Below are 144179 nucleotides of genomic sequence, written 5' to 3'. Positions count from 1 at the left end.
TAAAGCACAAATTCTATGTTGTGATACAACCTCCTCCAATTCTGGTCGAACCAATGGCGCTTGTGCCCTCCTAGAACAGAAATTTGATGGTGGGTTATTGCTTTTCCCATGTCGCCATCACATTTATTGTTTAGCTTTAAAATTTCAATTTAATGCAAAGGTCATAGAACAATCCACAAGTCCAATTTTCAAGAAGTTCAGAAAAAAATTGGAAAAAAACCAATACAAACCAGTAAAGAAAGTCTTCAAGTCGGGCGGGGCCGATATCCAAATCTGAACCGATCTCGATAAAATTTGGCAAAGATATTTCTGAGCTGAATTTGATATATTTCCCTGAATATCGTTGTTACGGAGTGCATATTACGGTTGTGGGTAACAAATATAACAAATCGGATGAATAATATATATGGAAGCTATAGCTATATCTGAACCGATCTTCACCAAATTTGACATACAAGCTTCTAGACTCAATTCGGTCATATTGCCAAATTCCATCCAATTTGGGCAAATATTAGACGTTTGGTGCACAATAAAAGGTAAGTCGGACGAAGTTATGTATGGGAGCTATATCCAAATCTGAACCGATCTCGATAAAATTTAGCAAATGTATTTCTGAGCTGTATTTGATATATTTCCCCAAATATTGTTGTTGCATAGTGCAGGTGGACAAAAATAACAAATCCGATGAAAAATATATATGGGAGCTATAGCTATATCTGAACCGATTTCGATCAAATTTGGCATACATATTTTCAGGCCTAATTTGGGTGTATATGCAAAATTGCATACAATTCGGGCTGATATTACACGTTTGGTGGAAGATATATATGGGAGCTATATCTAAATTTTGACCGATTATCTCCAATTTCAATAGGGTTCGTCCTTGGGCCAAACAAAAGATCTTTGCAAAATTTCATCTGGATCGGGCAATAAATGCGACCTGTACTTTGTTTACAAAAATACATGGACAGACGGACGGACGGACATGCATAAATCGACTCAGAATGTGATTCTATGCAGATCATCAAAAGGAACTATGGGTCTATCTCGTTTCCTTCTGCCTGTTACAAACAAATGATCACAGACATAATACCCTGACCACCTTGTGGTGTAGGGTATAAAAATATAGGGCTGATAAAAAACTTTATCAATAATAAATACTTCGGATATTCAGGATATCATCGAATTTTACCGACACGGAGACCGTCATAATAAAATCATGATTCAACAACCATGGATGTACTCTCCAAAAATATCATGATTAAGCTCTCAAGTCCAAATTTAAATGAGATGAAAACCCCGATTAATATATCTCAAAATAAGTTTTACACACCAGTCTGACGTAGTTGGCAGACAATGTGGCAATATAGTATATTTTCGACGATGATATGAATCACAAAACCAAGGAACAAAGCGATTGAAAATCTAGGCACGGAAGTCGATTCTCATAATTACAAATCATTTATTTATACAAAAGAAGAATTTCTTAATTGGATTTATTTTAAGTTTTAGTAGCAAAATTTGTTATCGTTCAAAATGCTTAAAAGAAGTTGGAGGGCCCTCAACGATAAAATTTAAACTAATGCCAGACTCTAATGGCGGAGTTACAACAGACTAGATAACAAAGTAGTTCCTATTGCGTTGTGTGCAGGATCACCGTCAGATATATCCCAAATATAGCAAGAAAAATTTAAGCCGAAAATTTACTGAATATTTATATTTTATTAATAACAAATGTCACAAAAATGATTTAATTTTGATCATACCAATATGGTTGTTACTTGTATTATACTATATGGAGCGTACACAAAAAATTGCATGAAATAAATAAAAGTTGACCATATATCATAACTGATTTAGACGAAATTTTATACATTCCTTTCTACATAAATTTAGGACATATCCTCTAACTTGTGTCTTTATTGGCCAAAAATGGCGTTTGGAGCACAAAATTGAGAACAATACATAAAATCAGCTTGGTATATGCATGCTGAGGGATTCTTTTAGCAACAATAATAAACTCATAATGATTTTTTGGACCATAAGTGTTGCAGTTTCAACGATTTCCCGAAAGTCTAACCCTGATCCCACACAAATTACTATGGATCAGAGAGATATGTATGGAGAGATCACTTAGGGGGTTCGGGTTAACGTTATACAATCATCATAAAATTTCATATTTAAGATTTTTGTTTTTTATTTTAATTTGACTCAAGGTCAGTAGAATAAAAACATTTAATTATGTTTCAAAATTTTATTTTCAATGTTTCGATCGGCATCGACGATCATCATCAGGGATTGAATTTAAAATCAAATAACATACATTTAAATATTTTATAAACAATTAACAAATGCAAGCAATTACTCTTGTTTTATTCTCAAAAACAATTTTACTTCCACATCACCTTACAGAGATTTTCAGACTAATCTTTTTTGTGTCTTTCCATCGTGTTTATATAAATTTTATCACAGTGTTCTGTGTCCGATTTATAGTTCATTCTATTTTCTATAGGAATATTAATTATATGAAGCATGTAAATCGTCTTTGTAATTATTTTCTTGCGCTTTTATTTCGATATCTTGAAGGTTGGGTTTATGTCCAGTCAATGTGCAATGGGCAGCTAGAGCAGTCTTCTGTTCGAGAGGCTTGTCACTTTTTTGATTCAACTTTTGTTCGGAGAGTCTAGTTTTTAACTACGTCTTTGTCGTACCGACATATGCCTTTTGGCATACGTCAGCGTCTTCTCCATTACATGTTATCCTATAAACTACATTGCAGGAAAATTTGTGTTATTTTATCGGGAGCAGACGTACCTTTGTATAAGGCAAAATATTTCATTAAAAGCTTCGATAATGCATTTATATACATTGTTTATCACTACTTGACATCAAGATTTTTGCATCGCGTACACGGAAATGTTGAAATAATTCTTTACTGCACAGGTATTATTTGATAAAACATTAAAAATATATAAAAAAAATTTTTTTCACTGGAAAGTTGAAATTTAACAAAACTACTCAAAAGCAAAAGAAGTATAAACAAGCGAATGTGAAACACCAGCTGTTATTTCTTTCTGTCAAAATTATGGTAAATATACATATTGCCACACTAACTTAATTTCATAAAAAGTCATCAATTAGTGCGGTTGAGAAATAAAAGAAGAAGAAGCAATCTTGCCCCTAAGGTTATACTTTCGATTGATCGAAATTCGAGTTGCCAACCAAACAATATAAGACTATCAGATAAGTTCATCCTAAAAGTATGCCACACAATCTGTCTCATGCAAAAATAAACCAACTGGCACAGTGGGTGCTGAGGAACAAAAGGCAAAACGCAAGTTAATGGAGACGTCACCGGAATCGGAAACAGTTGTGGGAAATATGACCACAACGGATCTAATGACGATCATGAACGAAACGATGTCTGCTTTATAAGATAGAAAAATGGAAAACCTACCAAACAAAGCTGGCATAAACGACCACTCTACCAATCAAAAAGTCAATTTATGGAGCAGCAAATCATTCCTTCAAATATAATTTAAAGATGAATATAGATGTTGAAGTCGAGTTTGCCAGAAAAATAAAGCAGGAAAATGATAAAATGGTTTTGTTGGAGCTTAAATCTACCAGAATGGTTAACGAAATTTTCAAAAATACTAAACATTTAGCTGGAGCCTCAATATTTGTCGAAAGAGACTTGTGTGGAACTCAACTTGAGAAAAACGGTTATGTAGCAATTGAAAAAGAGTATTATAAAGATCAGCAGGGAGAAAAGGTTTGGAGTTCGTGGAGACAAGCTTATAATTGACGGCAAGTCTTTCTATTGGCATTCTCAAACAAATTTTTGTGTGTGATAAAGGTGATGAAAAAGATGCACTGAAATAAATTTACAGAGATGTAATTCTAGATATTCAATTAGGTAACAACGACCTTCTCAGAGAATATAATTCAATAAACTTATTAAACTTTCTAATGCAGTGTATGGGGATAAAAATAGTAACGTTAGTAGAAAATTAGAAACAAATGGCAATAAAAACCGTCCTTTTAATATATTATCCTATAATGTAAATGGCTTAGGAGGAAAATATCTTCCCCATGATTTTTTTGATTATCTAGAAAATATTCGTATATTTATACGCGATAAATCCGCATTATCCAGGTAGATAGATTTAAATGCAGTTTTGACAGAGGGAATTTAGAATCTCGATTGTTTACGGGATATTAAGGGATCGGATTCGCACACCAGATTCAATACGAAAAGGTTTCGGTCGCATTTCACTAATGCATCGTTAAATGTTCACTCAAAATTGCCTTCGGAATCATTCTGCTCTATATGCCCTACAGAAAATCATTCATGAATTTAACAACAAACAGACGTAGAATGCATGTGTATAGAAACAAATGAAAACTATGATACCATATTTGTAGAACCAATTGTAATTTCAACTTGGAACATACCAAAAAGTATATTAAGATAAGATTCATTAAGCAGAACAATAATTATTGAAGAAAATAATTTGTTAAGATCCAATAATTGTACTATTTAGTTGAATGAACTAAAATTTTTTAACACATTTAGATCACATGCAAATGTTTTTTTATCAGTAATAATATTGCAAAATTGGAACCTCTAGAATGTGTACAAGAAAAAGAAATTATAAAACGGCATTCTGAAAAGGATATTATATTTCAAAATATAACAATAAAACACTTGTAATTACCATATGAATTATTGTAACTTTTGTTACGTATTATTTTAAAAATATGCCTAAAAACTTTATTGTTCATTGTCATTATTCTGTTTCTTGGATTTAATAGTAAAGTGTTTTATGTCGATGTTGTATATTGTTGACCTGTTATATTTATTTTACTTATTTGGTTTATTGCTTGGCTTAAGGTCATTAAAAAACTATGTGTTTTATTTTTAAATTTTTCTTTTTTTTAACCAATATTTCGATTTCCTCCGGAAATCATCTTCAGGAGTCTGTTTTTAAAAAAAAAAAAATAAATAACACAAATTACAAACTGATTTTAACAATATATAACACAATAAATAACGTACATTTTGAAGTAAAAGCTCGTCTATTCAGTTTAAATGTCACTATCAAACTAAGTTTTCTTTCGTCGGTGTTTATGAACTAGGCTTCTGTAAATGTGAGCACAAAGGTCTGTATCGGTATTATAATTAATTCGTTTGTAATTTGATAAACTTATAATATGTAACATTTTTAATGTAAATCGTTTTTTGTAATTATTTTCTTCTGCTAATATGTCGACGTCTTTAAGTTTGGATTTATGTCCTGTCAATGTGCAATGGGCAGCTACAGCAGTCTTCTTCTTGAGAGGCTTGTCTCTTTTGTGATCCGTCTTATGTCCGGAGAGCCTAGTTTTTAATTTCGTCTTTGTCGTACCGGCATATTCCATTTCGAATACGCCAGCGTCGCCCCATAACATGTTATCCTATAAACTACCTTGCACTTGTTCTCCTTCTTAATTTAAGATTTTGTTTTACTAAACATACTGTCGACATTATTATTATATTATGATTATACCGCTAATTGATAGTGTTCCTTATTAAAGATGTTTTTGATTTACAAAGTATTTCTGAGAATCTCGGGATGTAAGTAACAGCTTTATACATCTTTTCTTCTCCTCTTTTTTACGGTCCGTTCTTGCGTGTATAATCAGGTCGTCAATTGTGCTTTTTGAAAAATCATTATGGCTTAATATGTGTCGTTTCGTTCTCTGAGTGGAATTGTTCGTCACTTAAATTGAAAAATTCATTGGTAAAATTAGTCGCTGTGTTTATTTTTAGTCGTCGGGGTCTTTAGAATTAAAGTTGATCAATCGTTCTGACGCCGTTGGTTTTTGTTACCAATCTAATTTAAGTTTTCTTCCTTGTCTGATTAATTTTTATTCAAATATGATAATAATAATTTAAGTAATATTTTGTAACGTTAATGAAAAAATAAATATAAAATACAATACATTGCACTTTTCCCCCTTCTTATTTTAGATTTTGTTTTCCTAAACATACTGTCAACATTATTACATGATTTTAACGCTAACTGATAATGGTCCTTATTAAAGATGTTTGATTTAAAAAGTTTTTCTGAGAATCCCGGGATGTAAGTAACAGCTTTATAAATATTTTCTTTTCCTCCTTTTTATGGTCCGTTCTTGCGTATACAATCAGGCTTAATATGTGGCGTTTTTTTCTTTCTTGAAATTGTTCGTTACTTATATTGATAAAATTCTATTGATAAAATTTTTCGCTGTGTCGGGGGTGTTTAGAATAAAAGTTGATCAATCGTTTAAGCTTTCTTCCTTGTCTGATTATTATTGCGTCCATGTATGTAAATTGTATGCTGGGTTGAATGCGTTTAGAAAATTTTTAATGTGGTGTTGATCTCGGATTCGTCATTATACAGAAAATGTCGTCTACCTATTTAGTTACTGCTCTCGACTTTGTCATAAGTTTTTCTTAAGAAGCGTCCAATATTTCCTCCATTACGATGTCAGCAATGATCGGTGACGCTGGTGATCCCATAGGAAGTCCTCTTCGTTGTTCATACACCTTGCCCGAGTATATGAAATATCTTTATACAAAAGGTCAGTATTTCTATAAAAAGTTCTTTAGGTATTTTCGTTTTTTTATACCCTCCACCAAAAAAAGTATGGAGGGTATATTAAGTTCGTCATTCCGTTTGTAACTCATCGAAATAATCATTTTAGACCCAACAAAGTATATATATTCTTGATCAGCGTAAAATTCTAAGACGATTTAGCCCTGTCCGTCCGTGTGTCCGTCTGTTGTAATCACGCTACAGTCTAAACGAATTAAGATAGGAAGCTAAAATTTTGCACAGATCTCTCTTTTGTCTGCAGGCCGGTCAAGCTCGAAGATGGGCTATATCCACGATATCGTATAGCCCCCATATAACGGTACCCCCGATATTCGGTATTTTGATGATTTTAGCCACATTTTTCAATGGAATTGTCTGAAAATCCACACAAGTTGTTCCTTGTGGCTACTTTATACCTCGGCAGAGAATTATCTATATAGGTCCACGATATCGTATAGCGCCCATATAACGGTACCCCCGATATTTGGTATTTTGATGATTTTATCCACATTTTTCAATGGAATTGTCTGAAATTCCACAAAAGGAGTCTCTTGTGGGCATTTTACCCCCTCAAACAGAATTGTCTATATACGTCCACGATATCGTATATCCCCCATATAACTGTACCCCCCGATTTTCGGTATTTTGATGATGTTAGCCACACTTTTCAATGGAATTGTCTTAAAATCCACACAAGTAGCTCCTTGTGAGTACTTCACCCCCTGAGAGAGAATTGTCTATACAGGTCCACGATATCGTATAGCCCTCATATAACGGTACCCCCGATATTCGGTATTTTGATGTTTTTAGCCATATTTTTCAACGGAATGGTCACAAGGGTTTTTTGTACACAAGGGGTTCTTTGTGAGCACTTTACCCCCCGACAGAGAATTCTCTATATAGGTTAACGATAACGTATAGCTCCCATATAACGATACCCCGCGATATTCGGTATTTTGATGATTTTTTCTGAAAATCCACACAGGGAGTTCTTTGTGAGCACGTTACCCCTGAAACGGAATTGTCTATATAGGTTCACAATATCGTATATCCCCCATATAACGGTATTTTGGTATTTTGATGATTTTAGCCACTTTTTCCAATGGAATTATCTGAAAATCCACACAAGGAGTTCCTTGTTAGTACTTTACACGCAGACATAGATTTCTCTTTATAGGTCCGCAATATCGTATATCCCCCCATATCGGCACCTTCCTGTATTAGATATTTTAAAGATTTTAAAAGAACTTCTAACGGATTTTATTTTTTTTTGAAAATTTTCTAATTCGCTCTAAATGGTGGAGGTTATTCAAAATTCGGCCCGGCCGAACATACTACTTTTTTACTTGTTTTTGTAAAGTGTTCCACTTTTTATCTACTGTTCTTAAAGCTAGGTTACTCGGTAAGCTGAGGAACAACGAAACCACGTCAAATGATATTAATACCTCGCTTCTTCAATCTCCAAATTCATTATCTTTGTTTTAAAATCAATTGCGTCCTTAATGTTATATGGCGAATCCTCGGTCAAGCGTTTTAAAATATTTAAATTATACATGGAAAGTCTGTGGGATGGTGAATTTATTGAAGAACATATTGGTCGTAGAGGTGTACTTTCTTTGTGTATTTTTGTAAGCCCGTAGATTCTTGGCGCATTTGCAGTTTTGATTGTCAATTTATTTTTCTCTATCATATCAATTACACCCATTTTATATAATTTATCTATTAATTTGTCGTTGATATCAAATGATGTTAATACCTCATCTTTTTCAATCTCCAAATTCATTATCTTTATTAAAATCAATTACGTCCTTAAATTTGCAGTACTGATTGTCAATTTATTTTTCTCCATCATATCAATAACTCCCATTTTATATCATTTTTCTATTACATTGTTGTTTTTATACCCTCCACCTTGGAAATGAGGGTATATTAACTTTGTCATTCCGTTTGTAACGTCCTTAAATATTCGTCGTAGACCCCATAAAATATATATATTCATAATCAGCATAAAATTGTAAGTCGATTTAACGATGTCCATCTGTCCGTCTGTCATAATTTTTTTGACTATCTAGAAAATGTTCATATATTTATACGCGATAAATCGGCATTATCCAGGTAGACAGCTTTAGATGAATTTTTGACAGAGAGAATTCAAAATGTCGATTGTTTACGGGATATTAAGGGATCGGATTCGCACACCAGATCCAATACAAAAAGGTTTCAGTCGCATTTCACTAATGCATCGGTAAATATTCACTCAAAATTGCCTTTGGAATCATTCTGCCCTACAGAAAATCATTCATGAATTTAACAACAAACAGACGTAGAATGCCTGTGTATAGAAACAAATAAAAACTATGATACCATATTTGTAGAACCAATTGTAAATTCAACTTGGAACATACCAAAAAGTATATTAAGATAAGATTCATTAAGCAGAACAATAATTATTGAAGAAAATAATTTGTTAAGATCCAACAATTGTACTATTCAGTTGAATGAATTAAATTTTTTAACACACATTTAGATCACATGCAAATGATTTATATCAGTAATAATATTGCAAAATTGGAACCTCTAGAATGTGTACAAGAAAAAGAAATTATAAAACGACATTCTGAAAAGGATATTATATTTCAAAATATAACAATACAAAAACTTGTAATTACCATAGTAATTATTGTAACTTTTGTTACGTATTAATTTAAAAATATGCCTAAAAACTTTATTGTTAAATCCAAGAAACAGAAAAATGACAATAAACACGAAAATAGTGTTAATACAGCTACCGATAATATTGAAGGTACAATTTTACCAAATCTTATATCCTAAATTACCCGCCTGAGGATATGATAATTTAGGATATAATATAAGTAGCTGTATTTTGTTAGTGTTCATTGTCATTAATCTGTTTCTTGGATTTAATAATAAAGTTTTTATGTCGATATTGTATATTGTTGACCTGTTATATACTTATATTTTACTTATTTGGTTAATTGCTTGCCATAAGGACATTAAAAACTATGTGTTTTTCTTTTAATTTTTCTTTTTTTCAACCAATATTTCGATTTCCTCCGGAAATCATCTTCAGGGATCTGTTTTACAAAAAAAAAAAAATAAATAAATAAATAAATGATACAAATTACAAACTGATTTTAACAATATATAACACAATAAATAACGTACATTTTGAAGTAAAAGCTCGTATATTCAGTTTAAATGTCACTATCAAACTAAGTTTTCTTTCGTCGGTGTTTATGAACTAGGCTTCTGTAAATGTGAGCACAATGGTCTGTATCGGTTTTATAATTAATTCGTTTGTAATTTGATAAGCTTATAATATGTAACATTTCTAATGTAAATCGTTTTTTGTAATTATTTTCTTGTGCTAATATGTCGATGTCTTTAAGTATATATATATATATATATATATATATATATATATATATATATATATATATATATATATATATATATATATATATATATCTATATATAGATATATATATATATATATATATATAATTTCCCACTGGGGAAAATGTCTTATGGTAATATCTGATCGTCCTGAATCTACCGTATTTTTGGAGTAAAACTTAGCACCACTACGGCACTGCGCTTTTGACAATAGTTGTTCCAATATCAACGTGATATTAGGGTAAGCTCCGGTTTCTAGGGTATTCTAGTCAGAATAGTAAGAACTTTTAAGTCATTCAATCCTTTAACACAAAAATAAAGAAATATTTTGCGGACAAAATCTTGAATTTAAACCATTAACTCCTTTTATCAAGAGATCACTCGGCGATATTGTTTACCATTAGTTTCTTGAGTAAAATGTTGATGGGCTACTATTCGTTCGTTAAATAAATTTTTGATGGGTAAAATCCACGTTGTTGGTTACTATTCGTTCGTTAAATAAATTTTTGGTGGGTAAAATCCATGTTGTTGGACACAATTAACTTGTAGCCTAAAAGGTTGATAAGGAAAATCTGCAGTGTAGGGCGCCAATTATTTTTATGAGGAATAAACTATTTTTTGTGTGTGTACTTTAGCATGCTGTTATAGTTTGAGTTTATTTAAAGAGGGTAGAACAGAAACGGCTTGTCCCCTTGTTAATCCATATTAAACTAAATTCTGCTGAAAAAATCATTATGAACTTTCACAGGATGTAGAATCCATTTCAAACTACAAATACGTAATTATAGGCAAATCCATTAGAAATATTGCTCAAATCGTCAAAATACCAAATACGGAAACCCGGTTTTGTCTGTTTCACCTCTACGTATGAATAAGGAATGTTATCTTCAGAATCTGAGATTCAGCTCCAATCAAAGATCCAATATTTCTGTCGAGGAAAACTTCATTACTCCAAAGTTTGTGTAAGCAAAACGTAGGGGCCACACAACTTCAAGAACCTCGTTTTTGTTATTGCATCCTGTTGATGTGCGGTCATGTAAAGAAATTTTTTTGGCTATAGTAATTTCCCATGACAATAGAGAACAACTAATCGCCGTGCCAAATTGTAAGACTCTTTGAGTTATGAGCAGGTCCAGGCTCTACGGAATGTCCTTGTTGACTGGAAGTTTAACGATAAAGTACAAATTCTATGTTGTGATACAACCTCCTCCAATTCTGGTCGAACCAATGGCGCTTGTGCCCTTCTAGAACAGAAATTTTGTGGTGGGTTATTCCTTTTCCCATGTCGTCATCACATTTATTGATTAACTTTAAAATTTCAATTTAATGCAAAGGTCATAGAACAATCCACAAGTGCAATTTTCAAGAAGTTCAGAAAAAAATTGGAAAAAAACTAATACAAAAAATATAGGGCTAATAAAAAACTTTATCAATAATAAATACTTCAGATATTCAGGATATCATCGAATTTTACCGACACGGAGACCGTCATAATAAAATCATGATTCGACAACCATGGATGGCGAGAGCAATGCACTCTCCAAAAATATCGATTAATATGTCTCAAAATAAGTTTTACACACCAGTCTGAAGTAGTTGGCAGACAATGTGGCAACACAGTATATTTTCGACGATGATGTGAATCACAAAACCGAGGAACAAAGCGATTGAAAATCTAGGCACGGAAGTCGATTCCCACAATTACAAACGATTTATTCATACAAAAGAAGAATTTCTTAATTCGATTTATTTTAAGTTTTAGTAGCAAAATTTGTTATTGTTCAAAATGCTTAAAAGAAGTTGGAGGGCCCTCAACGATAAAATTTAAACTAGTGCCAGACTCTAATGGCGCAGTTACAACAGACTAGGTACCAAAGTAGTTCCTATTGCGTTGTGTGCAGGATCACCGTCAGATATATCCCAAATATAGCAAAAAAAAATTAAACCGAAAATTTACTGAATATTTATATTTTATTAATAATAAATGCCACAAAAATGCTTTAATTTTGATCATACCAACATGGTTGTTACTTATATTATACTATATGGAGCGTACACAAAAAATTGCATGAAATAAATAAAAGTTGACCATATATCATAACTGATTTAGACGAAATTTTATACATTCATTTCTATATAAATTTAGGACATATCCTCTAACTTGTGCCTTTATTGGCCAAAAATGGCGTTTGGAGCACAAAATTGAGAACAATACCTAAAATCAGCTAGGTATATGCATGCTGAGGGATTCATTTAGCAACAATAATAAACTCATAATGATTTTTTGGACCATAAGTGTTGCAGTTTTAACGATTTCCCGAAAGTCTAACCCTGGTCCCACACAAATTACTATGGAAATAGACATTACTTAGGGGGTTCGGGTTAACGTTATACAATCATCATAGAATTTCATATTTAAGATTTTTGTTTTTTATTTTAATTTGACTCGAGGTCAGTAGAATAAAAAACATTTAATTATGTTTCAAAATTTTATTTTCAATGTTTCGATCGGCACGACGATCATCACCAGTGATTGAACTTAAAATCAAATAACATGCATTTAAATATTTTATAAACAATTAACAAATGCAAGCAATTACTCTTGTTTTATTTTCAAAAACAATTTTACTTCCACATCACCTTACAGAGATTTTCAGACTAACCTTTTTTGTGTCTTTCCATCGTGTTTCTATAAATTTTAGCACAGTGTTGTCCGATTTATAGTTCATTCTATTTTCTTTAGGGATATTAATTATATGAAGCATTTCCAACATGCATCTTCGCTTGTAATTGTTCTCTTGTGTTAATATGTCAACATTTCTAAAGTTAGGAGTGTGTGAAGCAAAATCCTGAGAAAGTTTACCAATGCCCCACTTCCTCCTCCTATTCAAATTTATGAAACATTTGAGTCCAAAGGTCAAATAAAATCACACAAACTTTAAGATTTTTGGATCAAATAGAAAACTTTCGGGCTTTTAAATCGAAATCATACATGTTTTTTACTCTTTTTGGGACAACCTTATATATTTTCATGATCAGTACTAAATCGATTTCACGATGTCAGTTTGTCAGCCCACGCTATTTGACGCAGAGTTGATTATTCCGGTATTTTTATACCATCCACCATTGTATGGAGGTTATATTAAGTTTCCCATTCCGTTTGTAACAACTCGAAATATACATTTTAGACCCCACAAAGTATATATATTATTGATCAGCATAAAATTCTATGTCGATTTAGAGATGTCCGTCCGTCTGTGAAATTCTCTCATATAACGGTACCTCGGTACTTTGTTGATTTTAGCGACCTTTTTTTTACCGGAATTCTTTCAAATTTTGTATTTGATGTTCGTAACGGATGTTACAGCATATGGACCGTGGACCTGCACAGACAATTTTCTGTCTTAGCGAATTTCAAATACCAAATTTGAAACAATTCCGGTGAATAATGTCGCTAAAATCATCAAAATACCGAATATCGGAAGGTACCGTTAGATACGAAAACGTGATCCTATACATACAATTTTCGGTCTTAGGCAGTAGTATCCATTACGAACTTCAAATACCAAATTTGAAACAAATCCGATGAATATTGTCGCTAAAATCATCAAAATACCGAATATCGGGAGGTACCGTTATATGGGAGCTATACGAAGACTATTGTAATGGCTTATGACAAAAGTTACCTATGCAGGCCCATGTCGTCGTATAGACCCTAATATAACAGCTACATTCGGTATTTTTAAGATTTTAACAGAATTCTGAACGGATTTTATTGTTTTTGATAATTGCTAAATTCGTTCCAAATGGTGGAGGGTATTCAAAGTTCGGCCCGGCCCCCATATAACGGTACCATTCGGAATTTTGATGATTTTAGCAACATTTTCACCGGAATTGTTTCAAATTTGGTATGTGAAGTTCGTAATGGATATTCACAGCCCAAGACAGAATTTGTCTGTACAGGTCTACGTCTTCATATATATAAAGACGTATACTTACACAGACAATTTTCTGTCATCGGCTGCAGTATCAGTTGCGAACTTCAAATACCAAATTTGAAGCAATTCCAGTCAATAATGTCGCTAAAATAATAAAAATAACGAATATCGGGATGTACAGTTATATGGGAGCTTATATATGCAGGTCCATGTCATCGTATAGACTCTAATATAACAGCTACACTCGGTATTTTTATGATTTTAACAGAGTTTTTAACGGATTTTACTGTTTTTGAGAATTGCCAAATTCGTTCCATATGGTGGAGGGTATTTACAGCTGTTTTACTTGTTTCATGTCATCACGTAATTTTCAAATTTTTTTATTATGGAACTATTTTCAACTGGCATTTCGTTGTATGTATTTTAATTAGTCTATGCCTCTAGTTCAACTTTTATCATACATTAATGCGTTTCTCATCATTTTGGCAAAATGATTCAACAAATTCTGTAATTCTTTGTACGTATTCCCGTGCGATACTACCATGCTTTTATTTAAAAAACAAAACAAATTGCACATTTTTTTATCTTTTGTTTCGATTGATTTGGAAAATCTAGAGATTTTAATGATTTTTCCTGAATTTTAAAATCTGCTGCTATTTTTTGACTGGTCTAATAAGTCCGCACTTTGAAAATATCCATTAATACCACAACTCGTGCGAAAACTATACCAATATTTTTACCCTTTTTTGCACTCAGTGTAATGGTTTATACAGTAGTGGAATAAAAAAATAAGTCCAAGGAAGAACTATTGCGCTGCTATTATTTTGATCGCAACTGGATATTTTTTGTTTCTTCTTCAACTGTTTGATTTTTTCGTCAAGGTTTTTGGGAAATTTCTATTTTTTAATTGTCTTTTCGGTAATACTTTTATTTTTTGGGTAACACATAATTTTGTGGAAACTCAATTCTTGTGTTCCCTCCATGCAGGTGCGTGTCTTAGAAGAATTAAATGGTTTGCCAGGCACATAAGATCGAAAAACACATATCAAGGTTGATCAGATATGTAGTAGAGTGCTAGGCGCACCTTCGGAAAATTGTATAAGAATTCCTTGCGAATCGGTTACAAATGATTTTGGACGCTTACATTAGAGAGGGTTCATGAAAAAATAAAGAAAATAGGGAATATGTTGATCTGTAAAGTAACCATAATACATATACTTGTTCTGCCGTATTCGATGTTTCGGGATATGCGAAAAAACTAAAACAAGTGAAAAAGCTGTAAATTCGGCTGGGCAGAACTTTGAATACCATCCACCATTTGGAACAAATTTGGCAATTCTCAACAACAATAAAATCCAATTAAAATTCTATTAAAATCTTAAAAAGTACCTAATGTAGCAGTTATATTAGGGTCTATACGGCGACATGGACCTGCATAGGTAACTTTTGCCATTAGCCATTACAATATTCAAATGCGAAACTTAAAAAAATCGGTGAATAATGTAGCTAAAATCATCAAAATACCGAATATACGGAGGTACCGTTGTATGGGGGCTATACAAAAACGTGGACCTTCAGAAACAATTTTCTGTCTTAGGCTGTAGTATCCATTACGAACTTCAAGTACCAAGTTTGAAGCAATTTCGGTGAATAATGCCGCTAAAATCATCAAAGTACCGAAAATAGGGAGGTACCATAATATGAGGGCTATACGAAGACGAGGACTTGCACAGACAATCTCCTGTCATAGGCTTTAGCATCCATTGCGAACATCAAGTACCAAATTTGAAACAATTCCGGTGAAAAATGTCGCTAAAATCATCCAAATACCGAATATCGGGAGATACCGTTATATGAGTGATATCCACAGACGGACTGACGGACGGACATCTCTAAATCGACATAAAATGTAACCTTAGATTGGCGTCGTACAAGAAAACGTATAAAAAACTACCTATTTTTGAAAAAAAAAAAAAAACATTTAAAAAAATTTGACATATGAATCAACATATGAATGTCAAGCGTCGATGCATCTATCTGTATTCTTCTACCATGGTGTATCAGTAACTAGTATATAATTTAATAAGTTTTCAATCCATGAGAAACCATGGTAGAAACTGTAAATAAAATGAAACCAATTATTATTCTAAATTGGGTTCCTCCTTGCAAAAATATTAATGTTGTAATACAACCAACATATTTATACATGATATATCAACTGATCTATGATGCTAAATGCTGAAAGTTAGATTATTAGATGATGTGTGATAGATGATTTTTTAATGAACTTATTAGCTCATAAAAGTTAGTTCATAAATGCATTATTCTACAACTAACTACAAATTGGTTGAAAAGTCATCTGAATATCAAAAAGTTCTGGTTTCTTTACTGGTTGATCTTCAAATGACTTTAAACCAATTTATAGTTAATTGTAAAATAATGCATTTATAACTAACGATTTTCTCGACTGGTTGAGAAAAATGACGCAGGGAAGTTAGTTCATAAATGTATTGTTCTTCAACTAACTACAAATTGGTTGAAAAGTCATTTGAATATCAACCAGTTTTGGTTACTTTTTTATATATCCAGATGAATTTTCAACCAATTTGTGGTTAGTTGTAGAATAGTGCATTTGTAACTAACGATTTTTTCCACTGGTTGAAAAAATTGCCGCAGGGATGGTTCTCCCAAAGAAGTCTAAATACATGTTTTTAGCCAAAATCGATTGGAAAATGTGGTCGAGATCCTCGAAATAGGTAAAATCAGGAGGTACCTTTCTATGGGAGCAATTTCGAAATTTCCAAAAAAAAAATTGCGTAGAGGTTTTCTACCCCTTTAGAAGCCAAATAAGAGTCAATTCAATTGAAATATGTGACCAAGACCCCGGAAATAGCTGAAATCATGGGAGACCTTCATATGAGGGTTATACCAAAACGTGGGACCATACTTATAATTTTTCGAAAAAAATATTGCTTACATATAAAAAAACTTGAAATCGTAGTGTACCCTTACATGTGAGCTATGCCAAATCGTAGACCGACATGACCTACATTTTGTACAAACGATTCAACATGTAACCCCTAAGTCTGTATCAAATTTGAAACTCTATCGCAAATTTTGCGAAGTTTAGAGAAAAAATTTTGAAACCCTTTGGTATGGTTTAGGATATATATAATAGGCCTAAACAAGTTTGGCCTAGGAACCCAAAACCCTTTTTTGATTTTGATCTACTAACCAAATACCATTCAATTAGAATTTCCCAACCCCCAGATTAGGTGTTGCCCAACGCCATTATTACTCGCTATTGCGCATATACAACAGTAAAAAGATACCTGCGATTAAATATCTTGAAAAATTGAAAACAATTATAAAAAAAAATAAAAAAATATACATCACAAAAAAATGCTAACTCATATTTTTATTTTTCGGAATGATCCGAAATGGTATGAATTGTCAAAATCAGCCCCGCCGTTCTTGAGTTATAAGCGTAGTAACGTATATAACCTTCTTTTTTATATATAGATGGTAAAAATAAAAATTATTAAAAAAAAACTTTGAATTCAATATAAGTCAAATTGAAACAAGTAAAAAAATACATTAAGTTGGACAGGTCTGAACTTAAATACCCTTCACCAATGGGTGAAGAAAATATTTTTATATAGTAGTATCTTAATTTAACCGTGTTTCGCTTTAAACTATAAATACCCAATTTGAAGAAACTCCGTGGGCAAATATGACAATGATTATCATAATACCGAAGATTAGTGGGTACTATTATATGGCGGCTATAGGAAAAATGGACCTAGATTTACAATATTCTGCCACCAGAGCAAAAACCAATTAAGAACTACAAATATTAATTTTTTAGACGAATCCGTGGATAATGTGACAAAAATAAATACCGAATATCGGGAGATACCGTTATTTGGGGGCTATACGAAAATATGGACCTATAAGCCACCGAAACTAGATCCTATTATGACCTACAAATACCAATTTTTAGACAAATCCGTGGAAGAATGTGGTAAAATCATCAAGATACCGAATATCGGGAAGTACCGTTTTGTGGGGGCTATACGAAACTATGGAACTATACATACAATGTTCCGCCACCGGAACTAGAACCCATTATGACCTACAAACACCAATTTTTAAAGAAATCCGTGGAAAAATATAACAAAAATCATAAAAAACATCCATCCAAAATCCACGAACAAATGTGTCAAAAATCATGAAAATACCGAATATCGTTATCGTGGACTTGCATAGGAAAAATGTTTTCCAATGGGTTGTAGTACCCATTAAGATCTTCCAATACGAAATTTGAAACGATTCCAGTAAATAATGTTGCTGAAACCATTATATGGGGGTTATACGAAGACGTGGACCTGCATACAAAATTTTTGTTATAGGCTGTAGAACACATTACGAACTTCAAATGCGAAATTTGAAATAATTCCGGTAAATAATGGCGCTAAAATCATGAACATACCGAATATCATGAAAATACCGTATACCTGGCTACTTATAAACTATGCATGTATGCAACAAAAGACAGACAGACGGAAAATGCTAGATAGTCTTGGAATATATATACTTTGTAGGGTCAATTATGAATATTTCGAGGAGTTACAAATGGAATGTCGAAGCTAATATATCCTCCATAGAATGGTAAATTCTTGAACTTGCGTTAAATTATTTCGACATCTATATATCTATTCAGTTTCTCCACCACGAAATTAAATGAAGTTATTAAAATTGAAAATCGTTCGTACACAATAAAATGTTTTGTTTTTCATACTGTATCATCTTCTGAAACGATACTATACCACTTATGCGATAAATACATAAAATTTATAAATAACAAAATACACATCATATTAAAAGAAAAACACTACAAATGTACATTCAACAAGTAAAAAAGCAGTAAGTTCGGCCGGGCCGAACTTTGAATTCCCTCCACCATTTGGAACGAATTAGAAAATTTTCAAAAAAATAAAATCCAATAAAAATTCTTTTAAAATCTTTAAAATATCTAATATAGGAAGGTGCCGATATATGGGGGGATATACGATATTGTGGACTTATAAAGACAAATCTATATCTGACAAAGTACTCACAAGGAACTCCGTGTGTGGATTTTCAGACAATACGATTGGAAAATGTGGCTAAAATCATCAAAATAGCGAATATCGCGGGGTACCGTTATATGGGAGCTATACGTTATCGTTAACCTATATAGAGAATTCTCTGTCGGTGGGTAAAGTGCTCACAAAGAACCCCTTGTGTACAAAGAACCCCTTGTGACCATTCCGTTGAAAAATATGGCCAAAAACATCAAAATACCGAACATCGGTGGTACCGTTATATGAGGGCAATACAATATCGTGGATCTATATAAATAATTCTCTGCCGGGGTATAAAGTACCCACAAGGAACTCCTTGTGTGGATTTTCAGACAATTCCGATGAAAAATGTGGGTGAAATCATAAAATACCGAATATCGGGGGCTACCGTTATATGGGGGCTATACGATATTGTGGACCTATATAGACACTTCATTTTGAGGAGGTAAAATGCCCACAAGGGACTCCTTTTGTGGATTTTCAGACAATTCCGTTGAAAAATGTGGGCAAAATCATCAAAAACCAAATATCGGGGGGTACCGTTATATGGGGGCTATACGATATTGTGGACCTATATAGATAATTCTCTGCCGAGGTATAAAGTACCCACAAGGAACTCTTTGTGTGGATTTTCAGACAATTCCGTTGAAAAATGTGGGTAAAATCTTCAAAATACCGAATATCGGGGGGTACCGTTATATGGGGGCTATACGATATTGTGGACCTATATAGATAATTCTCTGCCGAGGTATAAAGTACCCACAAGGAACTCCTCGTGTGGATTTTCAGACAATTCCGTTGAAAAGCGTGGCTAACATCATCAAAATACCGAATATCGGAGGTTACAGTTATATGGGGGATATACGATATCGTGGACCTATATAGACACTTCATTTTGAGGAGGTAAAATGCCCACAAGGGACTCCTTTTGTGGATTTTCAGACAATTCCGTTGAAAAATGTGGGCAAAATCATCAAAAACCAAATATCGGGGGGTACCGTTATATGGGGGCTATACGATATTGTGGACCTATATAGATAATTCTCTGCCGAGGTATAAAGTACCCACAAGGAACTCTTTGTGTGGATTTTCAGACAATTCCGTTGAAAAATGTGGCTAAAATCTTCAAAATACCGAATATCGGGGGCTACCGTTATATGGGGGCTATACGATATTGTGGACCTATATAGATAATTCTCTGCCGAGGTATAAAGTACCCACAAGGAACTCCACGTGTGGATTTTCAGACAATTCCGTTCAAAAATGTGCTAAAATCTTCAAAATACCGAATATCGGGGGCTACCGTTATATGGGGGCTATACGATATTGTGGACCTATATAGATAATTCTCTGCCGAGGTATAAAGTACCCACAAGGAACTCCTCGTGTGGATTTTCAGACAATTCCGTTCAAAAATGTGCTAAAATCTTCAAAATACCGAATATCGGGGGCTACCGTTATATGGGGGCTATACGATATTGTGGACCTATATTAATAATTCTCTGCCGAGGTATAAAGTACCCACAAGGAACTCCTTGTGTGGATTTTCAGACAATTCCGTTGAAAAATGTGTGTAAAATCAGCAAAATAACGAATATCGGGGGGTACCGTTATATGGGGGCTATACGATATTGTGGACCTATATAGATAATTCTCTGCCGAGGTATAAAGTACCCACAAGGAACTCCTTGTGTGGATTTTCAGACAATTCCGTTCAAAAATGTGGGTAAAATCATCAAAATACCGAATATCGGGGGGTACCGTTATATGGGGGCTATACGGTATTGTGGACCTATATAGATAATTCTCTGCCGAGGTATAAAGTACCCACAAGGAACTCCTTGTGTGGATTTTCAGACAATTCCGTTCAAAACTGTGGGTAAAATTATCAAAATACCGAATATCGGGGGGTACCGTTACATGGGGGCTATACGATATCGTGGACCTATATAGATAATTCTCTGCCGAGGTATAAAGTACCCACATGGAACTCTTTGTGTGGATTTTCAGACAATTCCGTGGAAAATTTGTGGGTAAAATCATCAAAATACCGAATATCGGGGGGTACCGTTATATGGGGGCTATACGATATCGTGGACCTATATAGATAATTCTCTGCCGAGGTATAAAGTACCCACAAGGAACTCCTCGAGTGGATATTCAGACAATTCCGTTCAAAAATGTGGGTAAAATCATCAAAATACCGAATATCGGGGGGTACCGTTATATGGGGGCTATACGATATTGTAGACCTATATAGATAATTCTCTGCCGAGGTATAAAGTACCCACAAGGAACTCCTTGTGTGGATTTTCAGACAATTCCGTTCAAAACTGTGGGTATCGGGGGGTACCGTTATATGGGGGCTATACGATATCGTGGACCTATATAGATAATTCTCTGCCGAGGTAGAAAGTACCCACAAGGAACTCCTTGTGTGGATTTTCAGACAATTCCGTTCAAAAATGTGGGTAAAATCATCAAAATACCGAATATCGGGGGGTACCGTTACATGGGGGCTATACGATATCGTGGACCTATATAGATAATTCTCTGCCGAGGTATAAAGTACCCACAAGGAACTCCTTGTGTGGATTTTCAGACAATTCCGTTGAAAAATGTGGGTAAAATCATCAAAATACCGAATATCGGGGGGTACCGTTATATGGGGGCTATACGATATTGTGGACCTATATAGATAATTCTCTGCCGACGTATAAAGTACCCACAAAGAACTCCTTGTGTGGATTTTCAGACAATTCCGTTGAAAAATGTGGGTAAAACATCAAAATACCGAATATCGGGGGGTACCGTTACATGGGGGCTATACGATATCGTGGACGTATATGGACAATTCTCTGCCGAGGTATAAAGTACCCACAAGGAACTCCTTGTGTGGATTTTCCGACAATTCCGTTCAAAACTGTGGGTAAAATTATCAAAATACCGAATATCGGGGGGTACCGTTACATGGGGGCTATACGATATCGTGGACCTATATAGATAATTCTCTGCCGAGGTATAAAGTACCCACAAGGAACTCCTTGTGTGGATTTTCAGACAATTCCGTTCAAAACTGTGGGTAAAATTATCAAAATACCGAATATCGGGGGGTACCGTTACATAGGGGCTATACGATATCGTGGACCTATATAGATAATTCTCTGCCGGGGTATAAAGTACCCACAAGGAACTCCTTGTGTGGATTTTCAAACAATTCCGTTCAAAACTGTGGGTAAAATCATCAAAATACCGAATATCGGGGGGTACCGTTATATGGGGGCTATACGATATCGTGGACCTATATAGATAATTCTCTGCCGAGGTATAAAGTACCCACAAGGAACTCCTTGTGTGGATTTTCAGACAATTCCGTTCAAAAATGTGGGTAAAATCATCAAAATACCGAATATCGGGGGGTACCGTTATATGGGGGCTATACGATATTGTAGACCTATATAGATAATTCTCTTCCGAGGTATAAAGTGCCCACTAGGAACTCCTTGTGTGGATTTTCAGACAATTCCGTTCAAAAATGTGGGTAAAATCATCAAAATACCGAATATCGGGGGTACCGTTACATGGGGGCTATACGATATCGTGGACCTATATGGACAATTCTCTGCCGAGGTATAAAGTACCCACAAGGAACTCCTTGTGTGGATTTTCAGACAATTCCGTTAAAAAATGTGGGTAAAATCTTCAAAATACCGAATATCGGGGGGTACCGTTACATGGGGGCTATACGATATCGTGGACCTATATAGATAATTCTCTGCCGAGGTATAAAGTACCCACAAGGAACTCCTTGTGTGGATTTTCAGACAATTCCGTTGAAAAATGTGGGTAAAATCATCAAAATACCGAATATCGGGGGGTACCGTTATATGGGGGCTATACGATATTGTGGACCTATATAGATAATTCTCTGACGAGGTATAAAGTACCCACAAAGAACTTCTTGTGTGGATTTTCAGACAATTCCGTTGAAAAATGTGGGTAAAATCATCAAAATACCGAATATCGGGAGGTACCGTTACATGGGGGCTATACGATATCGTGGACCGATATAGCCCATCTTCGAACTTGACCTGCCTGCAGACAAAAGAGAGATCTGTGCAAAATTTTAGCTTCCTATCTTAATTCGTTTAGACTGTAGCGTGATTACAACAGACGGACACACGGACGGACAGGGCTAAATCGTCTTAGAATTTTACGCTGATCAAGAATATATATACTTTGTTGGGTCTAAAATGATTATTTCGATGAGTTACAAACGGAATGACAAAGTTAATATACCCTCCATACCTTTTTTGGTGGAGGGTATAAAAATTGTTTTTATTCGAATTATTTCTAACGATTGCGGACAATCGTTTTTAAAGGGGGAGGAGTTAACACATAATAAGTTGTTAGTCCAATAAAATATAGTTTTTTTTCCTAAAAATCATTCAAAATTTATAAATTCCAATGAAACTGCATTGCAAACATTCGTCTGCCCTAAATATAAAGTGAACCTGGTACTTGCACTTTGTTTCGAGTGACTGCGATCTGCATTAATTCGTTACTAGGGGCGATTGCGTGAATGACTACTTTTTGTTTTTTCTTCGTGAAAAACCCAATTATCAATAAAAATATAGAAAATATTGAAAATAGGAAAAGAAAGGTAAATTTGGTAACAATTGTTTCTGATTTGAGGTTATGAGTGGGCTTAGTGTTATTTATATGTAAATAGTTTAACATTTCCAAGGATAAAAGACTTACGAATTCATCTTAGACAGGTGCATGTTGTATTACTGGAGAAATAATTTTTGAAAATGGAGCTTCTAATTTTTTGTACAATTTCTCATTGTGAATTATATTAAAAATGTTCCCTTTAAAGCTTTGTTATTTACTGTTCCAAGAAAATCTTAAAAAAAGTAATACCGCCTGAAATATTTTCTATTTGAGGTATATGGTACCTGTGAGTTATTGGACAAGATGAATTCAATCCGTGTGGTAATGGTGGGATGCATGTATCGTTGGATATGTTTACTAATTGATCACTTTGAAAAAATTTACATTTTTTGTTATTACGCATTTGCTTTTACCATGCCATATATACTATTATAATTTTTTCTAATTTCATTAAATATAGTGTTTACGCAAGAAATATTAAATTAATTAACTTGCACTGCTTTTATTTGAATTTTAAACTAAAACTATTTGTGTTTTTATACCCTCCACCATACTATGGAGGGTATATTAACATTGTCATTCCGTTTGTAACTCCTCGAAATACTCATGTCAGACCCAACAAAGTATATATATTCTTGATCAGCGTAAAATTCTAAGTCGATTTAGCGATGTCCGTCTGTCTGTCTCTCTGTCTGTTGTAATCACGCTATCTTTCGAATGAATTGAGATAGATGGCTAAAATTTTGCACACATGTTTATTTTTCCAGTAGGCAGGTTAAGTTCGTAAATGGGCCATGTAGGTCCACGTTTTCATATAGCCCCCATATAACGGTACCTCCCTATATTCGGTATTTGATGATTTTAGGGACATTATTCACCGGAATTGTTTCAAAATTGGTATTTGAAGTTCGTAATGAATACTACAGTCTAAAATAGAAAATTGTCTGTGTAAGTCCATGTCTTCGTATAGCCCCCATATAACGGTACCTCCCGATATTCGGTATTTTGATGATTTTAACGACATTATTCACGGGAATTGTTTCAAATTTGGTATTTGAAGTTCATTATAGTAACTACAGTCTGTGACAGAAAATTGTCTGTGCGGGTCCAGGTCTTCGTATAGGCCCCGTATATCAGTACCTCCCTATATTCAGTATTTTGATGATTTTAGCGACATTATTCACCGGAATTGTTTTAAAATTGGTATTTGAAGTTCGTAATGAATACTACAGTCTAAGATAGAAAATTGTCTGTGCAAGTCCATGTCTTCGTATAGCCCTCATATAACGGTACCTCCCGATATTCGGTATTTTGATGATTTTAACGACATTATTCACGGGAATTGTTTCAAATTTGGTATTTGAAGTTCGTTATAGCAACTACAGTCTGTGCCAGAAAATTTTCTGTGCGGGTTCAGGTCTTCGTATAGGCCCCATATATCAGTACCTCCCTATATTCGGTATTTTCGTGATTTTAGCGACATTATTCACCGGAATTGTTTGAAAATTGGTATTTGAAGTTCGTAATGAATACTACAGTTTAAGATTGAAAATTGTCTGTGTAAGTCCATGTCTTCGTATAGCCCCCATATAACGGTATCTCCTGATATTCGGTATTTTGGTGATTTTAACGACATTATTCACGGGAATTGTTTCACACTTTGGTACTCGAAGCTCAAAATGGATACTACACCCTAAGACAGAAAATTGTCTGTGCAGGTCCACGTCTCCGTATAGCCCCCATATAACGTTACCTCCCTATATTCGGTATTTTGATGATTTTAGCGACATTATTCACCGGAATTGTTTGAAAATTGGTATTTGAAGTTCGTAATGAATACTACAGTCTAAGATAGAAAATTGTCTGTGCAAGTCCATCTCTTCGTATAGCCCCCATATAACGGTACCTCCTGCTATTCGGTATTTTGGTGACTTTAACGACATTATTCACGGGAATTGTTTCACACTTTGGTACTCGAAGCTCAAAATGGATACTACACCCTAAGACAGAAAATTGTCTGTGCAGGTCCACGTCTTCGTATAGCCCCCATATAACGGTACCTCCCTATATTCGGTATTTTGATGACTTTAGCGACATTATTCACCGGAATTGTTTGAAAATTGGTATTTGAAGTTCGTAATGAATACTACAGTCTGTGACAAAAATTGTCTGTGCGGGTCCAGGTCTTCGTATAGGCCCCATATATCAGTACCTCCCCATATTCGGTATTTTGACGATTTTAGGTACAATACCCACCGAAATTATTTGAGATGTGGTATTTGAAGTTCGTAATGGATGCTACAGCCTGGTACAGAAAATTGTCTATGCTGGTCCAGGTCTTCGCACAGCTCCAATTTAACGGCACCTCCTTATAATATCGTATATAAGGATAAGGAATTGATGATTTTAGCTACATTATTCACCGTTTATTTCAAGTTTCCAATTTGAATATGGTAATGGCTTATGACAAACAATACCTATGTATGTCCACGTCGTATAGACCCCAATATGACGGCTATATTCGGTATTTTTAAAATTTTAACAGAATTTTTAAGGATTTTATTTTTTAAGAATTTCCAAATTCGTTGCAAATGGTGGAGGGTATTAAAATTTCGGCCCGGCCGAACTTAGTGCTTTTTAACTTGTTATTTTTCTTCCCTTTCTTTATCGGAGCGCAATTTCGGCGCATTTACTTTTTGGTCGATTCGAACCGGACGCGAGCCTTTGGAGAAATATTCTAATTGGTTTTCGTTCCCTTTATATTTTCGCAGCCTTCATCACCATCATTAACATCATAATCATCCTCATCAACACCATTCCCATCATCATCTATAAACATAAACAAAACATCAGGTAGGTGCAGTGTTTTTTGAGCTCGCGATTCAAAAAAAAAAAAAAATAAAATAATAATAAAAAAAATCAACAGTGTCCAAAGTCCAAAAACATTTCGTTTTACAACAACAAACGGCCGCTTTACAACGCACCGCGTATTCCTTTTTTTCGTCGCATCAATTTTGTTTCGGTTCCAAGAAATTATTATTGAACAGTGAAAACAAGTGAATATAGATATTTGTTGCAAAAAATAATCTGTGGAAAAAGTGGTTAAAATTTTTAAAAAAGTGCATTTTTTTCTTTTTGTAAACAGTGGTAAAATTATTAATAAAATTTAAATATCTATTGGTGCATAATTTGGATAATTTTATTAATGAAAAATCTATTTAATTTACAATATTAAAACATTCGATTACCACTGTGTAAAAGTGCAAAACAATAAGAAAAAAACACCACCAAATTGCTAATTATCATTGCTTGTAATATTCCTTTTGTTTCGCTGTTCAATAGTACATAATTATATTCACATACATACGCGTGTGACACATTTACGTTGAGCGGTCAATCGTCTCGTCATCACACAGCATACACACACGCGCCTCACATACATATTTTCGAAATTGATCTTTTTATTTTTTTTTCTTTTGTTTGCGTGTACCCTAAACTAATCGGGTTGGTCAATAGTGACTGGTCAACACGTTGGGAACAAAGAAAAATATTTTTTGATAATTGTATTGTGGCGTGTGTATAATCACATTTTAAGGTAATTTTGGACATTTTAATTTATCGTGTACCCCATGGTACAATGAAGAGAAGGTAGGTCAACTTTGAAAAAATTGCAAGTATATAGGTCTACCTGTTTGGCTTGTAATGTCAGAATTACAATCAAAACAATAAAAAAGCAAACAACTTGTTGCATTGATTTTGAATAAATAATTTAAAACCGCGAAAACTGAATGAATGGTAAAAATTTCTTTTCAATATCATGTTCTATATATCTCTTATGGTTTATTTCGCGACAAAAACTGTAGATTTTGTCGATGCATTCATTGCAATAAGCATTTTGAAAACACCAGAATTTGAATATTTTCTGAACAATTTTTTATTATTGAAAAGAAGACACACACATAAGCAAATGAAGTTGACATATTAAGCCAGATAAATAAAAAAATTTAAATCATATGATAGCTCTGTCCTACCTTGAATTCATTGTACCATGGTGTACCCTACAGTCCGCATTTATAGAATTTTTATTCGGTTTGTAAAAATTATTATTTTTATTGTATTTGGACATAAAAAAAGTAATTTTTTGCCATTTTTAATAAAAATAGTTGCAAAAATAATTATTTCTATATTACCTTGTTTTATTAATATTATTTTAAATATTTCGTGATTTTTTGGCTTTTTTCATATATTTTTGTGGATTTGGACGCTTTTTTATAAAGGGAAAATAAATATTTTGTGCAAAATTTTGAAACTTTTCGCTAATTTGGTTGTCCTTTTCGCTTTTCGGATTGATTTTTCGGATTTTTTGGAATTATTTGCTGAGTTTTTGGAATTATTTATTTGACTTTGTAGATTTTCTTGTCGAATTTTCGAACTTTTTTGAATTTTTCGTTGTCGGGCTTAATTACTTTGTTGACTTTTTCGATTTTCTAATCGAATTGTCGGATATTTGGAATATTTTGCTGGTTAAGCTTAATTATTTGGCTGATTTTTCGGATTTTTTTTGAAAATTTTGATGGTTGAATTTAAATATTTGGCTGATTTGTTCTATTTTCTAGTCGAATTTTCGTATTTTTTGTAAAGAAAGTTTTTTTTTTTATTGCAAAACTTAACAGGATTTATCGTTTCGTTTATTGGAATATTCACTTTTTTCCAATTTTTGGTTACATCAAAAGCATTTTTGCATATTTTCTTTGATTTATTTGCGGTTTCGTGTAAATTCATATTATTCGCAGCATCATGGCTCTAAATCCTCTCAATAATTTCACTAGAGTTTCCGATAATATGGTCAAGTTTTGTGCTAAAATTAAAGACGCGAAAGAGGAAGATTTAGATGTTTTCATTTAAGAAGTAAAAAGTACCGAGTTGAATAAAAAATGATGATTTTAGCGACATTATTCACCGGAATTGTTTTAAAATTGGTATTTGAAGTTCGTAATGAATACTACAGTCTAAGATAGAAAATTGTCTGTGCAAGTCCATGTCTTCGTATAGCCCTCATATAACGGTACCTCCCGATATTCGGTATTTTGATGATTTTAACGACATTATTCACGGGAATTGTTTCAAATTTGGTATTTGAAGTTCGTTATAGCAACTACAGTCTGTGCCAGAAAATTTTCTGTGCGGGTTCAGGTCTTCGTATAGGCCCCATATATCAGTACCTCCCTATATTCGGTATTTTCGTGATTTTAGCGACATTATTCACCGGAATTGTTTGAAAATTGGTATTTGAAGTTCGTAATGAATACTACAGTTTAAGATTGAAAATTGTCTGTGTAAGTCCATGTCTTCGTATAGCCCCCATATAACGGTATCTCCTGATATTCGGTATTTTGGTGATTTTAACGACATTATTCACGGGAATTGTTTCACACTTTGGTACTCGAAGCTCAAAATGGATACTACACCCTAAGACAGAAAATTGTCTGTGCAGGTCCACGTCTCCGTATAGCCCCCATATAACGTTACCTCCCTATATTCGGTATTTTGATGATTTTAGCGACATTATTCACCGGAATTGTTTGAAAATTGGTATTTGAAGTTCGTAATGAATACTACAGTCTAAGATAGAAAATTGTCTGTGCAAGTCCATCTCTTCGTATAGCCCCCATATAACGGTACCTCCTGCTATTCGGTATTTTGGTGACTTTAACGACATTATTCACGGGAATTGTTTCACACTTTGGTACTCGAAGCTCAAAATGGATACTACACCCTAAGACAGAAAATTGTCTGTGCAGGTCCACGTCTTCGTATAGCCCCCATATAACGGTACCTCCCTATATTCGGTATTTTGATGACTTTAGCGACATTATTCACCGGAATTGTTTGAAAATTGGTATTTGAAGTTCGTAATGAATACTACAGTCTGTGACAAAAATTGTCTGTGCGGGTCCAGGTCTTCGTATAGGCCCCATATATCAGTACCTCCCCATATTCGGTATTTTGACGATTTTAGGTACAATACCCACCGAAATTATTTGAGATGTGGTATTTGAAGTTCGTAATGGATGCTACAGCCTGGTACAGAAAATTGTCTATGCTGGTCCAGGTCTTCGCACAGCTCCAATTTAACGGCACCTCCTTATAATATCGTATATAAGGATAAGGAATTGATGATTTTAGCTACATTATTCACCGTTTATTTCAAGTTTCCAATTTGAATATGGTAATGGCTTATGACAAACAATACCTATGTATGTCCACGTCGTATAGACCCCAATATGACGGCTATATTCGGTATTTTTAAAATTTTAACAGAATTTTTAAGGATTTTATTTTTTAAGAATTTCCAAATTCGTTGCAAATGGTGGAGGGTATTAAAATTTCGGCCCGGCCGAACTTAGTGCTTTTTAACTTGTTATTTTTCTTCCCTTTCTTTATCGGAGCGCAATTTCGGCGCATTTACTTTTTGGTCGATTCGAACCGGACGCGAGCCTTTGGAGAAATATTCTAATTGGTTTTCGTTCCCTTTATATTTTCGCAGCCTTCATCACCATCATTAACATCATAATCATCCTCATCAACACCATTCCCATCATCATCTATAAACATAAACAAAACATCAGGTAGGTGCAGTGTTTTTTGAGCTCGCGATTCAAAAAAAAAAAAAAAATAAAATAATAATAAAAAAAATCAACAGTGTCCAAAGTCCAAAAACATTTCGTTTTACAACAACAAACGGCCGCTTTACAACGCACCGCGTATTCCTTTTTTTCGTCGCATCAATTTTGTTTCGGTTCCAAGAAATTATTATTGAACAGTGAAAACAAGTGAATATAGATATTTGTTGCAAAAAATAATCTGTGGAAAAAGTGGTTAAAATTTTTAAAAAAGTGCATTTTTTTCTTTTTGTAAACAGTGGTAAAATTATTAATAAAATTTAAATATCTATTGGTGCATAATTTGGATAATTTTATTAATGAAAAATCTATTTAATTTACAATATTAAAACATTCGATTACCACTGTGTAAAAGTGCAAAACAATAAGAAAAAAAAACACCACCAAATTGCTAATTATCATTGCTTGTAATATTCCTTTTGTTTCGCTGTTCAATAATACATAATTATATTCACATACATACGTGTGTGACACATTTACGTTGAGCGGTCAATCGTCTCGTCATCACACAGCATACACACACGCGCCTCACATACATATTTTCGAAATTGATCTTTTTATTTTTTTTTCTTTTGTTTGCGTGTACCCTAAACTAATCGGGTTGGTCAATAGTGACTGGTCAACACGTTGGGAACAAAGAAAAATATTTTTGATAATTGTATTGTGGCGTGTGTATAATCACATTTTAAGGTAATTTTGGACATTTTAATTTATCGTGTACCCCATGGTACAATGAAGAGAAGGTAGGTCAACTTTGAAAAAATTGCAAGTATATAGGTCTACCTGTTTGGCTTGTAATGTCAGAATTACAATCAAAACAATAAAAAAGCAAACAACTTGTTGCATTGATTTTGAATAAATAATTTAAAACCGCGAAAACTGAATGAATGGTAAAAATTTCTTTTCAATATCATGTTCTATATCTCTTATGGTTTATTTCGCGACAAAAACTGTAGATTTTGTCGATGCATTCGTTGCAATAAGCATTTTGAAAACACCAGAATTTGAATATTTTCTGAACAATTTTTTATTATTGAAAAGAAGACACACACATAAGCAAATGAAGTTGACATATTAAGCCAGATAAATAAAAAAATTTAAATCATATGATAGCTCTGTCCTACCTTGAATTCATTGTACCATGGTGTACCCTACAGTCCGCATTTATAGAATTTTTATTCGGTTTGTAAAAATTATTATTTTTATTGTATTTGGACATAAAAATAGTAATTTTTTGCCATTTTTAATAAAAATAGTTGCAAAAATAATTATTTCTATATTACCTTGTTTTATTAATATTATTTTAAATATTTCGTGATTTTTTGGCTTTTTTTATATATTTTTGTGGATTTGGACGCTTTTTTATAAAGGGAAAATAAATATTTTGTGCAAAATTTTGAAACTTTTCGCTAATTTGGTTGTCCTTTTCGCTTTTCGGATTGATTTTTCGGATTTTTTGGAATTATTTGCTGAGTTTTTGGAATTATTTATTTGACTTTGTAGATTTTCTTGTCGAATTTTCGAACTTTTTTGAATTTTTCGTTGTCGGGCTTAATTACTTTGTTGACTTTTTCGATTTTCTAATCGAATTGTCGGATATTTGGAATATTTTGCTGGTTAAGCTTAATTATTTGGCTGATTTTTCGGATTTTTTTTGAAAATTTTGATGGTTGAATTTAAATATTTGGCTGATTTGTTCTATTTTCTAGTCGAATTTTCGTATTTTCTGTAAAGAAAGTTTTTTTTTTATTGCAAAACTTAACAGGATTTATCGTTTCGTTTATTGGAATATTCACTTTTTTCCAATTTTTGGTTAAATCAAAAGCATTTTTGCATATTTTCTTTGATTTATTTGCGGTTTCGTGTAAATTCATATTATTCGCAGCATCATGGCTCTAAATCCTCTCAATAATTTCACTAGAGTTTCCGATAATATGGTCAAGTTTTGTGCTAAAATTAAAGACGCGAAAGAGGAAGATTTAGATGTTTTCATTTAAGAAGTAAAGTAGAAAGTTCTTTTGGAAAATGTCTCGACTATTTGTCGACTGCTGAGGATACTACTGCTGAAGACATTGTGGTTGTCGATGGGAAATATGAGGTTGTGCACGACTTGTTTATGGAGTGTGTCGCTCTCATTAAAAAATATTTACATAAATTCCGGCGATATCGAAAATCGTCATATTCCTAAGGATGACCAGACCCCGTCTGGAATTCCAAAGGAAGTCCAGGGTAGAGATTCAGATTTAAATAAAACGAACTCGTCTACCCACATGTGCTCGCAATGTGGGTACGCAGGCTTCTAGCTCCGCAATATCTAATATTGGGAATCCTAGGGAGAGCTCGAGTTTTGTTATTGATCCGCCGAATTTCGATATAGTCCACAATCTTGCGTTGCCTCCATGCGATACGGATGTCTTCGAAGGTGATTTTCTCTCCTGGCCAAAGTTTAGAGATCTTTTTAGTGCGGTTTATATTAATAATTCCCGATTGAGTGATATCGAGCGTCTTTGTCACTTAACGCGAAAAACTAGTTGGGAAGCTCGTGAAATTGTCGCAAAATTCCCCTTAACTAACCGCAGTTTTGGCCTAGCTTGGGACGCGTTGAAATCTACGTATGATAATCCGCGCTTGTTGATTCATAGTCAGTTCAAGACATTGTTTTCTCTCCCGGTACTTGAAACTGAGACTTGTTCGGGCCTCAAACAAATCCAGCGTGGTATTAATGGTTGTTTGTCTGCAATGTCCATTTACGACGTTCGTACGGATAATTGGGATCCGTTTTTGGTCTTCATTTGTTTACAAAGGCTCCCTAAAATTACACAAACCTTATGGGAGCAGAGTGTTAAAGATAAGTCTTCGATTTCGTTGTGGAAAGACCTAGATAACTTTTTGTCGGAACGAATTCAGACACTCATGTGTCTACATGGTATGAGAGGAAATGATCAGCCCACAAAGTCTAATGTTAAAAAACTTCGAAGTCATATGACTAATACGAATTCTTCTCGCTCTCCTAATCCTCCGCAGAATAATTATTGTTTCCTGTGTCCCCAACTTTCCCATTTGCTATCTGAATGTCCTCGTTTCAAAAATATGTCCCCCTCGGCTAGGTTTTCTATTGTGAAACGTCGTAGGTTATGTGTAAATTGCTTGCGTAAGGGACATGAGGTAAAAAATGGATTTTAGTCAGCATCGGTGTTCGAAATGTAAGCGAAGCCATCACACCTTGCTACATCGTAATGATTCTTCCCCGAGAAGGTCAAGTCCACCTGTTTCTTCGGTGAGCCAGATTCCAACCAATCCACCACTTCTCGCGCCAGCCAATTCATCTCGTCCCTCTACATCCTCGGCGGGTGTTTCTCGGCAAGTATTCCACGCCTCTCAAAATCAATCAGTCCTTTTAGGAACCGCAATGGTAAATATTCTGCATTGTGGTATGTCGTATTCAGCTAGGGCTTTAATAGACCCTGCTTCCGAATCTTCTTTTCTAACTGAACGTTTGCAAAATAGGTTGAAACTTCAGGTAGGTTCAACTAATGCTGTTATCTCTGGTGTGAATTGTGCAATTTCGGCCAATTCTCGTAAAATTTGTTCTCTGAAGATTGGAAGCCCTTTGGATCCATCGATCAACTTAGAAACTTGTGCGCTGGTGTTGCCGTCCATTTCTGGAAACCTGGCCTCGGTCACTGTCTCCTCTGATTTTAGAGCCCAAATGCCAAATATTCGTCTGGCAGACCATAACTTGTTCGACTCCCGTCCAGTGGATCTTTTGTTGGGTGCTGATTTATATCCAAAAATTTTATTAGAGGGATGTCCTCGATTCTCTGTGGATCGTTTCTTGCCCAAAATTCTGTCTTCGGATGGCTTGTCACTGGACTGGTTGACGTCGCGGAAGAGGACTCCTTAAACAAAACTTTGTTGCGCTTTTGGGAGTTAGAAGAAATCCCTAAGCGGAAAATGATGACTCCATCAGATCGTATCTGTGAGGAAAATTATATCAGGTCGACGCGTAGAGACTCCGAAGGTAGATATGTGGTGACGCTTCCTTTGCGATCTAGGTTCGGTGAAGATTTACATTTGGGAGAATCTCGCCCAAGCGTCCTCAGACAATTTATTATGAATGATGAATCGTCGTTATCTAAAAAACCAGAGGTGAAAGCTATGTATGATAAGGTCTTGATCGAGTATTTGGAACTTGGCCACATGAAGCCAACAGACATTCCAACCTGCCATAATTATCTTTCGTGTTATTTGCCTCACCATCCGGTAATTAATCTCGAAAAACAAACTACAAAATTGCGAGTTGTTTTTAACGCCTCCAATAAAACTTAGACCGGCATTAGTCTGAACGACATGTTACATGTAGGACCTTCTTTGCAACTCGACCTAGTATTTTTATTACTTTGTTGGCGAGTGTATAGGTTCGTGTTCAATTCAGACATTACTCAAATGTATAGGCAAATACGTGTAGACCCCAAACATACACCGCTTCAAAGAATTCTTTATCGGGACTCGCCAACCAAACCCATTCTCGACTATGAATTGCAAACGGTAACTTTTGGCCTTAATTGTGCGCCTTACTTAGCAATCCGGACGCTTCTACAACTCGCTGACGAGACTGAGTCTGAATATCCGCTCGCGGCCAAAATATTGCGATCATCCATGTACGTAGATGACGTGTTGGCCGGAACACATGACCTCGAGACGGCATTTATTGCTAGGGACCAGTTGATCGGAGCACTTTCTTCGGATAAGTTTGAATTGAGGAAGTGGACAGCCAATGACAAGTCAATTTTGGATTGTTTTCCTCCAGAGCATTTGGTTGATGCTCAAGTTTTGTCGTTTGAGGAAGCTAGTGGCTCAAAACCCTTAGGAATTAGATGGAACGCGAGGTAGGATTTGTTTTACTTTGAGGTTTGTCCTATTGAAACTAAATCAAGTTATACAAAGCGGGAAGTACTATCTTCAATCGCCAAACTTTTTGACCCGGTAGGTTGGGTTAGCCCGGTTATTGTGACCGTGAAAATCATAATACAAAAGGTGTGGCTAGACCAAATTGGTTGGGACGAGCACCTGTTGCCCGCTACTTATTCGGAGTGGCGCAAATTCGTCGATTGTTACCCTAAGGTAAATTTGATAAAAAATACCTCGTTGGCTTCGGTATACCCTTGAGTGTTCGGCTGAATTACACGTCTTTTCGGATGCCTCTGTTAAGGCATACGCGGGGGTAGCATATATGAGAATCGAGTCTCCAGATAAAAATGTGTTCGTGCATTTATTATCTAGTAAGACAAAAGTGGCTCCATTGAAATCTATTTCTCTCCCTCGTCTTGAACTTTGCGGCGCAGTATTAGCCTTTGAACTTTTAAAAATTATCGTAAAAGAGATCGATTTGGAATTTCGTCAAGTTTATTGTTGGACGGATTCCACTATTGTGTTGTCGTGGCTAAGAAAAATTCCTTCCACTTGGACTACATTTGTAGCTAATCAAGTATGTAGAATTCAGGAAAATGTGGGGAATCATAATTGGTATCACGTTAGGTCGGAGGATAATCCAGCAGACCTGGGAAGTCGTGGTTTATCGCCCGCAGATTTAGCTGTGAGCTCTCTTTGGTGGCATGGGCCTCAATGGCTTAGCAAAAAGAAGTCGGATTGGTCTATTCGAGACCTGGCTCCGCTTGGGACTGACATTGAAAAACGGTCTGTTCATTGTCATTTTTCGATCTTTCCGCCTTCCTTCGAAGATATTCTCGAAAGATATTCCTCATTTGAAAAGGGACTTCGCACAATGGCGTATGTTTTAAGATTCATTCGCCAGACACATTCGCGGTATAGGGGTACATTTAATTACCCAAACTCTCGGATTTCTGCCGAAGAATTAAAAGAGGTTCGTACTCGCCTCGTAATTACAACTCAAAAGATTCATTTTGCTGAAGACTATAAAAAACTAATCGACAAGGAACCCATTTCTAAAAACAGTTCCCTCGTTGCCCTCAATCCCTTTGTTGACGAAAATGGTGTCATGAGAATTCATGGTCGTCTTGTACGTGCGCCCTGCCTTTCATATTCGGAGCGTCATCCCATAATTCTTCCCTATAAAAGTATGTTCGCGACACTTTTGGTCGAATACATCCACATAAAATGTGTTCTGGAGACGTTCAGCTTATGCTTCGTACGCTAATGATGGAATATTGGATTCCTCGAGTAAAATTTTTGATTCGTTTGGTGGTTCATAATTGTAAAGTATGTATCTTGGAGAAGAAACGACATTGTAGCCAAATAATGGCGGCGCTTCCACTTGAAAGAACAATAATTGATAGGGCGTTCACAACAACTGGGGTCGACTTCGCCGGTCCATTTGAGATTAAGTCATTTACTAGCCGTGCGTGTAAGATTACAAAAGGATATGTTTGTGTGTTCGATTGTTTTTCTACCAAGGCCATACATTTAGAGGCAGTATCCGATTTGTCCACTGCCAATTTCTTGCTGGCTTTTCATCGATTTGTTGCACGTCGAGGTTGTCCTAGCTTTATATATTCGGACAACGGTACGACTTTCGTAGGTGCTTCCCGTGAGTTACGTCGGAATTTCCGAGAATTCATCCGGAATAGTTGCGAATCGGTCTGTAATGTATTTGCAACTCAGGGCCTCAATTGGCATTTCATTCCAGCGGGTGCTCCACATATGGTAGGGCTCTGAGAAGCTGGAGTGAAAAGTTTCAAGCAACACTTTCGAAGACAAGTTCGAAATGTTCGACTTACCTTAGAGAATTGGCAACCGTTCTAGCCAGAATAGAGGCTTGTTTGAATTCGCGTCTCTATGTCCGATGTCTGATAGTCCGGATGAACTAGTAGCTTTGACACCAGGTCATTTTTTGATTGGCGCTCCATTACTCGCTCCTTCTGAGCCTGTAGTATCTAACGAACCTTTATCGCTCGTGAATAGGTTTCGAAAAGTACAGGCCCTTGCTCATTTGTTTTGCCTTAGATGGAAAGAGAATATTTAAAAAGCTTGCACATGCGCTATAAGTGGAAATTTCCCGAACGCGAAAACCAAAAAGACGATCTTGTGGTAATTCGTCATGAACAACTTCCACCGACATCTTGGAAGTTAGGCCGAGTAGAAAATATTTACCCGGGTATTGATGGTCATGTTCGAATTGTCGATGTTCGCACAGCAAATGGAGTTGTAAAGCGGCCCATATCTAAACTGGTCACTTTGACCGACCATTCAATCTCGAATTCCCTTTAAATTCGCAATTTTTTCTTAGAAAATGGATTCCTCTAATATGTACAACATCGATCTTGTGACGGCAATTGATAACCATTTGGAAAGGGCCGACAAAAAACAGAGGACTACTTCAGAGGTAGTGGATGATTTGGTGAAGCCAATCGCTGCAGTGACACTCACTGAATCGGAATCCGTCTCTGCGGATCCGATAGAAATGTCAACGGAATCCGTCACTGCGGATTCCAATAATGTTGCTGCCACTTTATCGAAATCCGTCACTGCGGATTTAAATATCAATAACGCGGAATCCGTTACTGCGGGTTCAAACGAACGGCATTTGAATATTGAATCCGTCTCTGCGGGTTCATCGGGTCGACAACTCTTTCCTAACAGATCGGAATCCATATCTGTGGATTCAATCGCGACCGCTCGTTTGGCAGAATTGGGGAGTACGACCGTTACTGAGGTCGATTCGGACACCCCACATAAATATAGCTGTCGGGTTTGTCTGCGCAGGCACTCGCTGAGCACCTGCAAACAATTTTTAGAAATGACGCTGGAATCGCGTCTCAATGTTGTGGTCCAGCATCGAGATTGTACGCATTGCCTTGGCAAATGGCACCAAGCGCGTAATTGCCATAGCACCAAAAGCTGCTACAAATGCGGTGGGGACCATCATGCTTTGCTGCATGATAATAGAAAAGATGTTGGTCGAGGTTCTCAACCCATGTTCCGTCCGCGCCAGCATTCTGGTCCGAGTACTAGATCCGATCTTCGTTCGTCCGAGGTTTCACGATCCTTCTGCCATTCATCTGGTAGTTCCCTGGGCATACTGCCATTACAATCGGTGGCGACCTTATCCCCAAGTCTAGTAGTACGACTTCAATGTGTCGGACCGACTTTTCCAGTCCGAGCGGTGCTGGATACTTGCTCAATACAGAGTCTCATTTGTGTGACAATGGTAGACCAATTGAAACTTCCCACTTCCGACCTAGATGGAATTCGGCTTTGTCGAATCACGGTCACGTCCGTGTATGATGTCACTCAAAGTATATCTTTAGTGGCAAGGGTTGCAGATCTTCGTCATGTTTATACTCCTCGCGAAGCCGTCAGTGAAAAGGTATTCCTTGGATTGCCTTTAGCAGATCCCTCCTTTTTTTCGACCAAGTCGGGTTGCGTTGGTGCTGGGCCCGGATGTGTATTCGAAGGTGGTGACTCATCGGGTGCAGACGACGGCCGGATTACCTATAGCACAATACACCATATTTGGTTGGGTATTGTCTGGAGTCTGCTACAATTAGTAGAACATAGTAAAAATCCGAATTTTTGAAAACATAAACTCTACCAAAATAAATTTGAATTGCTCACAAAACACTGCACCTCCTTTTTTCATTATATAGTACATACATGTTACAATACATACTTATCGACCTGTGTTACAACATTCATAATGTTGCAAGGTGGGCGCCTAATGTTTACGCAAGAAATATTAAATTAATTAACTTGCATTGTTTGGAAATTCACCTCTTTGTTGTCGATCTAATTCCATTGTGTTTGATTTTGCATACTCGTTAGAAAACTGCTTACTCCTTATTGTTACAACTTTGAACTGTCAACTAGCAGTTTTCTAACGAGTATTGGTTTGCGCCGACGCCACCTTTCGGCATTATTCTTCTTCGTATAGATCGATCGTAACACAGGTAACCTGTTAGCTAATTTTCCCCTTTTTTTCTATTATTTATTATTTATCAATAAAGCGACTGCTTTTATTTGAATTTTAAACTAAAACTATTTGTGTTTTTATTTTTCTTCCCTTTCTTTATCGGAGCGCAATTTCGGCGCATTTACATATAGTACTTAAGATTCTATTATTTCTTTTTACAGGTCTGATTAAAAAATTTTGGAAGTTTTCTTTGCTAGTTGGAGGAATTACAATAATGTATAAAAGTTTTTCCTGATTATGCAATACTTTAATTGTTGCAAATTGTAGGGTTTCTCTTTTATTTTTATACCCTCCACCTTGGAAAGGAGGGTATATTAACTTTGTCATTCCGTTTGTAACATCCTTAAATATTCGTCTTAGACCCCGTAAAGTATATATATTCATAATCAGCAAAAATTCTAAGTCGATTTAACGATTTCCGTCTGTCTGTTGAAATCACGATACAGCCCACATTATTTGACGTAGAGCGCCAAAATTTAGCACAAAACACTGCACCTCCTTTTTTCATTATATAGTACATACATGTTACAATACATACTTATCGACCTGTGTTACAACATTCATAATGTTGCAAGGTGGGCGCCTAATGTTTACGCAAGAAATATTAAACTAATTAACTTGCATTGTTTGGAAATGCACCTCTTTGTTGTCGATCTAATTCCATTGTGTTTGATTTTGCATACTCGTTAGAAAACTGCTTGCTCCTTATTGTTACAACTTTGAACTGTCAACTAGCAGTTTTCTAACAAGTATTGGTTTGCGCCGACGCCACCTTTCGGCATTATTCTTCTTCGTATAGATCGATCGTAACACAGGTAACCTGTTTGCTAATTTTCCCCTTTTTTATAACCTCCACCATGGGTAGGAGGGTATATTAACTTTGTCATTCCGTTTGTAACACCTCTAAATATTCGTCGTAGACCCCATAAAGTATATATATTCATAATCAGCATAAAATTCTAAGACGATTTAGCGATGTCCGTCTGTCTGTCTGTCTGTCTGTCTGTCCGTCTGTCTGTCTGTTGAAATCACGATAGAGCCCACATTATTTGACGTAGACCTTTGAAATTTGGCACAAGTGTGTGTATTGTCCCTAGGATGGTTGGTATTGAAAATGAGATATATCGGTCCACGTTCTGGTATAGTCCCCATATAACGGTACCTCCCGATATTCGGTATTTTGATGATTTATGCCACATTTTTTCACGGATTTATCTGAAAATTGGTATTTGTAGGTCATGACGGGTCCCTGAGCGTGTGGCAAAACATTGCATGTATAGGTCCACGTTTTGGTATAGCCCCCATATAACGGTACCTCCCGATATTCGGTATTTTGATGATTTATGCCACATTTTTTCACTGATTTGTGTAAAAGTTGGTATTTGTGGGTCATAATGGGTCCTAGTTCGTGTGGCGAAACATTGTAATTATAGGTGCACGTGTTGGTGTAGCCCCTATATAACGGTACCTCCCGATATTCGGCATTTTAATGTTTTTTGCCACATTTCTTCTAATGTTCTTTTACCCTAGGGTGGAGGGTATTAAAAGTTTGGCCCGGCCGAACTTAATGTTTTTTTACTTGTTTCTATTATTTATTATTTATCAATAAAGCGACTGCTTTTATTTGAATTTTAAACTAAAACTATTTGTGTTTTTATTTTTCTTCCCTTTCTTTATCGGAGCGCAATTTCGGCGCTTTTACATATAGATTCTATTATTTCTTTTTACAGGTCTGATTAAAAAATTTTGGAAGTTTTCTTTGCTAGTTGGAGGAATTACAATAATGTATAAAAGTTTTTCCTGATTATGCAATACTTTAATTGTTGCAAATTGTAGGGTTTCTCTTTTATTTTTATACCCTCCATCTTGGAAAGGAGGGTATATTAACTTTGTCATTCTGTTTGTAACATCCTTAAATATTCGTCTTAGACCCCGTAAAGTATATATATTCATAATCAGCATAAAATTCAAAGTCGATTAAACGATGTCCGTCTGTCTGTCTGTCTGTTGAAATCACGATACAGCCCACATTATTTGACGTAGAGCGCCAAAATTTAGCAGAGCTATTTGCATTGTGTCTAGGGTGGTTGGTATTGAAAATGAGATATATCGGTCCACGTTCTGGTATAGTCCCCATATAACTGTACCTCCCGATATTCGGTATTTTGATGATTTACGCCACATTTTTCACGGATTTGTCTGGAAATTGGTATTTTTAGGTCATAACGGGTCCCTGAGCGTGTGGCAAAACATTGCATGTATAGGTCCACGTTGTGGTATAGCCCCCATATAAAGGTATCTCCCGATATTCGGTATTTTAGTTTTTTTTTGCCACATTTTTTCACGGATTTGTCTAAAATTGGTATTTGTGGGTCATAATGGTTTCCAGCTCCGGTGGCAAAACATTGCATGTATGGGTCCTTGATTTGGTATAGCCCGCATATAACGGTACCTCCCGATATTCTGTAATTTGATGATTTTTGCAACCTTTTTTCACGGATTTGTCTGAAAATTGTTATTGTTGGTCATAATGGGTTCTAGCTCCGGTGGCGAAACATTGCATGTATGAGTCCATGATTTGGTATAGACCCCATATAACAGTACCTCCCGATATTCGGTATTTTGATGGTTTTTGCCACATTTTTTCACTAATTTGTCTAAAAATTGGTATTTGTGGGTCATAATGGATCCTAGTTCGTGTGGCGAAACATTGTAATTATAGGTCCACGTTTTGGTATAGCCCCCATATAACGGTACCTCCCGATATTCGGTAATTTGATGATTTTTGCCACATTTTTTCACGGATTTGTTCGAAAATTGGTATTTGTCGGTCATAATGGGTGCCAGCTTCGGTGGCGAAACATTACATGCATGGGTCCATGGTTTGGTATAGCCCCCATATAACGGTACCTCCCAATATTCGGTAATTTGAAGGTTTTTGCCACATTTTTTCACTGATTTATTTAAAAATTGGTATTTGTGGGTAATAATGGGTCCTATATCGTGTGGCGAAACATTTTAATTATAGGTCCACGTTTTGGTGTAACCCCCATATAACGGTACCTCCCGATATTCGGCATTTTAATGGTTTTTGTTACATTTCTTCTAATGTTTCTTTTACCGTAAGGTGGAGGGTATTAAAAGATTGGCCCGGCCGAACTTAATGTTTTTTTACTTGTTTCTAATGCAATTTTCATTTCGTTTCATTAAACAAAAAGCAATTTACAATATTTTGGTTTACCATTGCATTGCAAATTTAATATTAGTTAGTTCTTCATTTGTAAATCTATGTTTTATTTGCATGCCGAGTGCAGCTTCATTTACATAGTTACTATCGTGTTTAATGGATTATGTATTTTTTTTATAATTTGGGTAAGGTTTAGTAACCTCTCTGTAAAAATATTATTTATTATTACTTCTTGATTATTTTGGATTGTTTGGTCTAAATTTTTTGTAATTAATGTGGAGATCCCGCGTTATATTTCTAGACTATGCCTATCATATTAATGGCTCTTTTTTCTGTATATTTCTATTGGTTCTATGGTTTCAATGACATCGTGTATATGTGATATTTCGTGTGTTAGGAGTGGGAAAAAAGGATTGGATTTAGGTATAGTTTGTGTAATTTTCCACAGTATGTCATTCACGAGGTTCCTGTATCTGTCTATGATGTGAGTAATGATAAATGTTCCATCCTGTATTTTTGAAAATCCATTGTGAAAAGGTCCGAGTTATGACTGACCAAATGTTGAAATGTTAAGTTTCTGTAAACAGTAGTATAAAGATGGTCTCAGTTCTTAATGTTGCTTTTTTGTACTACTTTTCCTGATTCTGTAATTATTGTAGTAGAGTTATTTTCTTTTACTATATCTTTCCTAAATCTTGGAGTCAATTTAGTCCCTAAACGCTTAAGGATTTTTACATAGATTTCATCACCTGGGTCAAATTGTTTGATTTATTCCCGTTTTTATTATTAGTTTTAAGGTCAGTTATTTGTTTGTCTCGTAATCTATGGATATTATCTTGTATTGCTTTATCATACATTTCGAGTGGTATTTGTCCTGTTGTACTATGCATTGTGTAATTGCATTCATAAATTGCGTCTAAAAGTTCTATTCGAAGGCAACGCATAATTTCAACTAGGTTTGAGTAAAATCGCTGAACCTGTAACGTAAAAATTATTGAAGCCGAATAAAAAATTTCTCATTATCAAAAACTATAATTTTTGGAACATATTTTTGGAAATAAAAATACTAATTCTCGTTCTTCAATGGCTCTTTACCTAACAATCCTGTCCTGAGCGTATTTTGAAAATTTATCCAATGCTGTAAAGGCAAGTTTATTCTCCGTTTTAAAAATATCAATATTTCTCCAGGATATGAGGGTATTGGTGTTTCCCTCAGTTCAGGTTTCGGTCGATGCCTGTCCTATTTGTTTTCTTTGCAAACAGTACATTGTTTGACAATTCTGTTAACTTTATTGGGAAAATAATATTTTTCGAGTATTTGTATTTCATTTTCTCTGGCATTTTTATGACCTCTTTTGTGGGTGCTGATAATTATTTCATTCTGTTGGTGATTGTCTTCTACTTGGAGGCTTGTAAATGCAATGCGATATTTTGCAAAGTGCTGTGGAAAAATTTCTTGAATGGACTTGTCTCCTTGAGACAAAACTGCTCCGAGAGCATAATCTGACATATCAGTTATTAGCTCGAAGGGCTTTTCATAGTTTGGATAGTACAACAATATATCTCTTGATATTAGAGAGTTTTTTATCTTTGTAAATGCTTCTACCGCCGCTACATTAAATTCTATAGAAATCTTGGACTATTGTGCTTTCGATATTCAACCTTCTTCAGCTTTCAGAAGTAACGTCAGCGGATTTGCCAAATTTTCATAATCTTTTATAAAACGGCGAAAAAACCCGCGAGGCCTCGGAAGGATCGAAGTTCTTTTATGGTTCTGGGTTGGGGAAAGTTCCACTTTTTGGGTTGGTTTTTATACCTGCCTCGGATATAATTAATCCGAAAAATTCTACTTCTTCTTTATTCCTCTGGGAATCATTTTTTATCCCCTATCCATACAGGTGAATTGTACGGCTGTATGATTCCATCTCTTAACAGTTTTTCCACTTGCATCTCGACTTCACGCTTTAACGAAGCCGGATAAGGTAAAAATTTGGTATACTTTGGAGAATCATTTGATGTACCGATCTTTCTAACTATTTTAGTTGTGTACGTTAATTTCTCGTCTGGCTCTACGAAGTGCTTAGAGAATTTACCTACTAAACAGTTCATAGCTTCTATTTGACTGCAGTTCATGTGATCATCTCGTAATTTTATAGTATTCACACTTTGACTGGCATGTTGTTTCAGTCGAACCTTAGTGTGCTGGCGAACAATCATGTAATTTTATACGCTACTCCATACTATGGAGGGTATATCAACTTTGTTATTCCTTTTGTAACTCCTCGAAATACTCACGTCAGACCCAACAAAGTATATATATTCTTGATCAGTGTAAAATTCTAATTCGATTCAGCGATTTCCGTCTGTCCTTCTGTCTGTTGTAATCACGCTATCTTTCGAACGAATTGAGATAGAAGGCTAAAATTTTGCACACACGTTTCTTTTGCCAGTAGGTAGGTTAAGTTCGTAAATGGGCCATGGTGGTCTACGTTTTCATATAGCCCCCATATAACGGTACTTCCCAATATTCGGTATTTTGATGATTTTAGCGATATTATTCCCCGGAATTGTTTCAAATTTGGTATTTGAAGTTTGAAATGGATACTAGACCCTAAGACAGAAAATCATCTGTGCAGCTCCCCGTCTTCGTATAACCCCCATATAACGGTACCTCCCTATATTCGGTATTTTGATGTTTTTAGCGACATTATTCATCAGAACTGTTTCAAATTTGGTATTTGAAGTTCGAAAAAGATACTACAGCCTAAGACAGAAAATCATCTGTGCAACTCCCCGTCTTCGTATAGGCCCCATATATCAGTACCTCCCTACATTCGGTATTTTGACGATTCTAGGTACAATACCCACCGAAATTTTTTGAGATGTCGTATTTCAAATTGTAATAGATGCTACAGCATGTGACAGAAAATTGTCTATGCTGGTGCAGTTCTTCGCACAGCTTCGATATAATGGTACCTATATACGATATTTTGATGATTTTAGCTACATTATTCACCGTTTATTATAAAGTTTCGAATTTAAATATGGTAATGGCTTATGACAAATAATGCCTATGCAGGTTCACGTCGTATAAACCCCCATATAACGGCTATATTCGGTATTTTTAAAAATTTAAAAAAATTTCTTAAGGATTTTATTTTTTGAAAATTTCCAAATTCGTTCCAAATGGTGGAGGGTATTCAAAGTTCGGCCCGGCCGAACTTACTGCTTTTTAACTTGTTATTTGTGTAAATGACTGCGTCTAAAGCTTTAAGACTGTCATCTCCTTGACTGCTGTTGAAAGATTTTAGACTAGGCATTAGATAGAATTTAAGTTTGTTGTCTAGTTTAAAAAGGTTTATTTACGTGTGTGATCACGTCACCTGCTACGGATTTCGCAACGAATGAAATTTTGTTAGGAATTATTTTTAAACCCTCCACCTTGAAAAGGAGGGTATATTAACTTTGTCATTTCGTTTGTAGCATCCTTAAATATTTTCTGTTGAAATCACGATACAGCCCACATTATTTGAAGTAGAAATTTAGCAGAGCAATTTGTATTGTGTCTAGGATGGTTTGTGTTGAGGATGAGATATATATTGGTCCAGGTTCTGGTATAGTCCCCACATAATGGTACCTCCCGATATTCGGTGTTTTAATGTTTTGATAATGGGTTCCAGCTCCGGTGGCGAAACATTGCATGTATGGGTCCATGATTTGGTGTAGCCCCCATATAACAGCTGACAATTCTGATTTTGGGCATGATTAGTCCGAAATTTCTGGTTTTCTACTTTAAGGCATAAATGAAGAGCCTCGGATAAATCGTAAAACGTAATCATAAAACGTAACGATGGCCTTGCTTCGATAAGTTTGTGTTAGCAAACTTAGACCCTCGTTTCCAGCTTCTAATCCTCCTAGTTTGATCAGTAACAGGAATAGATGTGAATAAACTGCCTGATAAAATTCCTGAACTGTGGAGATCCCTTGAATCAGACTTGTCATTTGGCATTCTAATGTTGATACATCTCGTTTGTCGGCGTAGTGTAGGGTAAGGCACTTGGAAATTACTGGCCAATCTAAAGGAGTGTTGTACGACTACAACGCTATGTCTGCATTACCTACAATTTTATTTCTAATTATGTTCAAAATACTGTAGTATTTTGGAGAACCTTTCAGATTTTCATATATTCTTCAAATTTTTCCACGGTCTTTCTCCAAGAGTTAAACTTTTATGATTTGCTGAAAATTCCCTTAAACATTTGACATCATCGGGGATATTATCTAAGTCACCTATACTACCTACCGCGTTTGTTTGAATAGCTTTCGGATTTAATGTAGCTTGTAGTGCTTGAGGTAACTCACTATTTCTAGAATAATATTTCTAAGGCCTGTTAAGTTTATCTGTCCTGGTTCAGGTCTGTTAGATTGTTTTGGGGGATGGCAAGGATTTGGGGTCCGTTTAGGATTGGTGGTCGGACTAGGTTTTTGGGATTTGGCATTTTATTTAAAAGATAATAACATCCTTTAATATTCGTCGTAGACCCCATAAATTATATATATTCATAATCAGCATAAAATTCTAAGTCGATGTTCGTCTGTCTGTCCCTCTGTTTGTCTGTTTGTCTGTCCGTCTGCCTGTCTGTCTGTTGAAATCACGATACAGCCCACATTATTTGACGTAGAGCGCCAAAATTTAGCAGAGCAATTTGTTTTGTGTCTGGGATGGTTGGTAGTGAAAATGAGATATATCGGTCCACGTTCTGGTATAGTCCCCATATAACGGTACCTCCCGATATTCGGTATTTTGATTATTTATGCCACATTTTTTCACGGATTTGTCTGGAAATTGGTATTTTTAGGTCATAACGGGTCCCTGTGCGTGTGGCAAAACATTGCATGTATAGGTCTACGTTTGGTATAGCCCGCATATAAAGGTACCTCACAATATTCTGTAATTTGATGATTTTTGTCACATTTTTTCACGGATTTGTCTGAAAATTGGTATTTGTAGGTCATAATTGGTTCTAGCTCCTTTCGCGAAACATTGTATGTGCAGGTCCACGATTTGGTATAGCCCCCGTATAACGATACCTCCCGACAATCGGCCTTTTTTTATGGTTTTTACCACTTTTCTTCTAATGTTTCCTTTACCCTAAGGTGGAGGGTATTAAAAGTTTTTTTACTTGTTTATTTTTATACCCTCCACCATACTATGGAGGGTATATTAACTTTGTCATTCCGTTTGTAATCCTCGAAATACTCATGTCAGACCCAACAAAGTATATGTATTCTTGATCAGCGTAAAATTCCAAGTCGATTTAGCCATGTCCGTCTGTCTGTCTGTCCGTCTGAGAATTGTCTATATAGGTCCATGATATCGTATAGCCCCCATATAACGGTACCCACATTTTTCAATTGAATTGTGTGAAATTCCACACATAGAGTTCCTTGTGGGTATTTTACACCCTGCAAGATAATTGTCTATTTTCACGATATCGTATAGCCCCCATATAACGGTACCCCCGATATTCGGTATTTTGATGATTTTAGCCACAATTTTCAACAGAGTTGTCTGAAATAGTACACAAGGGGTTCTTTGTGAGCACTTTACCCCCTGAAAGAGAATTGTCCCCCCCCCCCCCATATAAATGTACCCCCGATATTCGGTATTTTGATGATTTTAACCACATTTCGCAATGGAATTGTCTGAAAATCCACACAAGGAGTTCCTGGTGAGTACTTTTCAGACGTATATTTGTCTGTATAGGTCCACAATATTGTATATCACCTCAATATATCGGCACCTTACGATATTCGGTATTTTTAAGATTTTAACAGAATTGTTAATGGATTTAATTTTTTTGAAAATTTCCTAATTGGTTCCAAATGGTGGAGGGTATTCAAATGGTTTTTTACTTGTTAAATTTTTCTTTTGTTTTTTTTTTTTTTTTTAACAACGATTAAACAAATTATGTTTCTTTTTTAACGAGGGGATTGAAATTTTAAGTATAAAGGGCTTTTTTTAATATAGTTCACAAATATTTTTGTATGTTTCAGATTATATATGGTTATTTTACGTCTATTTGTAATTTATGATAAATACAAAAGATAACTTACATTAGTATTAGAAAGTATAAAAATGTCATCGTGGGACTTAAAAACACTGTTTATCGGTCGTGTAGCAGATAGTTTTCTTTCCATATTGTGAGGTTTGAGTTGTGTTGTGGTTCTTCAATATTTCAGTATTTTGTAGAATCCACAATCAGTACTTTTTAAGTTCTTTGTTTATAGAACTGTTTTTATACCCTCCACCATACTATGGAGGGTATATTCATTTTGTCATTCCGTTTGTAACTCATCGAAATAATGATCTTGGACCCAACATAGTATATATATTCCTGATCAGCGTAAAATTCTAAGACGATTTAGCCATGTTCGTCTGTCTGTCTGTCCGTCTATTGTAATCACGCTATCTTTCGAACGAATTGAGATAGAAGACTAAAATTTTGCAAACATGTTTTTTTTTTTGCCAGTAGGCAGGTTAAGTTTGTAAATGGGCCATGTAGGTTCACGTTTTCATATAGCCCCCATATAACGGTACCTACTGATTCACCGGAATTGTTTCAAATTTGTTGTTTGAAGTTCGAAATGGATTTTACAGCCTAAGGCAGAAAATTATCTATGCAGATCCACGTCTTCGCATAACAAATACCATATAACAAATACCACCCAATATTCGGTATTTTAATGATTTTAGCGTCATTATTCATCGTAGTAGTTTCAAATTACGTATTTAGAGTTCGTAATGGGAACTACAGCCTGTGACAGAAAATTGTCTATGCAGGTCCAGGTCTTCGCACAGCTCCGATATAACGGTACCTCCCCATATACGATATTTCTATGATTTTAGCTACACTATTCACTGTTTATTTTAAGTTTCGAATTTGAATATGATAATGGCTTATGACAAACAATGCCACGTCGTATAGACCCCAATATATCGGCTATATTTGGTATTTTTTAAATGTTAACAGTATTTTTTAAAAATTTTATTTTTTGAAAATTTCCAAATTCGTTCCAAGTGGTGGAGAGTATTCAAAGTTCGGCCCGGCTGATCTTACTGCTTTTTAACTTGTTTTTTTTTTTGAGTTCCAATATGATGCGTAGTTCTTTGGGGAGTATAAAGCGACAAAATCTGTTTATGTATTTATTGGGTAAGCGAATAATATTATTTCAGACGATAATATGCCATAAAAAAAACAATATTTACTATGTTCGAACGGTTTTTTTTTTAATTTGATTAATTTTATTTAATTGACTCGATTTCTTAAAACTGAAAAGGCGAGTTGTATTGAAGTGAAGTACACAGTTATGTGGTGGCGAAACTGAATAGATGATATCGAAATAATTTTACGCGGTCAAACAAAACTTAAAGGATAATGGATTTTTTAAAATCACGAAAAAGAGACGACGACATTGCAAAAATTCTAAAATCAAGAAAAACATCAACAAAAATTTTTACTGGAATTTTTTTTATGCCCTCCACCATACATATGGAGGGTATATTAAGTTCGTCATTCCGTTTGTAACTCATCGAAATAATAATTTTAGATCCAACAAAGTGTATATATTCTTGATCAGCGTAAAATTCTAAGACGATTTAGCCCTGTCCGTCCGTCTGTTGTAATCACGCTACAGTCAAAACGAATTAAGATAGGAAGCTAAAATTTTGCACAGATCTCTCTTTAGTCTGCAGGCAGGTCAAGTTCGAAGATGGGCTATATCGGTCCACGATATCGTATATCCCCCATATACCGGTACCCACGATGTTCGGTTTTTTGATAACATTTTTCAACGAAATTGTTTGAAAATCCACACAAGGAGTTCCTTGTGTGTACTTTATACCTCGGCAGAGAATTATCTATATAGGTCCATGATATCGTATAGCCCCCATATAACGGTACCCCCCGGTATTCGGTATTTTGATGATTTTAGCCACATTATTCAATGGAAGTGTCTGAAATTCCACAAAAGGAGTCCCTTGTGAGTATTTTACCCCCTGAAAAAGCATTGTCTATATAGGTCCACGATATCGAATATCCCCCATATAACGGTACCCCCGATATTCGGTTTTTTGATAACTTTACCCACATTTTTCAACGGAATTGTTTGAAAATTCACACAAGGAGTTCCTTGTGGGTACTTTATACCTCGGCAGAGAATTATCTATATAGGTCCATGACAGCCCCCATATAACGGTACCCCCCGGTATTCGGTATTTTGATGATTTTAGCCACATTATTCAATGGAAGTGTCTGAAATTCCACAAAAGGAGTCCCTTATGAGTATTTTACCCCCTGAAAAAGCATTGTCTATATAGGTCCACGATATCGTACATCCCCCATATAACTGTACCCCCCGATATTCGGTATTTTGATGATGTTAGCCACATTTTCAATGGAATTGTCTTAAAATCCACACAAGTAGTTCCTTGTGAGTACTTTACCCCCTGAGAGAGAATTGTCTCTATAGGTCCACGATATCGTATAGCCCCCATATAACGGTACCCCCGATATTCGGTATTTTGATGATTTTAGCCACATCTTTCAACGGAATGGTACACAAGGGGTTCTTTGTGAGCACTTTACCCACCGACAGAGAATTTTCTACATAGGTTAACGATATCATGTATCACCCATATAGCGGTACACCGTTTTGATGATTTTACCCACATTTTTCAACGGAATTATCTGAAAATCCACACAAGGAGTTCCTTGTGAGTACTTTACACCCAGACATTGATTTGTCTTAATAGGTCTACAATATCATATATCCCCCCATATATCGGGGGGATAGATATTTTAAAGATATATTAGATATTTTAAAGATTTTAAAAGAATTTTTAATGGATTTTATTTTTTTGAAAATTTTCTAATTCATTCCAAATGGTGGACGGTATTCAAAGTTCGGCCCGGCCGAACTTACTGCTTTTTTTATTTGTTTCTGTTAAATTTATATGTAAGATTTTTTTTCAATTTTTCATATTTTGTTAACAAAAAAAAAAATGAATTGAACATCTTTTTTTTTTTGTTAACAAGATAAAGAATTATGTTCATCATATAAAAGAAAGTTATATTATTTACAACGCGTATAACTAAATAACGGCTCGACGGATTTTAACAATTCATACAATTTTGGAGTCGTATCTCGGCAAAAAAATCGGGTGAAAATATACCAATAAAAATATGAATGAAAATATTTAAATTTTAAATATTATATAGAAGTGTACATTTTCTATTGTTTTGAATTCTGAATGAATAAAATGAAATAAGTGCGATATACGACTTTAAATGGAATCGTGTTTCAGGTGGAAGATGCGAACACATTTTAACAAACAAAAATGACCGACAAAGCGTTATGGGGCTCATTTCAAAATGCGGACCTACTTCTTTCATACGACAATAATTCGTCCAATGAGAACTCAAAATGCCAAATTCATTGGGCAATTTGGTAATTTGAAAGGAAACCATCCTTGCAAAAAATGATCACGTTCTGGTATCGCCATTATATGATGTAAGCTATTTTCGGGTTCTTGGACACTTTTTTTTGCTGGCTTTAATTGGCATCTTTGTTTCTAAGGGGGTAGAAAACCCTTTCGCAAAAAATTTTCATTTTTCGGAATAGGACCCATCTTGGTCTTGACCACATTCATCAATTGATTTGGCTAAAAAATTGTATTTAGGCTACCCTAGGATAGAGAGCCATCTTACGGATAATTGTCCACATAGGCATTAATTTATGTATAGTCTCCACATTAGTGTACCCGCAAGTCCACGTTCCCAACTAATGTGTGGTCAGAAAATAAAATTTTGTATTCTATTGAATTTGTAACCCCCAAAAGAATATTGGTTGGGTACGTAGATTTGGGATGAACGTCTATATGAAATAAACTCCGAAATGCCAAAGTGGGACTCATCAGTGGGAAATTGTGGCAGAAACATTAAAAAACTACGAATATTAGAAAATAGCATTAAACATTTGTTTAAAGTCATTGAATTATACTATAATGAAAAATATGGACTTTATGGGGTCTCCAAAATCCACACAAGGAGTTCATTGTGGGTACTTTATACCTCGATATAGAATTATCTATATAGGTCCACGATATCGTATAGCCCCCATATAACGGTACCCCCGATATTCGGTATTTTGATGATTTTAGCCGCATCTTTCAACGGAATGGTACACATGGGGTTCTTTGTGAGCACTTTACCCACCGACAGAGAATTTTCTACATAGGTTAACGATATCATATATCACCCATATAGCGGTACCCCGTTTTGATGATTTTACCCACATTTTTCAACGGAATTATCCGAAAATCCACACAAGGAGTTCCTTGTCAGTACTTTACACCCAGACATTGATTTGTCTTAATAGGTCTACAATATCATATATCCCCCCATATATCGGGGGATAGATATTTTAAAGATATATTAGATATTTTAAAGATTTTAAAAGAATTTTTAATGGGTTTTATTTTTTTGAAAATTTTCTAATTCGTTCCAAATGGTGGACGGTATTCAAAGTTCGGCCCGGCCGAACTTACTGCTTTTTTATTTGTTTTTGTTAAATTTATATGTAAGATTTTTTTCAATTTTTCATATTTTGTTAACAAAAAAAAAAAAATTGAATTGAACATGATAATTCAATCTTTTTTTTTGTTAACAAGATAAAGAATTATGTTCATCATATAACAGAAAGTCATGTTATTTACAACGCTTATAACTAAAGAACGGCTCGACGGATTTTAATAATTCATACAATTTTGGAGTCGTATCTCGGCAAAAAAATCGGGTGAAAATATACCAATAAAAATGTGAATGAAAATATTTAAATTTTTTAATATTATATAGAAGTGTACATTTTCTACTGTTTGGAATTCCGAATGAATAATATCAAAAATGAAATAAGTGCGATATACGACTTTAAATAGAATCGTTCATGTCTAAAATTGACATCTAGCTTTCAACTCCAGGACCTACATTGTGTTTCAGGTGGAAGATGCGAACACATTTTAACAAACAAAAATGACCGACAAAGCGTTATGGGGCTCATTTCAAAACGTGGACCTACTTCTTTCATACGACAATAATTCGTCTAATGAGAACTCAAAATGCCAAATTCATTGGGCAATCAACGAAATACCGAATATAAAGAGTGCAAAATAGTAGAGCGAATTGGAAATTTAGTAAGAAAAGAATTTTCCCCTAAACTTTGAGATGCCTTAAATCGCTTTTGCAGGTTATGATATTGGTCATAACCCCGGGATGAGGATATAACCCGATTTCAAGTATATTTTACATTTCAACCCTATTTTTCATACTATTGTCGGCAAATCTTGGTAATTTGAAAAGAAACCATCCTTGTAAAAAATGATCACGTTCTGGTATCGCCATTATATGATGTAAGCTATTTTCGGGTTCTTGGACACTTTTTTTTGCTTTCCTTTAGTTGGCATCTTTGTTTCTAAGGGGGTAGAAAACCCTTTCGCGAAAAATTTTCAATCTGAATGACAAACAGATTAATTCCATTCTTACAGAAGTAGGTGTAAAAGAGTAATTATCATTGGCTATTCTGAAATCATTCTGGCCCTAATAATGAGGTGGACAAAACTAAATACCATGAAGCACGTTATTCTAAACGTTGGAAATATAAATTCAAAATTACAGCTCATTTGAATGACAAATGTTTCTAAGCTCTTTAGAATACCAAAAATTGAGCTGAGTTTTCAAATGGGGCTATTATAGATGCTCTTTATCATATAGGTTGTTAACACAAAAATTAATGCCTATGGCTAAAAAAAGATCTGGCTATTCACAATATCTTTAACTGACAGCAGGTGGATATCTTTTATAATTTTTGCCATGAATATTTATTTCTATATAGAAATTACTATGGGGTTATTACTTACAATAAACATTGTGCGGCTTTCATAAGTCTGATCTGTGATTTATTATGCTTTAAAAATATGCATAAGGGACTAAAAGTACGGAGGGGCAACGCGGGCCGGACCAGCTAGTATTTATAAAAGAAAGTTGTGTTAGTTACTACGCTTGTAACTCAAGAACCGATGATCTGATTTTAACGATTCAGACAAATAGGGAATTGCAGAAAAGGAAAAAATCCAAAAAAAAATCGCGTAAAAATGTGAAATTTGGGCATTTTTATTTTGACTCTTTAAATGTACAATAGTAATGTGTTATTTTTTCCATTTTTGACTTACTATATTTATACCCTCCACCATACATAGTATGGAAAGTATATTAAGTTCGTCATTCCGTTTGTAACTCATCGAAATAATCATTTTAGACCCAACAAAGTATATATATTCTTGATCAGCGTAAAATTCTAAGACGATTTACCCCTGTCCGTCCGTCCGTCTGTTGTAATCACGCTACAGTCTAAACGAATTAAGATAGGAAGCTACAATTTTGCACAGATCTCTCTATTGTCTGCAGTCAGGTCAAGTTCGAATATGGGCTATATCGGTCCACGATATCGAATATCCCCCATATAACAGTACCCCCCGATTTTCGGTATTTTGATGATTTCAGCCACATTTTTCAATGGAATTGTCTGAAAGTCCACACAAGGAGTTCATTGTCAATACTTTATCCCTTGAATGAAAATTATCTATATAGGTCTACCATATCGTATAGCCCCCATATAACGGTACCCCCGATTTTCGGTATTTTGATGATTATAGCCACAAAGAGTTCCTTGCGAGCACTTTATCCCCTGAAAGGGAATTGTCTTTATAGGACCACAATATCGTATAAACCCCTATGCAAAGGTACCCGATATTCGGTATACTGATGATTTTAGCCACATTTTCCAATAGTATTGTCTGAAAATCCACACAAGGAGTTCTTTGTGAGTACTTTATCAACTGGAATATAATTATCTATATAGGTCCACGATATCGTATAGCCCCCATATAACAGTACCCCCCGATATTCGGTATTTTGATGATTTCAGCCACATTTTTCAATGGAATTGTCTGAAAGTCCACACAAGGAGTTCATTGTCAATACTTTATCCCTTGAATGAAAATTATCTATATAGGTCTACCATATCGTATAGCCCCCATATAACGGTACCCCCGATTTTCGGTATTTTGATGATTATAGCCACAAAGAGTTCCTTGCGAGCACTTTATCCCCTGAAAGGAAATTGTCTTTATAGGACCACAATATCGTATAAACCCCTATGCAAAGGTACCCGATATTCGGTATACTGATGATTTTGGCCACATTTTTCAACGGAACTGTCTGAAATTCTACACAAGGAGAATGTGAGTGCTTTACCCCCAAACATAGATAACTTTGTCATTCCGTTTTTAACTCATCGAAATACTCATGTCAGACCAAACTATATATATTCTTGATCAGCGTAAAGTTCTAAGTCGATTTAGCGATATCCGTCTATCTGTCCGTCTGTCTGTCTGCTGTAATCCCGCTATCTTTCGAATGAATTGAGATAGATTGCTAAAATTTTCCACACATGTTTATTTTTCCAGTAGGGAGGTTAAGTTCGTAAATGAGCCATGTAGGTCCACGTTTTAATATAGCCCCCATATAAAGGTACCTCCCGATATTCCGTATTTTGATGATTTTAGACACATTATTCACCGGAATTGGTATTTGAAGTTCAAAATGGATACTGCACACTAAGACAGAAAATTGTCTGTGCAAGTCCACGTCTTCGTATAGCCCCCATATAACGGTATCTCCCGATATTCGATATTTCGATGATTTTAGCGACATTATTCACCGGAATTGTTCCAAATTTGGTATTTGAAGTTCGAAATGTATACTACACCCTAAGACAGAAAATTGTCTGTGCAGGTCCATGTCTTCGTATAGCCCCCATATAACGGTACCTCCCGATATTCGGTATTTTGATGATTTTAGCGACATTATTCACCGGAATTCTTTCAAATTTGGTATTTGAAGATCGAAGTGGATACTTCAGCCTATGACAGAAAATTTTTTGTGCAGGTGCAGGTCTTCGCACAGCTCCGATATAACGGTACCTTCCTATATACGATATATCAATGATTTTAGCTACATTATTCACTGTTTATTACAAGCTTCGAATTTGAATACGGTAATGGCTTATGACAATCAGTGCCTATGTAGGTCCACGTCGTATAGACCCCAACATAACGGCTATATTTGGTATTTTTAAAATTTTAACAGAATTTTTTTAGAATTTTTTTTTTTTTTTTGAAAACTTCCAAATTCGTTTCAAATTGTGGAGGGTATTCAAAGTTCGGCCCGGCCGAACTTACTGCTTTTTAATTTGTTCATACTAATTTCCTCAAGTGTAATATCATTTTAGACCTAACAAAGTATATATACCCTTGATCAGCGTAAAATTCTAATACGATTTAGCCCTGTCCGTCCGCCTGTCAGTCTGTTGTAATCACGCTACAGGCCTAACGAATTAAGATAGGAAGCAAAAAATTTTGCACAGATCTCTCTTTTGTCTGCAGGCAGGTCAAGCTCGAATATATATGGGTCCACTATATCGTATATCCCACATATAACGGTACCCCCGATATTCGGTATTTTGATGATGTTAGCCACGCTTTTCAATGGAATTGTCTTAAAATCAACACAAGTAGTTCCTTGTGAGTACTTCACCCCCTGAGAGAGAATTGTCTATACAGGTCCACGATATCGTATATCCCCCATATAACGGTACCTCCCGATATTCGGTATTTTATGATTTGACCCACATTTTTCATCGGAATTGTCTGAAAATCCACACAAGGAGTTCCTTGTGGGTACTTTATACCTCGGCAGAGAATTATCTATATAGATCCACGATATTGTATAGCCCTCATATAACGGTACCCCCGATATTCGGTATTTTGATGTTTTTAGCCATATTTTTCAACGGAATGGTCACAAGGGGTTCTTTGTGAGCACTTTATACCTCGGCAGAGAATTATCTATATAGGTTAACGATAACGTATAGCTCCCATATAACGGTACCCCGCGATATTCGCTATTTTGATGATTTTAGCCACATTTTCCAATCGTATTGCTGAAAATCCACACACGGAGTTCCTTGTGAGTACTTTACACGCAGACATAGATTTGTCTTTATAGGTCCACAATATCGTATATCCCCCCATATATCGGCACCTTCCTATATTAGATATTTTAAATATTTTAAAAGAATTTTTATTGGATTTTATTTTTTTGAAAATTTTCTAATTCGTTCCAAATGGTGGAGGGTATTCAAAGTTCGGCCCGGTCGAACTTACTGCTTTTTTACTTGTTATCTTTTGTTTCGATTGATTTGGAAAATCTAGAGATTTTAATGATTTTTCCTGAATTTTAAAATCTGCTGCTATTTTTTGACTGATCTAATAAGTCGGCACTTTGAATATATCCATTAATACCACAACACGTGCGAAAACTATACCAATATTTTTACAATTTTTTTGCACTCAGTGTAATGGTTTAGACTGTAGTGTATTAAAAAATAAGACCACGTTCAAAAATTCAAGGAAGAAGTATTGACTTGCTATTATTTCGATCGCAACTGTATATTTTTTGTATACAATTTGTTGTTTCTTCTTCAACTGTTTAATTTTTTCGTCAAGGTTTTTGGGAAAATTTCTTTTTTTTAATTGTCTTTTCGGTAATTTTTTTTATTTTTTGAGAAACACATAAATTTGTGGAAACTTAATTCTTGTGTTTCCTCCATGCAGGTGCGTGTCTTAGAAGAATTAAATGGTTTGCCAGGCACATAAGATCGAAAAAGACATATCAAGGTTGATCAGATATGTAGTAGAGGGCTAGGCGCACCTTCGGAAAAAGTGTGTAATAATTCCCGGCGAATCGGTTACAAATGATTTTGGACGCTTACATTAGAGAGGGTTCATGAAAAATAAAGAAAATAGGGAATATGTTGATCTGTAAAGTAACCATATACGAAGACGCGGACCTGCACAGACAATCTCATGTCATAGACTGTAGAATCCATTACGGGCATCAGATACTAAATGTGAATGAATTCCGGTGAATAATGCCTCTAAAATGAACAAAGTACCGAATATCGGGAGATACCGTTATATGAATGATTTCCACAGACGGACTGACGGACGGACATCTCCAAATCGACATAGCATTTTATGCTGATCATGAATATATACACTTTGTGGGGCCTAAAATGTAACCTTAGATTGGCGTCGTACAAGAAAACGTGTAAAAAACTACCTATTTTTGAAAAAAAAAACATTTAAAAAAATTTGACATATGAATGTTTTCAAGCGTCGACGCATCTACCTGTATTCTTCTACCATGGAGTGTCTGTAACTAGTATATAATTTAATAAGTTTTCAATCCATGAGAAACCATGGTAGAAACTGTAAATAAAATGAAACCAATTATTATTCTAAATTGGGCTCCTCCTTGCAAAAATATTAATGTTGTAATACAACCAACATATTTATACATGATATATCAACTGATCTATGATGCTAATTTTCTGTGTCTTCGTCTAACGAAATAAAAATTCATTTTTTTGTGTGATTAAAGCGTCAAAAAAGTGTTAAATTGTAATATTTAAATTAACACTATTTATCTTTTTTCCAAAAGTGTGAAGTTTTTGTGTATAAAGTGTTTTTTCCTGCTTAATAAGTTTATTTAATATTTTCCGCGTAAAACATCAGTGTTTTGTTTTATTTTGTGCTTTTACATTTTGTTTTATTTTCGTCGTGTTTTTTGTTTGTGTTGACGTTTGTAGCTGATTCCCCTTTAGCAATTCTGTACGTATTAATAGATTCTTAGCATACTTTTAGGCACTAATAGTATATTGATTATTACACCGTGTTCACATTACACAGTTTACCTTCGTATTTCAGATAAAAATTATTTAGCGGGTATTTTCATCTAATTTGTTGTTTTACAAAATGGCTTGCTCTTTCAAAGACTGTTCAGTTAGAGACATCAATGCATAGACAAATAAAGATATAGACAACGAAAAGTTAGTTTTGTCTTTTTATCCAGGTGGCTCTCTTCATGTTTTGCATAGTCAACATGCTGATTTACGCGTTCAAGCCGCTCGACTTCGAAAACACATTTTATCGCTTTTCAAGAATTTCAGTGGAATATTTTCATATTTTTCGATGTCATCACGTACTTTTTAAATTTCTTTTATTATGAAATAATTTTCAACTGACAAATATCCTACAGTTTTTGTTATTTTTAACATTTTTGAATTGAGTGACTTTAAAATTCCCACTCAAACCCCTGAAACGACATTGACGACATCTGCTGATCCGATTTTTTCGAAGATGAACGGTGAGAGCATTTCGTTGTCTATATTTTCATTTGTCTATGATCAATGAGCGTCTTATTTCTTGTTTTATTTGCGATAATTTTATGCATCTTAAATGTGCTGGTTTTAATGGTAGACAGTATGATTTTATTACTGACAAGACTAAAGGTCTACGTTGGTCTTGTTTTGATTGTATTGTTTTAATTTAACTTTTAAAAAATTTGAAAAAAATTGAAAAATTGGTTAACAGGTTTAAATTATCTGATGGTTCACCAAAGAGGAAAAAAGCTTCAGGTGTTGTTAGCAATATCGAATCAAACAATTTAGGTCTCGATAATTTAATCACCATAAATTCTCCGATTTCGCCAAATCCTCCTCCTAATAGTAATAAACCAGTTTCTCATGATAATCGTAAAGACTCGGATGTTACTACCAACGCTACAACCTCAATCTCGAATTGTACGACTTCCAAAAGAGCATTTTCTAACCCACCTGCAATTGTGGTGCAAGTTCCTCCAAACCCTTCGGCTGCTGTAAATGTTGATGATCCATCAACTTCTAATCAGCTTGTTGTTGTTGCACGTCGCAAAACAGTGTTTATATCCAGACTTTATTCTGAATCTTCTATCGTTAATATCCGTAATTATATGAAATCTAAGTTACGTTACGTAAGCGATAATGATTTAAACATCTTTAAATTTAACTCGTCTCAGGAGCGCGAAATTTCGTCGTTTAAAATAACAGTTCCTAATAGACTTTTTAACACTGTTGTTAGTAGTTCGTTTTGGCCCGATGATATATTGGTAAAAGAATTTGTTTTTAGAGAACGCTCCAATGTAGATAAGTCTGTAAACATCGAAACTGCGCCAAAAAACTCAATGACGTCTGTCCGATTCCAACGTACATTTTAAAATCTTGCGCTAGTGAAATTTCTGTACCTCTCACTAAAATGTTTAATTTCTCCCTATCTAAAGGATATTTCCCATGCTTTTGGCGATCGAGTTTTGTTATTCCCCTGCATAAATCAGGAAATTGGAGTGTCATCAGTAATTATAGGTTTATCGCTAAATTAAGCGCCATTCCTAAACTTCGAACTTTTGGTATCACGAAGAATATTACACTACATAAAAAGTATAATTTCACCTTGTCAACACGGTTTCATGAAAGGTAGATCTACAATTACTAATCTATTAGAATTTGTTTGTCAAGTTCAAAAAGGCTTTGTGAATAAGCAACAGACTGACGTTATTTACACTGATTTTAGCAAGGCTTTTGATACGGTAGTTCATAAGCTCTTGCTTCAAAAACTAGACTTAATGGGTTTCCCAACATCACTTTTAAACTGGATATCCTCCTACTCACATAATCGTACACAAAGAGTTATTTTTAATGATGTCTCTTCGAAGAATATCATTGTTTCATCAGGTGTACCCCAGGGAAGTCACTTGGGCCTATTACTGTTTGTTCTTTACCTAAATGACCTTCCAAACGCAGTTCGTTTTTCTAAAATTTTAATGTACGCTGATGATGTGAAGCTTTTTCTTCACACAAATTCACTTAGTGATCAAATCTCTTTACAATATGATTTATACTCACGTAAACTGGTGTAGTACAAATGGTATGACCCTTAATCTAAAAAAATGTAAAAAGTTGTCTTTCTTTAGATCCCGACCTTTATTATCTAATTACTTTATTGGCTCCCAAAAATTGGATAATGTTGATTCGTTCGTTAATTTGGGCGTAATATTAGATCCTAAGCTTCGGTTTCATTTGCATATTGATTCTTGCGTTAATAAAGCGAAATCTTTACTAGGATTCATTAAGCGCAGGTCTAAAGAGTTTGATGATCCTTACGTAACTAAAAGATTATTTGTTAGCTTAGTGCGTCCAGTATTAGAATATGGCTGTATATTGTGGAGTCCATTTTATAAATTTTACTCTGATAAAATTGAATCAGTACAAATTCAGTTTTTAATTTTCGCTTTACGTGGTTTAAACTGGAACGTTTCCGAACCTCTTCCTCCTTATGAGAGTCAGTTACTGTTAATTGACCTTCCATCACTTGAAAAAAGACGTTTTATGTTAAGTGCACTATTTATCATTAAATTAGTACGCGGTCTCATTGATTCTCCATTTCTTATAGGTGAAATATACCATAATGTTCCTTCTCGCAGGACTCGTAATTTCGAACCCTTAAAATTATCGTTTGCGAGAACTAATTGTTTCATGTCTTTGTCTTAATTCTCCAAACTCATTTTACGGCATCTTATCTACATCTCCCCAAGCGGAACTAGTAGAACTCGCCTTTGAGTAATAGTTGTAAACAGTAGATTGAAATTCTGTTATAAATTACTAAGCTGCTTGATCATCTGGCACTTGATCTACATTTCCCTTTGCGGTACAGTAGACACAGCCAATGAGCAGCGATTTTTAAAATCTGTACCTTCTTAACTTTGTTTATTAATCTGTGTGTGTCTGTTATTTTTGTTATTTTATTTACTGGCTGATGTAGTATCTGTAGCCGGTGCGAAACCATTGCTAACCCGCCTTAGTCCGGACTTTGGTGTGTACGCGCTCTCTACGTATAGAGATGTGGCCCCCTCGGTCGGCAGGGGCGGGTGTGAGAGGCGTGGGAGCGAACGAAAAAAAATATAAATTCTAAGACGATTTAGCCCTATCAGTCCGTCTGTCCGTCTCTTGTAATCACGCTACAGTCTAAACGAATTAAGATAGGAAGCTAAAATTTTGCACAGATCTCTCTTTTGTCTGCAGGCAGGTCAAGTTCAAAAATGGCCTATATCGGTCCACGATATCGTATGGCCCCCATATAACGGTACCCCCGATATCCAGTATGTTGATGATTTTAGCCACATTTTTTAATGGAATTGTATAAAAAATCCACACAAGGAGTTCTTTGTGAGTAATTTATCCCTTGGCTGAGAATTATCTATATAGGTCCACGATGTGCCCCCCGATATTCTGTATTTTGATTTTAGCCACATTTTCTACTAGAATAGTCTGAAAATCCACATGAGGAGTTCTTTGGCACTTTACCCCCTGAAACAGAATTGTTTATATAGGTCAACGATATCGTATAGCCCCCATATAACGGTACCCCCCGATATTCTATATTTTGATGATTTTAGCCACATTTTCTGATAGAATTGTCTGAAATCGACACGAGGAGTTGTTTGTGGGCACTTTACCCCCTGAAAGAGAATTGTCTATATAGGTCCACGATATCGTATATCCCTCATATAACGGTACCCCCGATATTCGGTATCTTGATGATTATAGCCACATTTTTCAACGGAATTGTCTGAAATTCTACACAAGGAGTCCTTTGTGAGAACGTTATACCTTGAAAGAGAATAATCTATATAGGTCCACGATATCGTATAGCCCCCATATAACGGTACCCACCGATATTCGGTATTTTGATGATTTCAGCCAAATTTTTAACGGAATTATCTGAAATTCTACACAAGGAGTTCATTGTGAGTACTTTATCAACTGGAAGATAATTATCTATGTAGGTCCACGATATCGTATAGCCCCCATATAACAGTTCAATACGATATTCGGTATTTTGATGAGTTCAGCCACATTTTTCAACGGAATTGTCTGAAATTCTACACAAGGAGTTCTTTGTGAGTGCTTTACCTCCAAACATAGATAACTTTGTCATTCCGTTTGTAACTCCTCGAAATACTCATGTTAGATCAAACAAAGCATATATATTCTTGATCAGCGTAAAATTCTAAGTCGATTTAGCGATGTCCGTCTATCTGTCCGTCTGTCTGTCTGTTGTAATCCCGCTATCTTTCGAATGAATTGAGATAAATGTTTAAAATTTTGCACAGATGTTTATTTTTCCAGTAGGCAGGATAAGTTCGTAAATGAGCCATGTATGTCCACGTTTTAATATTGCACCCATATAACGGTACCTCCCGATATTCCGTATTTTGATGATTTTAGCGACATTATTCACCGGAATTGTTTCAAATTTGATATTTGAAGTTCGAAATGTAAGATAGAAAATTGTCTGTGCAGGCCCATGTCTTCATATAGCCCCCAAGTAACGGTACCTCTCTATATTCGGTAGTTTGATGAGTTTAGCGACATTATTCACCGGAATTCTTTCAAATTTGGTGTTTGAAGATCGAAGTGGATACTTCAGCCTATGACAGAAAATTTTCTGTGCAGGTCACGTCTCGTATAGCCCCCACCCTATATTCGGTATTTTGATGATTTTAGCGACATTATTCACCGAAATTGTTTCAAATTTGGTATTTGAAGTTCAAAATGGATACTACACCCTAAGACAGAAAATAGTCTATGCAGGTGCAGGTCTTCGCACAGCTCCGATATAACGGTACCTCCCTATATACAAGTTTCGAATTTGAATATGTTAATGGCTTATGACAAACAATGCCTATGTAGGTCCACGTCGTATGGACCCCAATATAACGGCTATATTTGGTATTTTTAAAATTTTAACAGAATTTTGTTAGAATTTTATTTTTTGAAAATTTCCAAATTCGTTCCAAATGGTGGAGGTATTCAAAGTTCGGCCCGGGTGAACTTACTGCTTTTTAACTTATTTTTTTTTTTGTCCTCTTCGCATAAAACTTTTAATTTTCGGACCCCATTCATCAATTGATTTGCCTAAAAATTGTATTTAGGCTACCCTGGGGTAGGTAACCATCTTACACATAATTACCCACATAGACATTTATTTAAGTGTAGTCCCCTCATTAGTGTATCCCCAAGGCAACTTTCCTAACCAAAGTGTGGTCAGAAAAGAAAAATTTGTGTTCCATTTAATTTGTAATCCCCAAGAGAATATTGGTTGGGAACGTAGATTTGGGATGTACGTCTATATGAAATAAACTTCAAAATATCAAACTAGGACTCATTCAGTGGGAAATTGTGGCAGAAACATGAAAAAATCACGAATATTAGAAAGTAGCACGGGACCGCACATTTCTTTAATAGTCATTGAATTATACTGTGATGAAAAATGTGGACTCCACCGCACAATTTAAATGACAAAAAAATTAATTACATTGTTACCGTAATGGGTGTAAAAGAGTAATTTTCTTTGGCTATTCTGAGGTCACTCTGCCCCTAATTATGGGGTGGACAATACTTAGTACCACGCAGCACGACATTCTAAACGTTGGAATTACAAATTCCTAATTATAGCTAATTTAGATGGAAAATGTTTCTAAGCTCTTTACAATACCAAAAATTGAGCTGGGTTTTTATCTGAGGCTATTATAGATGTTCTAAATCATATAGCTTTTTAACAATTAAATTAAAGCCTATGGATGAAAAATAAGATCAGGTTATTCAAAATATTTGGAACTGACGACAGGTGAATATCTATTATAATTTATGCCATGAATATTTATTTACATTTAGAACCACTTATATAAGTCAGATCTATGATTTATTATGCTTTAAAAAGTATTCATTAAAGACTAAAAGTACGTGCCGTCAACGCGGACCGGGCCAGCTAGTTTTATATATATATTAACAAATGAGTCTACCACTTTTGTTTTGCCATGGTTACCGTATTGTATTTGGAATACTGCTCCAAAATTATTGTTTAGACCCGCTACGACCGGCACCCTATTTTTAACGATACAACAATTTAAAATAAAAGTTCTTGTAAAAAATAGCAATGTAAAGCTTAACTAACGATAAAGATTGTTTTGTCGACGAGTTTGAGAGGATTCTTGCTGGTTCTGGAACATATCACTAAAGAAAAATTTACGATTTGATGCAGGCAATTATATTTTCTATTCATTTTATATCATACTATATTTTGACTTCAATTTCCATAAAAACCACGAAACAAAAAGTAAGAATTCATAAAACATTATAATATAATTTATGAACGGTGTCGTGTCACTCACGTACGTCATTCTGAGAGCGAATAACATTTTCGAAAATCAATAGAAACGTGCTATAGTCTACACAAACAAACCGCGCTTCAATTTAGTTCGGACTTAGTCACACAAATTTACCACAAAAAATAGATTTTCTCAAAGCAGCCATTTTGCAGCAACTTCTGCATTAAAGACCCATGAAAACAAAAATACATGTGCATATAATTTTTCATTAATACTGATTTGAAAAACTTCAAATTGTCTTTAATTTTGTATAACTAAATAAATAGGTAAATTAATATCAATAAGTTAATTTAAATATCGAATTTTATATTGTCTGGAAAATTATTAATAGCATTCAATGCAAATTCGTAAATATCATCAATGCGCTTTTCCAAAGCATCTAAAAATAAAATGTAATTAGTAGGTTTTTAGACACATAGTTTACTATTGGGCCTTACTGTTATCAGTTTCTACTTGTTTACTCTCGGTACTATCCTCATCCATAGCCATGTCATCTTTAATTAATCCTTTTAATTTCGGCAGGAACAACAGAAGACAAATAACGCCAATAAATTTAATAATCTTTTTGAAGATTAGTAACTTCAAGATTATTTTCCCAATAGTAAATAAATTTACTTTTGTTTTCAATTTTTCTAGCAGTGTGAACTGGTCTCGAGGATGATGTGGAAATTGGAGTGGTTTATAAAAATTTGTCTGTGGAGGACCATAAACTGGAGCTGGTGGGCCATAAATTGGTGCTGGTGGACCGTAAACGGGAGCTGGTGTTGATGGAGGCAAATATTGAATATCATTGGGTGGTGAATAGTTGTACCCTCCGAAATCACTGCCGGAATCTGTAAAAATGATTCATATAACAAACATATTTCAAGATAACAGAAATAGTTAACAAGTAAAAATGCAGGTTAGTTCGGCCGGGCCAAACCCCCTTTGGAAAGAACTAGAACTTAAATGAAAACCGTTATATAGGAGCTTTACGAAGACGTGGATCTGCATAAGTAATTTTCTCCCGTAGGTTGTAGTGCCGTTTCCGAACTTCAAATATGAAATTTAAAACAATTCCGGTGCATAATGTCGCTATTATAATCCAAATGTTTCTTAGGGTCTAATATCAGTATTTCGAGGAGTTACAAGCGAAAAGAAAAAATTAATACCCTCCATACAATGGTAGAGTGTATAAAAAGGGGCGTCCAATTCCCAAAAGTACGTTTGTATATCGACTGTAATTTTTGAAGAATGTTAAACATGCTGCCATAGACAATTTTTTTTTATTTTAGGTACCAAAAGAAATTGTGCAGTTTTTAGCGTTTTATGCTACTGCAAATAAAGGTACTCAGATCTGAATTTTCTTTTATTTATCTTTTCGCCCATCTCTGATTTGTGTTTATACAATGGATTTATGAGTTAAGATTTTCATACAGGTATAATTTTGAACCATGAACTCTCAGACAGTTTTCGTTCAACTACTAATCAGAAACAAGGTTTGAAACAATTAAAATACCAAATGTAACTTTTCAAAATGGTCTTCGTCTAGCTACTAAAAAATGCATCTAATTTGTCTGGTGAGCAGCTTATCCAATGGTGAAAGGAATGGGAATTTGCTCGATTCCAATTTTCAATTTTTCCTTAGGTCATTAATAGCTCAACTTGAAAGAGAAATTATAAAATATATATTCACGAATGAACTTCGTCTTAAGAAGATAAACTTTTCACCAAAAAAAGTATATGTGAAAAATGTCCTAGTCAGAAATTACAACAAATTATTGGATGGTAACTAATTACATTTGTTATAAAATATCACTTGTTTTAATATAATATTCTTACACATGTTTTGGATCGTCGGGTTTTACTACTTCTTTAAAATATTTAAGAATATTATATTTCATGAGAGTCAAATGTGTTTAAAATATATTTACTTTTTTTTGAGAAATATATAGGCGGAAAATAAAATTAAAAATGAAACTAGTAATTGTTTATTCTGTATTGAGTAAGATTTAGTAAAATTATCAAGGTAACTTTGTACGATCAAATTCAAATACACATCATGGTTTAAATATAAACATAAGCCCATATTCACAAATTTGTTATATTTTGCAAGGTATATTACAGAAAATTCAGAGCTGGATAAATGAGGTTACCTTGAAATGATTGTACTACGAAATTTATGATAAATGTATCTTCTATTCACTATTAATTGTTAAATTCATTCACTCATTAATCTCCGACGATTTATTAGTGGATGTGATAATGCCTTCAATTTGTTATGAACACATAACAGACTTTACATTAGTGCAGTTCTGGAACAGATTTACAATAAGAGATAATTGCTCTATTCCAAAACTTGCCAAAACCTTCTAGTATTACAATTTTTTTTCGATATAATGAAGGAAAATCGGTTATCATAGTAAAAAACTGTACAATCTTGCATTTCAGGACCACAGCAAATGTTGGTGGTCGATAATTTTAAAAAAGACGAAAAAGAATTTTCTTCTTTATCATTCTGATTTGAGAACTTTTCTGTCACCGTCTGTTTCTGGCCAGAAACCCAAAAAGGACTGCGAAAAAGGAACCTATTCAATTCCAAAAACATCATTTCATGAGCTAACACTGCTTTTTAACAATTCAATTCAAATCACTCCCTGGACGACTTGTATACAGAGTGTCACAATTAATTTACACATTCTAAAAAAATTGTTAACAAACTTACACAAATCAGGTATTTTGGCCAGAAATTCGTTGAAAACGATACTTTTTCGTTAGATAAGTTTTGTATTGATGTCTTTTATAGTTGTACAATACTTTTATTGTAAATTTTCATTGTACGAATAAGCGAGTATAAAAATTTTATTTTGCAGCAACTTTGGGAGTAAAAGTGCAGAAAATATATCGAGAAGAGTTTCCAACAATCAAAAGAGGGTCTATAATGTTGTTTGTAGATTTGTAGATCATTAACCTTTGACTGTCGTGGTGAAATTTTGGGACGTATTTTATGACGTGGTCGTAAATTTTACCCCTCTTCATTTCACAAAAGATATTTTTTTATAATTACTTGTTTCATAAGTATACAAGCCTATTACAATAAGTAAAAAGCAAACAGATTTTTTTTAATTTAAACAAAACAGCTTTTTTTATTCATCGCAGTAGAGAATTTTTTCAAAATGTGAAGAGATTGTAAAATTTACCAACACCTCGTTAGTCAAACGCTAATAATAACAAACGTAACCCTGTTATGAACAATTCAACATTAGTTCGTAAAAAGTCACTCATTCAATTCATGTTTGCTTACAACTTTTTCGTTTCGCTTGAGCAACTCGAAAAATCATGTTACATCTGATCGCCTGATTGAGTTTGATTGTAATTCCAATAAGTGTGATCAAGCCTACTCAATTTACTAATTGCAGCTCTCTGGCAACTAAGTAACCAAGGTAGATTTAACATGTAACCGGCGAATTGCTGCAACAAAGCAACTTTTTTGGTACCCTCAAATGTCAAAATTGCCATCTAAGGCGAAAAACCTACATTCGCCATGACCAAGGTAGATCTAACAGGTAACCGCATCAGCGAATTGCTACAACAAAGCAACTTTTGTGGTCCCCACAAATGTCAAAATTGGCATCTAAGGCGAAAAACATAGATTCGCCATAACATTTAAAAGTTGCGGCAAATTTGTTTCAACCAATCAGAAACGAGGTGTTTGTTTACATTTTATTTTGTGTGCCTCTCGTCGTAAACGAACGTCGCAATAAAAATTTTTATTGTAAAACAAATAAGAGTAAAATAAGTATTAATTGTAGTATTGCGATATTTTTTAAACCAAGAAACTTATAATGACTACATTTTACTGGTTTAAACCGAAAGTTTTCCGGAACTGCAAATGACAAGAGTCGAATTCTTGCACTACTCCCCGTGATGTGCTTTGGGAATCTTAGATGTTGAGGCTAACTTAATTCTTAAAGCTGCACTCCATTCTAACCTCCTTCCTTCATTTTCTTTTAATTTTTTTTACTGGTTTCACTCTTTACTTGCTCTTAAATTATTTGAAATATTATAAAAAGGTACTTTTAGGGAAGACAACATAAACAAATTTGTTGTTGCATTCATTTAAGGCGAATTCTTCATTACAACAATTTGTTTTGACATTTAATGGTGCCGTCAGCTGGGTTGATGCGATTACCTAGTACATCTACCTTGGCCATGACATTTAAAGTTTGCGGCAAATTTGTTTCAACCAATCTGAAACAAGGTGTTTGTTTACACTTTATGCCAAGTTATTATACGACACTCGGGGACCATTGCAACAGCCCCAAGTCGATAGTTAGCCCCCGAAATGTTTATACAAGCTCACAACTGTAATATCTTCTACGTCATCAACAAATACCACTAATATTCCAGCCAATGTTGGTAACCGGAGGTTACACCTACTCCAGCACATGACTCAACTGTAGCAAGTGTTCCCGATCAAATGGTTTTAAAGAATGAACATAGCACCAATATCGCCACCAGTAAAAGCCCTTTAAGAATATCCAGCAATCCAGCTAGTAGCCACTTGGTGGTTTTTACCAGTACTTCACTCTAAACTTGCTCTTAAATGTTGAAATATTAGAAAAGATACCTATAGTGACGAAGACATAAACAAACTTTGTTTTTGTGTTGTATTAATTTAGGGCGAATTCTGTATAACAACAACTTGTTTTGACATTTGAAGGTGCCGTCAGCTGAGGTGATGCGACTACCTAGTAGATCTATCTTGTAAGTAACAAATTCCTTCAAATATCTGCATGCATGCGTACCAGGGACCTCTAATAACGATCTAGAGTTAAAACATTTAATGATATAACTCAGATGGTCGCATGGTAAAAGAATACAGGTAGTCGCATCGACACAGCTGCTGGGACAATGAACTGTCAAACTGATTTTGGAATTGAAAATGTTGAACGAAAAATTATTGAAATTTGTAAAAAATGTTAAAAATTCGTATAACCTCCTATTGGCGTCGTACATTTAACATTTAACAATCTACTTATTTTTGATAAAACATTTAAAAATTTTTGTCATATCAATGTTCCCAAGCGTTGATGCATCTACCTATATTCTTCTACCATGGGTGGTCGTGAAAAATTTATTTGTTAGATGAAGTGGGTGTTAGATCAACCCAGATTAAATACACCCTTAGGAGGATATAAATGGCGATCAGCTGAAATTTTTTTACGTATACTTACACAACCAAAAGCGAATGCAAAAAATAGTCAAAAACTATGTATCAAAAGACCCAGTATAGATACAATTGATATAGACATGTACTTATTCACATTGGTTACTGTCTGCAAGGAAAATAATCCACCTTCCTATGTTTTAATTTTTAAATACTGACCTAAAAAAACGTTATTCGAGAACTATATAGCAACTTAAAGTACCGATAAAGTTTCCTCAAGATGATGGATTTGAAATCTCTATTTGTATATGTTTAAACTTAAGAGAAGATAAATTCAATAAGCCTTCGCTTAGATTAGATTATTTATTATTTTCATAAATATGTCACTCGCTATACGTAAATATTATAGAAATTTATATATTTTTACACAAGTGACGAGATCGTAACCAAATAATTAAATAAAACTAAAAATCTTTTGGAAAATCTTCTAAATCTTACAACCTTATATACATTTACATCTTTCTCCACTTGTTATGCTATATATATATATATATATATATATATATATATATGTATATATATATATAATATATATATATATATATATATATATATATATATATATATATATATATATATATATATATATATATATATATATATATATATATATATATATATATATATATATATATATATACTTATATGGTTATGTTACTCGCGGTCACGCCAAAATTAAAGGACAATTACATTTTTTAAATCACTTTTTTTCAATGTATCGAACTAAAAATTGCAGATTTTTATACCCTCCACCATACTATGGAGGGTATATTAACTTTGTCATTCCGTTTGTAACTCCTCGAAATACTCATGTCAGACCCAACAAAGTACATATATTCTTGATCAGCGTAAAATTCTAAGTCGATTTAGCGATGTCCGTCTGTCTGTCTGTCTGTCTGTCCGCCTGTCTGTTGTAATCACGCTATCTTTCGAATGAATTGAGATAGATGGCTAAAGTTTTGCACACATGTTTATTTTTCCAGTAGGCAGGTTAAGTTCGTAAATGGGCCATGTAGGTCCACGTTTTCATATAGCTCCCATATAACGGTAACCCCCCTATATTCGGTATTTTGATGATTTTAGCGACGTTTTTCACCGGAATTGTTTCAAATTTGGTATTTGAAGTTGCAAATGGATTCTACACCCTAAGATAGAAAATTGTCTGTGGAAGTCTATGTCTTCGTATAGCCCCCATATAACGGTACCTCCCGATATTCGGTATTTTGATGATTTTAGCGACATTATTCACGGGAATTGTTTCAAATCTGGTATTTGGATTTCCAAATGGATACTACACCCTAAGACAGAAAATTGTCTTTGCAGGTCGACGTCTTCGTATAGCCCCAATATAACGCAACCTCTATATTTTATATATATATATTTTTTATATATATATATATTTATATATATATATAAAATATATATATATATATATATATATATATATATATATATATATATATATATATATATATATATATATATATATGCAGATTTTTATACCCTCCACCATACTATGGAGGGTATATTAACTTTGTCATTCCGTTTGTAACTCCTCGAAATACTCATGTCAGACCCAACAAAGTACATATATTCTTGATCAGCGTAAAATTCTAAGTCGATTTAGCGATGTCCGTCTGTCTGTCTGTCCGCCTGTCTGTTGTAATCACGCTATCTTTCGAATGAATTGAGATAGATGGCTAAAATTTTGCACACATGTTTATTTTTCCAGTAGGCAGGTTAAGTTCGTAAATGGGCCATGTAGGTCCACGTTTTCATATAGCTCCCATATAACGGTAACCGGAATTGTTTAAAATTTGGTATAACTGTACCCGCCTATATTCGGTATTTTGATGATGTTAGCCACATTTTTCAATGGAATTGTCTGAAAATCCACACAAGTAGTTCCTTGTGGGTGCTTTATACCACGGCAGAGAATTATCTATATAGGTCCACAATATCGTATAGCCCTCATATAACTGTACCCCCAGATATTCGGTATTTTGATGTTTTTAGCCACATTTTTCAACGGAATGGTCACAAGGGGTTCTTGTACACAAGGGGTTCTTTGTGGGAACTTTACCCCCCGACAGAGAATTCTCTATATAGGGTAACTATAACGTATAGCTCCCATATAACGGTACCCCGCGATATTCGGTATTTTGATGATTTAAGCCACATTTTCCAATCGTATTGTCTGAAAATCCACACAAGGAGTTCTTTGTGATCACTTTACCCCCTGAAAGGGAATTGTCTATATAGGTCCGTAATATCGTATATCCCCCATATAACGATACCCCCCGATATTCAGTAGTTTGATAATTTTAGCCACTTTTTCCAATGGAATTATCTGAAAATCCACACAAGGAGTTCCTTGTGAGTAATAGGTCCACAATATCATATATACCCCCATATATCGGCACCTTCCTATATTAGATATTGTAAAGATTTAAAATAAAATTTAATGGATTTTATTTTTTTTTGAAAATTTTCTAATTCGTTCCAAATGGTGGAGGGTATTCAAAGTTCGTCCCGGCAGAACTTACTACTTTTTTACTTTTACGCTGATCAAGAATATATATACTTTGTTGCGTCTAAGATCATTATTTCGATGAGTTACAAACGGAATGACAAAATGAATATACCCTACATAGTATGGTGGAGGGTATAAAAATGCACATATATTTTCAAATACTGTCGAGCCTTCTGTGAGTGGAGAGGTTGATAGCTAAATTTAATACAAAGCGAATAAATATCGTAATTCGTGGATATAAAATGAGCAAAAGATTTCGGTTATTTTATGGATATAGATATATCCTCATCAAAATCGCTCATAAATAATACGTTTGTACGGATTCATTTAAACTGCGACCTGCAGCCCAAAAAGGGGTTTGAATATATTAGATTCAAATGGCCAAGTTCCCCACTATAGTAAAATGTTTCGTAGTACCGTATTACCCAAATACACAAGACATCCAAATAAAATCACAGAAAGTTTTTAAAAATTGAAAAATATTCCAAGTTTTACTTTCCCTAATTGAGTTGTCTGAAATTGTACACAAGGAGTTCTTTGTGAGCACTTTACCCCCTGAAAGAGAATTGTCTATATAGGTCCACGATTTCGTATAGCCCCCATATAACGGTACCCCTCGATATTCGGTATTTTGATGATTTTAGCCACATATTTCAATGGAATTGTCTGAAATTCCACACAAGGAGTTCCTTGTGGGTATTTTACCCCCTGCAAGATAATTGTCTATGGTGGTCCACGATGTCGTATAGCCCCCATATGACGGTACCCCCGATATTCGGTATTTTGATGATTTTAACCACATTTCTCAATGGAATTGTCTAAAATTCCACACAAGAAGTTCATTGTGAGTACTTTTCAGACGTAAATTTGTCTGTGTAGGTCCACAATATTGTATATCACCCCAATATATCGGCACCTTACGATAATCGGTATTTTTAAGATTTTAACAGAATTTTTAATGGAGTTTACTTTTTTTTTAAAATTTCCTAATTCGTTCCAAATGGTGGAAGGTATTCAAAGTTCGGCCCGGCTGGAAGATGCGAGCGCATTTAACATATAAAAATGACCGACATAGCGTAATGGGACTCATTTCAAAACGTGGACTTACTTCTTTTATTTGTTTGGCAAAAATAATTGTGTGTAGGCTACTCTGGGGTAGAGAAGCATTTTACCAATAATTGTCCACATAGGTATTTATTTGTTTATCCCAACCAATGTGCGGTCAGAAAAGAAAATTTTGTATTCTACTGGATTTGTATTATTTAGAAATTACTATGGAGTTATTACTTATAATAAAAATTGTGCCGCTTACATAAGTCAGATCTGTAATTTATTTTGCTTTAAAAAAATGCATTAAAAACTAAAAGTACTGACCGCCACCGCGGGACGGGCCGCTTGTTTTTAATATTATTCATTCAGAATTCAAAACAATAAAACATATAGTATGTCAAATCGAAAAAAAGTCGCACCAAAAACATTTTTCCACTCTGATTTTTATTGGCATATTTTCAAGCTATTTTTTTGCCAAGATAACATTCCGAAATTGTATAAATCCGTCAAGCCATTCTTGAATTATAAGCGTAGTAACTAACATAATTTTCTTTTATATGATGAAAATAATTCGTTATAAGCCAAATTGAAAAAAAAAAAAACATCGTACATTATATTAAATTGAGAAAAAAGAAAATAAAACAAGTTAAAAAGCAGTAAGTTCGGCCGGGCCGAACTTTTAATACCCTCCACCATTTGCAACGAATTTGGAAATTTTCAAAAAATAAAATCCTTAAAAAATTCTGTTAAAATTTTAAAAATACCAAATATAGCCGTTACATTGGGGTCTATACGACGTGGACATACATATGCATTGTTTGTCATAAGCCATTACCATATTCAAATTCGAAACTGGACCCACACCGACAATACCAAATTTTAAACAATTCCGGTTACCGTTATATGGGAGCTATATGAAAACGTGGACCTACATGGCCCATTTACGAACTTAACCTGCCTACTGGAAAAATAAACATGTGTGCAAAATTTTAGCCATCTATCTCAATTCATTCGAAAGATAGCGTGATTACAACAGACAGGCGGACAGACAGACAGACGGACATCGCTAAATCGACTTAGAATTTTACGCTGATGAAGAATATATGTACTTTGTTGGGTCTGACATGAGTATTTCGAGGAGTTACAAACGGAATGACAAAGTTAATATACCCTCCATAGTATGGTGGAGGGTATAAAAATCTGCATATATATATATATATATATATATATATATATATATATATATATATATATATATATATATATATATATATATATATATATATATATATATATATATATATATATATATATATATATATATATATATATATATATATATATATGCAGATTTTTATACCCTCCACCATACTATGGAGGGTATATTAACTTTGTCATTCCGTTTGTAACTCCTCGAAATACTCATGTCAGACCCAACAAAGTACATATATTCTTGATCAGCGTAAAATTCTAAGTCGATTTAGCGATGTCCGTCTGTCTGTCTGTCCGCCTGTCTGTTGTAATCACGCTATCTTTCGAATGAATTGAGATAGATGGCTAAAATTTTGCACACATGTTTATTTTTCCAGTAGGCAGGTTAAGTTCGTAAATGGGCCATGTAGGTCCACGTTTTCATATAGCTCCCATATAACGGTAACCGGAATTGTTTAAAATTTGGTATTGTCGGTGTGGGTCCAGTTTCGAATTTGAATATGGTAATGGCTTATGACAAACAATGCATATGTATGTCCACGTCGTATAGACCCCAATGTAACGGCTATATTTGGTATTTTTAAAATTTTAACAGAATTTTTTAAGGATTTTATTTTTTGAAAATTTCCAAATTCGTTGCAAATGGTGGAGGGTATTAAAAGTTCGGCCCGGCCGAACTTACTGCTTTTTAACTTGTTTTATTTTCTTTTTTCTCAATTTAATATAATGTACGATGTTTTTTTTTTTTTCAATTTGGCTTATAACGAATTATTTTCATCATATAAAAGAAAATTATGTTAGTTACTACGCTTATAATTCAAGAATGGCTTGACGGATTTATACAATTTCGGAATGTTATCTTGGCAAAAAAATAGCTTGAAAATATGCCAATAAAAATCAGAGTGGAAAAATGTTTTTGGTGCGACTTTTTTTCGATTTGACATACTATATGTTTTATTGTTTTGAATTCTGAATGAATAATATTAAAAACAAGCGGCCCGTCCCGCGGTGGCGGTCAGTACTTTTAGTTTTTAATGCATTTTTTTAAAGCAAAATAAATTACAGATCTGACTTATGTAAGCGGCACAATTTTTATTATAAGTAATAACTCCATAGTAATTTCTAAATAATACAAATCCAGTAGAATACAAAATTTTCTTTTCTGACCGCACATTGGTTGGGATAAACAAATAAATACCTATGTGGACAATTATTGGTAAAATGCTTCTCTACCCCAGAGTAGCCTACACACAATTATTTTTGCCAAACAAATAAAAGAAGTAAGTCCACGTTTTGAAATGAGTCCCATTACGCTATGTCGGTCATTTTTATATGTTAAATGCGCTCGCATCTTCCAGCCGGGCCGAACTTTGAATACCTTCCACCATTTGGAACGAATTAGGAAATTTTTAAAAAAAAGTAAACTCCATTAAAAATTCTGTTAAAATCTTAAAAATACCGATTATCGTAAGGTGCCGATATATTGGGGTGATATACAATATTGTGGACCTACACAGACAAATTTACGTCTGAAAAGTACTCACAATGAACTTCTTGTGTGGAATTTTAGACAATTCCATTGAGAAATGTGGTTAAAATCATCAAAATACCGAATATCGGGGGTACCGTCATATGGGGGCTATACGACATCGTGGACCACCATAGACAATTATCTTGCAGGGGGTAAAATACCCACAAGGAACTCCTTGTGTGGAATTTCAGACAATTCCATTGAAATATGTGGCTAAAATCATCAAAATACCGAATATCGAGGGGTACCGTTATATGGGGGCTATACGAAATCGTGGACCTATATAGACAATTCTCTTTCAGGGGGTAAAGTGCTCACAAAGAACTCCTTGTGTACAATTTCAGACAACTCAATTAGGGAAAGTAAAACTTGGAATATTTTTCAATTTTTAAAAACTTTCTGTGATTTTATTTGGATGTCTTGTGTATTTGGGTAATACGGTACTACGAAACATTTTACTATAGTGGGGAACTTGGCCATTTGAATCTAATATATTCAAACCCCTTTTTGGGCTGCAGGTCGCAGTTTAAATGAATCCGTACAAACGTATTATTTATGAGCGATTTTGATGAGGATATATCTATATCCATAAAATAACCGAAATCTTTTGCTCATTTTATATCCACGAATTACGATATTTATTCGCTTTGTATTAAATTTAGCTATCAACCTCTCCACTCACAGAAGGCTCGACAGTATTTGAAAATATATGTGCATTTTTATACCCTCCACCATACTATGTAGGGTATATTCATTTTGTCATTCCGTTTGTAACTCATCGAAATAATGATCTTAGACGCAACAAAGTATATATATTCTTGATCAGCGTAAAAGTAAAAAAGTAGTAAGTTCTGCCGGGACGAACTTTGAATACCCTCCACCATTTGGAACGAATTAGAAAATTTTCAAAAAAAAATAAAATCCATTAAATTTTATTTTAAATCTTTACAATATCTAATATAGGAAGGTGCCGATATATGGGGGTATATATGATATTGTGGACCTATTACTCACAAGGAACTCCTTGTGTGGATTTTCAGATAATTCCATTGGAAAAAGTGGCTAAAATTATCAAACTACTGAATATCGGGGGGTATCGTTATATGGGGGATATACGATATTACGGACCTATATAGACAATTCCCTTTCAGGGGGTAAAGTGATCACAAAGAACTCCTTGTGTGGATTTTCAGACAATACGATTGGAAAATGTGGCTTAAATCATCAAAATACCGAATATCGCGGGGTACCGTTATATGGGAGCTATACGTTATAGTTACCCTATATAGAGAATTCTCTGTCGGGGGGTAAAGTTCCCACAAAGAACCCCTTGTGTACAAAGAACCCCTTGTGACCATTCCGTTGAAAAATGTGGCTAAAAACATCAAAATACCGAATATCTGGGGGTACAGTTATATGAGGGCTATACGATATTGTGGACCTATATAGATAATTCTCTGCCGTGGTATAAAGCACCCACAAGGAACTACTTGTGTGGATTTTCAGACAATTCCATTGAAAAATGTGGCTAACATCATCAAAATACCGAATATAGGCGGGTACAGTTATATGGGGGCTATACGATATCGTGGACCGATATAGCCCATCTTCGAACATGACCTGCCTGCAGACAAAAAAGAGATCTGTGCAAAATTTTAGCTTCCTATCTTAATTCGTTTAGACTGTAGCGTTATTACAACAGACGGACGGACAGGACTCGTCTTAGAATTTTATGCTGATCAAGAATATATATACTTTGTTGGGTGTAAAATGATTATTTCGATGAGTTACAAACGGAATGACGAACTTAATATACCCTCCATACTATGTATGGTGGATGGTATAAAAAAGATTTAGCCATGTCCGCCTGTCCGTCTCACTGTCTGTTGTAATCACGCTATCTTTCAAACGAATTGAGATAGAAGGCTAAAATTTTGCACACATGTCTATTTTGCGAGTAGGTAGCTCCAGTTCGTAATTGGGCCATGTAGGTTCACGTTTTCATATAGCCCCATGTAACGTTACCTCCCGATATTCGGCATTTTGATGATTTTAGCGACATTATTCACCGGGATTGTTTCAAATTTGGTGTTTCAGGTACGAAATGGATACTACAGCCTAAGGCAGAAAATTGTCTATGCAGGTCCACGTCTTCGTATAGCCCCCATATAACAGTACCTCCCTATATTGGGTATTTTCATGATTTTAGCGACATAATTCACCGGAATTGTTTCAAATTTGGTATTTAAAGTTCGTAATGGATTCTACAGCCCTGTATTCTGTATTTTGACGAGTTTAAGTACAATACCCACCGAAATTGTTTGAGACAAATGGTGAAGGGTATTCAAAGTTCGGCCGGGCCGAAGTTACTACTTTTTAACTTTTTAAATTTGAAAATGCATGTATTAGTGGAGGGGTTTGATTTTGAAACCTAAACCCTTTCAATCCGATGAGTAGACTTCGTTTTAGGGTTGTCAATAAAAGTTGTTGAATGTTTATTGCAAGGTGTATTTAATAACTTTTGTTTGTTGACTAAGTTTTCAATTTTAATATCGACATAACCATTTTTGAAAATAAATAAATATTTATTTGCATGAATTTCAAAAATAAAACAGAGAACGCACATTACTTATAAATATAAGCTCTGGGAACAGATAAATGTTTCGTTCCTATGGAAATGAGAACATTTTTAATGGAGAAATCGATGGAATTATCTGTGAAATTGTTTATTTTTGAAGACGTCTACTCCTGCAAAGATAATATATAGCTGGTTTGGTTAAACTTTTAAAAATCATGATGTAAATCGCGAGAGTGATGTACCTTTAAAAATGAGAACATAATTTTGCCTTTATTGTAGAACATACGCAAACAATTATGCTATCCAATATTCCTTTATAAAATATTTCAATAAATATACAAGTTAAAAAGCAGTAAGTTCGGCCGGGTCCAACTTTGAATACCCTCCACAATTTGGAACGAATTTGCAAAATTTTCAAAAAAAAAATCCTTAAACAATTCTGTTTAAATTTTAAAAATACCGGATATAGCCGTTTTGTTGGGGTCTATACGACGTGGGCCTACATATTCAAATTCAAAAACTTGAAATAAACGGTGAATAATGTAGCTAAAATCATCAGACAAACGGACATCGGTAAATCTACTTAGAATTTTACGCTGATCAAGAATACATATACTTTGTTGGGTCTGACATGAGTATTTCGAGGAGTTACAAACGGAATGACAAAGTTAATATAATCTCCATATTATGGTGGAGGATATAACAAGTAAAAAATAGCTAAGTTAGCCCGGGCCAAACTTTTAATACTCCCCGCCATTTCGAAAGAAATTGAAAATTTAAAAAAAAAAAAAAAACCGAAAATTACCACGTATATCTCAATTCGTTCGAAAGATAGCGTGATTGCAACAGACGGACAAACAGACTGATAGAGGGGCTAGATCGTCTTAGAATTTTACGCTGATCCAGAATATATATACTTTGTAGGGCCTGACATGAGTATTTCGAGGAGTTACAAACGGAATGACAAAGTTAATATACCCTCCATAGAATGGTGGAGGGTATAAAAAAGCTAGACGTACAAATTTGTAATTATTAATGGTTACGACCTTCATATGACCATACTTGGGGGCTACCCTTATACGGAAGTATACTTAATAGTTTATAAGCTTCTCAGTGAGCGTATAGTTGGAAAATGCACCTGAAACTACCAGAATACTTCCCAATAGTGCACATTATTCAACATACCTAAAAGCATAATCCTTAATTGTTTTTCATTATATGCAAAACTCAAATCACCTTTTATGATTCCTTCGCAAAATGTCGTACTAAACAGATTGACAGACAGACAAAAGTACAAAAAGACAAACGCTCAGAAAGATGATTTAGATATGAATCGTCTTAAAATTGTACTCTAACTAAAAAAAAGAAAATTTAAATTCGAGTTAATTTTGAGACTTATATTCGCAGATTATTGCAGTCAAATATTTTCCAATCATTTCGTCTACATAATGCTCCTTATTTTCATGTCCTCAGCACTTGTCGTGTTCTTGATAGGTCAGATTAAATATTCGACACGTAGTTTCTCCAAGGATATATTTTTGTCTTAGGGCGTAGTATCATATTAACATGCGCGAAAAATTCAATAACAAAAAATGCAATTGTAGTCTATATTTTTATACCTTCTACCATAGTATGGAGGGTATATTAAGTTGGTCATTCCGTTTTTAACACCTCGAAATATAAATTTTACAACATACAAAGTAAATTCAATCGAATTTAAAGAATCGACAGAAAATTGTCTGTTCAGGTCCACGTCTTCTCATAGCCCCCATATAACGGTACCTCCCGATGATGATTTTAATGACAGTATTCAACGGAAATGTTTCAAATTTGGTATTTGATGTTCGTAATGGATGCTACAGCCTATGATAAAAGATTGTCTGCGCAGGTCCACGTTTTCGTAGAGCCCCCATATAACTGTACCTCCCGATATTCGGTATTTTGATGATTTTAGAAATATTTTTCACCGGAATTTTTTCAATTTTGTATTTGAAGTTCGTAATGAATACGCAGCCTAAGGCAGAAAATTGTCTGTGCCGTTCCACATTTTGGTATAGAACCAATATAGTAGTACCTCGATATATTAGTGATTTTAGCTACATTATTTACCCAGTTTTTTCAAGTTTCGCATTTGAATATTGTAATGCCACACTAACTAGTTCTGAAATAAACCTCATATGAGTTTAACTTTACGAAAAATTTTGGCCTCCAGCTTGGGTTATTGACGTTTTCCTTGTTTGTGGGTTAATGCTGTTCCTAATATTTGCTATGGATGAATTAAATTTTGCCCAGAACTTTCTATCGGTTCTTAATTTTTCAAAAAAGGACTCTTTATTACGATAGATTCACGTACCGACAACATGACTTTAACTATATAAAATACAGTTTAAATGCAAACCGTCACATTTTTTAAAAAATTAAACTTTCAAAAACAAATTGGTGTAAAATCATACATGGGCATCCTTTAAAGTATTTTAACTCGTAGTTGTTAATATATTTATTAAAAATTTGATTTCAACATGATTATACCCCTAATATAGATATTTCTTAAAATCGGTATTTAAGTCCTCGTTTAAATTTGTTTGTTATTTATATGAAACACACCCGTATCACTTAAATGAGAGCTTTGAAAGGAACAACACGATAGTAAACATATCGCAATTATTAGCGTAACTTTTTTAATCACTAACATTTTTCCAATCGCTTCTTGTACCCGTATCGAATTCCAAAACGAAAATAACGAATTTAATGTATAAACCTCGATTTAAAGGTTTTAGTTTGGGAAAAGAAAGCCAGTTAGCAGCGCGAGACTATCGACAACGTCGTCGTTTTTCGTCAATTTCTTTAAACCGTAAAAAGCAATGACATGCTTGTGTGGTGGAGAATGGCGACGTTTGTGCATAAAAACTTGCACGCAACTCCATACAAAGAAAATATTTCATACGAACAACCGTGTCCGGAGGCGTGTTTGTATGGGCATTGTGAAGTTTTTATACCCTACACCACAAGGTGGGCAGGGTATTATGTCTTTGTGCATTTGTTTGTAACATGGAGAAGGAAGCGAGGTAGACCCATAGTTACTTTTGAGGATCTCCATAGAATCACTTTCTGAGTTGATTTATGCATGTCAGTCCGTCCGTCTGTCCATGTATTGTTGTGAACAAAATGCAGGTCGCATTTATTATCCGATTAAGATGACATTTGCACAAATCATTTGTTTGGTCCAAGGACGAACCCTATTGAAATTGGAGATAATCGGTAAAAATTTAGATATAGCTCCCATATATATCTTCGTCCGATTTGCCATTCATTGCACCAAACATGTAATATCAGCCCGAATAGTATGGAGTTTTGCAGGGAGATATATCAAATACAGCTCAGAAATATCTTTGCCAAATTTTATTGAGATCGGTTCAGATTTGGATATAGCTCCCATATATATCTTTATATGATTTCAAATTAATCTTGCACCAAATGGGCAATACAAGTCCGAATTTAAAAGATACAAGTGCTTCGGCATATTAAGTCCTTTGAACTTTAAATTTTACTTATAATTATAGCGTGTATGATTGAAAACGTTTAATTGTTACGTGGAGCTCTACTAAATTAGCAAAGTGGTGTAGGGTATCAAAAAGTCGGCCCCGCCCGACTTTACGACTTTCTTTACTGGTTTTCTCATTAGTCTGTGACTGTGGTCCTAATTTGTAATACAAAAACGTTCAAATACACACTGAAACAGTATTGATTGTTTGTCGTATATCTGATGTTTAATGGCATACATACATAATGGCATGCATTAGGCAATTGCTAACAAAGTATTTATACTTATTCTACATTCTACTCACATATCAGTAAATTGGGATATGATTTGTATTGGTATATTATAATACCTGTCGAAACCATCTTTCGTAGTACTTATGATTTTTATTTGGGTTAATGTAAGCCCTTTATGGTGTGGATTGACTTTTCATCCACTCATATTATGTTTCCACTACATATAAATAATTTCATATGTTGGCATAATCTGACCTTTTGATACGGTTGTAATACAAGTGTTTATTTTATTTCAAGATCTATTTTTAATTCAATTGTCAGCATTATTTCAAATTTGTTATTTGAAGTTCGTAACGGATACTTCAGCCTAAGAGAGAAAGGTGTATGTGAAGATCCACGTCTTCGTCTGGCCCCCATATAACGGTACCTTCCGATATTCGGTATTTTGATGATTTTTACGATATTATTCACCAGAATTGTTTCAAATTTGGTATTTGAAGTTCGTAGATAATACAGCCTAAGATAGAAAATTGTCTGTGCAGGTCCACATTTTGGTATAGCCCCCAAAATACCTCCCAATATTTGGTATTTTGATGATTTTAGCGACATTATTCATCAGAACTGTTTCAAATTTTGTATTTGAAGTTCGAAATGACGAGTTTAGTTACAATACCCACCGAAATTGTTTGAAATGTCGTATTTGAAGTTCGTAATGAATGCTATAGCCTGTGACAGAAAATTGTATATGCTGGTCCAGGTCTTCGCACAGCTACGATATAACGGTACCTCCCTCCATACGATATTTTGTTGATTTTAGCTACATTATTCGCCGTTTATTTCAAGTTTCGAATTTGAATATGGTAATATAATATAACGGCTATATTCGGTATTTTTTAAATTTTAACAGAATTTGTAAGGATTTTATTTATTTTTTTTAATTTCCAAATTCGTTACAACTGGTGGTGGGTATTCAAAGTTCGGCCTGGCCGAACTTACTGCTTTTTAACTTGTTCTTTACGATATCGGAAAACTTGTGGATTCTTGCAGGTTCTGAAACAGAGTAATTTTTTACTATTGGAGATATTAATTATTTTAATAGCCCATTGGGATTTTTGTCAAAAACAAATCTGAAATACTTATATTCCCAAAAACAAAAAAATGATATATTTTATATTTATTAAGATCACTCCTACAATTAGTAAAAAAAAACTTAAGAAACGCATAACATACTAGTCCTCAAATATACCTCATATGAGTTTAACTTTACGAAAAATTTTGGCTTCCAGCTTGGGTTATTGATGTTTTCCTTGTTTTTTGGGTTAATGCTGTTCCTAATATTTGTTATGGATGCATTAAATTTTGCTTAGAACCTTCCATTTTTTCTCAATTTTTAAAAAGGGCTCTTTTCTACGATATGTTTCCTTCATATTAAAGAATACTTCCAGCTCATTTTAAATGTCTAATATAAATTCACGTACCGACAACATGACTTTAATTGTATAATTCCGTCGAAAAATATCGCTTAAATGAAAATCGTTATACGGGAGAAGACGTGGACCCGCATAGACAATTTTCCGTCATGGGTTGTAGTACCCATCACGAAATACAAATAAAAAAATTGAAACAATTTCGGTGAATAATGTCGCTAATATCATCAAAATAGCGAATATTGGGAGGTATCGTAAACCTGCGTAGACAATTTTCTGTCATAGATTGTACTATGCATTACTAACTTCAAATACAAAATTTGAAACAATACCGATGAATAATGTCGCTTATATCATCAAAACACCGAATACGGGAGGTACCGTTATATGGGGGCCATACCAAAACATGGACCCATATATACAATGTTTCGCCACCGGAGCTAGAACTCATTATGACCTACAAATACCGATTTTTAAACAATTTCGGTAAAAAATGTTGCTAAAATCATCCAAATACCAAATATTGTTACGTACCCTCATATACGAAAACGTGGACCGGCACATATTAACCTGCCTATTGGTAAAAACATACGTGTGCAAATTTTTATCCTTTTATCTCGATTCGTTCCACCTCTAAATCGATTTAGAATTTTACGCTGATTAAGAATATATATATTTTGTTGTCTAACATGAGAATTTCGAGAAGTTATAAAATGGAACTCGTCTAGCCACTAAAATAGCATATAATATGCCAACGGAGAGAAGTGTCGCATATTAGTTGATGCGTGGGACTTCGCTAATATCCGATTTTCAATGTCACCTCCTTAGGTCATTATAATCTCAACTTGAAAGAGAAAATTATCAAATATCCACCAACAAATAACCTTCGCCTTAATAAGGCAAAAAATTCAAATAACATTTTGGTTTGATTAACAAAATATAATTACAAATGCTCGGTATTTTAAAGTTTTTTGCCATATTTACCACAGAAATAACTGTACTTTGGCGCTTTTAGAGCAATTTAGAAGAAGATTCACCTCTCAATTTTTTTAAAAAATCGAGATATTTGATTTGTCGTTTATAACATTAACCCCCACTTATATGTGTTTTGAGAGTCCTAACCACTACAATTTTATATTTATATTGTTTTGAACACATGCTCCAATACACAAATTTTAGGAATTTTAAGGCATATATTTTCCCAATTATTTAATTTTTTACATTATTAAGGAAAAATATTCGTCCCGGCCAAATGCAAGAAAGTGAACATGACGAGCTTTGAAAGTGTGTACAGTAGTATAGACTTATTAGCTTTATGACACATCTTATGTGGGTTTAATTATACTAATTCGATAGCGTAAACCAAAAAAGACACATAAATTTATAATCCTTCGTCTATAATAATGCTGTACGAGTTCCACTAAGCATTTAAAAATAAACCAAATTTATCTTTTTGGTTTCACCGTATATCGCTTGTTATACTTTCTTTGCTTTTCGTAAACCACCAAGATAACACATTTTTTAAAAAATTAAACTTTCAAAATCATAAAATCATACATGGGCGTCCTTTAAAGTCTTTTAAGTTGTATTTGTTAATATATTTATTAAAAATTTGATTCAACATGATTATACCCCTAATATAGATTTTTCTTAAAATCGGTATTTAAGTCCTCGTTTAAATTTGTTTGTTATTTATATGAAACACACCCGTATCACTTATATGAGAGTTTTGCAATGCATTTATGTAAGTGTCGTCAGGATATGCGGCATCACTTTTACAAAAGGAACAACACGATAGTAAACATATCGCAATTATTAGCGTAACTTTTTTAATCAATAACATTTTTTCAATCGCTACTTGTACCCGTATCGAATTCCGAAACGAAAATAACGAATTTAATGTATAAACCTCGATTTAAAAGTTTTAGTTTGGGAAAGAAAGCAAGTTAGCAGCGCGAGACTATCGACAACGTCGTCGTGAAAGAATTTCAATTTCTTTAAACCGTAAAAAGCAATGACATGCGTATGCGGTGGAGAATGGTGACGTTTGTGCATAAAAACGTGCACGCAACTCCATACAAAGAAAATATTTCATACGAACGCACCCGTGTCCGGAGGTGTGTTTGTATGGGCATTGTAACGTTTTTTTCTCATTAGTTTGTGACTGTGGTCCTAATTTGTAATATAAAAACGTTCAAATACACACTGTAACAGTATTGATTGTTTGTCGTATATCTGATGTTTAATGGCATACATACATAATGGCATACATTGGCAATTGCTAACAAAGTATTTATACTTATTCTACATTCTACTCACATATCAGTATATGGAAAACAAGTAAAGTACAACATGTAAATTGGGATATGATTTGTATTGGTATATTATAATACCTGTCGAAACCTTCTTTCGTAATACTTTTGATTTTTATTTGGGTTAATGTTAGCCCTTTATGGTGTGGATTGTCATTTCATTCACTCATATTATAATGTTTCCACTACTTATAATGACTTTCATATGTTGGGATAATCTGACCTTTTGATTCGGTTGTAATGCAAGTGTTTATGTTACTTCAAGATATATTTTTAATTCAATTGTCTCTTTAAATACCCAATAACTCTAAAACAAATCTAGATTTGAAAGTGCCAAATTTGGTCCAAACGTATAGAAATCGTACTGCAAGATGTTGAGTTCAGTCCATCTCATTATTTAGGGTATAAAGAGTTTAGACATTTAAAACCAGTAAAGAAAGTCTTCAAGTCGGGCGGGGCCGACTTTATGATACCCTACACCACTTTGCTAATTAAGTAGAGCTCCACATAACAATTAAAAGTTTTTATGGGAGAATTCAATCATACACGCTATGATTATAATTATAATTTAAAGTTCAAAGGACTAAATATTCCGAAGCATTTGTATCTTTTAAATTCGGAATTGTATTGCCCATTTGGTGCACAATTAATTTGAAATCGGATAAGGATATATATGGGAGCTATATTCAAATCTGAACCGATCTCGATAAAATTTGGCAAAGATATTTCTGAGCTGTATTTGATATATTTCCCTGAATATCGTTGTTACGGAGTGCATATTACGGTTGTGAGTAACTAATATAACAAATCGGATGAATAATATATATGGAAGCTATAGCTATATCTGAACCGATTTTCACCAAATTTGACATACTAGCTTTTAGACTCAATTCGGTCGTAAGTGCCAAATTCCATCCCATTTGGACAAATATTAGACGTTTGGTGCACAATAAAAGGTAAATCGGACGAAGTTATATATGGGAGCTATATCCAAATCTGAACCGATCTCGATAAAATTTAGCTAATGTATTTCTGAGCTGTATTTGATATATTTCCCCAAATATTGTTGTTGCATAGTGCATATTACGGCGGCGGTGGACAAAAATAACAAATCGGATGAACAATATATATGGGAGCTATAGCTATATCTGAACCGATTTCGATCAAATTTGGCATACATATTTTCAGGCCTAATTTGGGTGTATATGCAAAATTCCATACAATTCGGGCTGATATTACACGTTTGGTGCACAATAAAAAGCAAATCGGACGAAGATATATATGGGAGCTATATCTAAATTTTGACCGATTATCTCCAATTTCAATAGGGTTCGTCCTTGGGCCAAACAAAAGATCTTTGCAAAATTTCATCTGGATCGGGAAATAAATGCGACCTGTACTTTGTTTACAAAAATACATGGACAGACGGACGGACGGACATGCATAAATTGACTCAGAATGTGATTCTATGCATATCATCGAAAGGAACTATGGGTCTATCTCGTTTCCTTCTGCCTGTTACAAACAAATGCACAAAGACATAATACCCTGACCACCTTGTGGTGTAGGGTATAATAAAAATTATAGGAAAACAAGTAAAAACAAGTAAAAAAGCAGTAAGTTCGGCCGGGCCGAACTTTGAATACCCTCCACCATTTGGAATGAATTAGAAAATTTTCAAAAAAATAAAATCGAATAAAAATCTTTAAAGTATCTAATATAGGAAGATACCGATATATGGGGGGATATACGATATTGTGGACCTATAAAGACAAATCTATGTCTGCGTGTAAAGTACTCACAAGGAACTCCGTGTGTGGATTTTCAGACAATACGATTAGAAAATGTGGCTAAAGTCATCAAAATACCGAATATCGCGGGGTACCGTTATATGGGAGCTATACGTTATCGTTAACCTATATAGAGAATTCTCTGTCGGTGGGTAAAGTGCTCACAAAGAACCCCTTGTGTACAAAGAACCCCTTGTGACCATTCCGTTGAAAAATATGGCTAAAAACATCAAAACACCGAATATCAGGGGGTACCGTTACATGGGGGCTATACGATATCGTGGATCTATATGGACGATTCTCTGCCGAGGTATAAAGTACCCACAAGGAACTCCTTGTGTGGATTTTCAGACAATTCCGTTGAAAAATGTGGGTAAAATCGTCAAAATACCGAATATCGGGGGGTACCGTTATATGGGGGCTATACGATATTGTGGACCTATATAGATAATTCTCTGCCGAGGTATAAAGTACCCACAAGGAACTCCTTGTGTGGATTTTCAGACAATTCCGTTGAAAAATGTGGGTAAAATCATCAAAATACCGAATATCAGGGGGTACCGTTACATGGGGGCTATACGATATCGTGGACCTATATAGACAATTCTCTGCCGAGGTATAAAGTACCCACAAGGAACTCCTTGTGTGGATTTTCTGACAATTCCGTTGAAAAATGTGGGTAAATCATCAAAATACCGAATATCGGGGGGTACCGTTATATGGGGGCTATACGATATTGTGGACCTATATAGATAATTCTCTGCCGAGGTATAAAGTACCCACAAGAAACTCCTTGTGTGGATTTTCAGACAATTCCGTTTAAAAATGTGGGTAAAATCATCAAAATACCGAATATCGAGAGGTACCGTTACATGGGGGCTATACGATATCGTGGACCTATATGGAGAATTATCTGTCGAAGTATAAGGTACCCACAAGGAACTCCTTGTGTGGATTTTCAGACAATTCCGTTGAAAAATGTGGGTAAAATCATCAAAATACCGAATATCGGGGGGTACCGTTACATGGGGGCTGTACGATATCGTGGACCTATATGGACAATTCTCTGCCGAGGTATAAAGTACCCACAAGGAACTCCTTGTGTGGATTTTCAGACAATTCCGTTAAAAAATGTGGGTAAAATCATCAAAATACCGAATATCGGAGGGTACCGTTATATGGGGGCTATACGATATCGTGGACCGATATAGCCCATCTTCGAACTTGACCTGCCTGCAGACAAAAGAGAGATCTGTGCAAAATTTTAGCTTCCTATCTTAATTCGTTTAGACTGTGGCGTGATTACAACAGACGGACAGACGGACAGACGGACGGACAGGGCTAAATCGTCTTAGAATTTTACGCTGATCAAGAATATATATACTTTGTTGGGTCTAAAATGATTATTTCGATGAGTTACAAACGGAATGACGAACTTAATATACCCTCCATACCTTTTTTGGTGGAGGGTATAAAAAGCTGTTATTTCGGCCGGGCCGAACTTTGAATGCCATCCACCATTTGGTACAGATTTGGCAATTTAAAAAAAAAAGGAAAATTCGTTAAAATTCTCAAAATACAGAACCTGCATAGTCAGTCGACGTGGACCTGCATAGTCAACTTTTGTCGTAAGCTTTAACAATATTCAAATGCGAAACTTAAAAATATCATCAAAATACCGAATATAGGGAGGTACCATGGGGGTTATAAAACGTGGACCTGCACAGACAATTGTCTGTCTTAGGCTGTAGAATCTATTACGAACTTCAAATACAAAATTTGAAATAATTCCGGTAAATAATGTCGCAAAAATCATCAAAATACCGAATATCTTATATGGGGCCGTCATTGACTGTAGTATACATTACGAACTTCAAATGCGAAATTTGAAAAAATTCCGGTAAATAATGTTGCAAAAAACATGAAAATACCGAATATCTGGAGGTACCGTTGCTATACGAAGACGTGGACCTGCACAGTCATATTCTGTATAATTCATTACGAAGTTCAAATAACAAATTTGAAATAATTCCGGTAAGTAATGTCTCTAAAATCATCAAAATACCACATATCGGGAAGTACCGTTGTATGGGGGCTATACGAAGACGTCGACCTACATGGCCCATTTTCAATACCAAAAGTCCTGTAATACCTCAAAATATACATTTTAGACCCCACAAAGTATATATTCTTCATCAACATACAAATCTATGTCGATTTAGCAATGTCCGTCCGTCTGTTCGTCTATCCGTCTGTGGAAATCACTCTAGCATCCAAACGAAATGAAGTGGGTTAATAAAATTTTACTCAAATGTATATTATGTCTGCAGGACGTTTGGTATTGAAAATGGGCCATGTAGGTCCAGGTTTTGGTATGCCCCCATATAACGGTACCTCCTCATATTTGGTATTTTGATGATTTTAGCGAAATTATTCACCATAATTGTTTCAAATTTGTTATTTGAAGTTCGTAACGGATACTACAGCCTATGACAGAAATATGTCTGTTCAGATCCACGTCTTCGTATAGCCCCCATAAAACCGTGCCTCCCGATATTCGGTATTTTGATGATTTTTGCGACATTATTCACCAAATTTTTTTCACATTTGGTATTTGAAGTTCGTAATGGATAATACCGCCTATGACAGAAAATTGTTTGTGAAAGACCACGTTTTGGTATAGCCCCCATATAATAGTACCTCCCTATATTCGGTATTTTGATGATTTTCATGATGCAGGTCCACTTCGTTGTATAGACCCTAATATAACGGCCACATTCGGTATTTTTAAGATTTTTAACAGAATTTTTAATGGATATTATTTTTTTGCAAATTGCCAAATTCGTTCCAATTGGTGGAGGGTATTAAAAGTTCGGCCCGGCCGAACTTACAGCTCTTTTACTGGTTTTACCAAATTCCATTACACTTTCCCAATTTAATTGAAATTGGAGATACACAGCGTGTTTGGCGCATCAAATACATAAAATCGTAAAATATATATAGAAGCTATATCTAACTCTGAACCGATTTTAATAAAATTTGGAAAATTTAGTTGCGCATCAGATTCAGTTACACATTCCAAATTTCATTGAAATGGGAGGTACATAATGTGGTTGGTGCATCAAATATGTGAAATCAGCAAAAAAAAATAATATATATATATATATTGACCACGCCTACTTTTACGTCCACTATTTCGATTTATCTAAAATCCTTCTCCATGAAGATATCTGTTCCACAGTTTGTATACGACGTAATCTTGACTCTCTCCCTCCAACCCTAGGTATCTATTTGGGGTCAGAGGAACTGGCCACACCTGCTTCTTTAAATTTATATGTAAAAAAATTGAAAAAGTATAGTAACACATCAGTTGAGAACGGCTGGGCCGATTTGACTCAAATTTTCGTTTGGTTATTTGTAAATACAGTGGAAACGTTGTCATGAAAGAAAATTTTGGGAAAAATCGCGGAACTGAATGCCTTTTGGAATTGAAAATTCTTATTGAAAAAAACCGAAAAAAATCGAGAATGTTTGCATATTTTCTATATATAGCATTTTCAGATTAAATGAAACCTTTTGCAATTCAAATGAAACTTTTTGCAGCGGAATGAAACCTTTTGCAGTGGAATTGAAACCTTTTGCAGTGGAAATGAAACCTTTTGCAGTGGAAATGAAACCTTTTGCAGCGAAAATGAAACCTTTTGCAACCGAAATGAAACCATTTGCAACCGAAATGAAACTTTTTGCAAATCAAATTAAACTTTTAAATTTATAGAAGGAAACATAACAAAACATTTTTATTTTTAGTAGTTTTTAAATTAAATCAATTAATTATAACTAATATATTGACAAAGAGGATTTTTTATTGATTATAAATTTTTACATTTATTTATATTATTTCTTAAATTTTCAATAATTGTAATAACAAATGGTTCTTTATTGATTTGATATAAAATGCTTCCATATTATTAAATTCCAAATGCTTAACGCTAAAAAGAGAAATTTAAACAAATGTTGGCCTTTATAGGTATGGCCAGGACTGAAATGTGAAATTTAGTTTTACCACATTTTTTTATAGTTATAGTATACTATTAATCTTACCTAATAAAGGATTCCCGCTTCGCAGCTTTATTGATTATGAAGATAGAGCAGTCGTGATTTCAATAGACAGATAAGTGGAAATCATTAAATCAACTATGATCATGATTGTATATACTTTATGCGGTCTACTACGAAATGAAATGAAACTTTTTGCAGCGGGAATGAAACCTTTTGCAGTGGAAATGAAACCTTTTGCAGGGGAAATGAAATCTTTTGCAGCGGGAATGAAGCCTTTTGCAGCCGAAATGAAACGTTTTGCAAATCAAATGAAACTTAGATTTTTAGAAGGAAAAATAACAAAACATTTTTATTTTTAGAAGGTTTAAAATTAAATCCAAATAAAATTAAATCCAAACACATTCCAAATATGTATATATAACTGATCAAGATGTATTTTCATACAATATCTAAATTGTTTGGAGGTCTAGCAACATAGGGTACACACGATTTTTGAAATTTCAGCAAAAATCGTGTGTACCCTATGTTGCTTTCAGGCGGTATTACTATTATATTACAGGAAATTATGTTCAGCGGTTTTGAACCTATCAATTAAAAACAGTCAAACGTACAAACATCTTAGTTGTAACAAAATTTATATTTTTTTTAGAAACACTGTGACTGAAAACACTAACAACAAACAAAATAGTGGGCGTGAAAGTAGGCGTGGTCAATATTTTTATTTTAAAAACCTAACTCGGCGTATGACGAACGTTTGCACAAAAAAAAACTATGCAAATCGGTCCAGTCGTTCTCAACTGATTCCATTACCAACGAACAACAATTGATTTGATAGAAGAAGAAGAATATAATATAATAGATTATTCACATTTCGATGGCGTATTTTGGTCGAATTGTCATGTTTAGTATTTGAAATTTATGTCCATTCTGAAACAATTTTGCACAAAATTCTTAAAAAAAACAACATTAGATTTTTCTAATTTCGCTACATTTCTGTAGGATTTTCTTAAAATTTTCTATCGTAAAAAAAAAACTCACTGCAAGTACAAACAACTTTATATCTAGATGACATTCCAACACAACTATAAGTAACATGTCTAATTACTTACAATCTATACTGCAAAATCAGCGGTATAATTATTAAATTTAATTCATCATAGGAATCTTCTATATCTATAAAAGAGAAAAATGTTTCTAAGTTTTTGTTTGTTTGTTTGTTTGTAATTTATGGACTCGAAAACCGCTGAACAGATTTTCTTGAAAATTTCCAAGTATACTACAACATCGCCACTTGGAACTGGAGATATAGCATCAGAATGAGAGGTACCTCCCAAAAATTTAGATTTTATATGCACATAACTACTTATCGAATACAGATACAGCGTCCAAATTTGGAATGCGTAACGAAATTTGAAACAAAAATAAATTTTGTCAAATTATATTGATATATATTTTCAGTCAATTTCATGTATTTGATCAGAAAAAAAATTTGTCAAATTATACTGAAATCGGTTCAGATTTGGATATAGCTCCAATATATATTTTCGGCCGATTTCACATATTTGATGCACAAAACACGCTACGTATGTCCGAGTTCAATGAAATTCGGCAAATTATATTTAAATCGGTTGAGATTTGGATGTAGCTCCCATATATATTTTCGCCCGATTTCACATATTTGATGCACGATATGTATGTTCGATTCCAATGAAATTTGGAATGTGTGACGGATTTTGCTCAGAAAATAAATTTGTAAAATTATATTGAAATTGGTTCATATTTGGATATAGCTCCCATATATATTATCGCCCGATTTCACATATTTGATGCACAAAACACGATACGTATGTCCGATGCCAATGAAATTCGGCATGAGTGACTAAATTTGGTACAAATATAAATGTGTCAAATTATATTGAAATCGGTTCAGATTTGGATGTAACTCCCATATATATTTTCGGCCGATTTCACATATTTGATGCACAAAACACGATACGTATGTCTGAGTTCAATAAAATTCGGCATGAGTGCCTAAATTTGGCACACACATAAATTTGCCAAATTATATTAAAATCGGTTCAGATTTGGATATAGCTTCCATATATATTTTCGACCGATTTCGTATATTTGATACAGCAAACACGATGTGTATGTTCGATTCCAATGAAATTGAGCATGCGTGATTACATTTGGTATAAAAAATAATTAGTGAAATTATATTGAAATCGGTTCAGACTTGTATGTAGCTCCCATATATATTTTCGACCGAGTTCACATAGTTGATGCACCCAACGCGATATGTATGTCCAATTCCAAAGAAATTCAAACTGAGAGACGAAATCTGGTACCCATAAAAAGAATGTGTGGCGGAATTTGGTTACAATAATAATTTCACGTATTTGACTCACCAATTTCAATGAAATATGGAAGGTGTGTAAAAGTACAATTTTTCAAATAGTATATAGAAATGATAGATATGATTTTATTAAAAGCATCGACCCACAACGCCTTTGCAATGGTATTAGGCTAAGAGTAGAAAACTACACAACAATTTAATTAATGATACGATTATTACGGGGAAGTATGTTGCTACCTCGAATTCTCATTGGACTTGGAACATTTGGCATGTTCCTGCATTCCGCATAATATTATACAATAATTACGTTTGTTACATTGTTTAATTTGTATTATTTTTTTAAACCAGCAAATATTCGAATATAAAATTTTTAAATTCATTTAAAATCAAAAGGGGTAGCGAAGCGCACCGGTTTCAGGTAGTTACATATATAATCGTTCAATTGTACCTGTTTAAAAAAAAACTAATGAATTCCCTTTTTATACCCTCCACCATAGTATGGAGGGTATATTAAGTTTGTCATTCCGTTTGTAACACCTCGAAATATACATTTTAGACCCCACAAAGTATATATGTTCTTGATCAGAGATTTAGCAATCTCCGTCCGTCTGTCCGTCTGTGGAAATCACTCTAGCTTCCGAACGAAATGAAGTAGGTTGATAAAATTTCACTCAAATGTGTATTATGTCTGCAGGACTTTTACTATTGAAAATGGGGCATGTAGGTCCACGTGTTCGTATAGCCCTCATATAACGATACCTCCCGATGTGCGGTATTTTGATTGATTTTAGCGACATTATTTGCCGGAATTAATTCAAAATTCGTATTTGAAGTTCGTAATAGATACTATAGCCTAAGACAGAAAATGTGCCATGTAGGTCCACGCCCTCGTATATTCCCCATGTAACGGTACCCCCCGATGTTCGGTATTTTGATGATTTTAGCGACATAATTCACCGGAATTATTTCAAATGTTTGTATTTGAAGTTCGTAATGGATACTACAGCCTAAGACAGAAAATTATCTGTGCAGGTCCCCGTCTTCGTATAGCCCCCATATAATGGTACCTCCTTATATTCGGTATTTTAATGATTTTAGCGACATTATTCCCCGGAATTGTTTCAAATTTGGTATTTGAAGTTCGAAATGGATACTACAACCTAAGACAGAAAATTATCTGTGCAGGTCCACGTCTTCGTATAGCACCCATATAACGGTACCTTCCAATATTCGGTATTTTGATGATTTTAGCGACATTATTCACCGGATTTTTTTATTTGAAGTCTGTGACAGAAAATTGTCTATGCAGGACCAGGTCTTCGTATAGGCCCCATATATCAGTACCTCCCTATATTCGGTATTTTGACGAGTTAAGGTACAAAACCCACCGGAATTGTTTGAGATGTCGTATTTGAATTTCGTAACGGATGCTACATCCTGTGACAGAAAATTGTCTATGCTGGTCCAGGTCTTCGCACAGCTCCGATACGGTACTCCCTATATACGATATATTGATGATTTTAGCTACATTATTCACCGTTTATTTCAAATTTCGAATTTGTATATGGTAATGGCTTATGACAAACAATGCCTATGTAGGTCCACGTCGTATAGACCCCAATATAACGGCTATATTCGGTATTTTTAAAATTTTTTAGGATTTTATTTTTTGAAAATTTTCAAATTCCTTCCAAATGGTGGAAGGTTTTCAAAGTTCGGCCAGGCCGAACTTACTGCTATTTAACTTGTTTTCTTTAAAAACCTAACTCGGCGTATGAAGAAACGTTTGCACAAAAAATTATGCAAATCGGTCCAGTCGTTCTCAACTGATTCCATTACCAACGATAATATAATGGACTATTCGCATTTGATGGCGTATTTTGGTCAAATTGTCATGTTTAGTCCATGAACTGTCATATTTAGTGTTTGAAACTTTTGTCCATTCTGAAACAATTTTGCACAAAATTCTTTAAAAATCAGCATCAGATTTTTCTAATTTCGCTACATTTTTGTACTCGTCATAGGAATTAGGTATATAATCGTTCAATTGTACCTGTTTAAAAAACTACTGATTTCCCTTTTTATTATATACGATTTCAAAATTCTCGTTTTCGCGAAAACTTAGCTATAACCAGGGATATGCGACGCTGAGATTATGTCTGGTCTACACCAAATTTACAGGAAAGTCAGTTTGAATTAAGCTGTGGGATGAGCATAATTTGTGTACACAACTCTGCTGCTTCAGAGCCTATTATGCTTATAACCGAATATGTGCTAAACAACGTCGAGGTGAAATCTGGTATACTTCAACTACAAAACTCTTCGGTATGTAGAATTTCTCCGAACCTGAAAAATGTAATACATCGATGAACTAATTAAAATAATTAAATAAATGATATAAATTCAAATAAATAAGTAATATTGAAAATTCAAATTATTATAATAATTATCTAACAAGAAAGAGGTTTAACCTCCATCGAAATCTTTTTTCCGAAAAGTCTGGGAATATCCTAGCAGCATGAGACATAGATGTAGAGAATTATGTGATCCTTTTGAAATAGCAAATATATTTTCATATATTTTTTCATAAATGTGTTAAAAGTTATCATTCTAAAGATCTAGTGACTATTATTGTAATGTAGATTAGTTTGCAGATTTTGGAGTTATTCTAGATAGAAAACTTAGTTTAAGTTTACATATAGAGTCTTGTTTTATTAAAGTCAAGTCTTTGCTATGTTTTATAAAACGTTGGACTAAAGGATTTGATGATAGTTATGTTAACAAACGTTTATTTATTATCTTTGTTCGACCAACTTTGGAAGTCCCTTCTATAAATTTTATTCCAATAAGACCGAAACTGTGCAAATTAAATTTCTTCTGTTTGCTCTTAAAGGCTTAGGGTGAAATTCTAATAAAACTCTCCTACCTTATGAAAATTGCTTCGGATAAATAGATCATCTGCCACTGTACCAAAGGCGCCAATATATGTGTTTTAATTATAAAACACTTGATTATGAATTTTAAGAAGTGATATAAACATTAATATTACTACACGTTACACGCGAAATTACATACCGCTTAATTTGTAATATGTATTTGGGGAATGTTTAGTGGTAGAAATGTTAAATTTGGTGATATGGGAATTGCTATGCTTTTGTGTGCGTCAAAAGTACTCAATTCGTCTGCGGTTAATTCCACAAATTCATAAAATCCAGAGAATTTATAAAATCATTTTCTTGGCTTTCATCATAAACTTCTCCAAATCATACTCATAGCGCTATGAAATGACTTAAGTAAAACAAATACTTGACATATTTCTACAAACAAATACTTGACATATTTCTACAAAAAGAAAGTGAAAATCTTCTGCTGAATTGTTCCCCAATCGAAAATCAAAACAGCCCTTCATTTACGAAGATCTCATAATGAAATAAGGGACAGACTACGTAATGTTTTAATGGAGTATTGGAGTATAAAAGGCAAAGAACTAAGCGGAGATGCTTTAGAATCAAATTTGAATACCCCGAACAATGGGGAAACGAGTGGGTGTGGTTAACTATAACAAGTGTACACCTTTTAAAAAATTGATTCTAATTGATTACACAATGAATAGTGACTTCCCGTGTACACAACAGCACAGATGCAAGGGCGCAAAGCTAAATATTAAGCAGCCATGATAATTTTCAAGAATATTTAGTAGGTCAATGAACTGAATTTCCAGAAAACCATGGTCTGAAATTTTTGTAAGGAGGGTTTCTATTTCCAGACTAATAAAACTACGGATGTATAGTAATATTTTGCTAAGATAGAGCTTAAGCCATCAAGTACAAATAATTAGTTGATAAAAATGTAATTTAAAAACAAGTAAAAAAGGCCGGGCCGAACTTTGAATGCCCTCCATCAGTTGGAACGAATTTGGCAATTCTCAAAATCAATAAAATCCGTTAAAAATTTTGTTAAAAACTTGAAAATTCCGAATGTAACTGTTATATTAGGGTCTATACGACGACATGGACCTGCATAGGTAACATTTGTCACAAGCGATTACAATATTCAAATGCGAAACTTAAATAAATAGGTAATAATGTAGATAAAATCATCATAATACGAAATCGTGGACCTGCACAGACAATTTTCAGTCATAGGCTGTAGTATCCATTACGAACTTCAAATGCGAAATTTGTAACAATTCCGGTGAGCAATGTCGCAAAAATCATCAAAATACCGAATATCGGGAGGTACCGTTATATGGGGGCTATACGAAGACATGAACCTGCACAGACAATTTTCTGTCTTAGGCTAAAGTATACATTACGAACTTCAAATACCAAATTTGAAACAATTCCGGTAAATAATGTCGCTAAAATGATTAAAATACCGAATATCGAGATGTACCGTTCTATGGGGGCTATATGAAGACAATTTTCTGTCATAGGCTGTAGCATCAATTTCGAACTTCAAATACAAAATTTGAAACAATTCCTGTGAATAATGTCGCTAAAATGATTAAAATACAGAATATCGCTATATGAAGACCTAGACCTGCACAGAAAATTTTCTGTCACGTTCACCAGTTTTCTGTCTTATGCTAGGAACACAATTGGAGCGAACGACGAATTTTTTCGCGGCGTATGTTCGTCTTCAAAAATAAAACACATATGTGTATATGGAAGTGCACACAATCACGGCACCGGCGAAAATTTCGTCGGTCGCCGCGAACTCAATTAGCTTTATTTCTATTTCATACGCCGGCGACCGGCGAACAAAACAGTACAAGGTGGCCATACTTGTACGAATTTTATGTGTTTTAGTAAATAAAGTTACTTTTTACTTTAAAATTTGTTATGGTCACTCTACTATCTGTTACTCGTATAAAAAAAACATAATTAATTTGTTTATTTATTTGTGTACTTGCGCCTGAGTGAAGATGGATATCAGTGAATTTATAATAGAGAAGATGGACATAAGTGAAATTATAATAGAGAACGTAAAGAATTATGTGTTCTTGTATAATTCATTGTAGTCAACAAATGAGCAAAAAGTAAACAACTTCATCAGCTGTTTTATAATTTCGTCGGTATTGTGTTCCATACGACGAATTTTCGCGGCTCATTTTGTCGCCGCGTAGGGCGAAATTCGTCGTTCGCAGCATTAGGCTGTAGTATCCATGTTTTATAAAACGTTGGACTAAAGGATTTGATGATAGTTATGTTAACAAACGTTTATTTATTATCTTTGTTCGACCAACTTTGGAAGTCCCTTCTATAAATTTTATTCCAATAAGACCGAAACTGTGCAAATTAAATTTCTTCTGTCATGCCTAAAACACCGTAAGAATTATACGTTTCCAATAGGAAACCACATGTCATGCAATAAAGCTCGTTCATTTTGGGGGAAAAAGATATCATTTTATGGTATCTCTTATCATTGACTGTTACGATTCGCAGCTTTATTGTAGAAGTACTGTCCAATGATGCCACCAGCCCATAAACCGCTTCCAGCTGTTACGTTTTCTAGATGTATTGTTAGCTTTTGAAATACTTCTGTCTGATCTTCACTCCAAAATCGACAATTCTAATTATTTACGTACCCAATGAACCAAAAAGACGAAAATGGATCTTCTACCAACTTTTCAAAAGTCCATTCACCAAAAAATCTGCGTTGCGGTAGGTCGTTTGGCTTCACTTCTTGCAAAAGTTTCACACCTGAATTCTTCCGTTGTTAAGTAACTGGAACTTAACTGAGAGCTGCGACGAATCTATAACCGATAACCATCATTTACATTGGCCGATAGAGCTGCGATATTTTCTTCAGCTAGCACTCAACACAAGCGTGTTTTTGATTTAATGTCCAACAATGTAAATTTGGTGCGAAATTTAGTTACAATAGCTCGAATAGCCGTTTCAGTGGCACAATTAAACATACCATCAAATGCAAGAAGCGCCAGCTTTTGCCAAAAGATGAACCTACCCTTTGCTTTGCAGGGTCCAACATCAGTGTTTCAAGGAATTTTAAACGGAAAGAAAAAGTTAATAATTCCATATTCGAATCTGTTCCATTTTAAACTGTGAATGCTATTGAAATCGTTTAGATAATGCAGTTAAAGTTCTCAAAATCGTATGAAATAGAATGGGTGTAAATGCGCCGAAATTGCGCTCCGATAAATAAAAGGAAGAAAAAATAAAAACACAAGTAGTTTTAGTTGTAAATTCAAATTAAAGTAGTCGCTTTATTGATAAATAATAGGAAAAAAGGGAAAAATGGAAAAACAGATTACCTGTGTTACGATCGATCGATACGAAGAATAATAATGTCGAAAGGTGGCGTCGGCGCAAACCAAATACTCGTTAGAAAACTGCTAGCTGACAGTTCAATGATGTAACAACAAGGAGTAGGCAGTTTTCTAACGAGTATGCAAAATCAAACACAATGAAAGTATATTGACAGTAATGAGTTGCTTTTTCAAACAATGCAACTAAATTAAATTAATCTTTCTTGGGTTAACATTAGGCGCCCACCTTGTAACATTATGAACGTTGTAACACATAATGAAAAAGGATGTGCAGTGTTTTGTGAGAAATTCAAATTTATTTTGGTAAAGTTCATATTTTCAAAAATTCGGAATTGTAGCAGACTCCAGACAATACCCAACCAAATATGGTGTATTGTACTATAGGTAATCCGGGCGTCGTCTGCATCCGATGAGTCACCACCTTCGAATACACATCCGGGCCCAGCACCAACGCAACCCGACTTGGTCGAAAAAAGGAGGGATCTGCTAAAGGCAATCCAAGAAATGCCTCCTTGACCCTTTCATTGACGGCTTCGCGGGGGGTGTAAACGTGTCGAAGATCTGTAACCCTTGCCACTAAAGAGATGCTTTGAGTGACATCATAAACTGACGTGACTGTGATTCGGCAAAGCCGAATTCCATCTAGGTCGGAAGTGGGTAATTTCAACTGGTCTACCATTGTCGCACAAATGAGACTCTGTATTGAGCAAGTATCCAGCACCGCTCGGACTGGAAAAGTCGGTCCGACACAATGAAGTCGTACTACTAGACTTGGGGATAAGGTCGCCACCGATTGTAAAGGCAGTATGCCCAGGGAACTACCAGATGAATGGCAGAAGGATCGTGAAATCTCAGACGAACGAAGATCGGATCTAGTACTCGGACCAGATATAGAGCTTGGGTACGGACGAGACCTTGTATGCTGGCGCGGACGGAACATGGGTTGAGAACCTCGACCAACATCTTTCCTATTATCATGCAGCAAAGTATGATGGTCCCCACCGCATTTGTAGCAGCTTTTGGTGCTATGGCAATTACGCGCTTGTTGCCATTTGCCAAGAAAAGGCGTACAATCTCGATGAGTGTCACTGCAGCGATTGACTTCACTAAATCATCCACTACCTCCGAAGTAGTCCTCTGTTTTTTGTCGGCCCTTTCCAGATGGTTATCAATTGCCGTCACGAGATCGATGTTGTACATATTAGTGGGATCCATTTTCTAAGAAAAAATTGCGAATTTGAAGGGAATTCGAGGGTGAGTGGTCGGTCAAAGCGACCAGTTTAGATATGGGCCGCTTTACAACGCCATTTGCTGTGTGAACATCGACAATTCGAACATGACCATAAATACCCGGGTAAATATTTTCCACTAGGCCTAACTTCCAAGATGTCGGTGGAAGTTGTTTATGACGAATAACCACGAGATCGTGTTTTTGGATTCCGCGTTCGGGAAATTTCCACTTATAGCACATGTGCAAGCCTTTTAAATATTCCTCTTTCCATCTAAGGCAAAACAAATGAGCAAGGGCCTGTACTTTTCGAAACCTATTCACGAGCGATAAAGGTTCGTTAGATACTACAGGCTCAGAAGGAGCGAGTAATGGAACGCCAATCAAAAAATGACCTGGTGTCAAAGCTACTAGTTCATCCGGACTATCAGACATCGGACATAGAGGACGCGAATTCAAACAAACCTCTATTCTGGCTAGAACGGTTGCCAATTCCTCTAAGGTAAGCCGAACATTTCGAACTTGAAGCTTTTCACTCCAGCTTTCCAGAGCCCACCCATATGTGGAGCACCCGCTGGAATGAAATGCCAATTGAGGCCCTGAGTTGCAAATACATTACAGACCGATTCGCAACTATTCCGAATGAATTCTCGAAAATTCCGACGTAACTCACGGGAAGCACCCACGAAATTCGTACCGTTGTCCGAAAATATCAAACCAGGACAACCTCGACGTGCAACAAAGGACATATCCTTTTGTAATCTTACACGCACGGCTAGTAAATGACTTGATCTCAAATGGACCGGCAAAGTCGACCTCAGTTGTTGTGAACGCCCTATCAATTATCGTTCTTTCAAGCGGAAGCGCCGCCATTATTTAGCTACAATGTCGTTTCTTCTCCAAGATACATACTTTACAATTATGAACCACCGAGCGAATCAAAATGTTTACTCGATGAATCCAGTATTCCATCCTTAGCGTACGAAGCATAAGCTGAACGTCTCCATTAACACATTTTATGTGGATGTATTCGACCAAAAGTTTCGCGAACCTATGGAAAAGTTGGGGACACATGAAACAATAATTATACTGCGGAGGATTAGGAGAGCGAGAAGAATTCGTATTAGTCATATGACTTCGAAGTTTTTTAACATTAGACTTTGTGGGCTGATCATTTCCTCTCATACCATGTAGACACATGATTGTCTGAATTCGTTCCGACAAAAAGCTATCTAGGTCTTTCCACAACGAAATAGAAGACTTATCTTTAACACTCTACTCCCATAAGGTTTGTGTAATTTTAGGAAGCCTTTGTAAACAAATGGGAATTTTGCGACAATTTCTCGAGCTTTCCCACCACTTTTCGCGTTAAGTGACAAAGACGCTCAATATCACTCAACCTGGAATTATTAATATAAACCGCTGTAAAAAGTTCTCTAAACGTTGGCCAGGAAAAAAAATCACCTTCAAAGACAAAGACATGGAGGCAACGCAAGATTGTGGACCATATCGAAATTCGGCGAATCAATAACAAAACTCGAGCTATCCCTAGGATTCCCAATATTAGATATTGCGGAGCTAGAAGCTTGCGTACCCACGTTTCGAGCAGTGTGGGTAACGAGTTCGTTTTATTTAAATCTGAATCTCTACCCTGGACTTCCTTTGGAATTCCAGATGGAGTCTAGTCATCCCTAGGAATATCAGAGGAATCCTGATTTAAAGAAACCACTGAACTAAAAGATGATCAACCAAGTAATTAAGCCCGACAACGATAAATTCAAAAAAGTTCGAAGATTCGAAAAGAAAATCGAAAAAAGTCAAATAAATAATTCCAAAAACCCAGCAAGAACTTCCCAAAAAACCGAAAATTTAGAAACCCGAAAAAAACCACCAAGTTAGATAAAAAGTTGCAAACTATTTTTATCAAAAACGGTAAAAATTACTATTTTTATGTCCAAATACAATAAAATTAATAATTTTTAAAAACCAAATAAAAATGTTATAAATGCGGACTGTTGGGTGTACGATAAATTAAAATGTCCAAAATTACCTTAAAATGTAATTATACACACGCCACAATACAATTATCAAAAAATATTTTTCTTTGTTCCCAACGTGTTGACCAGTCACTATTTTTTTGCAACAAATATCTATTTTCACTTGTTTTCACTGTTCAATAATAATTTCTTTGAACCGAAAAAAATTGATGCGACAAAGAAAAGGAATACGTTGCGTTGTAAAGCGGCCGTTTGTTGTTGTAAAATGAAATGCGTTTGGACTTTGGACACTTATTGTTTGTTTATTTTGATTATTATTATTTTTATTTTTTTTTTTTTTTGAATCGCGAGCTCACAAATAAATAAAAACACTGCACCTACCTGTTGTTTTGTTTATGCAGATGATGATGATGGGGGATGATGTAGATGCGGATGATTATGATGTTGATGATGAATGCTGTGTAAATATAAAACGAAATACAATTAGAAAATGTCTCCAAAGGCTCGCGTCCGGTTCGAATGGACCAAAATGTAAATGCGCCGAAATTGCACTCCAATAAATAAAAGGAAAAAAAAAATAAAAACACAACACAGACAACAAACGCACAAATAGTTTAAGTTGTAAATTCAAATTAAAGCAGTCGCTTTATTGATAAATAATAAATAATAGGAAAAAAAGGGAAAATGGAAAAACAGATTACCTGTGTTACGATCGATCGATACGAAGAATAATAATGCCGAAAGGTGGCGTCGGCGCAAGCCAAATACTCGTTAGAAAACTGCTAGTTGACGTTCAATGGTGTATCAACAAAGAGTAGGTAGTTTTCTAACGAGTATGCAAAATCAAACACAATGAAAGTATATTGACAGCAAAGAGTTGCATTTTCAAACAATGCAACTTAATTAAATTAATCTTTCTTGCGTAAACAATGCCGTGTCGGGAACCTACATAGGAAATTTTCTTTCACAAGGATTGTTATCTTCTTATCACCAAATTAAGTGGAATATTTTGACTAGAATCATCAAGAAACCGAATATCAGTCGGTACCATTATATGGTGTAGAACCGATTAAGATCTACAAATACTGCATTTTAGAGAAATCCTTTAAAATTTAGTCTAAATCCTTAAAATACCGGATATATGGTGGAACTGTTACATAGGTGCTGAAGGAACCTATATGAGTAATGTTGTAAAACAGGAAGTAATCTCTAAATACCAAAAAAATATCAGTATTATCTGCAAATATCAATTTAGGAAGAATTTCCTTGAAAAATGTGTCTAAATGCCGAATATCAGAAGACACCGTCAAATGGGGTCAAATGGGGAATTCTCTCCACTTATTTAATTTTGTTCGGAAGCTAGAGTGATTTCCGAACGGACATGGCTAAATCGACATAGAGTTTTATGTTGATCAAGAATATATGTATTTTTGGGGTCGAAAATGTTTATTTCTTTGAGTTACAAGGGGAATGATTAACCTATAAGTTAGCAAGAAAAAGCGCGTTAAGTTAGGCTTGACCGAAAGAAAGAAGAAAAGAAAGAAAGTCTGTAAAATTTCTTTCCAAATCACAATCTTTAAAATACCGTAAAGTCTTTTGCGAATTTTAAATACTAAATTTGAAAAAAATGCTGTCAATGATGTGGCTAAAATCTCGGAAGAAATCATTGGACTTATCCAGCAGTCTTCTGCCATAGAAAACAGAACTTTAAACAATTCGTGTTGTTGGATAAAGGGAAGCTATATAGAACTATAAATACACTGATTATCCATAGAGGTAGAAGCCATTACGAACTCTAAGTATTGAATTTAATTATATCAAATTTATATTACAATTATAAAGGATATATAGTAATTAAGCTATGACAGCGATCGTCTTAAGCTTAAATGATCTTAATATGTTACAAATAATTAATTACAAATTCGTTTATATATGTCTATATAAGTTACAACTTTTTAAATAATTCAGAACAAGTTTAAGGTTTGTGGGCGTTAAATGATGAGGATGTCTAAAACATTTTTAATTGAAAAACAATTCATTCTTTCTGATTGGAAAAAATTACAATACAAAAGAAGGTGTTTCAAATTAATTTTTGTGCTATTACAGAATGAACATCTATTACTTTTATTTTTGTCTAAGATATGAGTTTGTGTTATTTTTGTATGACCAAGTCTTAATCTAGTGACAATTATCTGTTCCCGTCTGGATAGGTTGTTGCTCTGATTATTTTGTAATATTTGAACAATATGTGTTTTATCTTTATTGATTTCTTGAAACCATGTAGATGTTGTAGTCTATGATATATTTTTTATAGTTAACATTTTTAATTTTATAAATGTATATATCGCAAATGTTAAAATTATTTGATGCTACTAACGGCGTGTGGCGTGTTTTGCAGCTTCGTCAGCCAATTCGTTTCCAAGTACTCGTGAATAGCTGGGAATCCAAACAATTACAACCTTTGTTCCGAGTTTAATGAGTTTTTGTCTAATATTGCAAGCGTAAAATTCACCGTTGTTTACGTTTCTTATTGATTCAAGAGAAGATAATGAGTCCGTAAAAATGGCAAAATTGCCTCTCATATTTTGTATTAAATTTAGTGAGTCGTAAATTGCAATTATTTCTGCTGTAAATGAAGTACTGTGTTCAGGTAAGATTGAGCATATTTTGATTACATTATTGAGAATTATACTGTAGGCAGTTGTTGTTTGGGATTTGGAACCATTAGTATAAATAAATGTCCTCTTTCTTAATATATTTTGTATTTGTAGTACTTCCTACTTATAATTTTCTGAAGGAGTAATACTCTTTTTGAACTTAGAAGGGCTGTAATCTATGGAAGAAGTTTTAGAATATAATATATATAATATGTAAGTATTTGTAGATCTTAATGGGTTCTACACCATATAATGGTACCGACTGATAATCGGTTTCTTAATGATTCTAGTCAAAATATTCCACTTAATTTGGTGATAACAAGATAACAATCCTTGTAAAAGAAAATTTTCTATATAGGTTCCCGATACGGTATTATGCCCATTCTACTTTGGTGATAACAAGATAACAATCCTTGTGAAAGAAAATTTTCTATGTAGGTTCCTGATACGGTATTATGCCCACTCTACTTTATACGATTTTAAGAACTTTAACTGCATTATCTAAACTATCTCAATAGCATTCACAGTTTAAAATGGAACAGATTCGAATATGGAATTATTAACTTGTTCCTTCCGTTTAAAATTCCTTGAAGCACTGATGTTGGACCCTGCAAAGCAAAGGGTGATTTTTTAGATTCATCTTTTGGCAACAGCGGGCGATTCTTGCATTTGATGGTCTATTTAAATGTGCCACTGAAACGGATATTCGAGCTTTTGTAACTTAATTTCGCTTTAAAACGACCTACCGCAACGCAGAATTTTTGGTGAATGGGCTCTTGAAAAGTTACATTTTATTAATTTTCTGGATAAGCATAAAATTCTATGTCGATTTATCAATGTCCGTCCGTCTGTGGAAATTATTCTAGCCTCCGAACGAAATGAAGTAGGTTGATCAAATTTTACTCAAATGTGTACTATGTCTGCAGGACTTTTGGTGTTGAAAATGGGCTATGTAAGTCCACGTCGTCGTATAGCTCCTATACTTCGTATAGCCTATATACGGCTACATTCGGTATTTCTAATATTTTAAAAGAATTTTTAACGGATTTTATTTTTTTGAAAATTTTTAAATTTGTAGCAAATGGTTTTTTAATTATCTTTTTTGTTGAGTACAACAAAAACGTTTTGAAATTTTGTTGTTGCAAAATGGTCAGGCTTTATCCCCTTATTGTTGTTTTTATAAAAACAACGTTTGTTTATTAGTGGAGAACGATGGTAATGTTTACCAGGGTGTAAGGCAGGGAATACCTAGGTTTCGGAAAGACCCACCAATCCTCATCAGTTCCCTTGTTTTTTGTCTGGGATATTCTCCACAGAAGTGATTTTAAAAATAACTTCTGTGACAAAAAACATTTTTTACCCAAGTGACGAGATCGTAAGCTCAATAGAAGAGGAACCAAAGAATTAAATAAAATTAAATTTATTTTGGAAAGTCATCTATATCTTACAACCGCACTTATAAACATTTACATCTTTCTTCACTTGTTATGCTTTCGTTCAACCTGAACGAAGTAGCATAGCCATGTAAGTTGGTTTTGTCTGTTGGAGTGGAAAAAGATGTAAATGTTTATAAGTGCGGTTGTAAGATTTAGAAGACTTTCCAAAAGAATTTTAGTGGAGAACGGGACAGGAGAATGTCTGTGTAGGTTCGCGCCCTCGTATAGACCCCATTTTTAGTATTTTGATAATTTTAGCGACATTATACACCGGGATTGTTTCAAATTTGGTATTTGAAGTTCGTTACGAATACTACAGCCTAAGACAGAAAATGAGCCATGTAGGTCCACGTCCACTTCCACGGATGAGTGAACAGATTTCATAAAATTATTTTAGTTGAGTAGAGGAGATAAGTTGTGGAAAGGAAATCTATTGTTAACAAATGTACAGTCCACAAATAAATACAAACACCGAAGGGGCAAACATGTAGGGGTCTTTAAATAAGATAAGAAAATGTGGTGCGCAGAGCTTCGATTTAGGAATAAATAATACAGAATTTTCAATTGCTGTATGCGTTATGATGGAGTTAGATTTGGGATGTAATCTTTACTCAGACCGATAAGCAAGTGCAGCATGTTTGCTTGACACATTTGAGATAGCTATGCGTGTTTATGACCTCTCCCTAAGGTTTATGGTGGCATGGTGCATATGCATGTGTACAGTTAGTATCTATCTCTATCTCTCTCGCATTTACACTTAATGATAATTTAGGTTAAGTCATATTATCATAACTAGTTCTTAAGAAATATTTTTAATAAATAAATCAAGTGTGCTAAAAATAGTCAAACGGTGCGTACATTTCTTCCGCGAACAGTTCGGTCCTTCGAAACCTTAATTAAAAAAAGAAGCAGTGAAAAAAGAGTGTGAAAATAATTAAAAATAAAATGAAAGATGACGATGATGTGAAAATAATTAAAAATAATATCAAAGATATCCACCACGTTCTGTCAGACCTGAAGAGCCAGTTGGAGGAACCAACACGTCCTAATAGATTGACCGTCATGGAAAGAACGCTCGAGGAAAAATATGGAAACTTCCGAAAAATCTCGAAGTTATAATCACTCAGTTTGGCACATTCAGTGACTACCAGAACAGCGAAGTAGTCTCGTCAACGCCGCAATTGGTGATGGACATCCGCAAATTAATAGAAAAGATGAGAAAGAAAAACGCTGAAACTGAAAGTATGCATTCTGAAGATGAAAGCTGTTTCAAAGACGAAACAGAAAATAAACTAGTGGTGGCAGATAACAGCAACAAACTTGAAATTGAGACAACAAAGCGTATCCACGACAATGAAGAAAGGGATGCAATGAATGAATTGGCGGCGAGTACAAAAGACGAGGGAACTTCAAATCTCAGTAATAAGGCTGCTATGGGGCCATATTCTCAAGAAGACGAATCGATCGAAGGCTCGGCACTGACAAAGTGCGAGGTGGAGACAAGAGCTCTGCTACAACATATGGAACAGACCATGGATATGATGGATTGCCTTCAAACAGAAGATGAGCTTGATAGTGCTTATAAATTCACCGAAGGTCTTGTAAATACCGCTGAAAAGGAGGTCAGAATCGACTCGGATATTGCAGCTCAATGGAGACAGTTGTTATTATTAAGAAATCAATTAGAGCAGCAAAAATCAGACAGACTCAACCGAAAAAAGCAGAAAAGGTCGATAGGCCTTATACAATAATAAATAAAAAAGAAATCGAAGTTTCTACATTCATGGGAAATATAAGTGAATGGGAATCATTTCATGACTTGTTTAAAATCCTAGTGCGCGACGCACCATACTACACCAACGTGGAAAAAATGCATAGGCTGAAAGCGGCTTTAAAAGGAGAAGCGAGCCGCATAATTCAACATTTTCGAACCCAAGATAGCGATTATGAAGAGGCGTTGGAATTATTGAAGGAAAGGTACGAAAATCGAAGAATACTTTTAAACAAATTGGTTGACTCAATTTTGGATCAACCATCAATGAATCAACAAACAGCGTGAAGCAGATGCTAGATACTACCAAAAACAGTATCCAAGGGATTAAGTCAATGAAGATACCTTTGGAAAATACAGCTATATTCTTCGCCAGAGTCATCCTAAGGAAATTTGATAAAAATGTTTTGCGATAAAGATAAAGGAGCCAAGAGAAATCCAGAAACTCGTAGATGTGATCCAGATTTTGGAGCAACAATTTTTAGCGTTAGAAGCAGCAGGGGGCTCGTTGGTGACAAAGAAAGAAATTAAATTCGAGAAAAGAGTCAATCAAATGCAAGAGTCTTGTCTTGTCTGCAATGGAGTGGGACACAAAATGATTGACTGCAGAAAGAATTTAGCAATGACACCAATCGAAAGAAAAAACAAAGCTAAAGAGATTCAAATGTGCTACTTCTGTTTGAATCACAAAACTGTTAAAAACTGTCTCAGCTACAAGCGATGTCAAACGTGTAATGGACGACATCATACACTACTACACCGGAACGAACAAAAAGGCAGAGGCGAAAAAAATTCCAGCGGTTCAAAAGCAACGATTGTGACACAGGAGAATCATTCAACTGTATTACTAGCAACAGCACAAGTGAAAGTGCGGGCAATAAGCGGAGAATATGTGATAATGAGAGCTATTATCGACCAAGGATCTCATGTGACGTCGGTGTCAGAGGAAGCCGTTCAAATTCTGGGACTCCTGTGGATCAAAAATAACACTGTGATTCATGGCTTTGGCAGTACACCTGTTGGGGTCCCAAAATACAAAGTTATGTTGTATACGAAACCTCGATTTCTGAGCAATGATGTCTTCAGCACCGAAGCGTTAGTTCTGCCAATAGTGATGAGTACACAGCCAAAAGAGTCATTCGAAATCAGTATAGAAGAATTGAACAACTATACGCTATCAGATCCTTTATTTTATAAATGCGACAGAGTGGATTTGATCACTGGGATGGATCTTGCCTGGTAAAGTTCAGCTCAAAGATAAATCCAGAAGATTTCAACTTGGAAAGGTTCTGGGAGTTGGAGGAGGTGGACACACCATCAAGTATGACGATCGAAGATGACTGGTGCATGCAAACGTACAATGAAACGACGGTGGTGGAAGATGAAGGAAGAATAGTGGTGTCATTACCACTGAAAGATGATAAATCCCTTGGTGATTCGAAAGGTCTGGCAATTATAAGATTATTGTCAATAGAAAAGAAGCTACATCGTAACCCAAATCTTGATGAAAGCTACAAAAAAATTATGAAGGAGTACGAAGAGTTGGGCCATATGGAAAAGGCGTCAGCAGCAGTTGAAGGGAAGTGCTACTTACCGCATCATTCAATGGTAAGAGAAGGAAGTATAACTACGAAAGTACGAGTGGTTTTCGATGCATCGGCAAAATCAACAAACGGCAAGAGCTTGAATGACATTATGTACACGGGACCTAAGCTGCAAAGGGATATATTTGACATCATGCTACAATGGCGTTTGTGGCGTTACGTGACAACAGCGGACGTAGAGAAAATGTACCGTCAAATAAAAGTGCATCCAGCTGATTAGGAGTACCAGTATATATTGTGGAGAGAGGATGAAAAGCAGCCGATTCGGCAATATAAATTGACAACAGTCACTTGTGGAACAACAGCAGCGCCATTCTTAGCAGTGAGAAGTCTTTTTTAGAATAGGAGACGATCCAGAAGTTGACACATATATAAAAAAAGCTTATAGGAGAAGATTTTTATATGTACGATTTGATGACGGGTGCGGATTCAATCGACAAATGCAAGGTATCCAGGCAACTGAAGAAACATAAATTCAACCTCAGAAAATGGCTCTCAAATAACGAGGAAATCCTAGATTCAGTAACAGACAGAGGAAACAATGATGTTTTAAAAATAGAAGATGACGAGTCCATAAAAACTCTAGGACTGTTGAGGGATACAGTAAAGGATGAAATCAAATTTCATATGAAATTCGAAGAAATTTCAAAATTCACCAAAAGAAAAATTCCTTTTTACTGCAAATTCCTGATCATTAAGCTCGTCTCGAAAGAGAAAACAAAACACATAAATCATAAAACATATGATCTTCGCCTTAACAAGGCAAAACTCAAAAATTCAGCCGAGCCTGGCTGTGGGATTTGAACCGCGGACCTCGGTGTGCAGCCAACTAGAAGTTGCCGTCTCTACGTTCAGAGCCATTAACCCGTCTTCCTAAAGCAGCACTAAAACAAGTGTATGCATTGGAAGCAATGTAGTTGTTGTGGACAAAAAATCCATCACTACAAAAACAAAAAAAACTTTGCTGTGAAAAAGATCTGCCAATAGAACTTGAGTCGAACCTGGAGAGTTTCTAGTGTATAATTCGCATATGCTAATTTGCAATAAGTTCGAAATATATACTACTTTCCAGAGAACGGCCCTTGTAAGCCATCATCCACACCAAATATGCCTGATGAGCCGCTTAACCAACGGCGAAACGCGTCGCATAGTGGTGAGTGTGTGATAGTGTCTATCTGGCTTTCCTTTTCACTGCAAATTCCTGATCATTAAACAGAACACATAAATCATAAAACATATGATCTTCGCCTTAACAAGGCAAAACTCGAAAAATTTTATCATTGATTGCGAGAATTTTTGATCCCCTTGGATGGCTCACTCCAGACACAGTTGTAGCGAAACTCCCGACGCAGAAATTGTGGATAATGCAAACAGGCTGGGATGAAATTATCCCAGAAAATGTTGTTACAGAATGGAAGCAGTTTGTAAATTCAGTAACCGCAGTGAATACACTTCGAATACCAAGATGGGTGTCAACATCTACAAACGAGTCGATTGAAATACATGGTGTTGGAGCGTTATAATTCTTTTATTATACCCTCCACCTTGGAAAAGAGGGTATATTAACTTTGTCATTCCGTTTGTAACATCCTTAAATATTCGTCTTAGACCCCATTAACGATGTCAGTCCTTCTGTCTGTCTGTTGAAATCACGATACAGCCCACATTATTTGACGTAGAGCGCCAAAATTTAGCAGAGCTATTTGCATTATGTCTAGGATGGTTGGTATTGAAATGGAATGTGGGTCATAATAGTTTCCAGCTCCGGTGGCGAAACATTGCATGTATGAGTCCATGATTTGGTATAGCCCCCATATAACAGTACCTCCCGATATTCGGTATTTTGATGGTTTTTGTCACATTTTTTCACTGATTTGTCTAAAAATTGGAATTTGTGGGTCATAATGGGTCCTAGTTCGTGTGGCGAAACATTGTAATTATAGGTCCACGTTTTGGTATAGCCCCCATATAACGGTACCTCCCGATATTCGGTAATTTGATGATTTTTGCCACATTTTTTCACGGATTTGTTTGAAAATTGTATTTGTTGGTCATAATGGGTTCCAGCTTCGGTGGCGAAACATTGCATGCATGGGTCCATGATTTGGACCATTTGTCACATTTCTTCTTATGTTTCTTTTACCCTAAGGTGGAGGGTATTAAAAGTTTGGCCCGGCCGAACTTAATGTTTTTTTACTTGTTGAATTTAAATTCTTTTTTTATTGGTTTCTTCTTTTTATTTTTTTAATTTCTCATATTGTAAATATAGTAACTTTTCATGAATTCCCATAGTTGCAGATTGTAGTATATAAATAGTATGTAATATTAAATGAAGGTAGGTGTAAAGAAAGAAAATAGAATTAGGATAAAGAAAAATAAAATTGAATTCAGTTGTTGTACTTGCCGCCATTTAACCGCATCGTCTTCGACTTTTTTTACCGATCAAAAATCCGTAAAACTAAATAAGAAGTAATAAAAAATTAAAGATAACTTGTGTGTTTTCATACATTTTGGTGCCGAAGCCCGGGATATAAAGTGTCGGTTGCTTTGTTAACTTGCTTCAAAACTAATTTGCTAAATTGCTGCAAATAAAAATAAGAAGAGCAGTAAAATTTCTTTAAAAAAAGTTCTAATAATATACGTGTGGTGATCTGTTCTGCTGCTGCTTTCGTGCCATATATCCAGATGCCCCGTTTCTGTGACTGCCGTCTTTGTAGGTGCAAGCACAATAATAAGGAGAGTGATTCTGATTCCCAGGTAACAGCGTTGAACATAATTTGTGTGAATCCTAACGTGCAAGATAGTCAGTGTTCGAGAATTTATTTATTTTTTATTCAAATTTTATTGAGGTTTTTCGACAATTCACACGAATTATTTTTCTACTCTTCACTATTTCAAATGAAATACATTTTGTAAATCGCTTTCGTTATAAACATTCGCGGCTAAATAACACAAACTTAATTATTACCTTCAAATTAAGTTTGTTGTTTCTTCTCTTATTCCGCTTTGCATTTTTCTTGTCAGCCATTCCAATTGTTTTTGTTGTCTTTATTGCACACTATTCCGCTTTTAAATTTCTATTACGCGAGATTTTGCGTGTTCACAAATTATTTAATTTATACTTTTAATTTGTTGCAATTTTCCATTAAATTCACATTATTTCTTTGTTTTGATTTTAACTTCATTAGTGCCACATACTTTGTGAGTAATTGAGTACCCATCTCCGCTTATTCAATTTGATTGTGTTATCGATTATCAATATACACAAAATACTTCTAAATTATTGAAATTCTTGTGTGTGTTCAATTGCTGGACCAAAATTAATTAATTGAGATAGTATAAATATACTATTTTATGGCTGACACTATACTTTCACTGAATAGCAAGAGTTTTTTTGATAATAAACTTAACATATTACCTACCTTTAATAAATAATAAAGTGTTTAAAGTTTCTTGTTGCTTAAACCTCATTTAAACTTCCTGATTTATGTAAAAATGGCTGGTGGTAAGAAACACCAACGTAATCCTGATACGGAAATATCCAATTTAAAGCAGCAACTGGAAAAAATAAAAAAAATATTGAAAGACTTATTATTATTAAGACTTCTTTCCGAGAAAAGAAAATTTCCTTCAATTCATTTGAATTAGAATGTCGATTAGACATTTTGAACAAATATATTGATGAAGCAATGCATTTACAATCCAAACTAGATATTCTAGATCCCGATAATGATGATCGTGGTGAACTGGAAGACTTATGTGTTTCGGCAAAATCCCTATTTTTAGGAATATTATCTAAAAACAGGAGGAGTAGTATGCCTGAGACTTCTTTCTGCGCTCAATCGCGTCAATCTAGACTGCCAAACATGAAACTCCCTAAATTCAACGGAAAATATTCCGAATATAAAAATTGTATAAGTCTTTCGAGAACTTGGTCCACACAGATCCGACATTGACAGATATAGAAAAATTTGACCATTTGATTTCATGCTTATCCAATGAAGCTCTTGGTACTGTAAAGGTTTTCCAGATTTCTGAAGAAAATTACCCCAAGGCATTAGCCAGTTTAAAAAAGGTTTACGACAATGATTGCATTATATGTTTTGATAATATTGCTAACTTTTTGTTCTTCCTGAGATCACCAAAACTTCGGCTTCTGCTTGAGAAGCATGATCGACACTGTTTCTGTCATATACGATTCATTGTTGTCAATTGGTGATGACAAAAAGATAACGAATGCCATATTGATCCATTTAGTTATGTCAAAGGTCGATCCGATCACAAAATCCAAATGGGAAGAACAATTTGACTTCGAGAAGCTCCCATTATGGTCTGATTACGAGGCAGCATTAAATAAAAGATATCAGCATATTTCTGTTGAAGAATCTTCTGGTGCTAGACCAAAATTAAACAAACCTAAACTCTATAATCAGCCTAAGAGGAATTTCAAGGCTTCAATATCGGTTTCTAAGCAGAAACAATCTCCAGAAAAGTGTGTCTTCTGTAGATCTTTGCAACATAATGTAACAAATTTTACGTCTTTTACTGCTGGACCATTTCTGAATTTATTAAAGCCGTTCCTGTCTGCATTAATTGTTTGAGAAAAGGTCATACTGTGGCCAAATGCAATTCAGGAGTGAAGTGTAGAGTATGTAGTGGTGCACACCATTTCTTACTTCATTGATACGCTTCTGATAATCCAAATTCAAATCTGTATCAAGAGCAGCCCTCTACTTCCAGTGCTTCGGTCAACCATTCGGCGTCGAGTGAAGGCGTTATTCTGGCCACAGCACTAGTCCAAGTGAGAAGTAGTTCTGAGAAATATATTTTGGCTATTTTGGATTCCGGTTCTCAACCTAATTTGATTACTGATGTCCTGGTACAGAGGCTTAAGGTAAAACGATAAAGTGGCAGATTAAATCTAACTGGCATTTCTGACATATTATCTTTCTCAAAGCATAGTATCCAATTGTCTGTGATGTCGAGACTCAATTCAACCAAATTTTCATCCAAGTTCTGGGTTCTGAGTTCGATTACGAATATTCAGCCTGATAAAACAAATACCTGTTTCTGAATGAAACATTCCCAAAAATATTGAACTGGCTGACCCTAATTTTAATGAACCTCGGAAAGTTGACTTATTAATTGGCTCTGAAGTTTTCTTCGAACTTCTTTGTGTTGGCCAAATCAAACCCAACCCAAGTCTTCCAATATTGCAAAAAACTTCGCTTGGCTGGATCGTAGCTGGAAAATACCATGAGTCAAAGGGGTTCAATATGGAATAGTGAAACGATTGATGCAATTGTTAGAAAATTCTGGGAGTTGGAAGAGATTCCAAATAATTCGTTAAAGATTTGGTCTGATGAGCAGACTAAGTGTGAGGAACATTTCCAAAAGTATGTGCGACGTTTACCGTCAGGACGCTTTCAAATGTCTTTACCTTTCAAGAAAGATGTGGAACGTTTGGGTTCGTCATTTGAAACTGCAGAAAGGCGGTTTCTCTCTTTAGAAAGGAGACTATCTCGTGACGACACATCTAAGGAAATGTATAATTCCTTCATGAAATAGTATCTTGACTTAGGTCATATGGAAATTACAAATAATATAGTTCCCTATGAACCACATTACTTCATTCCTCATCAATGTGTTCTCCGACCGCAAAGTACAACTACGAAACTTCGTGTCGGTTTTGATGCTTCGAGCAAGACTTCTCCCCATGTTTCGCTCAACGATCTCTTGATGGTTGGTCCAACCATTCAAGAAGAGTTGCACTCCACTCTACTTCGTTTCCGCCTACATAAATATGTGATTATTGCAGATATTGAGAAAATGTACCTTCAAGTTTAACTTGGCGAGAGAGATTTTAATTTAATCCTATGGAGAGCAAAATATAGTCATCCGTTACAAATCTTCAAATTGAAAACGGTTACTTTTGGCACATCTTCTGCGCCTTGTTTGGCGATACGCTGTCTTAACCATTGAAGTGATTTATTGAAGTTATATGCAACGATTTTTATGTGGATGATCTTCTTACTGGGGCTGCTGATTTGGATAGTCTTCTCAATATTCGAGATCAAGTAACTACCATTCTCAGTTCAGCAGGACTAAAACTTACTAAATGGCTTCCAAATCATCCAGAGTTCAACGAAACAAGTTGCAGTGAAAAATTACTACACTCGGATTCTGAAACTGCAAGAACATTAGGAATTCATTGGGCTCCAAGAAATAAAGTTTTCAAATTATTTATTGAGGGAGGCTTTCAAAATATGTGTCTTTTAGACATTTTGTCAATATCATCACGTTTGTTTGATCCCCTCGGTCTTTTGTGCCCAATTATTACCAAAGCAAAAATGCTTTCGTAAGAACTTTGGATAAATAAATTAGACTGGGATAAGTCGATTCCTATGCTTTTGAACTCAGCATGGGAAGATTTCAAATTTAAATACCAAAGCAAAAATGCTTTCGTAAGAACTTTGGATAAATAAGTTAGACTGGGATAAGTCGATTACTATGCGTTTGAACTCAGCATGGGAAGATTTCAAATTTAATCTTTCAAAGTTAGATACGATTCAAATCCCAAGATTCGTAAACACGACCACTTCCTCGAGGATCCAAATTCATGGATTCTCAGACGCTTCGATGCGAGCCTATGGCTGCTGCTTTTATGTTCGTGCTTTGGACCCTAGTGGAGTTTCTTGTCGACTTTTAACAGCCAAATCCAAAGTAGCACCGCTCAAAACAATGTCGCTTCCGAGATTGGAGCTATCAAACCTGTGGTTACGAATTAAACAAATGATGAACTTTGAACTTGAAAATGTTTACTTCTGGTCCGATTCCGAAATTATTCTGTATTGGTTAAAAAACCATTCTTCAACACTGGCCTCTTTCGTCTCGAATAGGGTCGCAGAAATTCCAGAGTGGTCAGAGAGCGGTACTTGGCGCCATGTGTCCACCAAACAAAATCCAGCCGACATAGTGTCGAGAGGATGCAGTGTTGAAGAACTTAAATCTTTAATATGGTTCGAAGGACCCAAATTTATATTAAACGATGTGTCTAAGTGGCTAGTCAATAAACATTTTGAGTTGACTGAGGAACAAAAATCATTGGAAGTTTTAGTCACTGTAGATAGTAAGACGATAAGGAATGTTCTGATAGCATTCTTTTGAAATTAATAAATGATCATTCTTCTTATAAAAGGCTTCTTAGAGTGGTCTCATATATGTTCCGATTCGTTGATCGAGTTAAGAAGCGAAAGATTCCAAGTTCTATTTGTCTTACAGCTCAAGAATTGAATTGATCTTTCCTGAAATTGGTCGAGGTGATTCAAAGATCCAGTTTTTCAAAGGATATTTCTAAAATAAAGAAATCAGTCTGCCTAAAATCTAATCTTCAAAAATTAGAGCCATTTATACACGATTTCTCTGAGTGTAAAAGAACATTTTCTCTTTTAAAAGTAGGTGGAAGATTGCTTAATGCGAAGTTACCACATAATACGAAGTTTCCCTTTTAACCCCAAAAAAGTATCATTTTGTTTCAATATATTTGAGAGATTTACATTTCAAAAATTGTCACGCTGGTACAAAAGCCGTATTAGCTTTGTCCCGTGAACGAATATGGCTAATAAATGCCCGGGACGAATGTAATAGGATTGTTGGGAATTGTGTTCATTGCTACCGATATAAACCAAAGCTGATGACCGAAATAATGGGAAATTTACCCACTGATAGAGTGAGAGCCTTACGTCCTTTCTTCATAGTAGGCGTAGACTTTTGTGGTCCCGTTGATATCACGTTCAAGATAAGCGAGAGCCCACCAAGCAAAATGCATATTGCCGTCTTCGTTTGTTTCACGTCTAAAGCGGTTCACCTCGAATTAGTAACTGATTTGTCTCATTCTTTCTTTGAAAGGTTTGCGCAAGGCGTGGGCTCCCATGGAAGATATGGTGCGACAATGCGACAAATTTCGGCGGGGCCAGCCGAGAGCTGAGGGAACTGCAAGAGAGGTTCCTCGCAAGCCACAAAGCCGTGGAGGAATACGCAGCCTCGTGCAGCGTGCAGTTCAGCTTCATTCCTCCGAAGGCTCCTCATTTCGGGGGCCTGTGGGAAGCAGCCATAAAACAGGCAAAGTTCCTGCTTCTGTGAGCTGTCGGCAAAGTGTTGCTGACGCAAGAAGAGATGGTGACGATGCTCGCAGAAGTAGAGGCGGTGCTAAACAGTCGCCCTATAGAACCGCTGTTTCCAGACCCCAACGACGAAGAAGCTCTGACACCAGGGCATCTACTAGTCGGAGCGGGTCCGCGTTCGCTGCCGCCAGAATTCGTCGACGAAGACAGCGTCAACAAGGTGAGGTTCTCCAAGCGTTGGCAGATGCTCTGCGCTCTCAAGCAGAGGTTCTGGCGGGCCTATCCTAGAGCTGCAGGACAAGGCGAAGTGGAGTCATCCTCAGGCCAATCTGGAGGTCGGACGTCTTGTTCTGGCCCACGAGGACAATCTAGCACCTCAGGAGTGGTACACAGGCAGAGTCGTCAACGTCACCGAGGGTCCCAACGGAAAAGTAAGGGTAGCGGATACCGCAACAGAAGCAACAAGCATTGATGAGCGCTATAACGGCTAGAGACGAACATTTTGTAGATACCATAACCGAGAAATGTTCGAGGTTTTCAAAGCTACAGAGAATTGTTGCCTAGAATTGTATTGTTGAAAGGCAAGAAACCAGGTTCAGCAGCGCTTACAGTAGCAGAGATTGAGAATGCAGAGGAAGTAATTTTGTGGCGTCATCAAATATTACAATTTCCTTAAGAACGAATAGTTCAGATATACAAGGAGTTAGTAAGCAGAAATAGCAGCATAGCGAGTCTTCATCCATTTATTGACAAGAACGGCATTATAAGAATTGGAGGGCGACAACAGAATGCAAGTATGCAATTCAAGCAGCGACATCCAGTGACTATTCAAAAATCGCACCTGGCTGAAATAATAGTTTCTGATTATAACATATTAAATCTGCATGAATGTAATCGATTAACAGAAACTGGTATTAAGAGAAAATATTGGATAACCGGTGTACGACAAATTATAAAGAAGCAGAAGTGTATTCGCTATGCAATTGATGGGAAATTTACCAGAGCCCAGAGTAATGATAAGTCAAAGGATACATCGCAGTGTTTGTATGTATGGCAACGAAAGCAATGCACCTAGAAGCTGTTAGCGACTTGACAACCGAAGCGTTTATAGCGGCCCTAAAAGATTTTTTGCCCGGCGAGGAAAGTGCGCAGTTATCTACAGCGGTCAAAAACAACAGGTCAGCGATGAGTTTCTTGACAGAAGAGAAAGTGCAATGGAAATTTATTCCACCTGGGGCACCTCACCAAGGAGGTATTTGGGAAGCAGGTATGAAGTCAGTGAAATTTCACCTTAATAGAATGATTGGAGAGTCAAAATAACCGTACGAAGAAATGAGTACGCTGTTATGCCAAGTTGAAGTAATGTTAAATTCAAGACCCTTAGTGTACGCAGAAAGTGAAGAAATCGAGTCACTCGACGTGTTGTCGCCCGCACATTTTTTGATAGACAGATCCTTTGTTGATGCCCCGGAGAAAATGAAAAAAGGACGTCTGGAACAGATGGAAGGATGAATATTTGACCACATTGCAACACAGAAGAAAGTGGTCCCAGCCAAAGGATAATGTACAGAAAGGAGATGTGGTGATTGTCAAAGAGGAAACATCGCCGCCAGCAAAATGGCCTCTTGGTCGAGTCGAGAAGACATTTGCGGGTAAAGATGGCAAGGTACGGGTAGTATCAGCAAAGTTGATGTTTAAAACGGTCTGTTCAAAGATTTGTCCATTGGTGAAGGCAGAAGAAGAAGTTGATGTCCAGAAGAATACTAAGAAGGACAACAAAGTTTCAGCAGTTGGGGTGTTCCTGTCGGTACTGTTAATGGCGTCGGTAAATTCAAGTAGAGCGGCACAAATTGGCGGTACAATAACCCCACTGAATAATTCAGCAGCATTATACCTGGACTACAGCGGCTCCGTGGTAGCGTCAACATGGAATGTTGAAAAGAACCACGGAAGAGGTGAATGTTAACTTCAAGAGGATGGCTGAGAGAATCAACAACATTACGGAAGCCGTAAAAGAGAATTATTTTGTGTATAAAGAGCCCATAAAATTCTTCATGGTGACAAAAGACCTGCACCTACGGTGGAAGAGAATAAAATGGTTCTGGCGCAAATAATTGAGTTTGCTGATTGATATAAACCACGGGAAATTAAATACAGCGCTCCTCACTCCAGGACAATTGCAGTACGCAGTAAACCACATCAGGCAGCATACACCAGACCACTTGAAGCCGCCGGGGAAGAAGGATGATCAGTTGCGGACAATTTATAAACTGTTGACTGCCAGAGCTACTATGTTGAAAAATGACTTGGTGATTGCGGTATCTATTCCTCTCTTCAATGACCAAGTGTCTCAGCTGTACAAAGTTATACCAATTCCGTTTATGTTTGAAGGATCGAATGTGTACTATGTCTGCAGGACTTTTGGTGTTGAAAATGGGCTATGTAAGTCCACGTCGTCGTATAGCTCCTATACTTCGCATAGCCTATATACGGCTACTTTCGGTATTTCTAATATTTTAAAAGAATTTTTAACAAATTTTATTTTTTTGAAAATTTTTAAATTTGTAGCAAATGGTTTTTTAATTATTTTTTTTTTGAGTACAACAAAAATGTTTTGAAATTTTGTTGTTGCAAAATGGTCAGGCTTTATCCCCTTATTGTTGTTTTTATAAAAACAACGTTTGTTTATTAGTGGAGAACGATGGTAATGTTTACCATGGTGTAAGGCAGGGAATACCTAGGTTTCGGAAAGACCCACCAATCCTCATCAGTTCCCTTGTTTTTTGTCTGGGATATTCTCCACAGAAGTGATTTTAAAAATAACTTCTGTGACAAAAAACATTTTTTACCCAAGTGACGAGATCGTAAGCTCAATAGAAGAGGAACCAAAGAATTAAATAAAACTAAAATTCTTTTGGAAAGTCATCTATATCTTACAACCGCACTTATAAACATTTACATCTTTCTTCACTTGCTATGCTTTCGTTCAACCTGAACGAAGTAGCATAACCATGTAAGTTGGTTTTGTCTGTTGGAGTGGAAAAAGATGTAAATGTTTATAAGTGCGGTTGTAAGATTTAGAAAACTTCCCAAAAGAATTTTATTGGAGAACGGGACAGGAGAATGTCTGTGTAGGTTCGCGCCCTCGTATAGACCCCATTTTTAGTATTTTGATAATTTTAGCGACATTATACACCGGGATTGTTTCAAATTTGGTATTTGAAGTTCGTTACGAATACTACAGCCTAAGACAGAAAATGAGCCATGTAGGTCCACGTCCACTTCCACGGATGAGTGAACAGATTTCATAAAATTATTTTAGTTGAATAGAGGAGATAAGTTGTGGAAAGGAAATCTATTGTTAACAAATGTACAGTCCACAAATAAATACAAACACCGAAGGGGCAAACATGTAGGGGTCTTTAAATAAGATAAGAAAATGTGGTGAGCAGAGCTTCGATTTAGGAATAAATAATACAGAATTTTCAATTGCTGTATGCGTTATGATGGAGTTAGATTTGGGATGTAATCTTTACTCAGACCGATAAGCAAGTGCAGCATGTTTGCTTGACACATTTGAGATAGCTATGCGTGTTTATGACCTCTCCCTAAGGTTTATGGTGGCATGGTGCATATGCATGTGTACAGTTAGTATCTATCTCTATCTCTCTCGCATTTACACTTAATGATAATTTATGTTAAGTCATATTATCATAACTAGTTCTTAAGAAATATTTTTAATAAATAAATCCAGTGTGGTAAAAATAGTCAAACGGTGCGTACATTTCTTTCGCGAACAGTTTGGTCCTTCGAAACCTTAATTAAAAAAAGAAGCAGAGAAAAAAGAGTGTGAAAATAATTAAAAATAAAATGAAAGATGATGATGATGTGAAAATAATTAAAAATAATATCAAAGATATCCACCACGTTCTGTCAGACCTGAAGAGCCAGTTGGAGGAACCAACACGTCCTAATAGATTGACCGTCATGGAAAGAACGCTCGAGGAAAAATATGGAAACTTCCGAAAAATCTCGAAGTTATAATCACTCAGTTTGGCACATTCAGTGACTACCAGAACAGCGAAGTAGTCTCGTCAACGCCGCAATTGGTGATGGACATCCGCAAATTAATAGAAAAGATGAGAAAGAAAAACGCTGAAACTGAAAGTATGCATTCTGAAGATGAAAGTTGTTTCAAAGACGAAACAGAAAATAAACTAGTGGTGGCAGATAACAGCAACATACTTGAAATTGAGACAACAAAGCGTATCCACGACAATGAAGAAAGGGATGCAATGAATGAATTGGCGGCGAGTACAAAAGACGAGGGAACTTCAAATCTCAGTAATAAGGCTGCTATGGGGCCATATTCTCAAGAAGACGAATCGATCGAAGGCTCGGCACTGACAAAGTGCGAGGTGGAGACAAGAGCTCTGCTACAACATATGGAACAGACCATGGATATGATGGATTGCCTTCAAACAGAAGATGAGCTTGATAGTGCTTATAAATTCACCGAAGGTCTTGTAAATACCGCTGAAAAGGAGGTCAGAATCGACTCGGATATTGCAGCTCAATGGAGACAGTTGTTATTATTAAGAAATCAATTAGAGCAGCAGAAATCAGACAGACTCAACCGAAAAAAGCAGAAAAGGTCGATAGGCCTTATACAATAATAAATAAAAAAGAAATCGAAGTTTCTACATTCATGGGAAATATAAGTGAATGGGAATCATTTCATGACTTGTTTAAAATCCTAGTGCGCGACGCACCATACTACACCAACGTGGAAAAAATGCATAGGCTGAAAGCGGCTTTAAAAGGAGAAGCGAGCCGCATAATTCAACATTTTCGAACCCAAGATAGCGATTATGAAGAGGCGTTGGAATTATTGAAGGAAAGGTACGAAAATCGAAGAATACTTTTAAACAAATTGGTTGACTCAATTTTGGATCAACCATCAATGAATCAACAAACAGCGTGAAGCAGATGCTAGATACTACCAAAAACAGTATCCAAGGGATTAAGTCAATGAAGATACCTTTGGAAAATACAGCTATATTCTTCGCCAGAGTCATCCTAAGGAAATTTGATAAAAATGTTTTGCGATAAAGATAAAGGAGCCAAGAGAAATCCAGAAACTCGTAGATGTGATCCAGATTTTGGAGCAACAATTTTTAGCGTTAGAAGCAGCAGGGGGCTCGTTGGTGACAAAGAAAGAAATTAAATTCGAGAAAAGAGTCAATCAAATGCAAGAGTCTTGTCTTGTCTGCAATGGAGTGGGACACAAAATGATTGACTGCAGAAAGAATTTAGCAATGACACCAATCGAAAGAAAAAACAAAGCTAAAGAGATTCAAATGTGCTACTTCTGTTTGAATCACAAAACTGTTAAAAACTGTCTCAGCTACAAGCGATGTCAAACGTGTAATGGACAACATCATACACTACTACACCGGAACGAACAAAAAGGCAGAGGCGAAAAAAATTCCAGCGGTTCAAAAGCAACGATTGTGACACAGGAGAATCATTCAACTGTATTACTAGCAACAGCACAAGTGAAAGTGCGGGCAATAAGCGGAGAATATGTGATAATGAGAGCTATTATCGACCAAGGATCTCATGTGACGTCGGTGTCAGAGGAAGCCGTTCAAATTCTGGGACTCCTGTGGATCAAAAATAACACTGTGATTCATGGCTTTGGCAGTACACCTGTTGGGGTCCCAAAATACAAAGTTATGTTGTATACGAAACCTCGATTTCTGAGCAATGATGTCTTCAGCACCGAAGCGTTAGTTCTGCCAATAGTGATGAGTACACAGCCAAAAGAGTCATTCGAAATCAGTATAGAAGAATTGAACAACTATACGCTATCAGATCCTTTATTTTATAAATGCGACAGAGTGGATTTGATCACTGGGATGGATCTTGCCTGGTAAAGTTCAGCTCAAAGATAAATCCAGAAGATTTCAACTTGGAAAGGTTCTGGGAGTTGGAGGAGGTGGACACACCATCAAGTATGACGATCGAAGAGGACTGGTGCATGCAAACGTACAATGAAACGACGGTGGTGGAAGATGAAGGAAGTATAGTGGTGTCATTACCACTGAAAGATGATAAATCCCTTGGTGATTCGAAAGGTCTGGCAATTATAAGATTATTGTCAATAGAAAAGAAGCTACATCGTAACCCAAATCTTGATGAAAGCTACAAAAAATTTATGAAGGAGTACGAAGAGTTGGGCCATATGGAAAAGGCGTCAGCAGCAGTTGAAGGGAAGTGCTACTTACCGCATCATTCAGTGGTAAGAGAAGGAAGTATAACTACGAAAGTACGAGTGGTTTTCGATGCATCGGCAAAATCTACAAACGGCAAGAGCTTGAATGACATTATGTACACGGGACCTAAGCCTCAAAGGGATATATTTGACATCATGCTACAATGGCGTTTGTGGCGTTACGTGACAACAGCGGACGTAGAGAAAATGTACCGTCAAATAAAAGTGCATCCAGCTGATCAGGAGTACCAGTATATATTGTGGAGAGAGGATGAAAAGCGGCCGATTCAGCAATATAAATTGACAACAGTCACTTGTGGAACAACAGCAGCGCCATTCTTAGCAGTGAGAAGTCTTTTTAGAATAGGAGACGATCCAGAAGTTGACACATATATAAAAAAAGCTTATAGGGTGCGGATTCAATCGACAAATGTAAGGTATCCAGGCAACTGAAGAAACATAAATTCAACCTCAGAAAATGGCTCTCAAATAACGAGGAAATCCTAGATTCAGTAACAGACAGAGGAAACAATGATGTTTTAAAAATAGAAGATGACGAGTCCATAAAAATTCTGGGACTGTTGAGGGATACAGTAAAGGATGAAATCAAATTTCATATGAAGTTCGAAGAAATTTCAAAATTCACCAAAAGAAAAATTCCTTTTCACTGCAAATTCCTGATCATTAAGCTCGTCTCGAAAGAGAAAACAAAACAAATAAATCATAAAACATATGATCTTCGCCTTAACAAGGCAAAACTCAAAAATTCAGCCGAGCCTGGCTGTGGGATTTGAACCGCGGACCTCGGTGTGCAGCCAACTAGAAGTTGCCGTCTCTACGTTCAGAGCCATTAACCCGTCTTCCTAAAGCAGCACTAAAGCAAGTGTATGCATTGGAAGCAATGTAGTTGTTGTGGACAAAAAATCCATCACTAAAAAAACAAAAAAACTTTGCTGTGAAGAAGATCTGCCAATAGAACTTGAGTCGAACCTGGAGAGTTTCTAGTGTATAATTCGCATATGCTAATTTGCAATAAGTTCGAAATATATACTGCTTTCCAGAGAACGGCCCTTGTAAGCCATCATCCCCACCAAATATGCCTGATGAGCCGCTTAACCAACGGCGAAACGCGTCGCATAGTGGTGAGTGTGTGATAGTGTCTATCTGGCTTTCCTTTTCACTGCAAATTCCTGATCATTAAGCTCGCCTCGAAAGAGAAAACAAAACACATAAATCATAAAACATATGATCTTCGCCTTAACAAGGCAAAACTCAAAAATTCAGCCGAGCCTGGCTGTGGGATTTGAACCGCGGACCTCGGTGTGCAGCCAACTAGAAGTTGCCGTCTCTACGTTCAGAGCCATTAACCCGTCTTCCTAAAGCAGCACTAAAACAAGTGTATGCATTGGAAGCAATGTAGTTGTTGTGGACAAAAAATCCATCACTACAAAAACAAAAAAAACTTTGCTGTGAAAAAGATCTGCCAATAGAACTTGAGTCGAACCTGGAGAGTTTCTAGTGTATAATTCGCATATGCTAATTTGCAATAAGTTCGAAATATATACTACTTTCCAGAGAACGGCCCTTGTAAGCCATCATCCACACCAAATATGCCTGATGAGCCGCTTAACCAACGGCGAAACGCGTCGCATAGTGGTGAGTGTGTGATAGTGTCTATCTGGCTTTCCTTTTCACTGCAAATTCCTGATCATTAAACAGAACACATAAATCATAAAACATATGATCTTCGCCTTAACAAGGCAAAACTCGAAAAATTTTATCATTGATTGCGAGAATTTTTGATCCCCTTGAATGGCTCACTCCAGACACAGTTGTAGCGAAACACCCGACGCAGAAATTGTGGATAATGCAAACAGGCTGGGATGAAATTATCCCAGAAAATGTTGTTACAGAATGGAAGCAGTTTGTAAATTCAGTAACCGCACTGAATACACTTAGAATACCAAGATGGGTGTCAACATCTACAAACGAGTCGATTGAAATACATGGTGTTGGAGCGTTATAATTCTTTTATTATACCCTCCACCTTGGAAAGGAGGGTATATTAACTTTGTCATTCCGTTTGTAACATCCTTAAATATTCGTCTTAGACCCCATAAAGTATATATATTCATAATCAGCATAAAATTCTAAATCGATTTAACGATGTCAGTCCTTCTGTCTGTCTGTTGAAATCACGATACAGCCCACATTATTTGACGTAGAGCGCCAAAATTTAGCAGAGCTATTTGCATTATGTCTAGGATGGTTGGTATTGAAATGGAATGTGGGTCATAATAGTTTCCAGCTCCGGTGGCGAAACATTGCATGTATGGGTCCATGATTTGGTATAACCCCATATAACGGTACCTCTCGATATTCGGTAATTTGATGATTTTTGCAACATTTTTTCACGGATTTGTCTAAAATTGGTATTTGTGGGTCATAATGGTTTCCAGCTCCGGTGGCGAAACATTGCATGTATGAGTCCATGATTTGTAATAGCGCCCATATAACAGTACCTCCCGATATTCGGTATTTTGATGGTTTTTGCCACATTTTTTCACTGATTTGTCTAAAAATTGGAATTTGTGGGTCATAATGGGTCCTAGTTCGTGTGGCGAAACATTGTAATTATAGGTCCACGTTTTGGTATAGCCCCCATATATCGGTACCTCCCGATATTCGGTAATTTGATGATTTTTGCCACATTTTTTCACGGATTTGTTTGAAAATTGGTATTTGTTGGTCATAATGGGTTCCAGCTTCGGTGGCGAAACATTGCATGCATGGGTCCATGATTTGGACCATTTGTCACATTTCTTCTTATGTTTCTTTTACCCTAAGGTGGAGGGTATTAAAAGTTTGGCCCGGCCGAACTTAATGTTTTTTTACTTGTTGAATTTAAATTCTTTTTTTTATTGGTTTCTTCTTTTTATTTTTTTAGATTCTCATATTGTAAATATAGTAACTTTTCATGAATTCCCATAGTTGCAGATTGTAGTATATAAATAGTTTGTAATATTAAATGAAGGTAGGTGTAAAGAAAGAAAATAGAATTAGGATAAAGAAAAATAAAATTGAATTCAGTTGTTGTACTTGCCGCCATTTAACCGCATCGTCTTCGACTTTTTTTTACCGATCAAAAATCCCTAAAACTAAATAAGAAGTAATAAAAAATTAAAGATAACTTGTGTGTTTTCATACTTTTTGGTGCCGAAGCCCGGGATATAAAGTGTCGGTTGCTTTGTTAACTTGCCTCAAAACTAATTTGCTAAATTGCTGCAAATAAAAATAAGAAGAGCAGTAAAATTTCTTTAAAAAAAGTTCTAATAATATACGTGTGGTGATCTGTTCTGCTGCTGCTTTCGTGCCATATATCCAGATGCCCCGTTTCTGTGACTGCCGTCTTTGTAGGAGCAAGCACAATAATAAGGAGAGTGATTCTGATTCCCAGGTAACAGCGTTGAACATAATTTGTGTGAATCCTAACGTGCAAGATAGTCAGTGTTAGAGAATTTATTTATTTTTTATTCAAATTTTATTGAGGTTTTTCGACAATTCACACGAATTATTTTTCTACTCTTCACTATTTCAAATGAAATACATTTTGTAAATCGCTTTCGTTATAAACATTCGCGGCTAAATAACACAAACTTAATTATTACCTTCAAATTAAGTTTGTTGTTTCTTCTCTTATTCCGCTTTGCATTTTTCTTGTCAGCCATTCCAATTGTTTTTGTTGTCTTTATTGCACACTATTCCGCTTTTAAATTTCTATTACGCGAGATTTTGCGTGTTCACAAATTATTTAATTTATACTTTTAATTTGTTGCAATTTTCCATTAAATTCACATTATTTCTTTGTTTTGATTTTAACTTCATTAGTGCCACATACTTTGTGAGTAATTGAGTACCCATCTCCGCTTATTCAATTTGATTGTGTTATCGATTATCAATATACACAAAATACTTCTAAATTATTGAAATTCTTGTGTGTGTTCAATTGCTGGACCAAAATTAATTAATTGAGATAGTATAAATATACTATTTTATGGCTGACACTATACTTTCACTGAATAGCAAGAGTTTTTTTGATAATAAACTTAACATATTACCTACCTTTAATAAATAATAAAGTGTTTAAAGTTTCTTGTTGCTTAAACCTCATTTAAACTTCCTGATTTATGTAAAAATGGCTGGTGGTAAGAAACACCAACGTAATCCTGATACGGAAATATCCAATTTAAAGCAGCAACTGGAAAAAATAAAAAAAATATTGAAAGACTTATTATTATTAAGACTTCTTTCCGAGAAAAGAAAATTTCCTTCAATTCATTTGAATTAGAATGTCGATTAGACATTTTGAACAAATATATTGATGAAGCAATGCATTTACAATCCAAACTAGATATTCTAGATCCCGATAATGATGATCGTGGTGAACTGGAAGACTTATGTGTTTCGGCAAAATCCCTATTTTTAGGAATATTATCTAAAAACAGGAGGAGTAGTATGCCTGAGACTTCTTTCTGCGCTCAATCGCGTCAATCTAGACTGCCAAACATGAAACTCCCTAAATTCAACGGAAAATATTCCGAATATAAAAATTGTATAAGTCTTTCGAGAACTTGGTCCACACAGATCCGACATTGACAGATATAGAAAAATTTGACCATTTGATTTCATGCTTATCCAATGAAGCTCTTGGTACTGTAAAGGTTTTCCAGATTTCTGAAGAAAATTACCCCAAGGCATTAGCCAGTTTAAAAAAGGTTTACGACAATGATTGCATTATATGTTTTGATAATATTGCTAACTTTTTGTTCTTCCTGAGATCACCAAAACTTCGGCTTCTGCTTGAGAAGCATGATCGACACTGTTTCTGTCATATACGATTCATTGTTGTCAATTGGTGATGACAAAAAGATAACGAATGCCATATTGATCCATTTAGTTATGTCAAAGGTCGATCCGATCACAAAATCCAAATGGGAAGAACAATTTGACTTCGAGAAGCTCCCATTATGGTCTGATTACGAGGCAGCATTAAATAAAAGATATCAGCATATTTCTGTTGAAGAATCTTCTGGTGCTAGACCAAAATTAAACAAACCTAAACTCTATAATCAGCCTAAGAGGAATTTCAAGGCTTCAATATCGGTTTCTAAGCAGAAACAATCTCCAGAAAAGTGTGTCTTCTGTAGATCTTTGCAACATAATGTAACAAATTTTACGTCTTTTACTGCTGGACCATTTCTGAATTTATTAAAGCCGTTCCTGTCTGCATTAATTGTTTGAGAAAAGGTCATACTGTGGCCAAATGCAATTCAGGAGTGAAGTGTAGAGTATGTAGTGGTGCACACCATTTCTTACTTCATTGATACGCTTCTGATAATCCAAATTCAAATCTGTATCAAGAGCAGCCCTCTACTTCCAGTGCTTCGGTCAACCATTCGGCGTCGAGTGAAGGCGTTATTCTGGCCACAGCACTAGTCCAAGTGAGAAGTAGTTCTGAGAAATATATTTTGGCTATTTTGGATTCCGGTTCTCAACCTAATTTGATTACTGAGGTCCTGGTACAGAGGCTTAAGGTAAAACGATAAAGTGGCAGATTAAATCTAACTGGCATTTCTGACATATTATCTTTCTCAAAGCATAGTATCCAATTGTCTGTGATGTCGAGACTCAATTCAACCAAATTTTCATCCAAGTTCTGGGTTCTGAGTTCGATTACGAACTATTCAGCCTGATAAAACAAATACCTGTTTCTGAATGAAACATTCCCAAAAATATTGAACTGGCTGACCCTAATTTTAATGAACCTCGGAAAGTTGACTTATTAATTGGCGCTGAAGTTTTCTTCGAACTTCTTTGTGTTGGCCAAATCAAACCCAACCCAAGTCTTCCAATATTGCAAAAAACTTCGCTTGGCTGGATCGTAGCTGGAAAATACGATGAGTCAAAGGGGTTCAATATGGAATAGTGAAACGATTGATGCAATTGTTAGAAAATTCTGGGAGTTGGAAGAGATTCCAAATAATTCGTTAAAGATTTGGTCTGATGAGCAGACTAAGTGTGAGGAACATTTCCAAAAGTATGTGCGACGTTTACCGTCAGGACGCTTTCAAATGTCTTTACCTTTCAAGAAAGATGTGGAACGTTTGGGTTCGTCATTTGAAACTGCAGAAAGGCGGTTTCTCTCTTTAGAAAGGAGACTATCTCGTGACGACACATCTAAGGAAATGTATAATTCCTTCATGAAATAGTATCTTGACTTAGGTCATATGGAAATTACAAATAATATAGTTCCCTATGAACCACATTACTTCATTCCTCATCAATGTGTTCTCCGACCGCAAAGTACAACTACGAAACTTCGTGTCGGTTTTGATGCTTCGAGCAAGACTTCTCCCCATGTTTCGCTCAACGATCTCTTGATGGTTGGTCCAACCATTCAAGAAGAGTTGCACTCCACTCTACTTCGTTTCCGCCTACATAAATATGTGATTATTGCAGATATTGAGAAAATGTACCTTCAAGTTTAACTTGGCGAGAGAGATTTTAATTTAATCCTATGGAGAGCAAAATATAGTCATCCGTTACAAATCTTCAAATTGAAAACGGTTACTTTTGGCACATCTTCTGCGCCTTGTTTGGCGATACGCTGTCTTAACCATTGAAGTGATTTATTGAAGTTATATGCAACGATTTTTATGTGGATGATCTTCTTACTGGGGCTGCTGATTTGGATAGTCTTCTCAATATTCGAGATCAAGTAACTACCATTCTCAGTTCAGCAGGACTAAAACTTACTAAATGGCTTCCAAATCATCCAGAGTTCAACGAAACAAGTTGCAGTGAAAAATTACTACACTCGGTTTCTGAAACTGCAAGAACATTAGGAATTCATTGGGCTCCAAGAAATAAAGTTTTCAAATTATTTATTGAGGGAGGCTTTCAAAATATGTGTCTTTTAGACATTTTGTCAATATCATCACGTTTGTTTGATCCCCTCGGTCTTTTGTGCCCAATTATTACCAAAGCAAAAATGCTTTCGTAAGAACTTTGGATAAATAAATTAGACTGGGATAAGTCGATTCCTATGCGTTTGAACTCAGCATGGGAAGATTTCAAATTTAAATACCAAAGCAAAAATGCTTTCGTAAGAAAATGGGAAGATTTCAAATTTAATCTTTCAAAGTTAGATACGATTCAAATCCCAAGATTCGTAAACACGACCACTTCCTCGAGGATCCAAATTCATGGATTCTCAGACGCTTCGATGCGAGCCTATGGCTGCTGCTTTTATGTTCGTGCTTTGGACCCTAGTGGAGTTTCTTGTCGACTTTTAACAGCCAAATCCAAAGTAGCACCGCTCAAAACAATGTCGCTTCCGAGATTGGAGCTATCAAACCTGTGGTTACGAATTAAACAAATGATGAACTTTGAACTTGAAAATGTTTACTTCTGGTCCGATTCCGAAATTATTCTGTATTGGTTAAAAAACCATTCTTCAACACTGGCCTCTTTCGTCTCGAATAGGGTCGCAGAAATTCCAGAGTGGTCAGAGAGCGGTACTTGGCGCCATGTGTCCACCAAACAAAATCCAGCCGACATAGTGTCGAGAGGATGCAGTGTTGAAGAACTTAAATCTTTAATATGGTTCGAAGGACCCAAATTTATATTAAACGATGTGTCTAAGTGGCTAGTCAATAAACATTTTGAGTTGACTGAGGAACAAAAATCATTGGAAGTTTTAGTCACTGTAGATAGTAAGACGATAAGGAATGTTCTGATAGCATTCTTTTGAAATTAATAAATGATCATTCTTCTTATAAAAGGCTTCTTAGAGTGGTCTCATATATGTTCCGATTCGTTGATCGAGTTAAGAAGCGAAAGATTCCAAGTTCTATTTGTCTTACAGCTCACGAATTGAATTGATCTTTCCTGAAATTGGTCGAGGTGTTTCAAAGATCCAGTTTTTCAAAGGATATTTCTAAAATAAAGAAATCAGTCTGCCAAAAATCTAATCTTCAAAAATTAGAGCCATTTATACACGATTTCTCTGAGTGTAAAAGAACATTTTCTCTTTTAAAAGTAGGTGGAAGATTGCTTAATGCGAAGTTACCACATAATACGAAGTTTCCCTTTTAACCCCAAAAAAGTATCATTTTGTTTCAATATATTTGAGAGATTTACATTTCAAAAATTGTCACGCTGGTACAAAAGCCGTATTAGCTTTGTCCCGTGAACGAATATGGCTAATAAATGCCCGGGACGAATGTAATAGGATTGTTGGGAATTGTGTTCATTGCTACCGATATAAACCAAAGCTGATGACCGAAATAATGGGAAATTTACCCACTGATAGAGTGAGAGCCTTACGTCCTTTCTTCATAGTAGGTCCCGTTGATATCACGTTCAAGATATGCGAGAGCCCACCAAGCAAAATGCATATTGCCGTCTTCGTTTGTTTCACGTCTAAAGCGGTTCACCTCGAATTAGTAACTGATTTGTCTTATGATGCTTTCATTCTTTCTTTGAAAGGTTTGCGCAAGGCGTGGGCTCCCATGGAAGATATGGTGCGACAATGCGACAAATTTCGGCGGGGCCAGCCGAGAGCTGAGGGAACTGCAAGAGAGGTTCCTAGCAAGCCACAAAGCCGTGGAGGAATACGCAGCCTCGTGCAGCGTGCAGTTCAGCTTTATTCCTCCGAAGGCTCCTTATTTCGGGGGCTGTCGGCAAAGTGTTGCTGACGCAAGAAGAGATGGTGACGATGCTCGCAGAAGTAGAGGCGGTGCTAAACAGTCGCCCTATAGAACCGCTGTTTCCAGACCCCAACGGCGAAGAAGCTCTGACACCATGGCATCTACTAGTCGGAGCGGGTCCGCGTTCGCTGCCGCCAGAATTCGTCGACAAAGACAGCGTCAACAAGGTGAGGTTCTCCAAGCGTTGGCAGATGCTCTGCGCTCTCAAGCGAAGTGGAGTCGGATACCGCAACAGAAGCAACAAGCATTGATGAGCGCTATAACGGCTAGAGACGAACATTTTGTAGATACCATAACCGAGAAATGTTCGAGGTTTTCAAAGCTACAGAGAATTGTTGCCTAGAATTGTATTGTTGAAAGGCAAGAAACCAGGTTCAGCAGCGCTTACAATAGCAGAGATTGAGAATGCAGAGGAAGTAATTTTGCGGCGTCATCAAATATTACAATTTCCTTAAGAACGAAGAGTTCAGATATACAAGGAGTTAGTAAGCAGAAATAGCAGCATAGCGAGTCTTCATCCATTTATTGACAAGAACGGCATTATAAGAATTGGAGGGCGACAACAGAATGCAAGTATGCAATTCAAGCAGCGACATCCAGTGATTATTCAAAAATCGCACCTGGCTGAAATAATAGTTTCTGATTATAACATATTAACTTTGAATGAAGGTAATCGATTAACAGAAACTGGTATTAAGAGAAAATATTGGATAACCGGTGTACGACGAATTATAAAGAAGCAGAAGTGTATTCGCTATGCAATTGATGGGAAATTTACCAGAGCCCAGAGTAATGATAAGTCAAAGGATACATCGCAGTGTTTGTATGTATGGCAACGAAAGCAATGCACCTAGAAGCTGTTAGCGACTTGACAACCGAAGCGTTTATAGCGGCCCTAAAAGATTTTTTGCCCGGCGAGGAAAGTGCGCAGCGATAATGGAACGAATTTCGTAGGTGCCAGTTGAAAATTGGATAAGGATTTTAAGGCAGCGGTCAAAAACAACAGGTCAGCGATGAGTTTCCTGACAGAAGAGAAAGTGCAATGGAAATTTATTCCACCTGGGGCACCTCACCAAGGAGGTATTTGGGAAGCAGGTGTGAAGTCAGTGAAATTTCACCTTAATAGAGTGATTGGAGAGTCAAAATAACCGTACGAAGAAATGAGTACGCTGCTATGCCAAGTTGAAGACGATAGCCACATCGAGGAACAACTTTCTAATATAGAATTATAATGCTGATGCTTACCAGAAGCAGAGCTAAACGGATGTCAGCGATTAGAAGAAAATAAATATGAATGTCAAGGCGGATGGCCATGGAATTTCGTAGGTGCCAGTTGAAAATTGGATAAGGATTTTAAGACAGCGGTCAAAAACAACAGGTCAGCGATGAGTTTCTTGACAGAAGAGAAAGTGCAATGGAAATTTATTCCACCTGGGGCACCTCACCAAGGAGGTATTTGGAAGCAGGTGTGAAGTCAGTGAAATTTCACCTTAATAGAGTGATTGGAGAGTTAAAATAACCGTACGAAGAAATGAGTACGTTGCTATGCCAAGATGAAGCAATATTAAATTCAAGACCCTTAGTGTACGCAGAAAGTGAAGAAATCGAGTCACTCGACGTGTTGTCGCCCGCACATTTTTTGATAGACAGATCCTTTGTTGATGCCCCGAAGCATACGGAGGAGCACATCGGGTCGTTAAATCGATGGAAGTTAATTCAGAAAATGAAAAAGGACGTCTGGAACAGATGGAAGGATGAATATTTGACCACATTGCAACACAGAAGAAATTGGTTCCAGCCAAAGGATAATGTACAGAAAGGAGATGTAGTGATTGTCAAAGAGGAAACATCGCCTCCAGCAAAATGGCCTCTTGGTCGAGTCGAGGAGACATTTGCGGGTAAAGATGGCACGGTACGGGTAGTATCAGCAAAGTTGATGTTTAAAACGGTCTGTTCAAAAGATTTGTCCATTGGTGAAGGCAGAAGAAAAAGTTGATGTCCAGAAGAATACTAAGAAGGACAACAAAGTTTCAGCAGTTGGAGTGTTCCTGTCGGTACTGTTAATGGCGTCGGTAAATTCAAGTAGAGCGGCGCAAATTGGCGGTACAATAACCCCACTGAATAATTCAGCAGCATTATACCTGGACTACAGCGGCTCCGTGGTAGCGTCAACATGGAATGTTGAAAAGAACCACGGAAGAGGTGAATGTTAACTTCAAGAGGATGGCTGAGAGAATCAACAACATTACGGAAGCCGTAAAAGAATATTATTTTGTGTATAAAGAGTCCATAAAATTCTTCATGGTGACAAAAGACCTGCAGCTACTGGTGGAAGAGAATAAAATGGTTCTGGCGCAAATAATTGAGTTTGCTGATTGATATAAACCACGGGAAATTAAATACAGCGCTCCTCACTCCAGCACAATTGCAGGACGCAGTAAACAACATCAGGCAGCATATACCAGACCACTTGAAGCCGCCGGGGAAGAAGGATGATCAGTTGCGGACAATTTATAAACTGTTGACTGCCAGAGCTACTATGTTGAAAAATGACTTGGCGATTGCGGTATCTATTCCTCTCTTCAATGACCAAGTGTCTCAGCTGTACAAAGTTATACCAATTCCGTTTATGTTTGAAGGAACGAAGATGATAGCCACATCGAGGAACAAGTTTCTAATATAGAATTATAATGCGGATGCTTACCAGAAGCAGAGCTAAACGGATGTCAGCGATTAGAAGAAAATAAATATGTATGTCAAGGCGGATGGCCGTGGATAGACGCAAATGACAACTCATGTCTCATGTCAAGTTACATGAATATCTATGTACAAAGTTACATGCATCAAACAGTTGACTATTTAGTTCTTTCGACATTACGTCGGCACATCTGCAATGTAATCCAGGAGGTCAAATGATGATGAAATTGCCGCTTCAAGGGATAGTGGAATTGCAACCTGGATGTACGCTACGTATCAAAGGTGTTTTAATTTCTGCACCGGTACAATTGAAGTCGGAGCGAATTGTGGATAACAAGATGATGTTGGCCACCAATGTTACCGACATAACTACATTTAATTTGGATCCACTGAATGATATGAGGATTAACCTTACGGAGACCATGCAAAGACTGGTTAAAGAAATCGCTGAGTTGAAGAAGACGAAGCTCAACCTTAGAAGGCTTGATTTCCATCATCATAGCGGAATAGCGTCATTAATTATAGTATTTACATTCGTTTTAATAGCAGTAGTATTAAACATTAGAAATAAGAATGAAATGAAAAGGGCATTAGTTAGGATAAACTTAGATGTACCTAAACCACGTGAAGAAACAAAAAGTAGATTATAAAGATGATGGAAATTATGGGGGTAAATAAGCCCCGGGGAAGATGTTCACGGATGAGCGAACAGATTTCATAAAATTATTTTAGTTGAATAGAAGTGATAAGTTGTGGAAAGGAAATCTATTGTTAACAAATGTACAGTCCACAAATAAATACAAACACCGAAGGGGCAAGCATGTAGGGGTCTTTAAATAAGATAAGAAAATGTGGTGAACAGACCTTCGATTTAGAAATAAATAATACAGAATTTTCAATTGCTGCATGTGTTATGGTGGAGTTCGAATATGGGTTGTAATCTTTACTCAGACCGATAAGCAAGTGCAGCATGTTTGCTTGACACATTTGAGATAGCTATGCGTGTTTATGACCTCTCCCTAAGGTTTATGGTGGCATGGTGCATATGCATGTGTACAGTTAGTATCTATCTCTCTCTCTCTATCTCTCTCATTCATACTTAATGATAATTTAGGTTAAGTCATATTATCGTAACTAGTTCTTAAGAAATATTTTTAATGAATAAATCCAGTGTGGTAAAAATAGTCAAACGGTGCGTACATTTCTTCCGCACACAACTCCATTTTCGGTATTTTGATGATTTTAGCGACATTATTCATCGCAATTCTTTCAAATTTGGTATTTGATGTTCGTAGTGGATACTACAGCCTTTGACAGAAAATTGTCTGTGCAGATCCACGTCTTCGTATAGCTCCCATATAACGGTACCTCTCGAGTTTCGGTATTTTGAATTAAGCTGAGGGATGAGTATAATTTGTGTCCACAACTCTGCTGCTTTAGCGCCTATTATGCTTATATCCGAATATGAAATAAAAAAACGTCGAGGTGAAATGTGGTATACTTCAACTACAAATCTCTTCCGTATGTAGAATTTCTCCGAACCAGAAAAATGTAATACATCGATGAACTTTGCTAATTAAATAAAAGCTATAAATTGAAACATTGAAAATTCAATTTGTTATAATAGTTAAATAACAAGAAAGAGGTTTAACCTCCATCGAAATCTTTTCTTCCAAATGCGGAAAATCAAAGCGAAAAGTCTGGGAAAATCCTAGCAGCATGAGACTTAGATGTAGAGAATTATTTGATCCTTTTGAAATAGCAAATATATTTTCAGAATTTGTTCAAAATATTTATTCTTAATTATTATTAAATTTCACTATGTACCCTTGTAAAGCTAAGTAGCTATGCCAGTTTCCTCGCATCAGCACAAAAGAAATATTCTAACTCACCTGGTCCTTTTGGTGTACCGACATCCATATTAACGACAATTTTAATAACTCGTTGGCATTAGGTTGTCATAAAAGAAAATTTTCTGCAAAATCGTGGAACTGAATGCCTTTTGGAATTGAAAATTCCTATTGAAAAAAAAAAACCGAAAAAATCGAGAAAGTTTGCATATTTTCTATATTGGGTATGGTGGTTGCCATACCCAAATTTCTAATTTTGATTACATATCATCCAACGAGAACTCAAAATGCAAAATTCAGTGGGATTTCACTCAGTGAAATACCGAATATGAATAGGCACTGTAATATGCGGACTATACAAAATAGTGGAGTGAATTGAAAATATAGTAAGAAAAGGATTTGTCGACCCCTGCAGATTGGAGTAGACCTATATCCGAAGGTCGTGTCTGAAGGGGTATATGCGAGGAGCGGGTTGCCAACGGCTCAGAGCACGGTGTTTGGCTGGGCGATATATGGGCTATGTTCATAATTGGGACATCCCTATCTTTTTTTTCTAATCTCTTTTCTAAACTCAAATGAATTACTAATAAACATGAACTGAAGAATGCACTATTGTTTTCCTTTTCCCCCAAAGCACAAACTTTATCTTTCCAGATGTCCCTCCTGAAGTTACAGATGCGAGTTCGGATTCCTTTTGGCGCTGATGTTAGATGTAATCCTCCCGCTGTTTCATCATTATATTTCTTACTTACTATAATCTCATATCCATTTCATTCATTCACTTGTATTGTAAGCAGTGGGGACACACACGGGTTTTCCGTTTCATTCTTTTATTGCAGTGATACTGCAAGGGGGCCGGTAATGTTCATGCGAAAGTTTGATGATCTGGTCACCCTAATTCAAAAGTTAAGTTTCGCGCGCACTCGTAAGTTGTGCTTGTGCTGTAGCGCTCAATCACTCAATATGTGCGTTTGTGTCCTCTCTGTGGTTTTTCGATTTTCCTTTGTTCCAAATAAAATCACTTGTTACCTTAACGTCAACCACAACTGTTTGAATTTGGTAAGCGCTATTCAAATCTGCAAATTTGAATTCTAAATAAAGAACCAAAATTGTTCTTTCAAACAAAACTAATACGCTCGTTTTATTTCCTTTCCTTTTTCCTTATCCACATCTGCAAAACGAGAGTAAAATATTTCGAATTCCACGGAATAGTTTTCTGTCCAAAACAGCAGTATAACCAGCTTTCTACTCCACAGAAATACCCATATTTGGTAAGTACATTTGGTCCATTCGAACCAGATTTAACTGCCGTGCCAAAATTGCCAATCATCCATACTATCCTCCTTATCCATTTTTCCATCAAAATCAAGGTAAGTTTGTGCTTTAATCATCCAAAAGTGAAATTCAATAGTGCGATTCATTATCCAAGTGATTAACTCAAAGTGCGTTTTGCCGTCAGCAAATTGATATTTTCCTTTTTTTTAGTTTTGAACACTTCACTTAAGCACTGAAAAACACAAATGATCAATTTGCTGACGGCAAAGTCCTGTTTAAACTCTCGTCCATTGTCTCCTATTTCCAGCGATCCAACTGATTTTGCTGCGTTGACGCCAGGTCATTTCCTCATCGGGACTCCCATTTTAGCTCCTATTGATCCAAATATTGATGAGAGTCCAATTTCCTTGATAAATCGTTGGAAACGTTTGAAAGCGATCCATCAGAGTTTCTGTGCTCGATGGAAAACAGAGTATCTCCGTGAGCTTCAAAAGCGCCACAAGTGGCAGACTCCTGAGAAAGATTTTGAAGAAAACACACTGGTCTCCATATATGATGAGAATCTTCCGCCAAATTCATGGCGTCTGGGTAGGGTTTCCAAGACGTATCGCGGCTCTGATGGCCATGTTCGTGTCGCAGATCTTGTGACTCAGAAAGGCGTTATCACTCGTCCAATTACAAAACTTGTTGTCCTTTCCGATAACTAAGTTCCGAATTTCTTTTTATTTCTTTCCGTCCTATGTTGTTCTGTCCTTACCTTGTCCTTAGCTACCATGCCCAAACACGTTTCCAACAACAATAAACGCAGTCATTCCAATCCAGCTCCATATAAACGACAGTTTCTATGCCCTCTCTGCCAGCGTCCTCATGCGTTGCGTCGATGCCACAAGTTCCTGGATATGAACATGTCGGAACGCTTAGATACTGTCCGTCAGCACAAATACTGCGTGAATTGCTTGGCAGTAGATCACTCAAATGGGTCGTGCTTCAGTGACAAGGGGTGTCGCCATTGCAAGAAGTTTCAACACACTCTCCTTCACGTCAATCCCAAAGTCCGCGATCAGATTTTACCACGACATGCGCCCTCGGTTAGTTCCGGAGCCAGTTCTCGGTCCCCTTCACCGCAGCCGTCGACTTCTACGGCGGCTCGTCGCCAACCTGCGTCTGCACCGGCACCAGCGAAAAGGGGGTCCCTAACATCTTTGATCCAGCAGAATCGGACCATTTGGTTGCCTACCGTCCTGGTGAGGATTGATGCGAAGAATGTGGCCAGGTGTCTCTTGGATTCCGCTTCGCCGGTCAGCAGAGTTTCGAGAGCGTTTGTGGAGAAGATAAAGTTAAACACGCTGACCCTGAGAGAGGAGACGGTATGCCAACTGACATTATTTTCGAGGTTTGATTCGAAGGTGAAGATTGAGGGCACATTCCGGGTTGACAATCGGATCACGACAAAGACGCCAGCTGAATCACTCCCGGAGGAGTTCAAAAGGAACTTCCCTCATTTGTTCTTTGCAGACCCTACGTTTTATCAATCTGCAGGGGTCGACATAGTGATTGGAGTAGACCGAAGGTCGTGTCTGAAGGGGTATATGCGAGGAGCGGGTTGCCAACGGCTCAGAGCACGGTGTTTGGCTGGGCGATATATGGGCTATGTTCATAATTGGGACATCCCTATCTTTTTTTCTTATTCTCTTTTCTAAACTCAAATGAATTACTAATAAACATGAACTGAAGAATGCACTATTGTTTTCCTTTTCCCTTAAAGCACAAACTTTATCTTTCCAGATGTCCCTCCTGAAGTTACAGATGCGAGTTCGGATTCCTTTCGGCGCTGATGTTAGATGTAATCCTCCCGCTGTTTCATCATTATATTTCTTACTTACTATAATCTCATATCCATTTCATTCATTACTTTACATCACTTGTATTGTAAGCAGTGGGGACACACACGGGTTTTCCGTTTCATTCTTTTATTGCAGTGATACTGCAAAGGGGGCCGGTAATGGAGGTCCCGGCGAGATTGGAGTAGACCTATATCCGAAGGTCGTGTCTGAAGGGGTATATGCGAGGAGCGGGTTGCCAACGGCTCAGAGCACGGTGTTTGGCTGGGCGATATATGGGCTATGTTCATAATTGGGACATCCCTATCTTTTTTTCTATTCTCTTTTCTAAACTCAAATGAATTACTAATAAACATGAACTGAAGAATGCACTATTGTTTTCCTTTTCCCCCAAAGCACAAACTTTATCTTTCCAGATGTCCCTCCTGAAGTTACAGATGCGAGTTCGGATTCCTTTCGGCGCTGATGTTAGATGTAATCCTCCCGCTGTTTCATCATTATATTTCTTACTTACTATAATCTCATATCCATTTCATTCATTACTTTACATCACTTGTATTGTAAGCAGTGGGGACACACACGGGTTTTCCGTTTCATTCTTTTATTGCAGTGATACTGCAAGGGGGCCGGTAATGTTCATGCGAAA

The 144179-nt window shown here is 35.5% G+C and overlaps 1 protein-coding gene across 5 annotated transcripts; it reads right to left on the bottom strand.

Annotated features, from left to right (window-relative positions):
- Window positions 1-66081: 66081 nt before the first annotated feature.
- Window positions 66082-116257, bottom strand: LOC101894624 (uncharacterized). Of its 5 annotated transcripts, none has more exons than XM_059118969.1 (3): window positions 116122-116257; window positions 66321-66716; window positions 66082-66262 (listed from the first exon to the last, which is right to left on the bottom strand). In XM_059118969.1, exons 1-3 carry the CDS (start codon window positions 116168-116170, stop codon window positions 66174-66176), a joined length of 534 nt encoding a protein of 177 aa, XP_058974952.1. In that variant the 5' UTR covers window positions 116171-116257; the 3' UTR covers window positions 66082-66173. The 5 variants fall into 5 exon arrangements, with proteins under 5 accessions (XP_058974952.1, XP_058974953.1, XP_058974950.1 ...); XM_059118970.1 differs by lacking the exon at window positions 116122-116257 and adding an exon at window positions 115104-115143; XM_059118967.1 differs by lacking the exon at window positions 116122-116257 and adding an exon at window positions 86905-87140.
- Window positions 116258-144179: the final 27922 nt, after the last annotated feature.

This window comes from Musca domestica, unplaced genomic scaffold (genome assembly GCF_030504385.1).
Source record: "Musca domestica strain aabys unplaced genomic scaffold, Musca_domestica.polishedcontigs.V.1.1 139, whole genome shotgun sequence".
NCBI classification, from domain to species: domain Eukaryota; kingdom Metazoa; phylum Arthropoda; class Insecta; order Diptera; family Muscidae; genus Musca; species Musca domestica.
The sequence above is the reverse complement of the archived record's forward strand: the minus strand, read 5'-3'. Positions and strand labels throughout refer to the sequence as shown.

What these genes read in the sequence shown, in the direction of transcription:
- LOC101894624 (XM_059118967.1), bottom strand. Translation starts at nt 87,040, where the DNA reads ATGTTATTGATTAAAAAAGTTACGCTAATAATTGCGATATGTTTACTA. An exon ending in CTCTCATATAAGTGATACGG is followed by an intron (nt 66,717 to 86,904) that starts GTGTGTTTCATA and finishes TCATTTTTACAG; the next exon opens with ATTCCGGCAGTGATTTCGGA. An exon ending in ACAAGTAGAAACTGATAACA is followed by an intron (nt 66,263 to 66,320) that starts GTAAGGCCCAAT and finishes TTTTATTTTTAG; the next exon opens with ATGCTTTGGAAAAGCGCATT.